General features: G+C 40.6%; 4 protein-coding genes and 1 pseudogene across 6 annotated transcripts in view; 2 read left to right on the top strand and 3 right to left on the bottom strand.

The window, feature by feature from the left end:
• The first annotated feature begins 65,504 nt into the window (after positions 1-65,504).
• Positions 65,505-78,898, top strand: LOC147242750 (uncharacterized; annotated as a pseudogene).
• Positions 78,899-79,267: 369 nt separating this feature from the next.
• On the bottom strand, positions 79,268-91,835 carry LOC147242749 (interleukin-31 receptor subunit alpha-like). 2 transcript variants are annotated; one of them, XM_086189028.1, is made up of 16 exons: positions 91,669-91,835; positions 89,467-89,736; positions 89,092-89,221; positions 88,817-88,998; positions 88,632-88,744; positions 87,282-87,332; positions 87,035-87,188; positions 85,523-85,605; positions 85,190-85,406; positions 84,906-85,073; positions 83,635-83,736; positions 83,408-83,551; positions 83,189-83,329; positions 82,290-82,374; positions 82,048-82,129; positions 79,268-81,759 (listed from the first exon to the last, which is right to left on the bottom strand). In XM_086189028.1, exons 1-16 carry the CDS (start codon positions 91,721-91,723, stop codon positions 81,328-81,330), a joined length of 2,409 nt encoding a protein of 802 aa, XP_086045154.1. In that variant the 5' UTR covers positions 91,724-91,835; the 3' UTR covers positions 79,268-81,327. The 2 variants fall into 2 exon arrangements, with proteins under 2 accessions (XP_086045154.1, XP_086045155.1); XM_086189029.1 differs by lacking the exon at positions 89,467-89,736.
• A 761-nt stretch (positions 91,836-92,596) lies between these two features.
• Positions 92,597-97,479, top strand: rdh14b (retinol dehydrogenase 14b). Of its 2 annotated transcripts, XM_086189031.1 has the most exons (3): positions 92,597-92,786; positions 92,954-93,229; positions 96,243-97,478. In XM_086189031.1, the coding sequence occupies exons 2-3, from the start codon at positions 92,990-92,992 to the stop codon at positions 96,858-96,860; spliced, it is 858 nt and encodes a 285-aa protein (XP_086045157.1). In that variant the 5' UTR covers positions 92,597-92,786; positions 92,954-92,989; the 3' UTR covers positions 96,861-97,478. The 2 variants fall into 2 exon arrangements, with proteins under 2 accessions (XP_086045157.1, XP_086045156.1); XM_086189030.1 differs by lacking the exon at positions 92,597-92,786 and having other exon boundaries at positions 92,795-93,229; positions 96,243-97,479.
• Positions 97,480-98,570: 1,091 nt separating this feature from the next.
• On the bottom strand, positions 98,571-131,530 carry LOC147242747 (brain-enriched guanylate kinase-associated protein). The gene is made up of 7 exons (XM_086189424.1): positions 130,580-131,530; positions 125,917-125,951; positions 108,551-108,712; positions 105,407-105,473; positions 104,081-104,188; positions 103,263-103,343; positions 98,571-100,907 (listed from the first exon to the last, which is right to left on the bottom strand). The coding sequence occupies exons 1-7, from the start codon at positions 131,360-131,362 to the stop codon at positions 99,498-99,500; spliced, it is 2,646 nt and encodes an 881-aa protein (XP_086045550.1). The 5' UTR covers positions 131,363-131,530; the 3' UTR covers positions 98,571-99,497.
• An 8,037-nt stretch (positions 131,531-139,567) lies between these two features.
• LOC147242746 (cytosolic 5'-nucleotidase 1A-like) overlaps positions 139,568-144,179 on the bottom strand; it is an 8,042-nt gene continuing 3,430 nt past the window's right edge. Inside the window, exons 3-6 of the mRNA XM_086189449.1 lie at positions 143,482-143,611; positions 143,229-143,351; positions 141,534-141,718; positions 139,568-140,836 (exon numbers count right to left, since the gene is read on the bottom strand). Of these exons, the coding sequence (XP_086045575.1) occupies positions 140,471-140,836; positions 141,534-141,718; positions 143,229-143,351; positions 143,482-143,611 (804 nt within the window). The 3' untranslated portion in view covers positions 139,568-140,470. The remainder of the gene's footprint in view (positions 140,837-141,533; positions 141,719-143,228; positions 143,352-143,481; positions 143,612-144,179) is intronic.

Raw genomic sequence — 144,179 nt, 5'->3', positions numbered from 1 at the left:
CTTTCGTTCCACATAGAAGAATAAAAAACTTTTTTTTTTTGACTGAAAATACCATTCGAAGGACCGCTCTGCCTCGCGACGTGAAGCGTGTCCATCCACTTGTGCCTGACAGTCCTCTTTTCCGCAGTACGCTGGAAAAACAAATCAGGTCAACAGGTAGTCAATACCCTCGCAGGTTATGACCACAGGAAAGCCAATGTAATTCTTATCATACTTCTGGGGGCCACAACAAGTCTTAAAAAGTATGAGAGAGTATGCATAATGAAAGGAAAAATAATCATGTTTAACATTTAACATCTTAATGGACAAACGTTTGAATAACACAAATTGACATCACCTCAGTACCAGTTATGCATCTTTAGACCTGCAATGTTTCAGCATGAAAAAGAGAAAAGATCTCCTTTATTTACTCCCTCAAAAATGCAATTCCTTCAGGTCACAGGTATTCTGAGTTGAAAGAACTGTAAATGCTAAAATTCCAAAATGATCCCATTTATTAACGAGCAAGGTAAAGGAATCCAGTCCTGTTCGTGATCTCCTGTAAAATGACAGATATTCTTAGTTGAAAGAACAGTAAATGCAAACATTCAGAAATGATCTCATTTATTGACTAGCAAAGAAAAGGAATCCAGTCATGTCAGTGATCTCCTGTCAAGTCACTGATATTCTGAGCTGACAGAACTGTAAATGCAAACATTCTGAAATGATCTCACTTATTGACTAGCAAAGGAATCCAGTCATGTCAGTGATCTCCTGTCAAGTCACTGATATTCTGAGCTGAAAGAACTGTAAATGCAAACATTCGGAAATGAGCTCATTTATTGACGAGCAAAGAAAAGGAATCCAGTCATGTCAGTGATCTCCTGTCAAGTCCCTGAAATTCCGAGATGACAGAACATTAAATGCTAAATTCTGAAAATGATCTCACTTATTGACGAGAAAAGGAATCCAGTCATGTCAGTGATCTCCAGTCAAGTCACTGAAATTCCGAGTTGACAGAACATTAAATGCTAACATTCTGAAATGATCTCACTTATTGACTAGCACAGGAATCCAGTCATGTGAGTGATCTCCAGTCTAGTCACAGAAATTCTGAGATGACAGAACATTAAATGCTAACATTCTGAAATGATCTCACTTATTGACTAGCAAAGGAATCCAGTCATGTCAGTGATCTCCTGTCAAGTCACAGAAATTCCGAGATGACAGAACATTAAATGCTACATTAACCCTTTCACCCTCGGCTCCTACGATCACTGAACTACTTCCAGCGTCAAATATTTTCAAAGGGACATGGCACAATGAAATAACCTGTCTTGGTTAACTAATGACTCTCACTCTTTTAATAATCACAGAGAGGCAATGAGAATAAGTATGGTTATGATAAACCAATGAAATGTTACCCATTTCTTGACAGAATTCAATTCACCTGTGCAGTTGTTCAGCAAAATAGGAGAAATACCACCACAAACACAGTCTCTGATTTTCAAAGGTGGATTCAATGTAATTTCAGGTATCTCACATTTCAGAACATAAAACACTGTAAGAAATAATAATAAAGCCTAAAAAGAAAGAAGAGAATAAGGTATTTGCAGTCTTTCGCCTTTAGTCATCTGTAGGCACCTCACTCGGCAGCCCTGGCACAGGCATCCCCGCGGCACATCATCGACGAATAGCAGGAGAGCCCCAACTCTGCACCCAGCAGACCACACTCAGGAACCTGCAACGCATCCGCTGAACCTCCTTCCTACCGCAGTCCCCCTCTCGTCCAGCAGGTGAAGGACAATCAGGCTCGCACCTCCCCTCTGACGACGTCACGGTTGCTAGGCTAGTTAGCTGAGCAGGCGAGCGAGGCTACTTAGCTTGCCTCCAAGTTGTAAAAACAAAATACAAACAAATTTTCAAACTCACACTCACGGCAGTAAAGACTCACTGGTTCTCACGTAAAATCGCGCTGGCTAAGCACTGTCTTTCGTTCCACATAGAAGAATAAAAAACTTTTTTTTTTTTGACTGAAAATACCATTCGAAGGACCGCTCTGCCTCGCGACGTGAAGCGTGTCCATCCACTTGTGCCTGACAGTCCTCTTTTCCGCAGTACGCTGGAAAAACAAATCAGGTCAACAGGTAGTCAATACCCTCGCAGGTTATGACCACAGGAAAGCCAATGTAATTCTTACCATACTTCTGGGGGCCACAACAAGTCTTAAAAAGTATGAGAGAGTATGCATAATGAAAGGAAAAATAATCATGTTTAACATTTAACATCTTAATGGACAAACGTTTGAATAACACAAATTGACATCACCTCAGTACCAGTTATGCATCTTTAGACCTGCAATGTTTCAGCATGAAAAAGAGAAATGATCTCCTTCATTTACTCCCTCAAAAATGCAATTCCTTCAGGTCACAGGTATTCTGAGTTGAAAGAACTGTAAATGCTAAAATTCCAAAATGATCCCATTTATTAACGAGCAAGGTAAAGGAATCCAGTCCTGTAAGTGATCTCCTGTAAAATCACAGATATTCTTAGTTGAAAGAACAGTAAATGCAAACATTCAGAAATGATCTCATTTATTGACTAGCAAAGAAAAGGAATCCAGTCATGTCAGTGATCTCCTGTCAAGTCACTGATATTCTGAGCTGACAGAACTGTAAATGCAAACATTCTGAAATGATCTCACTTATTGACTAGCAAAGGAATCCAGTCATGTCAGTGATCTCCTGTCAAGTCACTGATATTCTGAGCTGACAGAACTGTAAATGCAAACATTCGGAAATGAGCTCATTTATTGACGAGCAAAGAAAAGGAATCCAGTCATGTCAGTGATCTCCTGTCAAGTCCCTGAAATTCCGAGTTGACAGAACATTAAATGCTAAATTCTGAAAATGATCTCACTTATTGACGAGAAAAGGAATCCAGTCATGTCAGTGATCTTCAGTCAAGTCACTGAAATTCCGAGTTGACAGAACATTAAATGCTAACATTCTGAAATGATCTCACTTATTGACGAGAAAAGGAATCCAGTCATGTCAGTGATCTCCAGTCAAGTCACTGAAATTCTGAGTTGACAGAACATTAAATGCTAACATTCTGAAATGATCTCACTTATTGACTAGCACAGGAATCCAGTCATGTCAGTGATCTCCAGTCAAGTCACAGAAATTCTGAGATGACAGAACATTAAATGCTACATTCTGATATGATCTCACTTATTGACTAGCACAGGAATCCAGTCATGTCAGTGATCTCCAGTCAAGTCACAGAAATTCTGAGATGACAGAACATTAAATGCTAACATTCTGAAATGATCTCACTTATTGACTAGCAAAGGAATCCAGTCATGTCAGTGATCTCCTGTCAAGTCACTGAAATTCCGAGATGACAGAACATTAAATGCTACATTAACCCTTTCACCCTCGGCTCCTACGATCACTGAACTACTTCCAGCGTCAAATATTTTCAAAGTGACATGGCACAATAAAATAACCTGTCTCGGGTAACTAATGACTCTCACTCTTTTAATAATCACAGAGAGGCAATGAGAATAAGTATGGTTATGATAAACCAATGAAATGTTACCCATTTCTTGACAGAATTCAATTCACCTGTGCAGTTGTTCAGCAAAATAGGAGAAATACCACCACAAACACAGTCTCTGATTTTCAAAGGTGGATTCAATGTAATTTCAGGTATCTCACATTTCAGAACATAAAACACTGTAAGAAATAATAATAAAGCCTAAAAAGAAAGAAGAGAATAAGGTATTTGCAGTCTTTCGCCTTTAGTCATCTGTAGGCACCTCACTCGGCAGCCCTGGCACAGGCATCCCCGCGGCACATCATCGACGAATAGCAGGAGAGCCCCAACTCTGCACCCAGCAGACCACACTCAGGAACCTGCAATGCATCCGCTGAACCTCCTTCCTACCGCAGTCCCCCTGTCGTCCAGCAGGTGAAGGACAATCAGGCTCGCACCTCCCCTCTGACGACGTCACGGTTGCTAGGCTAGTTAGCTGAGCAGGCGAGCGAGGCTACTTAGCTTGCCTCCAAGTTGTAAAAACAAAATACAAACAAATTTTCAAACTCACACTCATGGCAGTAAAGACTCACTGGTTCTCACGTAAAAGCGCGCTGGCTAAGCACTGTCTTTCGTTCCACATAGAAGAATAAAAAACTTTTTTTTTTTGACTGAAAATACCATTCGAAGGACCGCTCTGCCTCGCGACGTGAAGCGTGTCCATCCACTTGTGCCTGACAGTCCTCTTTTCCGCAGTACGCTGGAAAAACAAATCAGGTCAACAGGTAGTCAATATCCTCGCAGGTTATGACCACAGGAAAGCCAATGTAATTCTTATCATACTTCTGGGGGCCACAACAAGTCTTAAAAAGTATGAGAGAGTATGCATAATGAAAGGAAAAATAATCATGTTTAACATTTAACATCTTAATGGACAAACGTTTGAATAACACAAATTGACATCACCTCAGTACCAGTTATGCATCTTTAGACCTGCAATGTTTCAGCATGAAAAAGAGAAAAGATCTCCTTTATTTACTCCCTCAAAAATGCAATTCCTTCAGGTCACAGGTATTCTGAGTTGAAAGAACTGTAAATGCTAAAATTCCAAAATGATCCCATTTATTAACGAGCAAGGTAAAGGAATCCAGTCCTATTAGTGATCTCCTGTAAAATGACAGATATTCTTAGTTGAAAGAACAGTAAATGCAAACATTCAGAAATGATCTCATTTATTGACTAGCAAAGAAAAGGAATCCAGTCATGTCAGTGATCTCCTGTCAAGTCACTGATATTCTGAGCTGACAGAACTGTAAATGCAAACATTCTGAAATGATCTCACTTATTGACTAGCAAAGGAATCCAGTCATGTCAGTGATCTCCTGTCAAGTCACTGATATTCTGAGCTGAAAGAACTGTAAATGCAAACATTCGGAAATGAGCTCATTTATTGACGAGCAAAGAAAAGGAATCCAGTCATGTCAGTGATCTCCTGTCAAGTCCCTGAAATTCCGAGATGACAGAACATTAAATGCTAAATTCTGAAAATGATCTCACTTATTGACGAGAAAAGGAATCCAGTCATGTCAGTGATCTCCAGTCAAGTCACTGAAATTCCGAGTTGACAGAACATTAAATGCTAACATTCTGAAATGATCTCACTTATTGACTAGCACAGGAATCCAGTCATGTGAGTGATCTCCAGTCTAGTCACAGAAATTCTGAGATGACAGAACATTAAATGCTAACATTCTGAAATGATCTCACTTATTGACTAGCAAAGGAATCCAGTCATGTCAGTGATCTCCTGTCAAGTCACAGAAATTCCGAGATGACAGAACATTAAATGCTACATTAACCCTTTCACCCTCGGCTCCTACGATCACTGAACTACTTCCAGCGTCAAATATTTTCAAAGGGACATGGCACAATGAAATAACCTGTCTTGGTTAACTAATGACTCTCACTCTTTTAATAATCACAGAGAGGCAATGAGAATAAGTATGGTTATGATAAACCAATGAAATGTTACCCATTTCTTGACAGAATTCAATTCACCTGTGCAGTTGTTCAGCAAAATAGGAGAAATACCACCACAAACACAGTCTCTGATTTTCAAAGGTGGATTCAATGTAATTTCAGGTATCTCACATTTCAGAACATAAAACACTGTAAGAAATAATAATAAAGCCTAAAAAGAAAGAAGAGAATAAGGTATTTGCAGTCTTTCGCCTTTAGTCATCTGTAGGCACCTCACTCGGCAGCCCTGGCACAGGCATCCCCGCGGCACATCATCGACGAATAGCAGGAGAGCCCCAACTCTGCACCCAGCAGACCACACTCAGGAACCTGCAACGCATCCGCTGAACCTCCTTCCTACCGCAGTCCCCCTCTCGTCCAGCAGGTGAAGGACAATCAGGCTCGCACCTCCCCTCTGACGACGTCACGGTTGCTAGGCTAGTTAGCTGAGCAGGCGAGCGAGGCTACTTAGCTTGCCTCCAAGTTGTAAAAACAAAATACAAACAAATTTTCAAACTCACACTCACGGCAGTAAAGACTCACTGGTTCTCACGTAAAATCGCGCTGGCTAAGCACTGTCTTTCGTTCCACATAGAAGAATAAAAAACTTTTTTTTTTTTGACTGAAAATACCATTCGAAGGACCGCTCTGCCTCGCGACGTGAAGCGTGTCCATCCACTTGTGCCTGACAGTCCTCTTTTCCGCAGTACGCTGGAAAAACAAATCAGGTCAACAGGTAGTCAATACCCTCGCAGGTTATGACCACAGGAAAGCCAATGTAATTCTTACCATACTTCTGGGGGCCACAACAAGTCTTAAAAAGTATGAGAGAGTATGCATAATGAAAGGAAAAATAATCATGTTTAACATTTAACATCTTAATGGACAAACGTTTGAATAACACAAATTGACATCACCTCAGTACCAGTTATGCATCTTTAGACCTGCAATGTTTCAGCATGAAAAAGAGAAATGATCTCCTTCATTTACTCCCTCAAAAATGCAATTCCTTCAGGTCACAGGTATTCTGAGTTGAAAGAACTGTAAATGCTAAAATTCCAAAATGATCCCATTTATTAACGAGCAAGGTAAAGGAATCCAGTCCTGTAAGTGATCTCCTGTAAAATCACAGATATTCTTAGTTGAAAGAACAGTAAATGCAAACATTCAGAAATGATCTCATTTATTGACTAGCAAAGAAAAGGAATCCAGTCATGTCAGTGATCTCCTGTCAAGTCACTGATATTCTGAGCTGACAGAACTGTAAATGCAAACATTCTGAAATGATCTCACTTATTGACTAGCAAAGGAATCCAGTCATGTCAGTGATCTCCTGTCAAGTCACTGATATTCTGAGCTGACAGAACTGTAAATGCAAACATTCGGAAATGAGCTCATTTATTGACGAGCAAAGAAAAGGAATCCAGTCATGTCAGTGATCTCCTGTCAAGTCCCTGAAATTCAGAGTTGACAGAACATTACATGCTAAATTCTGAAAATGATCTCACTTATTGACGAGAAAAGGAATCCAGTCATGTCAGTGATCTCCAGTCAAGTCACTGAAATTCCGAGTTGACAGAACATTAAATGCTAACATTCTGAAATGATCTCACTTATTGACTAGCAAAGGAATCCAGTCATGTCAGTGATCTCCAGTCAAGTCACAGAAATTCTGAGATGACAGAATATTAAATGCTAACATTCTGAAATGATCTCACTTATTGACTAGCAAAGGAATCCAGTCATGTCAGTGATCTCCAGTCAAGTCACTGAAATTCCGAGTTGACAGAACATTAAATGCTAAAATTCTGAAATGATCTCATTTATTGACTAGCAAAGAAAAGGAATCCAGTCATGTCAGTGATCTCCTGTCAAGTCACTGATATTCTGAGCTGACAGAACTGTAAATGCAAACATTCTGAAATGAGCTCATTTATTGACTAGCAAAGAAAAGGAATCCAGTCATGTCAGTGATCTCCTGTCAAGTCCCTGAAATTCCGAGTTAACAGAACATTAAATGCTAAATTCTGAAAATGATCTCACTTATTGACTAGCACAGGAATCCAGTCATGTCAGTGATCTCCAGTCAAGTCACTGAAATTCTGAGTTGACAGAACATTAAATGCTAACATTCTGAAATGATCTCACTTATTGACTAGCACAGGAATCCAGTCATGTCAGTGATCTCCAGTCAAGTCACAGAAATTCTGAGATGATAGAATATTAAATGCTAACATTCTGAAATGATCTCACTTATTGACTAGCAAAGGAATCCTTTCATGTCAGTGTTCTCCTGTCAAGTCACTGAAATTCTGAGATGACAGAACATTAAATGCTACATAAACCCTTTCACCCTCGGCTCCTACGATCACTGAACTACTTCCAGCGTCAAATATTTTCAAAGGGACATGGCACAATGAAATAACCTGTCTTGGTTAACTAATGACTCTCACTCTTTTAATAATCACAGAGAGGCTATGAGAAAAAGTATGGTTATGATAAACCAATGAAATGTTACCCATTTCTTGACAGAATTCAATTCACCTGTGCAGTTGTTCAGCAAAATAGGAGAAATACCACCACGAACACAGTCTCTGATTTGCAAGGGTGGATTCAATGAAATTTCAGGTATCTCACATTTCAGAACATAAAACACTGTAAGAAATAATAATACAGCCTAAAAAGAAAGAAGAGAACAAGGTATTTGCAGTCTTTCGCCTTTAGTCATCTGTAGGCACCTCACTCGGCAGCCCTGGCAAAGGCACCCCCGCGGCACATCATCGACGAATAGCAGGAGAGCCCCAACTCTGCACCCAGCAGACCACACTCAGGAACCTGCAACGCATCCGCTGAACCTCCTTCCTACCGCAGTCCCCCTCTCGTCCAGCAGGTGAAGGAAAATCAGGCCAGCACCTCCCCTCTGACGACGTCACGGTTGTTCGGCCAGTTAGCTGAGCAGGCGAGCGAGGCAACTTAGCTTGCCTTCTAGATGTAAAAAAAAAAAATACAAACAAATTTTCAAACTCACAATCACGGCAGTAAAGACTCACTGGTTCTCACGTAAAAGCGCGCTGGCTCAGCACTGTCTCTGGTTCCACATAGAAGAATAAAAAACTTCTTTTTTTTTTACTGAAATTACCATTCGAAGGACCGCTCTGCCTCGCGACGTGAAGCGTGTCCATCCACTTGTGCCTGACAGTCCTCTTTTCCGCACTACGCTGGAAAAAACAAATCAGGTCAACAGGGAGTCAATACCCTAGCAGGTTGTGACCACAGGAAAGCCAATGTAATTATTATCATACATCTGGGGGCCACAACAAGTCTTAAAATGTATTAGAAAGTATGCATAATGAAAGGAAAAATAATCATGTTTAACATTTAACATCTTAATGGACGAACGTTTGAATAACATAAAATTGACATTACCTCAGTACCAGTTATGCATCTTTACACCTGCAATGTTTCACCATGAAAATGAGAAATGATCTCCTTCATTTACTCCCTCAAAAATGCAATTCCTTCAGGTCACAGGTATTCTGAGTTGAAAGAACTGTAAATGCTACAATTCCAAAATGATCCCATTTATTAACGAGCAAGGTAAAGGAATCCAGTCCTGTTAGTGATCTCCTGTAAAATCACAGATATTCTTAGTTGAAAGAACAGTAAATGCAAACATTCAGAAATGATCTCATTTATTGACTAGCAAAGAAAAGGAATCCAGTCATGTCAGTGATCTCCTGTCAAGTCACTGATATTCTGAGCTGACAGAACTGTAAATGCAAACATTCGGAAATGAGCTCATTTATTGACGAGCAAAGAAAAGGAATCCAGTCATGTCAGTGATCTCCTGTCAAGTCCCTGAAATTCCGAGTTGACAGAACATTAAATGCTAAATTCTGAAAATGATCTCACTTATTGACTAGAAAAGGAATCCAGTCATGTCAGTGATCTCCAGTCAAGTCACTGAAATTCCGAGTTGACAGAACATTAAATGCTAAAATTCTGAAATGATCTCATTTATTGACTAGCAGAGAAAAGGAATCCAGTCATGTCAGTGATCTCAAGTAAAGTCACTGAAATTCTGAGATGACAGAACTGTAAATGCAAACATTCGGAAATGATCTGACTTATTGACTAGAAAAGGAATCCAGTCATGTTAGTGATCTCCTGTCAAGTCACAGAAATTCCGAGTTGACAGAACATTAAATGCTAAATTCTGAAAATGATCTCACTTATTGACTAGCACAGGAATCCAATCATGTCAGTGATCTCCAGTCAAGTCACAGAAATTCTGAGATTACAGAACATTAAATGCTAACATTCGGAAATGATCTCACTTATTGACTAGCAAAGGAATCCAGTCATGTCAGTGATCTCCTGTCAAGTCACAGAAATTCCGAGTTGACAGAACATTAAATGCTAACATTCTGAAATGATCTCACTTATTGACTAGCAAAGAAAAGGAATCCAGTCATGTCAGTGATCTGTCAAGTCACAGAAATTCCGAGTTGACAGAACATTAAATGCTAAATTCTGAAAATGATCTCACTTATTGACTAGCACAGGAATCCAGTCATGTCAGTGATCTCCAGTCAAGTCACTGAAATTCCGAGTTGACAGAACATTAAATGCAAACATTCTGAAATGATCTCACTTATTGACTAGCACAGGAATCCAGTCATGTCAGTGATCTCCAGTCAAGTCACAGAAATTCTGAGATGACAGAACATTAAATGCTAACATTCTGAAATGATCTCACGTGTCCATCCACTTGTGCCTGACAGTCCTCTTTTCCGCACTACGCTGGAAAAATAAATCAGGTCAACAGGTAGTCAATACCCTCGCAGGTTATGACCAAAGGAAAGCCAATGTAATTCTTATCATACTTCTGGGGGCCACAACAAGTCTTAAAAAGTATGAGAGAGTATGCATAATGAAAGGAAAAATAATCATGTTAGCATTTAACATCTTAATGGACAAACGTTTGAATAACACAAATTGACATCACCTCAGTACCTGTTATGCATCTTTAGACCTGCAATGTTTCAGCATGAAAAAGAGAAATGATCTCCTTCATTTACTCCCTCAAAAATGCAATTCCTTCAGGTCACAGGTATTCTGAGTTTAAAGAACTGTAAATGCTAAAATTCCAAAATGATCCAATTTATTAACGAGCAAGGTAAAGGAATCCAGTCCTGTTAGTGATCTCCTAGAAAATCACAGATATTCTTAGTTGAAAGAACAGTAAATGCAAACATTCAGAAATGATCTCATTTATTGACTAGCAAAGAAAAGGAATCCAGTCATGTCAGTGATCTCCTGTCAAGTCACTGATATTCTGAGCTGACAGAACTGTAAATGCTAAAATTCCAAAATGATCCCATTTATTAACGAGCAAGGTAAAGGAATCCAGTCCTGTTAGTGATCTCCTATAAAATCACAGATATTCTTAGTTGAAAGAACAGTAAATGCAAACATTCAGAAATGATCTCATTTATTGACTAGCAAAGAAAAGGAATCCAGTCATGTCAGTGATCTCCTGTCAAGTCACTGATATTCTGAGCTGACAGAACTGTAAATGCAAACATTCGGAAATGAGCTCATTTATTGACGAGCAAAGAAAAGGAATCCAGTCATTTCAGTGATGTCAAGTTAAGTAACTGAAATTCTGAGATGACAAAACATTAAATGCTAACATTCTGAAATGATCTCACTTATTGACTAGCACAGGAATCCAGTCATGTCAGTGATCTCCAGTCAAGTCACAGAAATTCTGAGATGACAGAATATTAAATGCTAACATTCTGAAATGATCTCACTTATTGACTAGCAAAGGAATCCAGTCATGTCAGTGATCTCCTGTCAAGTCACTGAAATTCTGAGATGACAGAACATTAAATGCTACATTAACCCTTTCACCCTCGGCTCCTACGATCACTGAACTACTTCCAGCGTCAAATATTTTCAAAGGGACATGGCACAATGAAATAACCTGTCTTGGTTAACTAATGACTCTCACTCTTTTAATAATCACAGAGAGGCTATGAGAAAAAGTATGGTTATGATAAACCAATGAAATGTTACCCATTTCTTGACAGAATTCAATTCACCTGTGCAGTTGTTCAGCAAAATAGGAGAAATACCACCACAAACACAGTCTCTGATTTTCAAGGGTGGATTCAATGAAATTTCAGGTATCTCACATTTCAGAACATAAAACACTGTAAGAAATAATAATACAGCCAAAAAAGAAAGAAGAGAACGAGGTATTTGCAGTCTTTCGCCTTTAGTCATCTGTAGGCACCTCACTCGGCAGCCCTGGCAAAGGCACCCCTGCGGCACATCATCGACAAATAGCAGGAGAGCCCCAACTCTGCACCCAGCAGACCACACTCAGGAACCTGCAACGCATCCGCTGAACCTCCTTCCTACCGCAGTCCCCCTCTCGTCCAGCAGGTGAAGGACAATCAGGCCAGCACCTCCCCTCTGACGACGTCACGGTTGTAAGGCCAGTTAGCTGAGCAGGCGAGCGAGGCAACTTAGCTTGCCTTCTAGATGTAAAAAAACAAAATACAAACAAATTGTCAAACTCACAATCACGGCAGTAAAGACTCACTGGTTCTCACGTAAAAGCGCGATGGCTCAGCACTGTCTTTCGTTCCACATAGAAGAATAAAAAACTTCTTTTTTTTTTTACTGAAATTACCATTCGAAGGACCGCTCTGCCTCGCGACGTGAAGCGTGTCCATCCACTTGTGCCTGACAGTCCTCTTTTCCGCACTACGCTGGAAAAAACAAATCAGGTCAACAGGTAGTCAATACCCTAGCAGGTTGTGACCACAGGAAAGCCAATGTAATTATTATCATACATCTGGGGGCCACAACAAGTCTTAAAATGTATTAGAAAGTATGCATAATGAAAGGAAAAAAAATCATGTTGAACATTTAACATCTTAATGGACGAACGTTTGAATAACACAAATTGACATCACCTCAGTACCAGTTATGCATCTTTACACCTGCAATGTTTCACCATGAAAATGAGAAATGATCTCCTTCATTTACTCCCTCAAAAATGCAATTCCTTCAGGTCACAGGTATTCTGAGTTGAAAGAACTGTAAATGCTAAAATTCCAAAATGATCCCATTTATTAACGAGCAAGGTAAAGGAATTTAGTCCTTTTAGTGATCTCCTAGAAAATCACAGATATTCTTAGTTGAAAGAACAGTAAATGCAAACATTCAGAAATTATCTCATTTATTGACTAGCAAAGAAAAGGAATCCAGTCATGTCAGTGATCTCCAGTCAAGTCACTGAAATTCCGAGTTGACAGAACATTAAATGCTAAAATTCTGAAATGATCTCATTTATTGACTAGCAGAGAAAAGGAATCCAGTCATGTCAGTGATCTCAAGTCAAGTCACTGAAATTCTGAGATGACAGAACTGTAAATGCAAACATTCGGAAATGATCTGACTTATTGACTAGAAAAGGAATCCAGTCATGTTAGTGATCTCCTGTCAAGTCACAGAAATTCCGAGTTGACAGAACATTAAATGCTAAATTCTGAAAATGATCTCACTTATTGACTAGCACAGGAATCCAATCATGTCAGTGATCTCCAGTCAAGTCACAGAAATTCTGAGATTACAGAACATTAAATGCTAACATTCTGAAATGATCTCACTTATTGACTAGCAAAGGAATCCAGTCATGTCAGTGATCTCCTGTCAAGTCACTGAAATTCTGAGATGACAGAACATTAAATGCAAAATTCTGAAAATGATCTCACTGATTGACTAGAAAAGGAATCCAATCATGTCAGTTATCTCCAGTCAAGTCACAGAAATTCTGAGATGACAGAACATTAAATGCTAACATTCTGAAATGATCTCACTTATTGACTAGCAAAGGAATCCAGTCATGTCAGTGATCTCCTGTCAAGTCACTGAAATTCTGAGATGACAGAACATTAAATGCTACATTCTGAAATGATCTCACTTATTGACTAGCACAGGAATCCAGTCATGTCAGTGATCTCCAGTCAAGTCACAGAAATTCTGAGATGACAGAACATTAAATGCTAACATTCTGAAATGATCTCACGTGTCCATCCACTTGTGCCTGACAGTCCTCTTTTCCGCACTACGCTGGAAAAATAAATCAGGTCAACAGGTAGTCAATACCCTCGCAGGTTATGACCAAAGGAAAGCCAATGTAATTCTTATCATACTTCTGGGGGCCACAACAAGTCTTAAAAAGTATGAGAGAGTATGCATAATGAAAGGAAAAATAATCATGTTTAACATTTAACATCTTAATGGACAAACGTTTGAATAACACAAATTGACATCACCTCAGTACCAGTTATGCATCTTTAGACCTGCAATGTTTCAGCATGAAAAAGAGAAATGATCTCCTTCATTTACTCCCTCAAAAATGCAATTCCTTCAGGTCAAAGGTATTCTGAGTTGAAAGAACTGTAAATGCTAAAATTCCAAAATGATCCCATTTATTAACGAGCAAGGTAAAGGAATCCAGTCCTGTTAGTGATCTCCTGTAAAATCACAGATATTCTTAGTTGAAAGAACAGTAAATGCAAACATTCAGAAATGATCTCATTTATTGACTAGCAAAGAAAAGGAATCCAGTCATGTCAGTGATCTCCTGTCAAGTCACTGATATTCTGAGCTGACAGAACTGTAAATGCAAACATTCTGAAATGAGCTCATTTATTGACGAGCAAAGAAAAGGAATCCAGTCATGTCAGTGATCTCCTGTCAAGTCCCTGAAATTCCGAGTTGACAGAACATTAAATGCTAAATTCTGAAAATGATCTCACTTATTGACGAGAAAAGGAATCCAGTCATGTCAGTGATCTCCAGTCAAGTCACTGAAATTCCGAGTTGACAGAACATTAAATGCTAACATTCTGAAATGATCTCACTTATTGACGAGAAAAGGAATCCAGTCATGTCAGTGATCTCCAGTCAAGTCACTGAAATTCCGAGTTGACAGAACATTAAATGCAAACATTCTGAAATGATCTCACTTATTGACTAGCACAGGAATCCAGTCATGTCAGTGATCTCCAGTCAAGTCACAGAAATTCTGAGATGACAGAATATTAAATGCTAACATTCTGAAATGATCTCACTTATTGACTAGCAAAGGAATCCAGTCATGTCAGTGATCTCCTGTCAAGTCACTGAAATTCTGAGATGACAGAACATTAAATGCAAAATTCTGAAAATGATCTCACTTATTGACTAGAAAAGGAAACCAATCATGTCAGTGATCTCCAGTCAAGTCACAGAAATTCTGAGATGTCAGAACATTAAATGCTAACATTCTGAAATGATCTCACTTATTGACTAGCAAAGGAATCCAGTCATGTCAGTGATCTCCTGTCAAGTCACTGAAATTCTGAGATGACAGAACATTAAATGCTACATTCTGAAATGATCTCACTTATTGACTAGCACAGGAATCCAGTCATGTCAGTGATCTCCAGTCAAGTCAAAGAAATTCTGAGATGACGGAATATTAAATGCTAACATTCTGAAATGATCTCACTTATTGACTAGCAAAGGAATCCAGTCATGTCAGTGATCTCCTGTCAAGTCACTGAAATTCTGAGATGACAGAACATTAAATGCTAAATTCTGAAAATGATCTCACTTATTGACGAGAAAAGGAATCCAGTCATGTCAGTGATCTCCAGTCAAGTCACTGAAATTCCGAGTTGACAGAACATTAAATGCTAACATTCTGAAATGATCTCACTTATTGACGAGAAAAGGAATCCAGTCATGTCAGTGATCTCCAGTCAAGTCACTGAAATTCCGAGTTGACAGAACATTAAATGCTAACATTCTGAAATGATCTCACTTATTGACTAGCACAGGAATCCAGTCATGTCAGTGATCTCCAGTCAAGTCACAGAAATTCTGAGATGACAGAATATTAAATGCTAACATTCTGAAATGATCTCACTTATTGACTAGCAAAGGAATCCAGTCATGTCAGTGATCTCCTGTCAAGTCACTGAAATTCTGAGATGACAGAACATTAAATGCAAAATTCTGAAAATGATCTCACTTATTGACTAGAAAAGGATTCCAATCATGTCAGTGATCTCCAGTCAAGTCACAGAAATTCTGAGATGACGGAATATTAAATGCTAACATTCTGAAATGATCTCACTTATTGACTAGCAAAGGAATCCAGTCATGTCAGTGATCTCCTGTCAAGTCACTGAAATTCTGAGATGACAGAACATTAAATGCAAAATTCTGAAAATGATCTCACTTATTGACTAGCACAGGAATCCAGTCATGTCAGTGATCTCCAGTCAAGTCACAGAAATTCTGAGATGACGGAATATTAAATGCTAACATTCTGAAATGATCTCACTTATTGACTAGCACAGGAATCCAGTCATGTCAGTGATCTCCAGTCAAGTCACAGAAATTCTGAGATGACAGAATATTAAATGCTAACATTCTGAAATGATCTCACTTATTGACTAGCAAAGGAATCCAGTCATGTCAGTGATCTCCTGTCAAGTCACTGAAATTCTGAGATGACAGAACATTAAATGCAAAATTCTGAAAATGATCTCACTTATTGACTAGAAAAGGAAACCAATCATGTCAGTGATCTCCAGTCAAGTCACAGAAATTCTGAGATGACAGAACATTAAATGCTAACATTCTGAAATGATCTCACTTATTGACTAGCAAAGGAATCCAGTCATGTCAGTGATCTCCTGTCAAGTCACTGAAATTCTGAGATGACAGAACATTAAATGCTACATTCTGAAATGATCTCACTTATTGACTAGCACAGGAATCCAGTCATGTCAGTGATCTCCAGTCAAGTCACAGAAATTCTGAGATGACAGAATATTAAATGCTAACATTCTGAAATGATCTCACTTATTGACTAGCAAAGGAATCCAGTCATGTCAGTGATCTCCTGTCAAGTCACTGAAATTCTGAGATGACAGAACATTAAATGCAAAATTCTGAAAATGATCTCACTTATTGACTAGAAAAGGATTCCAATCATGTCAGTGATCTCCAGTCAAGTCACAGAAATTCTGAGATGACGGAATATTAAATGCTAACATTCTGAAATGATCTCACTTATTGACTAGCAAAGGAATCCAGTCATGTCAGTGATCTCCTGTCAAGTCACTGAAATTCTGAGATGACAGAACATTAAATGCAAAATTCTGAAAATGATCTCACTTATTGACTAGCACAGGAATCCAGTCATGTCAGTGATCTCCAGTCAAGTCACAGAAATTCTGAGATGACGGAATATTAAATGCTAACATTCTGAAATGATCTCACTTATTGACTAGCACAGGAATCCAGTCATGTCAGTGATCTCCAGTCAAGTCACAGAAATTCTGAGATGACAGAATATTAAATGCTAACATTCTGAAATGATCTCACTTATTGACTAGCAAAGGAATCCAGTCATGTCAGTGATCTCCTGTCAAGTCACTGAAATTCTGAGATGACAGAACATTAAATGCAAAATTCTGAAAATGATCTCACTTATTGACTAGAAAAGGAAACCAATCATGTCAGTGATCTCCAGTCAAGTCACAGAAATTCTGAGATGACAGAACATTAAATGCTAACATTCTGAAATGATCTCACTTATTGACTAGCAAAGGAATCCAGTCATGTCAGTGATCTCCTGTCAAGTCACTGAAATTCTGAGATGACAGAACATTAAATGCTACATTCTGAAATGATCTCACTTATTGACTAGCACAGGAATCCAGTCATGTCAGTGATCTCCAGTCAAGTCACAGAAATTCTGAGATGACGGAATATTAAATGCTAACATTCTGAAATGATCTCACTTATTGACTAGCAAAGGAATCCAGTCATGTCAGTGATCTCCTGTCAAGTCACTGAAATTCTGAGATGACAGAACATTAAATGCTAAATTCTGAAAATGATCTCACTTATTGACGAGAAAAGGAATCCAGTCATGTCAGTGATCTCCAGTCAAGTCACTGAAATTCCGAGTTGACAGAACATTAAATGCTCACATTCTGAAATGATCTCACTTATTGACGAGAAAAGGAATCCAGTCATGTCAGTGATCTCCAGTCAAGTCACTGAAATTCCGAGTTGACAGAACATTAAATGCTAACATTCTGAAATGATCTCACTTATTGACTAGCACAGGAATCCAGTCATGTCAGTGATCTCCAGTCAAGTCACAGAAATTCTGAGATGACAGAATATTAAATGCTAACATTCTGAAATGATCTCACTTATTGACTAGCAAAGGAATCCAGTCATGTCAGTGATCTCCTGTCAAGTCACTGAAATTCTGAGATGACAGAACATTGAATGCAAAATTCTGAAAATGATCTCACTTATTGACTAGAAAAGGATTCCAATCATGTCAGTGATCTCCAGTCAAGTCACAGAAATTCTGAGATGACGGAACATTAAATGCTAACATTCTGAAATGATCTCACTTATTGACTAGCAAAGGAATCCAGTCATGTCAGTGATCTCCAGTCAAGTCACAGAAATTCTGAGATGACGGAATATTAAATGCTAACATTCTGAAATGATCTCACTTATTGACTAGCAAAGGAATCCAGTCATGTCAGTGATCTCCTGTCAAGTCACTGAAATTCTGAGATGACAGAACATTAAATGCTAAATTCTGAAAATGATCTCACTTATTGACGAGAAAAGGAATCCAGTCATGTCAGTGATCTCCAGTCAAGTCACTGAAATTCCGAGTTGACAGAACATTAAATGCTAACATTCTGAAATGATCTCACTTATTGACGAGAAAAGGAATCCAGTCATGTCAGTGATCTCCAGTCAAGTCACTGAAATTCCGAGTTGACAGAACATTAAATGCTAACATTCTGAAATGATCTCACTTATTGACGAGAAAAGGAATCCAGTCATGTCAGTGATCTCCAGTCAAGTCACTGAAATTCCGAGTTGACAGAACATTAAATGCAAACATTCTGAAATGATCTCACTTATTGACTAGCACAGGAATCCAGTCATGTCAGTCAAGTCACAGAAATTCTGAGATGACAGAATATTAAATGCAAACATTCTGAAATGATCTCACTTATTGACTAGCAAAGGAATCCAGTCATGTCAGTGATCTCCTGTCAAGTCCCTGAAATTCCGAGTTGACAGAACATTAAATGCTAAATTCTGAAAATGATCTCACTTATTGACGAGAAAAGGAATCCAGTCATGTCAGTGATCTCCAGTCAAGTCACTGAAATTCTGAGATGACAGAACATTAAATGCTACATTCTGAAATGATCTCACTTATTGACTAGCACAGGAATCCAGTCATGTCAGTGATCTCCAGTCAAGTCACAGAAATTCTGAGATGACAGAACATTAAATGCTAACATTCTGAAATGATCTCACTTATTGACTAGCAAAGGAATCCAGTCATGTCAGTGATCTCCTGTCAAGTCACTGAAATTCCGAGATGACAGAACATTAAATGCTACATTAACCCTTTCACCCTCGGCTCCTACGATCACTGAACTACTTCCAGCGTCAAATATTTTCAAAGGGACATGGCACAATGAAATAACCTGTCTTGGGTAACTTATGACTCTCACTCTTTTAATAATCACAGAGAGGCAATGAGAATAAGTATGGTTATGATAAACCAATGAAATGTTACCCATTTCTTGACAGAATTCAATTCACCGGTGCAGTTGTTCAGCAAAATAGGAGAAATACCACCACAAACACAGTCTCTGATTTTCAAAGGTGGATTCAATGTAATTTCAGGTATCTCACATTTCAGAACATAAAACACTGTAAGAAATAATAATAAAGCCTAAAAAGAAAGAAGAGAATAAGGTATTTGCAGTCTTTCGCCTTTAGTCATCTTTAGGCACCTCACTCGGCAGCCCTGGCACAGGCATCCCTGCGGCACATCATCGACATATAGCAGGAGAGCCCCAACTCTGCACCCAGCAGACCACACTCAGGAACCTGCAACGCATTCGCTGAACCTCCTTCCTACCGCAGTCCCCCTCTCGTCCAGCAGGTGAAGGACAATCAGGCTCGCACCTCCCCTCTGACGACGTCACGGTTGCTAGGCTAGTTAGCTGAGCAGGCGAGCGAGGCTACTTAGCTTGCCTCCAAGTTGTAAAAACAAAATACAAACAAATTTTCAAACTCACACTCACGGCAGTAAAGACTCACTGGTTCTCACGTAAAAGCGCGCTGGCTAAGCACTGTCTTTCGTTCCACATAGAAGAATAAAAAACTTTTTTTTTTTTGACTGAAAATACCATTCGAAGGACCGCTCTGCCTCGCGACGTGAAGCGTGTCCATCCACTTGTGCCTGAAAGTCCTCTTTTCCGCACTACGCTGGAAAAACAAATCAGGTCAACAGGTAGTCAATACCCTCGCAGGTTATGACCACAGGAAAGCCAATATAATTCTTATCATACTTCTGGGGGCCACAACAAGTCTTAAAAAGTATGAGAGAGTATGCATAATGAAAGGAAAAATAATCATGTTTAACATTTAACATCTTAATGGACAAACGTTTGAATAACACAAATTGACATCACCTCAGTACCAGTTATGCATCTTTAGACCTGCAATGTTTCAGCATGAAAAAGAGAAATGATCTCCTTTATTTACTCCCTCAAAAATGCAATTCCTTCAGGTCACAGGTATTCTGAGTTGAAAGAACTGTAAATGCTAAAATTCCAAAATGACCCATTTATTAACGAGCAAGGTAAAGGAATCCAGTCCTGTTAGTGATCTCCTGTAAAATGACAGATATTCTTAGTTGAAAGAACAGTAAATGCAAACGTTCAGAAATGATCTCATTTATTGACTAGCAAAGAAAAGGAATCCAGTCATGTCAGTGATCTCCTGTCAAGTCACTGATATTCTGAGCTGACAGAACTGTAAATGCAAACATTCTGAAATGATCTCACTTATTGACTAGCAAAGGAATCCAGTCATGTCAGTGATCTCCTGTCAAGTCACTGATATTCTGAGCTGACAGAACTGTAAATGCAAACATTCGGAAATGAGCTCATTTATTGACGAGCAAAGAAAAGGAATCCAGTCATGTCAGTGATCTCCTGTCAAGTCCCTGAAATTCCGAGTTGACAGAACATTAAATGCTAAATTCTGAAAATGATCTCACTTATTGACGAGAAAAGGAATCCAGTCATGTCAGTGATCTCCAGTCAAGTCACTGAAATTCCGAGTTGACAGAACATTAAATGCTAACATTCTGAAATGATCTCACTTATTGACGAGAAAAGGAATCCAGTCATGTCAGTGATCTCCAGTCAAGTCACTGAAATTCCGAGTTGACAGAACATTAAATGCTAACATTCTGAAATGATCTCACTTATTGACTAGCATAGGAATCCAGTCATGTCAGTGATCTCCAGTCAAGTCACAGAAATTCTGAGATGACAGAACATTAAATGCTACATTCTGATATGATCTCACTTATTGACTAGCACAGGAATCCAGTCATGTCAGTGATCTCCAGTCAAGTCACAGAAATTCTGAGATGACAGAACATTAAATGCTAACATTCTGAAATGATCTCACTTATTGACTAGCAAAGGAATCCAGTCATGTCAGTGATCTCCTGTCAAGTCACTGAAATTCCGAGATGACAGAACATTAAATGCTACATTAACCCTTTCACCCTCGGCTCCTACGATCACTGAACTACTTCCAGCGTCAAATATTTTCAAAGGGACATGGCACAATAAAATAACCTGTCTCGGGTAACTAATGACTCTCACTCTTTTAATAATCACAGAGAGGCAATGAGAATAAGTATGGTTATGATAAACCAATGAAATGTTACCCATTTCTTGACAGAATTCAATTCACCTGTGCAGTTGTTCAGCAAAATAGGAGAAATACCACCACAAACACAGTCTCTGATTTTCAAAGGTGGATTCAATGTAATTTCAGGTATCTCACATTTCAGAACATAAAACACTGTAAGAAATAATAATAAAGCCTAAAAAGAAAGAAGAGAATAAGGTATTTGCAGTCTTTCGCCTTTAGTCATCTGTAGGCACCTCACTCGGCAGCCCTGGCACAGGCATCCCCGCGGCACATCATCGACGAATAGCAGGAGAGCCCCAACTCTGCACCCAGCAGACCACACTCAGGAACCTGCAACGCATCCGCTGAACCTCCTTCCTACCGCAGTCCCCCTCTCGTCCAGCAGGTGAAGGACAATCAGGCCCGCACCTCCCCTCTGACGACGTCACGGTTGCTAGGCTAGTTAGCTGAGGAGGCGAGCGAGGCTACTTAGCTTGCCTCCAAGTTGTAAAAACAAAATACAAACAAATTTTCAAACTCACACTCACGGCAGTAAAGACTCACTGGTTCTCACGTAAAAGCGCGCTGGCTAAGCACTGTCTTTCGTTCCACATAGAAGAATAAAAAACTTTTTTTTTTGACTGAAAATACCATTCGAAGGACCGCTCTGCCTCGCGACGTGAAGCGTGTCCATCCACTTGTGCCTGACAGTCCTCTTTTCCGCAGTACGCTGGAAAAACAAATCAGGTCAACAGGTAGTCAATACCCTCGCAGGTTATGACCACAGGAAAGCCAATGTAATTCTTGTCATACTTCTGGGGGCCACAACAAGTCTTAAAAAGTATGAGAGAGTATGCATAATGAAAGGAAAAATAATCATGTTTAACATTTAACATCTTAATGGACAAACGTTTGAATAACACAAATTGACATCACCTCAGTACCAGTTATGCATCTTTAGACCTGCAATGTTTCAGCATGAAAAAGAGAAATGATCTCCTTTATTTACTCCCTCAAAAATGCAATTCCTTCAGGTCACAGGTATTCTGAGTTGAAAGAACTGTAAATGCTAAAATTCCAAAATGATCCCATTTATTAACGAGCAAGGTAAAGGAATCCAGTCCTGTTAGTGATCTCCTGTAAAATGACAGATATTCTTAGTTGAAAGAACAGTAAATGCAAACATTCAGAAATGATCTCATTTATTGACTAGCAAAGAAAAGGAATCCAGTCATGTCAGTGATCTCCTGTCAAGTCACTGATATTCTGAGCTGACAGAACTGTAAATGCAAACATTCTGAAATGATCTCACTTATTGACTAGCAAAGGAATCCAGTCATGTCAGTGATCTCCTGTCAAGTCACTGATATTCTGAGCTGAAAGAACTGTAAATGCAAACATTCGGAAATGAGCTCATTTATTGACGAGCAAAGAAAAGGAATCCAGTCATGTCAGTGATCTCCTGTCAAGTCCCTGAAATTCCGAGTTGACAGAACATTAAATGCTAAATTCTGAAAATGATCTCACTTATTGACGAGAAAAGGAATCCAGTCATGTCAGTGATCTCCAGTCAAGTCACTGAAATTCCGAGTTGACAGAACATTAAATGCTAACATTCTGAAATGATCTCACTTATTGACGAGAAAAGGAATCCAGTCATGTCAGTGATCTCCAGTCAAGTCACTGAAATTCTGAGTTGACAGAACATTAAATGCTAACATTCTGAAATGATCTCACTTATTGACTAGCACAGGAATCCAGTCATGTCAGTGATCTCCAGTCAAGTCACAGAAATTCTGAGATGACAGAACATTAAATGCTACATTCTGATATGATCTCACTTATTGACTAGCACAGGAATCCAGTCATGTCAGTGATCTCCAGTCAAGTCACAGAAATTCTGAGATGACAGAACATTAAATGCTAACATTCTGAAATGATCTCACTTATTGACTAGCAAAGGAATCCAGTCATGTCAGTGATCTCCTGTCAAGTCACTGAAATTCCGAGATGACAGAACATTAAATGCTACATTAACCCTTTCACCCTCGGCTCCTACGATCACTGAACTACTTCCAGCGTCAAATATTTTCAAAGGGACATGGCACAGTAAAATAACCTGTCTCGGGTAACTAATGACTCTCACTCTTTTAATAATCACAGAGTGGCAATGAGAATAAGTATGGTTATGATAAACCAATGAAATGTTACCCATTTCTTGACAGAATTCAATTCACCTGTGCAGTTGTTCAGCAAAATAGGAGAAATACCACCACAAACACAGTCTCTGATTTTCAAAGGTGGATTCAATGTAATTTCAGGTATCTCACATTTCAGAACATAAAACACTGTAAGAAATAATAATAAAGCCTAAAAAGAAAGAAGAGAATAAGGTATTTGCAGTCTTTCGCCTTTAGTCATCTGTAGGCACCTCACTCGGCAGCCCTGGCACAGGCATCCCCGCGGCACATCATCGACGAATAGCAGGAGAGCCCCAACTCTGCACCCAGCAGACCACACTCAGGAACCTGCAACGCATCCGCTGAACCTCCTTCCTACCGCAGTCCCCCTCTCGTCCAGCAGGTGAAGGACAATCAGGCTCGCACCTCCCCTCTGACGACGTCACGGTTGCTAGGCTAGTTAGCTGAGCAGGCGAGCGAGGCTACTTAGCTTGCCTCCAAGTTGTAAAAACAAAATACAAACAAATTTTCAAACTCACACTCACGGCAGTAAAGACTCACTGGTTCTCACGTAAAAGCGCGCTGGCTAAGCACTGTCTTTCGTTCCACATAGAAGAATAAAAAACTTTTTTTTTTGACTGAAAATACCATTCGAAGGACCGCTCTGCCTCGCGACGTGAAGCGTGTCCATCCACTTGTGCCTGACAGTCCTCTTTTCCGCAGTACGCTGGAAAAACAAATCAGGTCAACAGGTAGTCAATACCCTCGCAGGTTATGACCACAGGAAAGCCAATGTAATTCTTGTCATACTTCTGGGGGCCACAACAAGTCTTAAAAAGTATGAGAGAGTATGCATAATGAAAGGAAAAATAATCATGTTTAACATTTAACATCTTAATGGACAAACGTTTGAATAACACAAATTGACATCACCTCAGTACCAGTTATGCATCTTTAGACCTGCAATGTTTCAGCATGAAAAAGAGAAATGATCTCCTTTATTTACTCCCTCAAAAATGCAATTCCTTCAGGTCACAGGTATTCTGAGTTGAAAGAACTGTAAATGCTACAATTCCAAAATGATCCCATTTATTAACGAGCAAGGTAAAGGAATCCAGTCCTGTTAGTGATCTCCTGTAAAATGACAGATATTCTTAGTTGAAAGAACAGTAAATGCAAACATTCAGAAATGATCTCATTTATTGACTAGCAAAGAAAAGGAATCCAGTCATGTCAGTGATCTCCTGTAAAGTCACTGATATTCTGAGCTGACAGAACTGTAAATGCAACCATTCTGAAATGATCTCACTTATTGACTAGCAAAGGAATCCAGTCATGTCAGTGATCTCCTGTCAAGTCACTGATATTCTGAGCTGAAAGAACTGTAAATGCAAACATTCGGAAATGAGCTCATTTATTGACGAGCAAAGAAAAGGAATCCAGTCATGTCAGTGATCTCCTGTCAAGTCCCTGAAATTCCGAGTTGACAGAACATTAAATGCTAAATTCTGAAAATGATCTCACTTATTGACGAGAAAAGGAATCCAGTCATGTCAGTGATCTCCAGTCAAGTCACTGAAATTCCGAGTTGACAGAACATTAAATGCTAACATTTTGAAATGATCTCAATTATTGACTAGCACAGGAATCCAGTCATGTCAGTGATCTCCTGTCAAGTCCCTGAAATTCCGAGTTGACAGAACATTAAATGCAAAATTCTGAAAATGATCTCACTTATTGACTAGAAAAGGAATCCAATCATGTCAGTTATCTCCAGTCAAGTCACAGAAATTCTGAGATGACAGAACATTAAATGCTAACATTCTGAAATGATCTCACTTATTGACTAGCAAAGGAATCCAGTCATGTCAGTGATCTCAAGTCAAGTCACTGAAATTCTGAGATGACAGAACTGTAAATGCAAACATTCGGAAATGATCTGACTTATTGACTAGAAAAGGAATCCAGTCATGTCAGTGATCTCCTGTCAAGTCACAGAAATTCCGAGTTGACAGAACATTAAATGCTAAATTCTAAAAATGATCTCACTTATTGACTAGCACAGGAATCCAATCATGTCAGTGATCTCCAGTCAAGTCACAGAAATTCTGAGATTACAGAACATTAAATGCTAACATTCTGAAATGATCTCACTTATTGACTAGCAAAGAAATCCAGTCATGTCAGTGATCTCCTGTCAAGTCACTGAAATTCTGAGATGACAGAACATTAAATGCTAAATTCTGAAAATGATCTCACTTATTGACTAGAAAAGGAATCCAATCATGTCAGTGATCTCCAGTCAAGTCACAGAAATTCTGAGATGACAGAACATTAAATGCTAACATTCTGAAATGATCTCACTTATTGACTAGCAATGGAATCCAGTCATGTCAGTGATCTTCTGTCAAGTCACTGAAATTCTGAGATGACAGAACATTAAATGCTACATTCTGAAATGATCTCACTTATTGACTAGCACAGGAATCCAGTCATGTCAGTGATCTCCAGTCAAGTCACAGAAATTCTGAGATGACAGAACATTAAATGCTAACATTCTGAAATGATCTCACGTGTCCATCCACTTGTGCCTTACAGTCCTCTTTTCCGCACTACGCTGGAAAAATAAATCAGGTCAACAGGTAGTCAATACCCTCACAGGTTATGACCAAAGGAAAGCCAATGTAATTCTTATCATACTTCTGGGGGCCACAACAAGTCTTAAAAAGTATGAGAGAGTATGCATAATGAAAGGAAAAATAATCATGTTTAACATTTAACATCTTAATGGACAAACGTTTGAATAACACAAATTGACATCACCTCAGTACCAGTTATGCATCTTTAGACCTGCAATGTTTCAGCATGAAAAAGAGAAATGATCTCCTTCATTTACTCCCTCAAAAATGCAATTCCTTCAGGTCAAAGGTATTCTGAGTTGAAAGAACTGTAAATGCTAAAATTCCAAAATGATCCCATTTATTAACGAGCAAGGTAAAGGAATCCAGTCCTGTTAGTGATCTCCTGTAAAATCACAGATATTCTTAGTTGAAAGAACAGTAAATGCAAACATTCAGAAATGATCTCATTTATTGACTAGCAAAGAAAAGGAATCCAGTCATGTCAGTGATCTCCTGTCAAGTCACTGATATTCTGAGCTGACAGAACTGTAAATGCAAACATTCTGAAATGAGCTCATTTATTGACGAGCAAAGAAAAGGAATCCAGTCATGTCAGTGATCTCCTGTCAAGTCCCTGAAATTCCGAGTTGACAGAACATTAAATGCTAAATTCTGAAAATTATCTCACTTATTGACTAGAAAAGGAATCCAGTCATGTCAGTGATCTCCAGTCAAGTTACTGAAATTCCGAGTTGACAGAACATTAAATGCTAAAATTCTGAAATGATCTCATTTATTGACTAGCAAAGAAAAGGAATCCAGTCATGTCAGTGATCTCAAGTCAAGTCACTGAAATTCTGAGATGACAGAACTGTAAATGCTAACATTCGGAAATGATCTGACTTATTGACTAGAAAAGGAATCAAGTCATGTTAGTGATCTCCTGTCAAGTCACAGAAATTCCGAGTTGACAGAACATTAAATGCTAACATTCTGAAATGATCTCACTTATTGACTAGCAAAGAAAAGGAATCCAGTCATGTCAGTGATCTCCTGTCAAGTCACAGAAATTCCGAGTTGACAGAACATTAAATGCTAAATTCTGAAAATGATCTCACTTATTGACTAGCACAGGAATCCAGTCATGTCAGTGATCTCCAGTCAAGTCACTGAAATTCCGAGTTGACAGAATATTAAATGCTAACATTCTGAAATGATCTCACTTGTTGACTAGCACAGGAATCCAGTCATGTCAGTGATCTCCAGTCAAGTCACAGAAATTCTGAGATGACAGAATTTTAAATGCTAACATTCTGAAATGATCTCACTTATTGACTAGCAAAGGAATCCAGTCATGTCAGTGATCTCCTGTCAAGTCACTGAAATTCTGAGATGACAGAACATTAAATGCTACATTAACCCTTTCACCCTCGGCTCCTACGATCACTGAACTACTTCCAGCGTCAAATATTTTCAAAGGGACATGGCACAATGAAATAACCTGTCTTGGTTCACTAATGACTCTCACTCTTTTAATAATCACAGAGAGGCTATGAGAAAAAGAATGGTTATGATAAACCAATGAAATGTTACCCATTTCTTGACAGAATTCAATTCACCTGTGCAGTTGTTCAGCAAAATAGGAGAAATACCACCACAAACACAGTCTCTGATTTTCAAGGGTGGATTCAATGAAATTTCAGGTATCTCACATTTCAGAACATAAAACACTGTAAGAAATAATAATACAGCCTAAAAAGAAAGAAGAGAACGAGGTATTTGCAGTCTTTCGCCTTTAGTCATCTGTAGGCACCTCACTCGGCAGCCCTGGCAAAAGCACCCCCGCGGCACATCATCGACGAATAGCAGGAGAGCCCCAACTCTGCACCCAGCAGACCACACTCAGGAACCTGCAACGCATCCGCTGAACCTCCTTCCTACCGCAGTCCCCCTCTCGTCCAGCAGGTGAAGGACAATCAGGCCAGCACCTCCCCTCTGACGACGTCACGGTTGTTAGGCCAGTTAGCTGAGCAGGCGAGCGAGGCAACTTAGCTTGCCTTCTAGTTGTAAAAAAAAAAATTACAAACAAATTTTCAAACTCACAATCACGGCAGTAAAGACTCACTGGTTCTCACGTAAAAGCGCGCTGGCTCAGCACTGTCTTTCGTTCCACATAGAAGAATAAAAAACTTCTTTTTTTTTTACTGAAATTACCATTCGAAAGACTGCTCTGCCTCGCGACGTGAAGCGTGTCCATCCACTTGTGCCTGACAGTCCTCTTTTCCGCACTACGCTGGAAAAAACAAATCAGGTCAAAAGGTAGTCAATACCCTCGCAGGTTGTGACCACAGGAAAGCCAATGTAATTATTATCATACATCTGGGGGCCACAACAAGTCTTAAAATGTATTAGAAAGTATGCATAATGAAAGGAAAAATAATCATGTTTAACATTTAACATCTTAATGGACGAACGTTTGAATAACACAAATTGACATCACCTCAGTACCAGTTATGCATCTTTAGACCTGCAATATTTCAGCATGAAAATGAGAAATGATCTCCTTCATTTACTCCCTCAAAAATGCAATTCCTTCAGGTCACAGGTATTCTGAGTTGAAAGAACTGTAAATGCTAAAATTCCAAAATGATCCCATTTATTAACGAGCAAGGTAAAGGAATCCAGTCCTGTTAGTGATCTCCTATAAAATCACAGATATTCTTAGTTGAAAGAACAGTAAATGCAAACATTCAGAAATGATCTCATTTATTGACTAGCAAAGAAAAGGAATCCAGTCATGTCAGTGATCTCCTGTCAAGTCACTGATATTCTGAGCTGACAGAACTGTAAATGCAAACATTCGGAAATGAGCTCATTTATTGACGAGCAAAGAAAAGGAATCCAGTCATTTCAATGATCTCCTGTCAAATCACTGAAATTCTGAGATGACAGAACATTAAATGCTAAAATTCTGAAATGATCTCATTTATTGACTAGCAAAGAAAAGGAATCCAGTCATGTCAGTGATCTCAAGTCAAGTCACTGAAATTCTGAGATGACAGAACTGTAAATGCAAACATTCGGAAATGATCTTACTTATTGACTAGAAAAGGAATCCAGTCATGTTAGTGATCTCCTGTCAAGTCACAGAAATTCCGAGTTGACAGAACATTAAATGCTAAATTCTGAAAATGATCTCACTTATTGACTAGCACAGAAATCCAATCATGTCAGTGATCTCCACTCAAGTCACAGAAATTCTGAGATGACAGAACATTAAATGCTAACATTCTGAAATGATCTCACTTATTGACTAGCAAAGGAATCCAGTCATGTCAGTGATCTCCTGACAAGTCACTGAAATTCTGAGATGAAAGAACATTAAATGCTACATTCTGAAATGATCTCAATTATTGACTAGCACAGGAATCCAGTCATGTCAGTGATCTCCTGTCAAGTCCCTGAAATTCCGAGTTGACAGAACATTAAATGCAAAATTCTGAAAATGATCTCACTTATTGACTAGAAAAGGAATCCAATCATGTCAGTTATCTCCAGTCAAGTCACAGAAATTCTGAGATGACAGAACATTAAATGCTAACATTCTGAAATGATCTCACTTATTGACTAGCAAAGGAATCCAGTCATGTCAGTGATCTCAAGTCAAGTCACTGAAATTCTGAGATGACAGAACTGTAAATGCAAACATTCGGAAATGATCTGACTTATTGACTAGAAAAGGAATCCAGTCATGTTCGTGATCTCCTGTCAAGTCACAGAAATTCCGAGTTGACAGAACATTAAATGCTAAATTCTAAAAATGATCTCACTTATTGACTAGCACAGGAATCCAATCATGTCAGTGATCTCCAGTCAAGTCACAGAAATTCTGAGATTACAGAACATTAAATGCTAACATTCTGAAATGATCTCACTTATTGACTAGCAAAGAAATCCAGTCATGTCAGTGATCTCCTGTCAAGTCACTGAAATTCTGAGATGACAGAACATTAAATGCTAAATTCTGAAAATGATCTCACTTATTGACTAGAAAAGGAATCCAATCATGTCAGTGATCTCCAGTCAAGTCACAGAAATTCTGAGATGACAGAACATTAAATGCAAACATTCTGAAATGATCTCACTTATTGACTAGCAATGGAATCCAGTCATGTCAGTGATCTTCTGTCAAGTCACTGAAATTCTGAGATGACAGAACATTAAATGCTACATTCTGAAATGATCTCACTTATTGACTAGCACAGGAATCCAGTCATGTCAGTGATCTCCAGTCAAGTCACAGAAATTCTGAGATGACAGAACATTAAATGCTAACATTCTGAAATGATCTCACTTATTGACTAGCAAAGGAATCCAGTCATGTCAGTGATCTCCTGTCAAGTCACTGAAATTCCGAGATGACAGAACATTAAATGCTACATTAACCCTTTCACCCTCGGCTCCTACGATCACTGAACTACTTCCAGCGTCAAATATTTTCAAAGGGACATGGCACAATGAAATAACCTGTCTTGGGTAACTAATCACTCTCACTCTTTTAATAATCACAGAGAGGAAATGAGAATAAGTATGGTTATGATAAACCAATGAAATGTTACCCATTTCTTGACAGAATTCAATTCACCTGTGCAGTTGTTCAGCAAAATAGGAGAAATACCACCACAAACACAGTCTCTGATTTTCAAAGGTGGATTCAATGTAATTTCAGGTATCTCACATTTCAGAACATAAAACACTGTAAGAAATAATAATAAAGCCTAAAAAGAAAGAAGAGAATAAGGTATTTGCAGTCTTTCGCCTTTAGTCATCTGTAGGCACCTCACTCGGCAGCCCTGGCACAGGCATCCCCGCGGCACATCATCGACGAATAGCAGGAGAGCCCCAACTCTGCACCCAGCAGACCACACTCAGGAACCTGCAACGCATCCGCTGAACCTCCTTCCTACCGCAGTCCCCCTCTCGTCCAGCAGGTGAAGGACAATCAGGCTCGCACCTCCCCTCTGACGACGTCACGGTTGCTAGGCTAGTTAGCTGAGCAGGCGAGCGAGGCTACTTAGCTTGCCTCCAAGTTGTAAAAACAAAATACAAACAAATTTTCAAACTCACACTCACGGCAGTAAAGACTCACTGGTTCTCACGTAAAAGCGCGCTGGCAAGCACTGTCTTTCGTTCCACATAGAAGAATAAAAAACTTTTTTTTTTTTTTACTGAAAATACCATTCGAAGGACCGCTCTCCCTCGCGACGTGAAGCGTGTCCATCCACTTGTGCCTGACAGTCCTCTTTTCCGCACTACGCTGGAAAAACAAATCAGGTCAACAGGTAGTCAATACCCTCGCAGGTTATGACCACAGGAAAGCCAATGTAATTCTTATCATACTTCTGGGGGCCACAACAAGTCTTAAAAAGTATGAGAGAGTATGCATAATGAAAGGAAAAATAATCATGTTTAACATTTAACATCTTAATGGACAAACGTTTGAATAACACAAATTGACATCACCTCAGTACCAGTTATGCATCTTTAGACCTGCAATGTTTCAGCATGAAAAAGAGAAATGATCTCCTTCATTTACTCCCTCAAAAATGCAATTCCTTCAGGTCACAGGTATTCTGAGTTGAAAGAACTGTAAATGCTAAAATTCCAAAATGATCCCATTTATTAACGAGCAAGGTAAAGGAATCCAGTCCTGTTAGTGATCTCCTGTAAAATCACAGATATTCTTAGTTGAAAGAACAGTAAATGCAAACATTCAGAAATGATCTCATTTATTGACTAGCAAAGAAAAGGAATCCAGTCATGTCAGTGATCTCCTGTCAAGTCACTGATATTCTGAGCTGACAGAAGTGTAAATGCAAACATTCTGAAATGATCTCACTTATTGACTAGCAAACGAATCCAGTCATGTCAGTGATCTCCTGTCAAGTCACTGAAATTCCGAGTTCACAGAACATTAAATGCTAAATTCTAAAAATGATCTCACTTATTGACGAGAAAAGGAATCCAGTCATGTCAGTGATCTCCAGTCAAGTCACTGAAATTCCGAGTTGACAGAACATTAAATGCTAACATTCTGAAAATGATCTCACTTATTGACGAGAAAAGGAATCCAGTCATGTCAGTGATCTCCAGTCAAGTCACAGAAATTCTGAGATGACAGAACATGAAATGCTAACATTCTGAAATGATCTCACTTATTGACTAGCAAAGGAATCCAGTCATGTCAGTGATCTCCTGTCAAGTCACTGAAATTCTGAGATGACAGAACATTAAATGCTACATTAACCCTTTCACCCTCGGCTCCTACGATCACTGAACTACTTCCAGCGTCAAATATTTTCAAAGAGACATGGCACAATGAAATAACCTGTCTTGGGTAACTAATGACTCTCACTCTTTTAATAATCACTGAGAGGCTATGAGAATAAGTATGGTTATGATAAACCAATGAAATGTTACCCATTTCTTGACAGAATTCAATTCACCTGTGCAGTTGTTCAGCAAAATAGGATAAATACCACCACAAACACAGTCTCTGATTTTCAAAGGGTGGATTCAATGTAATTTCAGGTATCTCACATTTCAGAACATAAAACACTCTAAGTAATATTAATAAAGCCTAAAAAGAAAGAAGAGAATAAGGTATTTGCAGTCTTTCGCCTTTAGTCATCTTTAGGCACCTCACTCGGCAGCCCTGGCACAGGCACCCCCGCGGCACATCATCGACGAATAGCAGGAGAGCCCCAACTCTGCACCGAGCAGACCACACTCAGGAACCTGCAACGCATCCGCTGAACCTCCTTCCTACCGCAGTCCCCCTCTCGTCCAGCAGGTGAAGGACAATCAGGCCAGCACCTCCCCTCTGACAACGTCACGGTTGTTAGGCTAGTTAGCTGAGCAGGCGAGCGAGGCAACTTATCTTGCCTTCTAGTTGTAAAAAAAAAAAATACAAACGAATTTTCAAACTCACACTCACGGCAGTAAAGACTCACTGGTTCTCACGTAAAAGCGCGCTGGCAAGCACTGTCTTTCGTTCCACATAGAAGAATAAAAAACTTCTTTTTTTTTTACTGAAATTACCATTCCAAGGACCGCTCTGCCTCGCGACGTGAAGCGTGTCCATCCACTTGTGCCTGACAGTCCTCTTTTCCGCACTACGCTGGAAAAAGCAAATCAGGTCAACAGGTAGTCAATACCATAGCAGGTTGTGACCACAGGAAAGCCAATGTAATTATTATCATACATCTGGGGGCCACAACAAGTCTTAAAATGTATTAGAAAGTATGCATAATGAAAGGAAAAATAATCATGTTTAACATTTAACATCTTAATGGACGAACGTTTGAATAACACAAATTGACATCACCTCAGTACCAGTTATGCATCTTTAGACCTGCAATGTTTCACCATGAAAATGAGAAATGATCTCCTTCATTTACTCCCTCAAAAATGCAATTCCTTCAGGTCACAGGTATTCTGAGTTGAAAGAACTGTAAATGCTAAAATTCTAAAATGATCCCATTTATTAACGAGCAAGGTAAAGGAATCCAGTCCTGTTAGTGATCTCCTGTAAAATCACAGATATTCTTAGTTGAAAGAACAGTAAATGCAAACATTCAGAAATGATCTCATTTATTGACGAGCAAAGAAAAGGAATCCAGTCATGTCAGTGATCTCCTGTCAAGTCACTGATATTCTGAGCTGAAAGAACTGTAAATGCAAACATTCTGAAATGAGCTCATTTATTGACGAGCAAAGAAAAGGAATCCAGTCATGTCAGTGATCTCCTGTCAAGTCCCTGAAATTCCGAGTTGACAGAACATTAAATGCTAAATTCTGAAAATGATCTCACTTATGGACTAGAAAAGGAATCCAGTCATGTCAGTGATCTCCAGTCAAGTCACTGAAATTCCGAGTTGACAGAACATTAAATGCTAACATTCTGAAATGATCTCATTTATTGACTAGCAAAGAAAAGGAATCCAGTCATGTCAGTGATCTCCAGTCAAGTCACTGAAATTCCGAGTTGACAGAACATTAAATGCTAAAATTCTGAAATGATCTGACTTATTGACTAGAAAAGGAATCCAGTCATGTTAATGATCTCCTGTCAAGTCACAGAAATTCCGAGTTGACCGAACATTAAATGGTAAATTCTTAAAATGATCTCACTTATTGACTAGTACAGGAATCCAATCATGTCAGTGATCTCCAGTCAAGTCACAGAAATTCTGAGATGACAGAACATTAAATGCTAACATTCCTAAATGATCTCACTTATTGACTAGCAAAGGAATCCAGTCATGTCAGTGATCTCCTGTCAAGTCACTGAAATTCTGAGATGACAGAACATTAAATGCTACATTCTGAAATGATCTCAATTATTGACTAGCACAGGAATCCAGTCATGTCAGTTATCTCCTGTCAAGTCCCTGAAATTCCGAGTTGACAGAACATTAAATGCAAAATTCTGAAAATGATCGCACTTATTGACTAGAAAAGGAATCCAATCATGTCACTGATCTCCAGTCAAGTCACAGAAATTCTGAGATGACAGAACATTAAATGCTAACATTCTGAAATGATCTCACTTATTGACTAGCAAAGGAATCCAGTCATGTCAGTGATCTCCTGTCAAGTCACTGAAATTCTGAGATGACAGAACATTAAATGCTACATTCTGAAATGATCTCACTTATTGACTAGAAAAGGAATCCAATCATGTCAGTGATCTCCAGTCAAGTCACAGAAATTCTGAGATGACAGAACATTAAATGCTAACATTCTGAAAATGATCTCACTTATTGACTAGCACAGGAATCCAGTCATGTCAGTGATCTCCAGTCAAGTCACTGAAATTCCGAGTTGACAGAACATAAAATGCTAACATTCTGAAATGATCTCACTTATTGACTAGCAAAGGAATCCATTCATGTCAGTGATCTCCTTTCAAGTCACTGATATTCTGAGATGACAGAACTGTAAATGCAAACATTCGGAAATGAGCTCATTTATTGACGAGCAAAGAAAAGGAATCCAGTCATGTCAGTGATCTCCTGTCAAGTCCCTGAAATTCCGAGTTGACAGAACATTAAATGATAAATTCTGAAAATGATCTCACTTATTGACTAGAAAAGGAATCCAGTCATGTCAGTGATCTCCAGTCAAGTCACTGAAATTCCGAGTTGACAGAACATTAAATGCTAACATTATGAAATGATCTCACTTATTGACTAGCACAGGAATCCAGTCATGTCAGATATCTCCAGTCAAGTCACAGAAATTCTGAGATGACAGAACATTAAATGCTAACATTCTGAAATGATCTCACTTATTGACTAGCAAAGGAATCGAGTCATGTCAGTGATCTCCTGTCAAGTCCCTGAAATTCCGAGTTCACAGAACATTAAATGCTAAATTCTGACAATGATCTCAATTATTGACTAGAAAAGGAATCCAATCATGTCAGTGATCTCCAGTCAAGTCACAGAAATTCTGAGATGACAGAACATTAAATGCTAACATTCTGAAATGATCTCACTTATTGACTAGCACAGGAATCCAGTCATGTCAGTGATCTCCAGTCAAGTCACAGAAATGTTGAGATGACAGAACATGAAATGCTAACATTCTGAAATGATCTCACTTATTGACTAGCAAAGGTATCCAGTCATGTCAGTGATCTCCTGTCAAGTCACTGAAATTCTGAGATGACAGAACATTAAATGCTACATTAACCCTTTCACCCTCGGCTCCTACGATCACTGAACTACTTCCAGCGTCAAATATTTTCAAAGGGACATGGCACAATGAAATAACCTGTCTTGGGTAACTAATGACTCTCACTCTTTTAATAATCACAGAGAGGCAATGAGAATAAGTATGGTTATGATAAACCAATGAAATGTTCCCCATTTCTTGACAGAATTCAATTCACCTGTGCAGTTGTTCAGCAAAATAGGATAAATACCACCACAAACACAGTCTCTGATTTTCAAGGGTGGATTCAATGTAATTTCAGGTATCTCACATTTCAGAACATAAAACACTGTAAGAAATAATAATAAAGCCTAAAAAGAAAGAAGAGAATAAGGTATTTGCAGTCTTTCGCCTTTAGTCATCTGTAGGCACCTCACTCGGCAGCCCTGGCACAGGCACCCCCGCGGCACATCATCGACGAATAGCAGGAGAGCCCCAACTCTGCACCCAGCAGACCACACTCAGGAACCTGCAACGCATCCGCTGAACCTCCTTCCTACCGCAGTCCCCCTCTCGTCCAGCAGGTGAAGGACAATCAGGCCAGCACCTCCCCTCTGACAACGTCACGGTTGTTAGGCTAGTTAGCTGAGCAGGCGAGCGAGGCAACTTATCTTGCCTTCTAGTTGTAAAAAAAAAAAATACAAACGAATTTTCAAACTCACACTCACGGCAGTAAAGACTCACTGGTTCTCACGTAAAAGCGCGCTGGCTCAGCACTGTCTTTCGTTCCACATAGAAGAATAAAAAACTTCTTTTTTTTTTACTGAAATTACCATTCGAAGGACCGCTCTGCCTCGCGACGTGAAGCGTGTCCATCCACTTGTGCCTGACAGTCCTCTTTTCCGCACTACGCTGGAAAAAGCAAATCAGGTCAACAGGTAGTCAATACCCTCGCAGGTTGTGACCACAGGAAAGCCAATGTAATTATTATCATACATCTGGGGGCCACAACAAGTCTTAAAATGTATTAGAAAGTATGCATAATGAAAGGAAAAATAATCATGTTTAACATTTAACATCTTAATGGACGAACGTTTGAATAACACAAATTGACATCACCTCAGTACCAGTTATGCATCTTTAGACCTGCAATGTTTCACCATGAAAATGAGAAATGATCTCCTTCATTTACTCCCTCAAAAATGCAATTCCTTCAGGTCACAGGTATTCTGAGTTGAAAGAACTGTAAATGCTAAAATTCCAAAATGATCCCATTTATTAACGAGCAAGGTAAAGGAATCCAGTCCTGTTAGTGATCTCCTGTAAAATCACAGATATTCTTAGTTGAAAGAACAGTAAATGCAAACATTCAGAAATGATCTCATTTATTGACGAGCAAAGAAAAGGAATCCAGTCATGTCAGTGATCTCCTGTCAAGTCACTGATATTCTGAGCTGAAAGAACTGTAAATGCAAACATTCTGAAATGAGCTCATTTATTGACGAGCAAAGAAAAGGAATCCAGTCATGTCAGTGATCTCCTGTCAAGTCCCTGAAATTCCGAGTTGACAGAACATTAAATGCTAAATTCTGAAAATGATCTCACTTATGGACTAGAAAAGGAATCCAGTTATGTCAGTGATCTCCAGTCAAGTCACTGAAATTCCGAGTTGACAGAACATTAAATGCTAAAATTCTGAAATGATCTCATTTATTGAATAGCAAAGAAAAGGAATCCAGTCATGTCAGTGATCTCCAGTCAAGTCACTGAAATTCCGAGTTGACAGAACATTAAATGCTAAAATTCTGAAATGATCTGACTTATTGACTAGAAAAGGAATCCAGTCATGTTAATGATCTCCTGTCAAGTCACAGAAATTCCGAGTTGACCGAACATTAAATGGTAAATTCTTAAAATGATCTCACTTATTGACTAGTACAGGAATCCAATCATGTCAGTGATCTCCAGTCAAGTCACAGAAATTCTGAGATGACAGAACATTAAATGCTAACATTCCTAAATGATCTCACTTATTGACTAGCAAAGGAATCCAGTCATGTCAGTGATCTCCTGTCAAGTCACTGATATTCTGAGATGACAGAACTGTAAATGCAAACATTCGGAAATGAGCTCATTTATTGACGAGCAAAGAAAAGGAATCCAGTCATGTCAGTGATCTCCTGTCAAGTCCCTGAAATTCCGAGTTGACAGAACATTAAATGATAAATTCTGAAAATGATCTCACTTATTGACTAGAAAAGGAATCCAGTCATGTCAGTGATCTCCAGTCAAGTCACTGAAATTCCGAGTTGACAGAACATTAAATGCTAACATTATGAAATGATCTCACTTATTGACTAGCACAGGAATCCAGTCATGTCAGATATCTCCAGTCAAGTCACAGAAATTCTGAGATGACAGAACATTAAATGCTAACATTCTGAAATGATCTCACTTATTGACTAGCAAAGGAATCGAGTCATGTCAGTGATCTCCTGTCAAGTCCCTGAAATTCCGAGTTCACAGAACATTAAATGCTAAATTCTGACAATGATCTCAATTATTGACTAGAAAAGGAATCCAATCATGTCAGTGATCTCCAGTCAAGTCACAGAAATTCTGAGATGACAGAACATTAAATGCTAACATTCTGAAATGATCTCACTTATTGACTAGCACAGGAATCCAGTCATGTCAGTGATCTCCAGTCAAGTCACAGAAATGTTGAGATGACAGAACATGAAATGCTAACATTCTGAAATGATCTCACTTATTGACTAGCAAAGGTATCCAGTCATGTCAGTGATCTCCTGTCAAGTCACTGAAATTCTGAGATGACAGAACATTAAATGCTACATTAACCCTTTCACCCTCGGCTCCTACGATCACTGAACTACTTCCAGCGTCAAATATTTTCAAAGGGACATGGCACAATGAAATAACCTGTCTTGGGTAACTAATGACTCTCACTCTTTTAATAATCACAGAGAGGCAATGAGAATAAGTATGGTTATGATAAACCAATGAAATGTTCCCCATTTCTTGACAGAATTCAATTCACCTGTGCAGTTGTTCAGCAAAATAGGATAAATACCACCACAAACACAGTCTCTGATTTTCAAGGGTGGATTCAATGTAATTTCAGGTATCTCACATTTCAGAACATAAAACACTGTAAGAAATAATAATAAAGCCTAAAAAGAAAGAAGAGAATAAGGTATTTGCAGTCTTTCGCCTTTAGTCATCTGTAGGCACCTCACTCGGCAGCCCTGGCACAGGCACCCCCGCGGCACATCATCGACGAATAGCAGGAGAGCCCCAACTCTGCACCCAGCAGACCACACTCAGGAACCTGCAACGCATCCGCTGAACCTCCTTCCTACCGCAGTCCCCCTCTCGTCCAGCAGGTGAAGGACAATCAGGCCAGCACCTCCCCTCTGACAACGTCACGGTTGTTAGGCTAGTTAGCTGAGCAGGCGAGCGAGGCAACTTATCTTGCCTTCTAGTTGTAAAAAAAAAAAATACAAACGAATTTTCAAACTCACACTCACGGCAGTAAAGACTCACTGGTTCTCACGTAAAAGCGCGCTGGCTCAGCACTGTCTTTCGTTCCACATAGAAGAATAAAAAACTTCTTTTTTTTTTACTGAAATTACCATTCGAAGGACCGCTCTGCCTCGCGACGTGAAGCGTGTCCATCCACTTGTGCCTGACAGTCCTCTTTTCCGCACTACGCTGGAAAAAGCAAATCAGGTCAACAGGTAGTCAATACCCTCGCAGGTTGTGACCACAGGAAAGCCAATGTAATTATTATCATACATCTGGGGGCCACAACAAGTCTTAAAATGTATTAGAAAGTATGCATAATGAAAGGAAAAATAATCATGTTTAACATTTAACATCTTAATGGACGAACGTTTGAATAACACAAATTGACATCACCTCAGTACCAGTTATGCATCTTTAGACCTGCAATGTTTCACCATGAAAATGAGAAATGATCTCCTTCATTTACTCCCTCAAAAATGCAATTCCTTCAGGTCACAGGTATTCTGAGTTGAAAGAACTGTAAATGCTAAAATTCCAAAATGATCCCATTTATTAACGAGCAAGGTAAAGGAATCCAGTCCTGTTAGTGATCTCCTGTAAAATCACAGATATTCTTAGTTGAAAGAACAGTAAATGCAAACATTCAGAAATGATCTCATTTATTGACGAGCAAAGAAAAGGAATCCAGTCATGTCAGTGATCTCCTGTCAAGTCACTGATATTCTGAGCTGAAAGAACTGTAAATGCAAACATTCTGAAATGAGCTCATTTATTGACGAGCAAAGAAAAGGAATCCAGTCATGTCAGTGATCTCCTGTCAAGTCCCTGAAATTCCGAGTTGACAGAACATTAAATGCTAAATTCTGAAAATGATCTCACTTATGGACTAGAAAAGGAATCCAGTTATGTCAGTGATCTCCAGTCAAGTCACTGAAATTCCGAGTTGACAGAACATTAAATGCTAAAATTCTGAAATGATCTCATTTATTGAATAGCAAAGAAAAGGAATCCAGTCATGTCAGTGATCTCCAGTCAAGTCACTGAAATTCCGAGTTGACAGAACATTAAATGCTAAAATTCTGAAATGATCTGACTTATTGACTAGAAAAGGAATCCAGTCATGTTAATGATCTCCTGTCAAGTCACAGAAATTCCGAGTTGACCGAACATTAAATGGTAAATTCTTAAAATGATCTCACTTATTGACTAGTACAGGAATCCAATCATGTCAGTGATCTCCAGTCAAGTCACAGAAATTCTGAGATGACAGAACATTAAATGCTAACATTCCTAAATGATCTCACTTATTGACTAGCAAAGGAATCCAGTCATGTCAGTGATCTCCTGTCAAGTCACTGAAATTCTGAGATGACAGAACATTAAATGCTACATTCTGAAATGATCTCAATTATTGACTAGCACAGGAATCCAGTCATGTCAGTTATCTCCTGTCAAGTCCCTGAAATTCCGAGTTGACAGAACATTAAATGCAAAATTCTGAAAATGATCTCACTTATTGACTAGAAAAGGAATCCAATCATGTCACTGATCTCCAGTCAAGTCACAGAAATTCTGAGATGACAGAACATTAAATGCTAACATTCTGAAATGATCTCACTTATTGACTAGCAAAGGAATCCAGTCATGTCAGTGATCTCCTGTCAAGTCACTGAAATTCTGAGATGACAGAACATTAAATGCTACATTCTGAAATGATCTCACTTATTGACTAGAAAAGGAATCCAATCATGTCAGTGATCTCCAGTCAAGTCACAGAAATTCTGAGATGACAGAACATTAAATGCAAACATTCTGAAAATGATCTCACTTATTGACTAGCACAGGAATCCAGTCATGTCAGTGATCTCCAGTCAAGTCACTGAAATTCCGAGTTGACAGAACATAAAATGCTAACATTCTGAAATGATCTCACTTATTGACTAGCAAAGGAATCCATTCATGTCAGTGATCTCCTTTCAAGTCACTGATATTCTGAGATGACAGAACTGTAAATGCAAACATTCGGAAATGAGCTCATTTATTGACGAGCAAAGAAAAGGAATCCAGTCATGTCAGTGATCTCCTGTCAAGTCCCTGAAATTCCGAGTTGACAGAACATTAAATGCTAAATTCTGAAAATGATCTCACTTATTGACTAGAAAAGGAATCCAGTCATGTCAGTGATCTCCAGTCAAGTCACTGAAATTCCGAGTTGACAGAACATTATATGCTAACATTATGAAATGTTCTCACTTATTGACTAGCACAGGAATCCAGTCATGTCAGTGATCTCCAGTCAAGTCACAGAAATTCTGAGATGACAGAACATTAAATGCTAACATTCTGAAATGATCTCACTTATTGACTAGCAAAGGAATCGAGTCATGTCAGTGATCTCCTGTCAAGTCCCTGAAATTCCGAGTTCAAAGAACATTAAATGCTAAATTCTGACAATGATCTCACTTATGGACTAGAAAAGGAATCCAGTCATGTCAGTGATCTCCAGTCAAGTCCCTGAAATTCCGAGTTGACAGAACATTAAATGCTAACATTCTGAAATGATCTCACTTATTGACTAGCACAGGAATCCAGTCATGTCAGTGATCTCCAGTCAAGTCACTGAAATGTTGAGATGACAGAACATTAAATGCTAACATTCTGAAATGATCTCACTTATTGACTAGCAAAGGTATCCAGTCATGTCAGTGATCTCCTGTCAAGTCACTGAAATTCTGAGATGACAGAACATTAAATGCTACATTAACCCTTTCACCCTCGGCTCCTACGATCACTGAACTACTTCCAGCGTCAAATATTTTCAAAGGGACATGGCACAATGAAATAACCATTCTTGGGTAACTAATGACTCTCACTCTTTTAATAATCACAGAGAGGCAATGAGAATAAGTATGGTTATGATAAACCAATGAAATGTTCCCCATTTCTTGACAGAATTCAATTCACCTGTGCAGTTGTTCAGCAAAATAGGAGAAATACCACCACAAACACAGTCTCTGATTTTCAAGGGTGGATTCAATGTAATTTCAGGTATCTCACATTTCAGAACATAAAACACTGTAAGAAATAATAATAAAGCCTAAAAAGAAAGAAGAGAATAAGGTATTTGCAGTCTTTCGCCTTTAGTCATCTGTAGGCACCTCACTCGGCAGCCCTGGCACAGGCACCCCCGCGGCACATCATCGACGAATAGCAGGAGAGCCCCAACTCTGCACCCAGCAGACCACACTCAGGAACCTGCAACGCATCCGCTGAACCTCCTTCCTACCGCAGTCCCCCTCTTGTCCAGCAGGTGAAGGACAATCAGGCCAGCACCTCCCCTCTGACGACGTCACGGTTGTTAGGCCAGTTAGCTGAGCAGGCGAGCGAGGCTACTTAGCTTGCCTCCAAGTTGTAAAAACAAAATACAAACAAATTTTCAAACTCACACTCACGGCAGTAAAGACTCACTGGTTCTCACGTAAAAGCGCGCTGGCCAAGCACTGTCTTTCGTTCCACATAGAAGAATAAAAAAACTTCTTTTTTTTTTTTACCGAAAATACCATTCGAAGGACCGCTCTGCCTCGCGACGTGAAGCGTGTCCATCCACTTGGGCCTGACAGTCCTCTTTTCCGCACTACGCTGGAAAAACAAATCAGGTCAACAGGTAGTCAATACCCTCGCAGGTTATGACCACAGGAAAGCCAATGTAATTCTTATCATACTTCTGGGGGCCACAACAAGTCTTAAAAAGTATGAGAGAGTATGCATAATGAAAGGAAAAATAATCATGTTTAACATTTAACATCTTAATGGACAAACGTTTGAATAACACAAATTGACATCACCTCAGTACCAGTTATGCATCTTTAGACCTGCAATGTTTCAGCATGAAAAAGAGAAATGATCTCCTTCATTAACTCCCTCAAAAATGCAATTCCTTCAGGTCACAGGTATTCTGAGTTGAAAGAACTGTAAATGCTAAAATTCCAAAATGGTCTCATTTATTAACGAACAAGGTAAAGGAATCCAGTCCTGTTAGTGATCTCCTGTAAAATCACAGATATTCTTCGTTGAAAGAACAGCAAATGCAAACATTCAGAAATGATCTCATTTATTGACTAGCAAAGAAAAGGAATCCAGTCATGTCAGTGATCTCCTGTCAAGTCACTGATATTCTGAGCTGACAGAACTGTAAATGCAAACATTCGGAAATGAGCTCATTTATTGACGAGCAAAGAAATGGTATCCAGTCATGTCAGTGATCTCCTGTCAAGTCCCTGAAATTCCGAGATGACAAAACATTAAATGCTACATTCTGAAATGATCTCACTTATTGACTAGCACAGGAATCCAGTCATGTCAGTGATCTCCTGTCAAGTCCCTGAAATTCCGAGTTGACAGAACATAAAATGCAAAATTCTGAAAATGATGTCACTTATTGACTAGAAAAGGAATCCAATCATGTCAGTGATCTCCAGTCAAGTCACAGAAATTCTGAGATGACAGAACATTAAATGCAAACATTCTGAAAATGATCTCACTTATTGACTAGCACAGGAATCCAGTCATGTCAGTGATCTCCAGTCAAGTCACTGAAATTCCGAGTTGACAGAACATTAAATGCTAACATTCTGAAATGATCTCACTTATTGACTAGCAAAGGAATCCATTCATGTCAGTGATCTCCTCTCAAGTCACTGAAATTCCGAGTTGACAGAACATTAAATGCTAACATTATGAAATGATCTCACTTATTGACTAGCACAGGAATCCAGTCATGTCAGTGATCTCCAGTCAAGTCACAGAAATTCTGAGATGACAGAACATTAAATGCTAACATTCTGAAATGATCTCACTTATTGACTAGCAAAGGAATCCAGTCATGTCAGTGATCTCCTGTCAAGTCACTGAAATTCTGAGATGACAGAACATTAAATGCTACATTAACCCTTTCACCCTCGGCTCCTACCATCACTGAACTACTTCCAGCGTCAAATATTTTCAAAGGGACATGGCACAATGAAATAACCTGTCTTGGGTAACTAATGACTCTCACTCTTTTAATAATCACAGAGAGGAAATGAGAATAAGTATGGTGATGATAAACAAATGAAATGTTACCAATTTCTTGACAGAATTCAATTCACCTGTGCAGTTGTTCAGCAAAATAGGAGAAATACCACCACAAACACAGTCTCTGATTTTCAAGGGTGGATTCAATGTGATTTCAGGTATCTCACATTTCAGAACATAAAACACTGTAAGAAATAATAATAAAGCCTAAAAAGAAAGAAGAGAATAAGGTATTTGCAGTCTTTCGCCTTTAGTCATCTGTAGGCACCTCACTCGGCAGCCCTGGCACAGGCACCCCCGCGGCACATCATCGACGAATAGCAGGAGAGCCCCAACTCTGCACCCAGCAGACCACACTCAGGAACCTGCAACGCATTCGCTGAACCTCCTTCCTACCGCAGTCCCCCTCTCGTCCAGCAGGTGAAGGACAATCAGGCCAGCACCTCCCCTCTGACGACGTCACGGTTGTTAGGCCAGTTAGCTGAGCAGGCGAGCGAGGCTACTTAGCTTGCCTCCAAGTTGTAAAAACAAAATACAAACAAATTTTCAAACTCACACTCACGGCAGTAAAGACTCACTGGTTCTCACGTAAAAGCGCGCTGGCCAAGCACCTTCTTTCGTTCCACATAGAAGAATAAAAAACTTCTTTTTTTTTTTTTTACCAAAAATACCATTCGAAGGACTGCTCTGCCTCGCGACGTGAAGCGTGTCCATCCACTTGTGCCTGACAGTCCTCTTTTCCGCACTACGCTGGAAAAACAAATCAGGTCAACAGGTAGTCAATACCCTCGCAGGTTATGACCACAGGAAAGCCAATGTAATTCTTATCATACTTCTGGGGGCCACAACAAGTCTTAAAAAGTATGAGAGAGTATGCATAATGAAAGGAAAAATAATCATGTTTAACATTTAACATCTTAATGGACAAACGTTTGAATAACACAAATTGACATCACCTCAGTATCAGTTATGCATCTTTAGACCTGCAATGTTTCAGCATGAAAAAGAGAAATGATCTCCTTCATTAACTCCCTCAAAAATGCAATTCCTTCAGGTCACAGGTATTCTGAGTTGAAAGAACTGCAAATGCTAAAATTCTAAAATGATCCCATTTATTAACGAGCAAGGTAAAGGAATCCAGTCCTGTTAGTGATCTCCTGTAAAATCACAGATATTCTTAGTTGAAAGAACAGTAAATGCAAACATTCAGAAATGATCTCATTTATTGACTAGCAAAGAAAAGGAATCCAGTCATGTCAGTGATCTCCTGTCAAGTCCCTGAAATTCCGAGTTGACAGAACATTAAATGCTAAATTCTGAGAATGATCTCACTTATTGACTAGAAAAGGAATCCAGTCATGTCAGTGATCTCCAGTCAAGTCACAGAAATTCTGAGATGACAGAACATTAAATGCTAACATTCTGAAATGATCTCACTTATTGACTAGCAAAGGAATCCAGTCATGTCAGTGATCTCCTGTCAAGTCCCTGAAATTCTGAGATGACAGAACATTAAATGCTAACATTCTGAAATGATCTCACTTATTGACGAGCAAAGAAAAGGAATCCAGTCATGTCAGTGATCTCCTGTCAAGTCCCTGAAAATCCGAGTTGACAGAACATTAAATGCTAACATTCTGAAAATGATCTCACTTATTGACTAGCACAGGAATCCAGTCATGTCAGTGATCTCCAGTCAAGTCACAGAAATTCTGAGATGACAGAACATTAAATGCTAACATTCTGAAATGATCTCACTTATTGACTAGCAAAGGAATCCAGTCATGTCAGTGATCTCCTGTCAAGTCCCTGAAATTCCGAGTTGACAGAACATTAAATGCTAAATTCTGAAAATGATCTCAATTATTGACTAGAAAAGGAATCCAATCATGTCAGTGATCTCCAGTCAAGTCACAGGAATTCTGAGATGACAGAACATTAAATGCTAACATTCTGAAATGATCTCACTTATTGACTAGCAAAGGAATCCAGTCATGTCAGTGATCTCCAGTCAAGTCACTGAAATTCCGAGTTGAAAGAACATTAAATGCTAACATTCTGAAATGATCTCACTTATTGACTAGCACAGGAATCCAGTCATGTCAGTGATCTCCAGTCAAGTCACAGAAATTCTGAGATGACAGAACATTAAATGCTAACATTCTGAAATGATCTCACTTATTGACTAGCAAAGGAATCCAGTCATGTCAGTGATCTCCTTTCAAGTCACTGAAATTCTGAGATGACAGAACTGTAAATGCAAACATTCGGAAATGAGCTCATTTATTGACGAGCAAAGAAAAGGAATCCAGTCATGTCAGTGATCTCCTGTCAAGTCCCTGAAATTCTGAGTTGACAGAACATTAAATGCTAAATTCTGAAAATGATCTCACTTATTGACTAGAACAGGAATCCAGTCATGTCAGTGATCTCCAGTCAAGTCACTGAAATTCCGAGTTGACAGAACATTAAATGCTAAAATTCTGAAATGATCTCACTTATTGACTAGCACAGGAATCCAGTCATGTCAGTGATCTCCAGTCAAGTCAAAGAAATTCTGAGATGACAGAACATTAAATGCTAACATTCTGAAATGATCTCACTTATTGACTAGCAAAGGAATCCAGTCATGTCAGTGATCTCCTGTCAAGTCACTGAAATTCTGAGATGACAGAACATTAAATGCTACATTAACCCTTTCACCCTCGGCTCCTACCATCACTGAACTACTTCCAGCGTCAAATATTTTCAAAGGGACATGGCACAATGAAATCACCTGTCTTGGGTAACTAATGACTCTCACTCTTTTAATAATCACAGAGAGGCTATGAGAAAAAGTATGGTTATGATAAACCAATGAAATGTTACCCATTTCTTGACAGAATTCAATTCACCTGTGCAGTTGTTCAGCAAAATAGGAGAAATACCACCACAAACACAGTCTCTGATTTTCAAGGGTGGATTCAATGAAATTTCAGGTATCTCACATTTCAGAACATAAAACACTGTAAGAAATAATAATAAAGCCTAAAAAGAAAGAAGAGAACAGGGTATTTGCAGTCTTTCGCCTTTAGTCATCTGTAGGCACCTCACTCGGCAGCCCTGGCAAAGGCACCCCCGCAGCACATCATCGACGAATAGCAGGAGAGCCCCAACTCTGCACCCAGCAGACCACACTCATGAACCTGCAACGCATCCGCTGAACCTCCTTCCTACCGCAGTCCCCCTCTCGTCCAGCAGGTGAAGGACAATCAGGCCAGCACCTCCCCTCTGACGACGTCACGGTTGTTAGGCTAGTTAGCTGAGCAGGCGAGCGAGGCTACTTAGCTTGCCTTCTAGTTGTAAAAAAAAAAATACAAACAAATTTTCAAACTCACACTCACGGCAGTAAAGACTCACTGGTTCTCACGTAAAAGCGCGTTGGCTCAGCACTGTCTTTCGTTCCACATAGAAGAATAAAAAACTTCTTTTTTTTTTACTGAAATTACCATTCGAAGGACCGCTCTGCCTCGCGACGTGAAGCGTGTCCATCCACTTGTGCCTGACAGTCCTCTTTTCCGCACTACGCTGGAAAAAACAAATCAGGTCAACAGGTAGTCAATACCCTCGCAGGTTGTTACCACAGGAAAGCCAATGTAATTATTATCATACATCTGGGGGCCACAACAAGTCTTAAAATGTATTAGAAAGTATGCATAATGAAAGGAAAAATAATCATGTTTAACATTTAACATCTTAATGGACGAACGTTTGAATAACACAAATTGACATCACCTCAGTACCAGTTATGCATCTTTAGACCTGCAATGTTTCACCATGAAAATGAGAAATGATCTCCTTCATTTACTCCCTCAAAAATGCAATTCCTTCAGGTCACAGGTATTCTGAGTTGAAAGAAATGTAAATGCTAAAATTCTAAAATGATCCCATTTATTAACGAGCAAGGTAAAGGAATCCAGTCCTGTTAGTGATCTCCTGTAAAATCACAGATATTCTTAGTTGAAAGAACAGTAAATGCAAACATTCAGAAATGATCTCATTTATTGACTAGCAAAGAAAAGGAATCCAGTCATGTCAGTGATCTCCAGTCAAGTCACTGAAATTCCGAGTTGACAGAACATTAAATGCTAACATTCTGAAATGATCTCACTTATTGACTTGAAAAGGAATCCAGTCCTGTCAGTGATCTCCAGTCAAGTCACTGAAATTCCGAGTTGACAGAACATTAAATGCTAACATTCTGAAATGATCTCACTTATACACTAGTACAGGAATCCAGTCATGTCAGTGATCTCCAGTCAAGTCACAGAAATTCTGAGATGACAGAACATTAAATGTTAACATTCTGAAATGATCTCACTTATTGACTAGCAAAGGAATCCAGTCATGTCAGTGATCTCCTGTCAAGTCACTGAAATTCTGAGATGACAGAACATTAAATGCTACATTATCCCCTTCACCCTCGGCTCCTACTATCACTGAACTACTTCCAGCGTCAAATATTTTCAAAGAGACATGGTACGATGAAATAAGCTGTCTTGGGTAACTAATGACTCTCACTCTTTTAATAATCACTGAGAGGCTATGAGAATAAGTATGGTTATGATAAACCAATGAAATGTTACCCATTTCTTGACAGAATTCAGTTCACCTGTGCAGTTGTTCAGCAAAATAGGAGAAATACCACCACAAACACAGTCTCTGATTTTCAAGGGTGGATTCAATGTAATTTCAGGTATCTCACATTTCAGAACATAAACACTCCAAGAAATAATAATAAAGCCTAAAAAGAAAGAAGAGAATAAGGTATTTGCAGTCTTTCGCCTTTAGTCATCTGTAGGCACCTCACTCGGCAGCCCTGGCACAGGCACCCCCGCGGCACATCATCGACGAATAGCAGGAGAGCCCCAACTCTGCACCCAGCAGACCACACTCAGGAACCTGCAACGCATCCGCTGAAACTCCTTCCTACCGCAGTCCCCCTCTTGTCCAGCAGGTGAAGGACAATCAGGCTCGCACCTCCCCTCTGACGACGTCACGGTTGCTCGGCTAGTTAGCTGAGCAGGCGAGCGAGGCTACTTAACTTGCCTCCAAGTTGTAAAAACAAAATACAAACAAATTTTCAAACTCACACTCACGGCAGTAAAGACTCACTGGTTCTCACGTAAAAGCGCGCTGGCTCAGCACTGTCTTTCGTTCCACATCGAAGAATAAAAAACTTCTTTTTTTTTACTGAAAATACCATTCGAAGGACCGCTCTGCCTCGCGACGTGAAGCGTGTCCATCCACTTGTGCCTGACAGTCCTCTTTTCCGCACTACGCTGGAAAAACAAATCAGGTCAACAGGTAGTCAATACCCTCGCAGGTTATGACCACAGGAAAGCCAATGTAATTCTTATCATACTTCTGGGGGCCACAACAAGTCTTAAAATGTATGAGAGAGTATGCATAATGAAAGGAAAAATAATCATGTTTAACATTTAACATTTTAATGGACAAACGTTTGAATAACACAAATTGACATCACCTCAGTACCAGTTATGCATCTTTAGACCTGCAATGTTTCAGAATGAAAAAGAGAAATGATCTCCTTCATTTAGTCCCTCAAAAACGCAATTCCTTCAGGTCACAGGTATTCTGAGTTGAAAGAACTGTAAATGCTAAAATTCTAAAATGATCCCATTTATTAACGAGCAAGGTAAAGGAATCCAGTCCTGTTAGTGATCTCCTGTAAAATCACAGATATTCTTAGTTGAAAGAACAGTAAATGCAAACATTCAGAAATGATCTCATTTATTGACTAGCAAAGAAAAGGAATCCAGTCATGTCAGTGATCTCCTGTCAAGTCCCTGAAATTCCGAGTTGACAGAACATTAAATGCTAACATTCTGAAATGATCTCACTTATTGACTAGAAAAGGAATCCAGTCATGTCAGTGATCTCCAGTCAAGTCACTGAAATTCCGAGTTGACAGAACATTAAATGCTAACATTCTGAAATGATCTCACTTATACACTAGCACAGGAATCCAGTCATGTCAGTGATCTCCAGTCAAGTCACTGAAATTCTGAGATGAAAGAACATTAAATGTTAACATTCTGAAATGATCTCACTTATTGAGTAGCAAAGGAATCCAGTCATGTCAGTGATCTCCTGTCAAGTCACTGAAATTCTGAGATGACAGAACATTAAATGCTACATTAACCCTTTCACCCTCGGCTCCTACTATCACTCAACTACTTCCAGCGTCAAATATTTTCAAAGAGACATGGTACAATGAAATAACCTGTCTTGGGTAACTAATGACTCTCACTCTTTTAATAATCACTGAGAGGCTATGAGAATAAGAATGGTTATGATAAACCAATGAAATGTTACCCATTTCTTGACAGAATTCAATTCACCTGTGCAGTTGTTCAGCAAAATAGGAGAAATACCACCACAAACACAGTCTCTGATTTTCAAGGGTGGATTCAATGTAATTTCAGGTATCTCACATTTCATAATATAAAACACTCCAAGAAATAATAATAAAGCCTAAAAAGAAAGAAGAGAATAAGGTATTTGCAGTCTTTCGCCTTTAGTCATCTGTAGGCACCTCACTCGGCACATCATCGACGAATAGCAGGAGAGCCCCAACTCTGCACCCAGCAGACCACACTCAGGAACCTGCAACGCATCCGCTGAACCTCCTTCCTACCGCAGTCCCCCTCTCGTCCAGCAGGTGAAGGACAATCGGGTTCGCACCTCCCCTCTGACGACGTCATGGTTGCTAGGCTAGTAAGCTGAGCAGGCGAGCGAGGCTACTTAGCTTGCCTCCAAGTTGTAAAAACAAAATACAAACAAATTTTCAAACTCACACTCACGGCAGTAAAGATTCACTGGTTCTCACGTAAAAGCGCGCTGGCTAAGCACTGTCTTTCGTTCCACATAGAAGGATAAAAAACTTTTTTTTTTTTTTTTTTACTGAAAATACCATTCGAAGGACCGCTCTGCCTCGCGACGTGAAGCGTGTCCATCCACTTGTGCCTGACAGTCCTCTTTTCCGCACTGCGCTGGAAAAACAAATCAGGTCAACAGGTAGTCAATACCCTCGCAGGTTATGACCACAGGAAAGCCAATGTAATTCTTATCATACTTCTGGGGGCCACAACAAGTCTTAAAATGTATGAGAGAGTATGCATAATGAAAGGAAAAATAATCATGTTTAACATTTAACATCTTAATGGACAAACGTTTGAATAACACAAATTGACATCACCTCAGTTCCAGTTATGCATCTTTAGACCTGCAATGTTTCAGCATGAAAAAGAGAAATTATCTCCTTCATTTACTCCCTCAAAAATGCAATTCCTTCAGGTCACAGGTATTCTGAGTTGAAAGAACTGTAAATGCTAAAATTCTAAAATGATCCCATTTATTAACGAGCAAGGTAAAGGAATCCAGTCCTGTTAGTGATCTCCTGTAAAATCACAGATATTCTTAGTTGAAAGAACAGTAAATGCAAACATTCAGAAATGATCTCATTTATTGACTAGCAAAGAAAAGGAATCCAGTCATGTCAGTGATCTCCTGTCAAGTCACTGATATTTTGAGCTGACAGAACTGTAAATGCAAACATTCGGAAATGAGCTCATTTATTGACGAGCAAAGAAAAGGAATCCAGTCATGTCAGTGATCTCCTGTCAAGTCCCTGAAATTCCGAGTTGACAGAACATTAAATGCTAAATTCTGAAAATGATCTCACTTATTGACTAGAAAAGGAATCCAGTCATGTCAGTGATCTCCAGTCAAGTCACTGAAATTCCGAGTTGACAGAACATTAAATGCTAACATTCTGAAATGATCTCAATGATTGACTAGCACAGGAATCCAGTCATGTCAGTGATCTCCTGTCAAGTCACAGAAATTCTGAGATGACAGAACATTAAATGCTAACATTCTGAAATGATCTCACTTATTGACTAGCAAAGGAATCCAGTCATGTCAGTGATCTCCTGTCAAGTCCCTGAAATTCTGAGTTGACAGAACATTAAATGCATTTCTGAAAATGATCTCACTTATTGACTAGAAAAGGAATCCAATCATATCAGTGATCTCCAGTCAAGTCACTGAAATTCTGAGATGACAGAACATTAAATGCTACATTAACCCTTTCACCCTCGGCTCCTACTATCACTGAACTACTTCCAGCGTCAAATATTTTCAAAGAGACATGGCACAATGAAATAACCTGTCTTGGGTAACTAATGACTCTCACTCTTTTAATGATCACTGAGAGGCTATGAGAATAAGTATGGTTATGATAAACCAATGAAATGTTACCCATTTCTTGACAGAATTCAATTCACCTGTGCAGTTGTTCAGCAAAATAGGAGAAATACCACCACAAACAGTCTCTGATTTTCAAGGGTGGATTCAATGTAATTTAAGGTATCTCACATTTCAGAACATAAAACACTGTAAGAAATAATACTAAAGCCTAAAAAGAAAGAAGAGAATAAGGTATTTGCAGTCTTTCGCCTTTAGTCATCTGTAGGCACCTCACTTGGCAGCCCTGGCACAGGCACCCCCGCGGCACATCATCGACGAATAGCAGGAGAGCCCCAACTCTGCACCCAGCAGACCACACTCAGGAACCTGCGACGCATCCGCTGAACCTCCTTCCTACCGCAGTCCCCCTCTCGTCCAGCAGGTGAAGGACAATCGGGCTCGCACCTCCCCTCTGACGACGTCACGGTTGCTAGGCTAGTTAGCTGAGCAGGCGAGCGAGGCTACTTAGCTTGCCTCCAAGTTGGAAAAACAAAATACAAACAAATTTTCAAACTCACACTCACGGCAGTAAAGACTCACTGGTTCTCACGTAAAAGCGCGCTGGCTAAGCACTGTCTTTCGTTCCACAAAGAAGAATAAAAAACTTCTTTCTTTTTTTTTTACTGAAAATACCATTCGAAGGACCGCTCTGCCTCGCGACGTGAAGCGTGTCCATCCACTTGTGCCTGACAGTCCTCTTTTCCGCACTACGCTGGAAAAACAAATCAGGTCAACAGGTAGTCAATACCCTCGCAGGTTATGACCACATGAACGCCAATGTAATTCTTATCATACTTCTGGGGGCCACAACAAGTCTTAAAATGTATGAGAGAGTATGCATAATGAAAGGAAAAATATTCATGTTTAACATTTAACATCTTAATGGACAAACGTTTGAATAACACAAATTGACATCACCTCAGTACCAGTTATGCATCTTTAGACCTGCAATGTTTCACCATGAAAATGAGAAATGATCTCCATTTACTCCCTCAAAAATGCAATTCCTTCAGGTCACAGGTATTCTGAGTTGAAAGAACTGTAAATGCTAAAATTCTAAAATGATCCCATTTATTAACGAGCAAGGTAAAGGAATCAGTCCTGTTAGTGATCTCCTGTAAAATCACAGATATTCTTAGTTGAAAGAACAGTAAATGCAAACATTCAGAAATTATCTCATTTATTGACTAGCAAAGAAAAGGAATCCAGTCATGTCAGTGATCTCCTGTCAAGTCACTGATATTCTGAGCTGACAGAACTGTAAATGCAAACATTCGGAAATGAGCTCACTTATTGACGAGCAAAGGAATCCACTCATGTCAGTGATCTCCTGTCAAGTCACTGAAATTCTGAGATGACAGAACATTAAATGCTAACATTCTAAAATGATCTCACTTATTGACTAGCACAGGAATCCAGTCATGTCAGTGATCTCCAGTCAAGTCACAGAAATTCTGAGATGACAGAACATTAAATGCTAACATTCTGAAATGATCTCACTTATTCACTAGCAAAGGAATACAGTCATGTTTGTGATCTCCTGTCAAGTCACTGAAATTCTGAGATGACAGAATTGTAAATGCAAACATTCGGAAATAATCTGACTTACTGACTAGAAAAGGAATCCAGTCATGTCAGTGATCTCCTGTCAAGTCACAGAAATTCTGAGATGACAGATCATTAAATGCTACATTAACCCCTTCACCCTTGGCTCCTACTATCACTGAACTACTTCCAGCGTCAAATATTTGCAAAGAGACATGGCACAATGAAATAACCTGTCTTGGGTAACTAATGACTCTCACTCTTTTAATAATCACTGAGAGGCTATGAGAATAAGTATGGTTATGATAAACCAATGAAATGTTACCCATTTCTTGACAGAATTCAATTCACCTGTGCAGTTGTTCAGCAAAATAGGAGAAATACCACCACAAAAAGTCTCTGATTTTCAAAGGTGGATTCAATGTAATTTCAGGTATCTCACATTTCAGAACATAAAACACTGTAAGAAATAATAATAAAGCCTAAAAAGAAAGAAGAGAATAAGGTATTTGCAGTCTTTCGCCTTTAGTCATCTGTAGGCACCTCACTCGGCAGCCCTGGCACAGGCATCCCCGCGGCACATCATCAACGAATAGCAGGAGAGCCCCAACTCTGCACCCAGCAGACCAAACTCAGGAACCTGCAACGCATCCGCTGAACCTCCTTCCTACCGCAGTCCCCCTTTCGTCCAGCAGGTGAAGGACAATCGGGCTCGCACCTCCCCTCGGACGACGTCACGGTTGCTAGGCTAGTTAGCTGAGCAGGCGAGCGAGGCTACTTAGATTGCCTCCAAGTTGTAAAAACAAAATACAAACAAATTTTCAAATTCACACTCACGGCAGTAAAGACTAACTGGTTCTCACGTAAAAGCTCGCTGGCTAAGCACTGTCTTTCGTTCCACATAGAAGAATAAAAAACTTTTTTTTTATTTTTTCTGATAATACCATTCGAAGGACCGCTCTGCCTCGCGACGTGAAGCGTGTCCATCCACTTGTGCCTGACAGTCCTCTTTTCCGCACTACGCTGGAAAAACAAATCAGGTCAACAGGTAGTCAATACCCTCGCAGGTTATGACCACATGAACGCCAGTGTAATTCTTATCATACTTCTGGGGGCCACAACAAGTCTTAAAATGTATGAGAGAGTATGCATAATGAAAGGAAAAATATTCATGTTTAACATTTAACATCTTAATGGACGAACGTTTGAATAACACAAATTGACATCACCTCAGTACCAGTTATGCATCTTTAGACCTGCAATGTTTCAGCATGAAAAAGAGAAATGATCTCCTTCATTTACTCCCTCAAAAATGCAATTCCTTCAGGTCACAGGTATTCTGAGTTGAAAGAACTGTAAATGCTAAAATTCTAAAATGATCCCATTTATTAACGAGCAAGGTAAAGGAATCCAGTCCTGTTAGTGATCTCCTGTAAAATCACAGATAATCTTAGTTGAAAGAACAGTAAATGCAAACATTCAGAAATGATCTCATTTATTGACTAGCAAAGAAAAGGAATGCAGTCATGTCAGTGATCTCCTGTCAAGTCATTGATATTCTGAGCTGACAGAACTGTAAATGCAAACATTCGGAAATGAGCTCATTTATTGACGAGCAAAGAAAAGGAATACAGTCATGTCAGTGATCTCCTGTCAAGTCCCTGAAATTCCGAGTTGACAGAACATTAAATGCTAAATTCTGAAAATGATCTCACTTATTGACTAGAAAAGGAATCCAGTCATGTCAGTGATCTCCAGTCAAGTCACTGAAATTCCGAGTTGACAGAACATTAAATGCTAAATTCTGAAATGATCTCACTTATTGACGAGCACAGGAATCCAGTCTTGTCAGTGATCTCAAGTCAAGTCACTGAAATTCCAAGTTGACAGAACATTAAATGCTAACATTCTGAAATGATCTCACTTATTGACTAGCACAGGAATCCAGTCATGTCAGTGATCTCCAGTCAAGTCACAGAAATTCTGAGATGACAGAACATTAAATGCTATCATTCTGAAATGATCTCACTTATTGACTAGCAAGGGAATCCAGTCATGTCAGTGATCTCCTGTCAAGTCACTGAAATTCTGAGATGACAGAACATTAAATGCTACATTAACCCTTTCACCCTCGGCTCCTACTATCACTCAACTACTTTCAGCGTCAAATATTTTCAAAGAGACATGGCACAATGAAATAACCTGTCTTGGGTAACTAATGACTCTCACTCTTTTAATAATCACTGAGAGGCTATGAGAATAAGTATGGTTATGATAAACCAATGAAATGTTACCCATTTCTTGACACAATTCAATTCACCTGTGCAGTTGTTCAGCAAAATAGGAGAAATACCACCACAAACACAGTCTCTGATTTTCAAGGGTGGATTCAATGTAATTTCAGGTATCTCACATTTCAGAACATAAAACACTCCAAGAAATAATAATAAAGCCTAAAAAGAAAGAAGAGAACAAGGTATTTGCAGTCTTTCGCCTTTAGTCATCTGTAGGCACCTCACTTGGCAGCCCTGGCACAGGCACCCCCGCGGCACATCATCGACGAATAGCAGTAGAGCCCCAACTCTGCACCCAGCAGACCACACTCAGGAACCTGCAACGCATCCGCTGAACCTCCTTCCTACCGCAGTCCCCCTCTCGTCCAGCAGGTGACGGACAATCAGGCCAGCACCTTCTCTCTGACGACGGAAGTGTTGCTAGGCTACTTACCTGAGCAGGCGAGCGAGGCTAATTAGCTTGCCTTGAATTTGGAAAAACAAAGTACAAACAAGTTTTCAAACTCACACTCACGGCAGTAAAGACTCACTGGTTCTCACGTAAAAGCGCGCTGGCTAAGCACTGTCTTTCATTCCACATAGAAGAATAAAAAACTTCTTTTTTTTACTGAAATTACCATTCGAAGGACCGCTCTGCCTCGCGACGTGAAGCGTGTCCATCCACTTGTGCCTGACAGTCCTCTTTTCCGCACTACGCTGGAAAAAAATAATCAGGTCAACAGGTAGTCAATACCCTCGCAGGTTGTGACCACAGGAAAGCCAATGTAATTCTTATCATACTTCTGGGGGCCACAACAAGTCTTAAAAAGTATGAGAGAGTATGCATAATGAAAGGAAAAATAATCATGTTTAACATTTAACATCTTCATGGACAAACGTTTGAATAACACAAATTGACATCACCTCAGTACCAGTTATGCATCTTTAGACCTGCAATGTTTCAGCATGAAAAAGAGAAATGATCTCCTTCATTTACTCCCTCAAAAATGCAATTCCTTCAGGTCACAGGTATTCTGAGTTGAAAGAAATGTAAATGCTAAAATTCTAAAATGATCCCATTTATTAACGAGCAAGGTAAAGGAATCCAGTCCTGTTAGTGATCTCCTGTAAAATCACAGATATTCTTAGTTGAAAGAACAGTAAATGCAAACATTCAGAAATGATCTCATTTATTGACTAGCAAAGAAAAGGAATCCAGTCATGTCAGTGATCTCCAGTCAAGTCACAGAAATTCTGAGATGACAGACCATTAAATGCTAACATTCTGAAATGATCTCACTTATTGACTGGCACAGGAATCCAGTCATGTCAGTGATCTCCTTTCAAGTCCCTGAAATTCCGAGTTGACAGAACATTGAATGCTAAATTCTGAAATGATCTCACTTATAGACCAGAAAAGGAATCCAGTCATTTCAGTGATCTCCAGTCAAGTCACTGAAATTCCGAGTTGACAGAAAATTAAATGCTAACATTCTGAAATGATCTCACTTATTGACTAGAAAAGGAATCCAGTCATGTCAGTGATCTCCAGTCAAGTCACAGAAATTCTGAGATGACAGAACATTAAATGCTAACATTCTGAAATGATCTTACTTATTGACTAGCAAAGGAATCCAGTCATGTCAGTGATCTCCAGTCAAGTCACAGAAATTCTGAGATGACAGAACATTAAATGCTACATTAACCCTTTCACCCTCGGCTCCAACTATCACTGAACTACTTCCAGCGTCAAATAATTTCAAAGAGACATGGCACAATGAAATGACCTGTCTTGGGTAACTAATGACTCTCACTCTTTTAATAATCACTGCGAGGCTATGAGAATGAGTATGGTTATGATAAACCAATGAAATGTTACCCATTTCTTGACAGAATTCAATTCACCTGTGCAGTTGTTCAGCAAAATAGGAGAAATACCACCACAAACACAGTCTCTGATTTTCAAGGGTGGATTCAATGAAATTTCAGGTATCTCACATTTCAGAACATAAAACACTGTAAGAAATAATACTAAAGCATAAAAAGAAAGAAGAGAATAAGGTATTTGCAGTCTTTCGCCTTTAGTCATCTGTAGGCACCTCACTCGGCAGCCCTGGCAAAGGCACCCCCGCGGCACATCATCGACGAATAGCAGGAGAGCCCCAACTCTGCACCCAGCAGACCACACTCAGGAACCTGCAACGCATCCGCTGAACCTCCTTCCTACCGCAGTCCCCCTCTCATCCAGCAGGTGAAGGACAATCAGGCCAGCACCTCCCCTCTGACGACGTCATGGTTGTTAGGCTAGTTAGCTGAGCAGGCGAGCGAGGCAACTTAGCTTGCCTTCCAGTTGTAAAAAAAAAAAATACAAACAAATTTTCAAACTCACACTCACGGCAGTAAAGACTCACTGGTTCTCACGTAAAAGCGCGCTGGCTAAGCACTGTCTTTCGTTCCACATAGAAGAATAAAAAACTTCTTTTTTTTTTTTTACTGAAATTACCATTCGAAGGACCGCTCTGCCTCGCGACGTGAAGCGTGTCCATCCACTTGTGCCTGACAGTCCTCTTTTCCGCACTACGCTGGAAAAAACAAATCAGGTCAACAGGTAGTCAAAACCCTCGCAGGTTATGACCACAGGAAAGCCAATGTAATTCTTATCATACTTCTGGGGGCCACAACAAGTCTTAAAAAGTATGAGAGAGTATGCATAATGAAAGGAAAAATAATCATGTTTAACATTTAACATCTTCATGGACAAACGTTTGAATAACACAAATTGACATCACCTCAGTACCAGTTATGCATCTTTAGACCTGCAATGTTTCAGCATGAAAAAGAGAAATGATCTCCTTCATTTACTCCCTCAAAAATGCAATTCCTTCAGGTCACAGGTATTCTGAGTTGAAAGAACTGTAAATGCTAAAATTCTAAAATGATCCCATTTATTAACGAGCAAGGTAAAGGAATCCAGTCCTGTTAGTGATCTCCTGTAAAATCACAGATATTCTTAGTTGAAAGAACAGTAAATGCAAACATTCAGAAATGATCTCATTTATTGACTAGCAAAGAAAAGGAATCCAGTCATGTCAGTGATCTCCAGTCAAGTCACAGAAATTCTGAGATGACAGACCATTAAATGCTAACATTCTGAAATGATCTCACTTATTGACTAGCACAGGAATCCAGTCATGTCAGTGATCTCCTTTCAAGTACCTGAAATTCCGAGTTGACAGAACATTGAATGCTAAATTCTGAAAATGATCTCACTTATAGACCAGAAAAGGAATCCAGTCATTTCAGTGATCTCCAGTCAAGTCACTGAAATTCCGAGTTGACAGAACATTAAATGCTAACATTCTGAAATGATCTCACTTATTGACTAGAAAAGGAATCCAGTCATGTCAGTGATCTCCAGTCAAGTCACAGAAATTCTGAGATGACAGAACATTAAATGCTAACATTCTGAAATGATCTTACTTATTGACTAGCAAAGGAATCCAGTCATGTCAGTGATCTCCAGTCAAGTCACAGAAATTCTGAGATGACAGAACATTAAATGCTACATTAACCCTTTCACCCTCGGCTCCAACTATCACTGAACTACTTCCAGCGTCAAATAATTTCAAAGAGACATGGCACAATGAAATGACCTGTCTTGGGTAACTAATGACTCTCACTCTTTTAATAATCACTGCGAGGCTATGAGAATAAGTATGGTTATGATAAACCAATGAAATGTTACCCATTTCTTGACAGAATTCAATTCACCTGTGCAGTTGTTCAGCAAAATAGGAGAAATACCACCACAAACACAGTCTCTGATTTTCAAGGGTGGATTCAATGTAATTTCAGGTATCTCACATTTCAGAACATAAAACACTGTAAGAAATAATAATAAAGCCTAAAAAGAAAGAAGAGAATAAGGTACTTGCAATCATTCGCCTTTAGTCATCTGTAGGCACCTCACTCGGCAGCCCTGGCACAGGCACCCCCGCGGCACATCATCGACGAATAGCAGGAGAGCCCCAACTCTGCACCCAGCAGACCACACTCACGAACCTGCAACGCATCCGCTGAACCTCCTTCCTACCGCAGTCCCCCTCTCGTCCAGCAGGTGAAGGACAATCAGGCTCGCACCTCCCCTCTGACGACGTCACGGTTGCTAGGCTAGTTAGCTGAGCAGGCGAGCGAGGCTACTTAGCTTGCCTCCAAGTTGTAAAAACAAAATACAAACAAATTTTCAAACTCACACTCACGGCAGTAAAGACTCACTGGTTCTCACGTAAAAGCGCGCTGGCTAAGCACTGTCTTTCGTTCTACGTTGAAGAATAAAAAAACTCCTTTTTTTTTTTTTTTTTACTGAAAATACCATTCGAAGGACCGCTCTGCCTCGCGATGTGAAGCGTGTCCATCCACTTGTGCCTGACAGGCCTCTTTTCCGCACTACGCTGGAAAAACAAATCAGGTCAACAGGTAGTCAATACCCTCGCAGGTTATGACCACAGGAAAGCCAATGTAATTCTTATCATACTTCTGGGGGCCACAACAAGTCTTAAAATGTATTAGAAAGTATGCATAATGAAAGGAAAAATTATCATGTTTAACATTTAACATCTTAATGGACAAACGTTTGACTAACACAAATTGACATCACCTCAGTACCAGTTATGCATCTTTAGACCTGCAATGTTTCAGCATGAAAAAGAGAAATGATCTCCTTCATTTACTCCCTCAAAAATGCAATTCCTTGAGGTCACAGGTATTCTGAGTTAAGGAACTGTAAATGCTAAAATTCTAAAATGATCCCATTTATTAACGAGCAAGGTAAAGGAATCCAGTCCTGTTAGTGATCTCCTGTAAAATCACAGATATTCTTAGTTGAAAGAACAGTAAATGCAAACATTCAGAAATTATCTCATTTATTGACTAGCAAAAAAAAGGAATCCAGTCATGTCAGTGATCTCCTGTCAAGTCACTGATATTCTGAGCTGACAGAACTGTAAATGCAAACATTCGGAAATGAGCTCATTTATTGACGAGCAAAGAAAAGGAATCCAGTCATGTCAGTGATCTCCAGTCAAGTCCCTGAAATTCCGAGTTGACAGAACATTAAATGCTAACATTCTGAAATGATCTCACTTATTGACTAGCACAGGAATCCAGTCATGTCAGTGATCTCCTGTAAAATCAGATATTCTTAGTTGAAAGAATTGTAAATGAAAACATTCAGAAATGATCTCACTTATTGACCAGCAAAGAAAAGGAATCCAGTCATGTCAGTGATCTCCTGTCAAGTCACTGAAATTCTGAGATGACAGAACATTAAATGCTACATTAAGCCTTTCACCCTCGGCTCCTACTATCACTGAACTACTTTAAGCGTCAAATATTTTCAGAGACATGGCACAATGAAATAACCTGCCTTGGGTAACTAATGACTCTCACTCTTTTAATAATCACTGAGAGGCTATGAGAATAAGTATGGTTCCGATAAACCAATGAAATGTTACCCATTTCTTGACAGAATTCAATTTACCTGTGCAGTTGTTCAGCAAAAAAAGATGAATACCACCACAAACACAGTCTCTGATTTTCAAGGGTGGATTCAATGAAATTTCAGGTATCTCACATTTCAGAACATAAAACACTGTAAGAAATAATAATACAGCCTAAAAAGAAAGAAGAGAACAAGGTATTTGCAGTCTTTCGCCTTTAGTCATCTGTAGGCACCTCACTCGGCAGCCCTGGCACAGGCACCCCCGCGGCACATCATCGACGAATAGCAGGAGAGCCCCAACTCTGCACCCAGCAGACCACACTCACGAACCTGCAACGCATCCGCTGAACCTCCTTCCTACCGCAGTCCCCCTCTCATCCAGCAGGTGAAGGACAATCAGGCTAGCACCTCCCCTCTGACGACGTCACGGTTGCTAGGCTAGTTAGCTGAGCAGGCGAGCGAGGCTACTTAGCTTGCCTCCAAGTTGTAAAAACAAAATACAAACAAAATGTTCAAACTCACACTCACGGCAGTAAAGATTCACTGGTTCTCACGTAAAAGCGCGCTGGCTAAGCACTGTCTTTCGTTCCACATAGAAGAATAAAAAACTTTTTTTTTTTACTGAAATCACCATTCGAAGGACCGCTCAGCCTCGCGACGTGAAGCGTGTCCATCCACTTGTGCCTGACAGTCCTCTTTTCCGCACTACGCTGGAAAAACAAATCAGGTCAACAGGTAGTCAATACCCTCGCAGGTTACGACCACAGGAAAGCCAATGTAATTATTATCATACTTCTGGGGGCCACAACAAGCCTTAAAATGTATTAGAAAGTATGCATAATAAAAGGAAAAATAATCATGTTTAACATTAAACATCTTTATGGACAAACGTTTGAATGAAACAAACTGACATCACCTCAGTACCAGTTATTCATCTTTAGACCTGCAATGTTTCACCATGAAAATGAGAAATGATCTCCTTCATTTACTCCCTCAAAAATGCAATTCCTTCAGGTCACAGGTATTCTAACTTGAAAGAACTGTAAATGCTAAAATTCTAAAATGATCCCATTTATTAACGAGCAAAGTAAAGGAATCCAGTCCTGTTAGTGATCTCCTGTAAAATCACAGATATTCTTAGTTGAACGAACAGTAAATGCAAACATTCGGAAATGATCTCATTTATTGACTAGCAAAGAAAAGGAATCCAGTCATGTCAGTGATCTCCTGTCAAGTCACTGATATTCTGAGCTGACAGAACTGTAAATGCAAACATTCTGAAAATGATCTCACTTATTGACTAGAAAAGGGATCCAGTCATGTCAGTGATCTCCTGTCAAGTCCCTGAAATTCCGAGTTGACAGAACATTAAATGCTAAATTCTGAAAATGATCTCACTTATTGACTAGAAAAAGTATCCAGTCATGTCAGTGATCTCCTGTCAAGTCCCTGAAATTCCGAGTTGACAGAACATTAAATGCTAACATTCTGAAATGATCTCACTGATTGACTAGAAAAGGAATCCAGTCATGTCAGTGATCTCCAGTCAAGTCACTGAAATTACGAGTTGACAGAACATTAAATGCTAACATTCTGAAATGATCTCACTTATTGACTAGCAAAGGAATCCAGTCATGTCAGTGATCTCCAGTCAAGTCACAGAAATTCCGACTTGACAGAACATTAAATGCTAACATTCTGAAATGATCTCACTTATTGACTAGCAAAGGAATCCAGTCATGTCAGTGATCTCCTGTCAAGTCACAGAAATTCTGAGATGACAGAACATTAAATGCTACATTAACCCTTTCACCCTCGGCTCCTACTATTACTGAACTACTTCCAGCGTCAAATATTTTCAAAGAGACATGGCAGAACGAAATAACCTGTCTTGGGTAACTAATGACTCTCACTCTTTTAATAATCACTGAGAGGCTATGGGAATAAGTATGGTTTTGATAAACCAATGAAATGTTACCCAATTCTTGACAGAATTCAATTTACTGTGCAGTTGTTCATTAAAATAGGATAAATACCACCACAAACACAGTCTCTGATTTTCAAGGTTGTATACAATGAAATTTCAGGTATCTCACATTTCAGAACATAAAACACTGTAAGAAATAATAATAAAGCCTAAAAAGAAAGAAGAGAACAAGGTATTTGTAGTCTTTCGCCTTTAGTCATCTGTAGGCACCTCACTCGGCAGCCCTGGCACAGGCACCCCCGCGGCACATCATCGACGAATAGCAGGAGAGCCCCCACTCTGCACACAGCAGACCACACTCAGGAACCTGCAACGCATCCGCTGAACCACGTTAATCCCGCAGTCCCCCTCTCGTCCAGCAGGTGAAGGAGAATCAGGCCAGTGCCTCCCCTCTGAAGACAGCAGGATTGCTAGGCTAGTTAGCTGAGCAGGCGAGCGAGGCTACTTAGCTTCCCTCGAAGTTGTAAAAACAAAAAACAAACAAGTTTTCAAACTCACACTCACGGCAGTAAAGACTCCCTGGTTCTCACGTAAAAGCGCGCTGGCTCAGCACTGTCTTTAGTTCCACATAAAAGAATAAAAAACATTTTTTTCTTAAATCACCATTCGAAGGACCGCTCTGCCTCGCGATATGAAGCGTGTCCATCCACTTGTGCCTGTCAGTCCTCTTTTTCGCACTAAAAAAAAAAAAATCAGGTCAACAGGAAGTCAATACCCTCGCAGGTTATGACCACTTGAAAGCCAATGTAATTTTTTATCATACTTCTGGGGGCGACAACATACGGAGCCCCGGAGGGGACATGACGGAAAAAAAACCGTGGTGGGAAATAAAAGGGGGCCAGCTATCTCGCGGTCTGAGATAGCTGTGTTGGGGTCTGAGATACCGATCTCAGTCCCCAAGACAACTAACTCGGGGTTCGACATAACCTGCATGTCCCCCCAGGGACTCCGTAGTGATATCAATGTTCTTCCTGGTCAGTTAGGTTGTCATGGAAGACAAGAACAACAACAATGGAGCAATTTCTAGAGCTTTATTTCGACCTTGGCCTCAAATATCCATCGTCGTCTATCGTCATCTTCCGCTTATTCCTACACATTAAGGGTCGCGGGGGGGCTTGAGCCTATCCCAGCGTCAACGGGCGAGAGGCGGGGTACACCCTGGACAGGTCGCCAGTGGCCTCAAATATAAAGATATTAAATCAGTACTTGAGAGAAGGCACGGGTTTCGTATCAGTGAACAACATCTTAAGAGAATGCTCAGCGGAAGGGGACACGTACCTGGCGGTCCTGGTCGAATTCATCAGCAACCAACTACAGTACATTGGACAGCTTCATGGGTACAGGTGGATGTATGCTAAATGCAGAGAACATGGAATGCGTGTGAGAAAAGATGTGCGTTTGGTTTTGAAGGAGTTGGATCCCAGGGGAGTGTCATTAAGGCAAGCGGGGCGTCTCAGACGGAGGAATTACTTCTCCAAAGTGCCGAACTTCATCTGGCACCTGGACGCATATGATAAACTGAAGCCATATGGTATTTGTGTGAATGGCTGCATCGATGGCTTTTCAAGAAAAGTAATCTGGCTCAATGCTTACACAACAAGTAGTGACCCAAAACTAATTGGAGGGTACTACATAGAAGTGGTGCAGCGTCTCCAGGGTGTCCTAGAGTTGTGAGAGGCGATCTCGGAACTGAAAATGGACATGTTAGAGGCTTCCAACGTTTCCTCGTCCTTGTTCAACCAGAGGACACCCTTGATAGTTACTTGGAGGGAGCCAGCACCACCAATCAAAGAATTGAATATTGGTGGGGTTTCCTACGCAGCCAGTGCATGGAGTTGTGGTTAGCCTTTATTGCAGACCTCAGACAATGGGCATTTTGATTGTGAGTTTCTGGACAAAAGCTTGCAGCAGTTTTGTTGCATGGGACTCATCCAAGTGAGTTGATGAATATTGTTTGTATGTTTATTTTGTGTGCATGTGTATGTGAGTGACAGAGTGTGGAGTGAGTAACGGAGAGGGAGGACAGAAAATGAAAAGGGAAAGGGGATGATGGGAAGACAGAGAGATGGAGATGGGTGGAAAGGGAATATAGAGATGGAGAGGAGGGGTAGACACAGAAGGAGACAGGAATAGAGATAAAAGGGGAGAGATGGAGGAAAAGGAAAGAGATGGAGAGGAGGGGTAGAAACATCAGAAAGAGAGAAAGGAGTGATGACCAGACAGCAGGGAAGAAGGAGGGACAGAGAGGGTGGGGTTGGTCATGTGTGAATGCTGTAATTTAGTGTTTTCCTTATGTTGTTCTATATGTACTGCTCTTCCTAAATGTATAAATATATTTTTTAACAGGATGAGTTGGATGACACTGCGTAGGTGTGGAATGCGCACAACATCAGGCCGTCAAGAAACCTGAATGTCCCCAATGGTCGGCCTAATGTGATGTATACAGTTCCTGAACTTTACCGGACAACAGATTTTCTCTCCCCTGTTGAAGATGAACACATTCAACTGTGCCAAAATGATTGTGTCTTTCGGCTGGCCATACCATGTGATCCAGATGTTTATGAACTCTGTCACATCTTTATGAGCACCCAGAGAGCGAGCAGCACCCACCCAGAGGGCGAGCAGCACCCAGAGAGCGAGCAACAAGCAACCGTACCAGCTGTGAGCATTCGCCAGCCGGCGAGCCACACAGCCAGCCTCCAGCAGGCCAGGCCCCAGCACCCGCCAGCCGGCGAGCCACACAGCCAACCTCCAGCAGTCCAGGCCCCAGCACCCACAAGCCGGCAAGCCACACAGCCAGCCTCAAGCAGGCCAGGCCCCAGCACCCGCCAGCCAGTGAGCTACACAGCCAGACTCCAGCAGGCCAGGCCCCAGCACCCGCCAGCCGGCGAGCCACACAGCCAGCCTCCAGCAGGCCAGGCCCCAGCACCCGCCAGCCGGTGAGCTACACAGCCAGACTCCAGCAGGCCAGGCCCCAGCACCTGCCAGCCACAGCAGCTAACAACAACAGCAAACAGGAAAAATTACCAGCTATCAAGCGGAGACTTACCTGAGACATCCATCAGCAGCGGGCCTGTTTTAGGGCCCTAGGCAGTAAGTCTCCTGACCTTCCCTGGGTTACAGCTGCCTTTTCCCCGGCCTGCTGCACACCTGAGCCCACTGCACCACACCGTTCTCCCCTTTCTGGCACTTGCTGTTTTCTCTCTTGAGGATGATGGCCTCTTCGGGTCTCTCCGGTCCACTGTGAGGACGGTCCTCTCCTCCAAAAGGCGTATAAAATGATCGCCGACCTCAAGGAGGACAGCCTTTCAGCTGAGCTGGAGAAGAGGGATCTACAGCTGTCTGGCTTCACCACTCAATTCCCCAAACTATCCAGCCTCATTCTGAGCAGAGCAGAGCAATCCAGCAAATTAGCTGACGACACCGTGGTGTGGGACCCTTCCTCTACCAGCTCTCGTCCACCTTGCTCAACACCCGCTCGTGAGCCTTCCTGGTGTAGGAATTTTTCAACAAGTCATCATTAATCAATCAGAAGGACCCACAGAGTATATGTATTGCGCTGTTCAAAATCCGGAGAGGACACCTTCCAGTTGGTTCAAAAGAATTTATTCAGATTAACAGGAAAGAATACAGAGCTCTGGAGATCGTCTTCCCCTATGCTGGAGTCAGCATACGCAGATGCGTCGTCCCTGGCGTTGGGGCAAGAAGTCCAACGATCTAACTATCTTCTCCAGTTTGTATGTGTTACAGGGGAGGTGCTTATGTGATCGCTTCTGCGTGCAAGTGTGTATTTTTGATCTTCATGTCTGTTGCAGGATCTTCTGTCTGACCCCATGCCAGTCCCTTCTGGTCCATCGTGGCCTTGTTGTTGCAGCTGTGAAGATTAAAACCTCTTTCCGATTTACGGCCATGCTCTTATCTTTCACGGCCTCATCCCACCATAGAAATTCTTGTGGACTCTGTTCTGACTTAATTGACTTGAGGGAGTGATGCTAGCATGATCTACACTCCCGCTATTCCCTGTTGTGACCTTTTCACCTGTCCACTCTAAACAGTCTGGTCTGTGCTTTACTGCTGATAGTAAGTGTTTTTCTGTTGTCTTATATCTTGGAATGTCGATCTGTGTTGTCTCCAGTATTTATAAGTTCCTTCCTAGTGTCGCAATGGCACCAACTAATCCTGGTGCTTTGGAGATTTGTAGGACCCCTCTGTAAAACACCTTTTACTACTTCCAGATGTTCACGAGGTCAAATAAGGTGACTTGCAGCTAAGTCATCGATTCTGCCTGGGATGCATGAGCAGGAGATCCCGGTACCGCTACTAACACTAAAGAAATACATTGATGAACTAAATACAGTGTTGGAACCTTTTCTACCTCTTTGGGAACTGCCACAGAAACATCTTTATTACAACTACCTTGTGTGTCCTACATTCTATTTTAAGTGAATGTATGTATAAATTTAACTACAGTTTAAGCAAATATATATAAATTTGTCTACACTGGTCTCAGGTGTGACACTCCTGTCCCGTCCCATCAACCACGCATTGACACAGAGAACTGTCTTATGGTGGTTTTATTTCCCACAGCACTGCAACACAACAAGAGGGAGCACATGCACACAGCGGTGAGTCAGGCGACGACATGTGCGACCCCTGTCATCTCCTCATCGGCAGTCATCAATAATAAAGATTAATAACAATTAAAGCTGCAAGCAGCGTTGTTAGGGCCTGAGCCCCCGCGCGGCCTGCGGCTGCGTCCTTGACACCGGCCCGAATCCAACAGTGTAATCAGCAAATCCCTAGGCCTTGTAGTTTAGGAGATAAAAGCCTCAGTGTGCTGCACAGTGTGAGTGCAGAGAGTGAAAGCAGAGCTGCCAGCTGGCCCTTTAAGAACCCCTCCCCCCTGCACTTTCTTTGATCTGTGCCAGAGTGGAGAGGGAGGAGGATTAAGAAAATTGTAGTGTGTAAAAGCTGAATAAATCGGCATACGTTGGTCAAAAGTGACACATAATACCATATTTTTGTAGGGATTTTTTGTCAGGATTACAGTCGTGTGTTTGTAAAAGCTGTGGGATGTATGGTGTAGACGTGAGAAGCATTTGTTTGACAGTATGTACCCTGTCTCCCCAACTTTGACGGCTTATAAAATCCAAACTGAGCGCGTAGTATATTAACCTTAAAGATTTTTGAAGAGCAGTGTTGGGAGAGTAATGTGTGAAAGTTTGGAAGCGATAGCATTAATGCCCTAGGAGAAGAAAGATTTTGTTCGGGGAGTAAAAAAGTCAAGATTGTGACAGTTTTGTCCAATTTGTGGACATTCTGTTGTAGATAGGTGAGGGGTCAGAGTGTACCAATTGTTCGTCTTGATGATACGAGTCCAACGGTGTTGGTCCCATGTTTGTTGAACTTTCGTGTGAGGAGTTATAGCGCTCGAAATTAAAAAAAATTATCTTTTTTTTGTGTGGCTCCCTAGGTGGCGCTATAGACTTTTGTGGTGTTTTTGTTTTTGATTAGTGAATGTTGAGGCAGGCCAGACAATTGTGCCGAATTTCAGCGAATTTCATGCATGTTCAGGGGGTGAAATTAGATTATGCGTGTTATGCGCATTATGCGCATATAGCGCGCGCTCATTGACAGCAAGAACAGTCTAGTACCAGGTTTTGAATGGGTGTGTATGTGAAAACTGGCTCCGGGTCGTCTGGCCCAGTTGCCTCATGGGTGTTGGGGGGGCCTGGCACACTGTTTAGTGTGTGTTTGTAGTGTTTTTAGTGCTGCTAATGTGTTGCTCTGCCGAGCAAACGTAATAGGATCTTCACCAGAAGTACCTTCTGGCTCAGGCTCTAATTATCTGATATTTACAATAATCACAATGATCATATATAGTGGATATAATTTAAACAATTAACAGTGGCTTATTTGGTGCCAAATTGAAAACAAAAGTGTATAATAAAATATTAAAGCAAATTACAAAGGTCTAATCAAGTTTCATAAAGTTTGACAACATTTACGAATGTTTTCATCTCTCCACACTATGAAACACAGCTCATCCCTGTCATCTCCTCATCAGCAGTGCCGAGCATGCGCACAGACAGCTTGCGTGCGAGCATACATTTTCACCAGGAGATGGCAGTATTCCCTGCTTTAGCAGGATTTACTCAAAAAACCTTTCATTTACACCATGACTCTTTTCACACCATTACGTACACCCCCCTAAATTCTGCTAAATAGGGGATACACACCCAAGCCATAAGCAAGGGACAAGAGAGAAAAGAAAAAAAAATCTTAGAGCTCATATGACTATGTCAATTCCACGATTCTCCCCTGAGGAGTGCGCAAGAAAAGGACCAGGCCCTGGTCCCTGACTTAACACAGACTTAAGAGATGCCGTGTAAACCTCTCACACTAAAAACATTCAGCTCCATATAGAAGCACTCACTATGAATAGCCAGCAGGCCAACTCAAGTCTCTGATCTTACTCAAACTACAGAGAAAACACGTGCTTGACAAAATAAAGAACGGAACTAACTGTGGATGCAGAATCATCTACATCCTGACCATTCATCTCACAGATAAGACGTGCTGGCGGGTTAAAAGTCCTACCTAGTCTTGTGCAGATTGGAACTGGCTGTGCAGTAATCACTGGTCTAAGAGCACTGCTAGTATCTGCCCCCACTTGAGTGTTAGTGTGTGGTGACACTGCACCAACCTGACTGGTAGTGTCTGGCGAAGCTGACCCAGCCTGAATTTTAGGGTGTGGTGAGTCTGTGCCCATCTGAGACTGTGAAGGGCTATCAAGACATGTGGCATCAGACGGTAAGTGCACCTCAACACTGTCTCGAACTACACCGTCACCACATTCACTGACTGAATCATTCGGGTGTGTAAGGTCGACTGCTTCAGCGACAACTACAGATGAGCTCTCTGGTTGGTCCTCTTCGTCCAGGCCAAGTTCACTTGCATCATCTCCTGTCAGCATTTTCCAATGGATAGTTCGAGCATCACAGTCTTTCATCTCTCCAGGTATGGAAACAGCAAGGTCACTTCCGCAAGCGGTGGAGTCGCAGTCAGAGTGCGCAGGATCCTGGTCCAGCTCCTCCTCGTCCAGTGGCAAGAAGCTGACTGGAAGCAGTAAGTTCCTGTGAACTACTTTCTCTTTGGCTGAAAAGGGATCCTTAATCCTGTACACGTTTATCATAGATCTGACTGACAGCACTTCATAGGGGGTTGAGTCCCACCTGTCTGCTATCTTGCGCTTGCCTCTCTCTCCTCTGTTAGCCAACAGAACTCTGTCTCCAACAGCCAACGGCAACCGTCTGGCTCCCCGATTGTAATGCTTTGTCTGTCGTGCCTGCACACGGAGACTGTGCCTTTGGGCAACTTGAGCTGCTTCCTGTAGATCCTTCTTTAGGTTGGTTACAAAGTCTAGGTGGCTGACCATGGTGTCATTGGGAAATGCATGCTGGAAAACGACATCAATTGGGAGACGTGGGATCCGTCCGTAAAGGAGGTAAAACGGAGCGAACCCGGCCGTTTTGTGTTCTGTACAGTTGTAACAGAAAGTCAGGTTCTCTAGCATGTGCGGCCACTTTGCTTTGGACTGTGGAGGGAGGGCTCTGATCATATTTCCTAGGGTTCGATTGAAATGCTCTGCGACTCCGTTGCCCATCGGATGATAAGGAGTTGTGTGCGTCTTCTGCACTCCAGCCATCTCCAACAGCTCTCTGATCAGCCGGCTTTCAAAGTTCGCTCCCTGATCCGAGTGGACACGTCCGGGGAACCCATAGTAGAGGAAGAAGTCACTCCACAGACGACGAGCTACCTGCTTTGCCGACTGGTGATGACATGGGAAGGCATGAGCCAGTTCAGTAATATGGTCTGTGAACACCAGAACATCCACGGTCTTATCACCCTGTTCGGCGGACCAAAAGTCTATACAGACTAACTCCATTGGCTGGGACGTGCGGATGCTCTCTAGTGGCGCACGGTCACGAGGCTCGGGTGTTTTGCCCACAATGCACCGGTGACAGTTCTTTACATGGTGGATTATATATTGCTCCATCCCGCTCCAAAAGAACCTTTGCCTCACAAGAGACAGGGTGCGGGACTGGCCTTGGTGGCCGGCCTGATCATGCAGACTACGAAGGACCTGCTGCTTCAAGGAATCAGGTACAATGAACTGGAAGAGCTTTTTGTCTGTGCCACGGTCTCTCGTCTTTTTGTAGAGCATGCCATCACGTCTGGTTGGTCTTTTCTGTCTCTGTATATAGTACATGGCTTTGCTCACTGAACTGTCCTGTTCTTGTTGACTTTTTTTTTTTTTTTTTAACCTGTCCAGTTCAGTAACTGGGGCAAGCAGCATCAATGTTCCTGGTGCCTTGTTGTACTGAAGCAGTTTTACTCTGCATAGGAGGAATCTGATAAACTCCTCCTATTGCCATTTATGTTTAATTTTATTGGGAATGGTATTGCTTCATTGATAAAGCTACCGGACTGAGGCTCAGGAGTGGATAGAAAGAGAGAACAGGGACAGGATAGGGAAGACAAGGGGGAGGGGGGAGACAAAAACAACAACAGCAATAGCAGAAAAAAAACAAAAAACCAAACAAACACACAAAGAAAAAGTAACAACAACAACAACGTAGAGGAGAAAAGAAAAAAAAAACAAAAGGGAAAAAACATTGGTTGCAGAATTTCCGGTGCAGGCTTACCATTTGGTTGAATATAATTTTTAGATAAATTTCTGAGTGTGTGTTTATGGGTCAGTTGTGCGTGTATGTGTGTATAAGCGTGTGTATGTGTGTGTGTGTGTGAGTGTGTGTGTGTATATGTGTGTGTGCTACGGTTTGTCTTGGATGCTGTGTGTAGCTGGCTGTAGCTGATGTTGGGGGGCCAGGACATCACACCCCCAGTCCAGGATAGCAGGTAGGTCAGGACCAGGCCACCAGCGCACCCAGAAACCCCCAGGACACGTGGAGCCCCAGGCCACCCCTCCCCCCCGGAAACAGCCACAGGTCCAACCCATGCCAGCACACCCCGCCAGTGCCCGGGGACTGGGCGAGCACAGCCCCCCCCACCGCAGGACCCCGGCGCGGCGCGGATCCCCGGCACCAGGGCCAAGGGCCCCCAACCCCCCCATACCGGGTGGAGGCCCCAACCCAGCCCAAGGACCCCCAACCCCCAATCCCACAGGGTGCCGCCATGATAGGGGAAGCCGCACCCACACCCCCCACACCGTCCCTCACCAGGCGAGACCCAAAGCAGCCCCAGAAGGCAGTAACCCCGGGCCCACCAGCCCAGCGAGCCACCGGACACCCAAGGTAGCCAGCGTCCATAGCCACCCGCCCCGGTGCCAGAGCCACGAAGCCCAGTCCCCCCCATCAAAACTATGTGATGGATTTAATTATCAGGGACCAGATTTGTTCGAACTCTGACGATCGACTTTCCTCCCAAGCAGACATTCTCTCCATGGAAATGTGGTCTAATAAAAGGTTTCTATATTGAGTAATGCTTAGGTTGTTCTTGGATTTCCAATTAATCAAGATGGCCTTCTTTGCGATGCTTAGAGCCGTGAGAAGCATGCAGGATTTGTTTACTTCCATATTAACATTTGTTAGTTCATCTAGCAGACAAAAGTGAGGGGGAGATGGGGATGGGGTACTCTAACCACCGTGATAGGTCTTTACAAACCCCCTGCCAAAAATTGTTAACAGGTGTACAAAGCCATATAGCATGCAGATAGCAGTCTGGTGAGCCAGTTGCACGATATGGACAAATGTTTGTTTGTGTGAGGCCCATCTGGAACATCCTTTGTCCTGTGTAGTGTGTTCTGTGGAGAACCTTGTAATTTCTTAATTGTAGGTTACCACTGCGAATCATTCTAAATGTGTTGGAGCAGATTTGTATCCAAAAGTTAGGGTGTGGATTGATCGACAGATCTTTCTCCCATTTGGAGGAAGGAATAGAGATTATAAATTCTGTTGTAGAAACTATTGAGTTAATTTTAGACAGTAGTTTAGGAGGTGAAATTAGTAAAAAATCTGTTATTCTAGGTGGAAGCTCTAAGTGTAACTGGGTAAGGTCAAACCGTGCCTGTATTATAGATTTGAGCTGAAGATATTCCAGAAATTTGTTTTTGTTAATACCATAATTTGCTGTAATTTGGTTGAATTGTATGAATTCTTTGTCTTAGAAGATATGCTCTAGATTTTTAATCCCTTTATTTGCCCATGCAGCAAAATGTATTGTTTTTTTTATTTTGCAGGATGTCAGGATTGTTCCAGATAGGTGTGAGCCTGCAAGGGGTGTTCGAGAGCCCATTGCTTTTGAGAAATTCCCACCAGGCTATGAGGGTGTTCCTGATGCTAATATACTTAACGCAGCTGTGATGCTTGATAACAGGGCTGATGAAAGGGAGTTCAGAGATTTGGATTTCTTTGCAGAATGTTTGTTCTTGTAGGAGTCTGCTCTGGGGCAAAGCAGCAGAACTGTCCTCCGGTTGAGGTGTTAAGTGTATGGCTCCGATCCCTCTCATTTGACCGGCACCTCCTATGGAGTGGGCGTCCAGGAGGGCAGCGATCTCCTGAGAAGCAATGGAACCCTGTGGGGACATTGTCCTCTCCAGGTGGGTTGCCTGCGTCCACCATGCCTTGGCAGTTGTTGGAGTAGCTGAACGTGTTCTGGACTGTTTCGTTGACGCAGCCACTCACTTGCTCTAGGAGCAGCGCATAAGGCTCAGTCACAAGGCGGTGACTGACGCAGGACTGGACAAATGGCTCTCAGCTTAGTGCATCGGCGACCACGTTCTTGGTGCCGGGGACGTACTTAAGGTCGAAGCTGTACGAGGCAAGTTTGGCGACCCAGTGCTGTTCACACGCGTCGAGCAGGGACTTGGTCAGAATATATGTCAACGGATTGTTATCCGTCCAGGCTGTGAAGTGTCTTCCCTTTAACCAATGACTGAAATTATCACAGACAGCCCATTTTAATGCAAGAAATTCAAGCCTATGTGCTGGATAGTTCATCTGCGAGCGAGAGAGGGTTTTGCTGACGAAGGCCACCGGCCTGGCTATGGTCTCGCCGCGAGGGAACTGAGAAAGGACTGCTCCTATTCCGTCGAAGGAGGCGTCGACAGCTAGAATAAAAGGCACAGTGAAGTCTGGGTGAGCTAAGGTGACACTAACTAACAGATCATTTTTGATTGTCCGGAATGCCGTCTGGCATTCTTCTGTCCAGTCAGAAGGTCTGAGTCTAGCGTAACTTCTTTTTTTCATTTTAGGGCTACGGCCTTTCTTTGCGACGGGCTGAGTGTCCGACTCCACTGTGAGTCTGAACAATGGCTTTGCTTTGGCTGACCAGCCCTCGATGAAATGTGGGTAATACATGACCATTCCAAGGAAGGATCGGATTTTCTTTGGACATGGTGTCCTCCTGTCAGACTCCATGAGGTCGGTTTCTTTGACATCATTTATTGCGTGGACCTTGGCCGGATCTGTCTGAACGCCGTTCTCACTGACAATGTGCCCTAAAAACTTGACGGACCTCCTGAGGAAGTGGCACTTTTTGGGCGACAGTTTGAGGTTGTTTGCACCCAGACGCTGGAAGACCATCTGTAGTCGCTCCAGGGCTTTCTCCTCTGTGGGTGCAAAGACCATCAGGTCATCGAGATAACACAACAGGCTCGAGAAGTTCTCATCTCCGAAAATCGACATCATCATCCTCATGAATGTCGAGGGGCTATTTGACAGACCCTGAGGTAGACGGTTGTACTCGTGGAGCCCGAAAGGAGACGAGAATGCTGTGTACTTCTTATCGTCCTTGTGTAAAGGGACATTATAAAAACCTGAGGTGAGATCCATAGTTGAGAAGAGCGTATTCCCTCCGAGCACAGCTAGAGCGTCTGCCTGATGTGGCAATGGGTGGGCGTCTTTAACTGTTTTAGCGTTGAGCCACCTAAAATCAGTACAGATACGGAGTTTGCCATTCTTTTTCCACACCAGAACGAGTGGAGACGCGTATTCACTGTGGGATTTGCAGATGATACCTTCCTCTTCCATGTCATTCAAGGTGGTACGGAGCTTCTCATAATGACTAGGAGGTATCCGTCGGTAAGGCAGGCGAAATGGTTTGTTGTGAACAAGATGGATTTTATGAACGAAGTCTTTAGCCAGCCCACAATCCGTTGATCTATCGGGCCACACCGTAGCTCGACCTCCTCTGTCCGCCGTAAGCTCCTAAAAGAAGTGGTGCGCCGTCACTCTGGCAGCCTTCCCCACCGTGACTTAGTGGAGATCCCTCCGGCCGGCAACAAGTCTCCTCCACTTCCCACCTCATCTTCATCCACGCATCCTCGCCCACTGTTCCCCCCAACTACAGCAATAATCGGCTCCACCGTGAGGTATGTCCGCTTTTTTAATGCTGTTACCCACTGTTACCCAGGCTTCACCGTCCCAGCTCTCCTCCAAAAACTCACGGAGCTGCTGGGCTCACTTCCATCCTAAGTCGGGAGAGTGGTTATCCACCTGGGTTTTAACATACTTCATACCGTGAGTCTGAGGTGACCAAGGAGCATTCTTTTAAAAACATTTTATTAATTCTTTGAGGAACAGATGTTAAGGATTGTAAATTGCTCTCTTCAGACGGGTGTCTTCCCCACTGTCTTTAAAACGGCGGTGGTAAAGCCCCTTCTGAAGAAGGGGCTTTTAATAACTACCGACCTGTATCCAACTTACTATTTTTAGGTAAAATTTTAGAAAAACTGGTTCTTAGAAAAACCACAGTACCGAGACAGCTCTTTTAAAGATTTTAAATGATATCAGGTGTAACGCTGATAAACAAAACTCACAGTCCTGGTACTACTGGATCTGAGTGCTGCCTTCCATACAGTAGATCACCAGATTTTATTAAACAGACTCAGACACCTGGTGGGCCTCTCTGGTACTGTTTTTATCTGGTTCAGTTCTTATCTCTCAGATCGATCTTTCTTTGTAAATATGGATGCCTGTTCCTCCAGAACACATGAAATTAAGTGTGGGGTGCGCCAAGGGTCAATTTTAGGTCCAATACTTTTTAATCTATACATGCTTCCCCTTGGGGACGTCATCAGGAGACACGGCATCAGCTTCCTTAGTTACGCTGTTATACATACATATGTTACGCAGCTATACATCGCCGTGTCTCCTGATGGCACAGGGCCTATTGATACCCTTTTTAACTGTATTTTAGATATTAAGTCATGGATGGCAGAGAACTTCCTACAGCTGTAGGAAGGAAAAAGTTTTAATCATTGGCCCTGAAGGCAAGAGAGAGAAACTTTGACCAAAACTACAAGATTTTAAACCTTCACAATCTGTAAAGAACCTCGGCGTCATTTTTGACTCTGAGCTGAATTTCATTCCACATGTCAAGAATATATCTAAGATAGGTTTTTATCATCTTAAGAATATAGCCAGAGTCCGCCCGTTCCTCTCTCAGGCTAACACGGAGGTGCTGATGCATGGTTTTATTTCCAGTCGTTTAGATTATTGTAATGCCCTGCTCTCTGGTATTCCCAAAACAACCATCTATAATCTACAATTACTCCAGAATTCTGCAGCACGTGTGCTGACGAGGACCAGAGGGCGGGAGCACATTACACCAGTTTTAAAATCGCTGCATTGGCTCTCTGTCTGTTTCAGGATTGATTTTAAGGTTCTTTTAGTAGTTTTTAAGTGTCTTAATGGTCTTGGCCCATCTTATTTATCTGAACTGCTTTTATCATATCAACCTTCACAGACCCTGAGGTCCTCTGGCACCGGCCTTTTAGTCGTTCCTAGAGTTGGAACAAAAACCCACAGGGAGGCTGCTTTCAGCCATTATGGCCCAAAGCTATGGAACAGCCTGCCAGAGAACATCAGGACCGCAGAGACTGTTGATGTTTTTAAATGGAGGCTCAAGACTCACCTTTTTAGTTTAGCTTTTAACTGATTTTAACTGCTTTAGTCTCTTTATCCTTTAATTTTATCACTGTATTTTATTGTTGTTTTGATCTTTTAATTATTTTATTCTACTTTTTCATTTGCTCTTAAACTTTTAGATTTTCTATATTTTAATATTATTTTAATTCCTGTTCTTTCATACTCTACTATCTTTTAGTCTTTTAGTTTTTAGCTCCAGTGTTTCCTCGTGGGGGCCCTCCACACTGGGAGGTGTGTCTGGTCCACCCGCGGGGGCGTCGTCCTTAGGATCGTCCAGGCCCGGGGAGCTGGGGGGCTCTGCATTATATGTGGGGTGTACCCAGTCTGTCCGGGTTGGGGGGTCTCGGTGGCGGTGTGGTTTTGGGCTGTGGCACCTCCCGGTGTGGATGGCTCCCATAGGTGGTCCTTCCTCAATAGGATTTTCAGTGCCCTGCCATGTCTCTACTGACAGTCAGTGTGTGGTTGTGTGCGTGCATGTGTGGATGTGTGTGTGTGTGTATGTGTGTGTGTGTCGGGGGGGGGTGCGTGCATGCATGTATGTGGTCATGTGGATTGGGAGGGGCGGGTTCTCAACATTTATTGTATTGCTTTGTATTGTATTTGCTGTTGATTGTTTTTATTTTTGTGAAGCACTTTGTATTGCAATTTTATTGTATGAAAGGTGCAATATAAATAAAGTTTGATTTGATTTGATTTATGGCCGAGTCCCATCTTGCACCACCAACAGATCCATACCAGGCTGTGAACTTGTATATGCACCTAAGAGAGGCCATCATTGCATCTCTGTAAATCACCTGACCCTCTCCAGAGGATGGACACTCAACTACAGTGCGCCTAACCGACCCTCCCCAGAGAATGGATGAAGTTTATTTTTGCACGTACATAATCATTATTGTGATGCTGTTTACTGCATTTACTTTTTGATATGAAGGTTGTGTGTACACAAAACTGTGGAAAAAAAAAACATTTATGTGAATCTCAGGGTCCGAGATAGTTTTTTTTTTCTCTTCATAGTTATCTCAGACCCCGAGATAACTGGCCCCCCCTTTTTTTCCCCCACCTCGTTTTTTTTTTTTCTTTCTTCATGTCCCCTACGGGGCTCCGTAGGAATGTCATGGCCCCTAAAACATTGGTTAAAAAAAAAGTGATTTTATTCTATTTTATGATTTTTTGTAGAGCATATAGAGAAAACACTTACATATTTTGAGACCACAAGTCATAACTTGTGTTGTGTCATAAAGAGAGACTGAGACAGCTTGTGAATATGAGAGGGTTTTTTTTTTCTGCAAATCCTCCAGTGCCAGTATGGTAACTTAGCATGTTATAACTGTCTTATCGCAAGTATGCAAAACATAATAATGACATGCTGACAATTTGCATTTGCACTTCCAAAATACGTGACAGGTTATTTTTGGTAAGATTCAGTGCCCCATGTCCCATACTGAGGTCAATAGGATCTCTATCAAGGACACCGAAAAAAAACAACCCTCTACTGAGTTTTCTTAATCAAGCAATGCTTACCCAGAATAATAAAAAAAAAATTTAAAAAAAACTCAGTACAATTAAAGACAGCATCAAATACGGACAATAAAAAGAATAAAAAGTACAGATAGATAAAACATACAATAAGAGCAAACAATTGCAATAAAGAAAATAAGAGCACTAAAAAAATATAATGTACAATAAATCTTTTGATCGTATTTCTACAAAGAACATCAATATACCAGTTATTGCACCAAATGTTTGGTTATAAATATTTTATGTTTGTGTCACATTTATTTACATAAAAACATCACATTTTGAAACATGGGCCATAAAGTGTGATATAAGGTCACAATCATTCCTCCTCACACTCATTGTAGTCAATCAATTTTTGAACCATTATCAAGTTGAAGGCAGAGGACCAACTGTAATAGTAATTAGTGGTGTCCCACAGAAAGCTTCATTATGATGTTTAAATTAATCTTAAAAATTGAATAATTGATTGATCACTCTGTAAATGATATATAACCACGATCAATGTCATCAATATGGCTGTTATGCCTCATTCATACATCTGTCCTAGCGCATTTACATATGTGATCTGCATCTGTACACACAATTTCTTCAAGCTTTGCATTTACACCTGGTATTAATAAGCACTCTTGCATATTCATTAGGCAGAGCTGTGGTAAGAACTCATTCCACTCTGAAACTCTGAAAGATTTTCTAGCTTCTGCTTCTTTTTGAAGCTTTTGCTGGGCTTCTTTAAGATAGAAGGAAAAAGCAGGATACATTTACACCCACCTGGTTTTACTATTATTACTGACATCGGTCTTTTGTCGAGCAAAAATGTCAAACATTTTGTGGGTTGGAGACTGTTCAATATATGGATTTGCGGCTTTTTGTCTATTATGACAGAAAACAAAGTTCTTTAGGTTAGGGTTTGTTGGATGGTTAAAAAAAATCACTTTGGGCTGTAAGAGGTTGTGACAGGCATTTTTCAAATTGTCCTGATATTTTATGTACTAAACAGTGCATTTGTTAATTGCAAATAACATTGACAGATTAATCAATGATTTAAGTAACTGTTAGTTGCAGCTCTAACTGAGATCTGAATTTTCCTGGATAAGCTCTGGATACAGCTGTGTAAATGGGGTCACTGTGAATTATTTCAAGAGGTCATTTCTGAATTGCCTTTTGAAAAATGTATTTGTTCGTTTTATCAAAGATACCCACATATGAATCTATATTTTTACATGGCTGATATGGGACATGCTATAACATAGGCATACCATGAAGTTTCATGGGAGCATTCATGCTCCGAAAGAGATAAACCCTCTTAAAGTGACATCTGTTCAAGCTCCTTATCCAGGACAAATTAACTCTGTTATAGGTGAAAGGCTCGGAGGCCAGAAATATAGTTGGTGTGTTGGTCATCAAATCCCACTTATCTGTCTTATCATGTGTTATACGCATTTTAGCCTCTAGGGGCTGCTTATTCTTGTTGAATGCTACAAGCTTTTGCAGAGAATGGGCGAAATGAGGCGTCTCAGGAAGCTAGTGTGGCTCGTGGAGAATCAGAGCAAGGAAAAACATCCATTCCTGTCCCTGTGTGTGTGTGTGTGTGTGTGTGTGTGTGTGTGTGTGTGTGTATACTATACTTTCTCTGCACTATAGAAAATGTTGTCCTGCATCTAGCCTTAATATATTTTGTGCAATGTATACAAATCATTCCCTCACATGCCCTGGCCCTGATCAAACAAGTCTAATGTGACATAAACTGTTATCGGAGCTGTTTTTTCTTGATGTTTCTGGGTAAGTGGATGCTTAGATGGTCTATTTATTCTTGGGGCAGGAGTCTCCATGGAAGTTTGGCTACGGTAAGGGTTTAATTGGCAGCTCTCAGAGGACAGCAGTGCTCTGGATTCCCCAGCAGAAGATTGATGCACCGTCACTTCAGGGTCAGCTGACCTTTCTTTCGGTATGTCTGTCTGCACTGGAACAATGGCTGGTTCAGTGTTTTCCTCTGTCTGGTCACTGGTTGGGGGAATGTGTTGATTACACCCTGTAGCTGGTATATGAGTGGAGGCTGGCTGGGTTTCCTCCATGTAAACACGGTCACAGAGGCTTTCTGATGGATTACTGAATGGCAGGAAAGGGCATATTGCCTGTGGACACACACACACACACACACACACACACACACACACACACACACACACACACACACACACACACACACACTCCAATGGTTCAGTGAAAGATTTTGAGATCATCTTATGCTGGAAAATACTATGTAAAGGTAAATTAACAATTTATTTGACTTGCTATTCACAAACCAATGTAAACTATATGTGCAACTGAAAAAAAAAGATACATTCTTTGTTATTTCACTCCTTGGTTACATCAGTAACGATGTAATACATTCCTCCTAATCGCGTCCTCCCTGAGTTTACCTTTTGATGACTTGGTGATGGCCACAATGCTACAGAGCTGAGGCCAGGGTTAGGCACTGGCTTCTCCTTGAATTTATTCCACCTAAAAAAATAAAAATAAAAAAAACTTTGAAATGATGCATCTTTGAAAATTCCATTATCATAATGGAAAATTTCTTGTAAACTATGCCTTTTTCTTTTTATTTCTGTTTTTGATCAAAAATCAATCCAACCATCACTGACAAGAAAAGACTGAAACTTACCAGATAACGCAGCATATTCCCAGAGATAACACCAGAACTATAACAATGCTCCCGCTGACACTAAGTGCCGTGATGAGCCTCGGATCTATCAAAGAAAGTATTCCTTATGTTGAAGACAAATAAATAATTCACTTCTATAAATAACGTTGTCTGTGCTTATAGTACAAGATGATTTATGCTGGTTTAGCAACTGGTAACCACAGAACAATGGAACCTGTTGGGAATGTTACCAGTGTCATTTGTAAACAAATAACTCCTCTTCAAACATTTGACAGCAGTGTATAACCCGCAAACTCAAAAGAAAAGGCGACTTTGTAGTGAAAAGGACTTCTTAAGGCCACGTGTACCATAATTGCAACTCTTGAAATGAGAAGCAAAAGTAAAAGAGGAGATCAGAAATCTCTGTCTGTCTGTAGCGTGAGTACCGCATTCACCCTCCTGGCGTTTGTAATGACTGGTTTTATACACCAAATTTTTGTCATGTTTTCTTCCACCAAATTGCTTTTAATTGTTTTTCTGAACTCTTTATGACTTTGTTATATTGGCTCTGCCATATAAAGTAAGCCAATCATAAGAGGATGTGAGTGTTTTTGTTCTTAATTTATCCTCCAAAGCCATCCCATGTTTCATCAAAAGCATAATGCCCATCAAGTCATGAGTGAACTCCCCCTAGTGTACTTTCATCTGTGGTGCATATGCAGGAAACCCTGGAGCAGGTTTCTACAGTGGAGTTCTTCAGAGGAAAATGGGAATAAAAGCACTGGTACTCATGGGTACCCAGTTTGAGAATCATGGTCTTACAGGATCATTGCAGAATTTTTACACCGTGAACCTCTTCAAGATGAATTATGTCTTCTTGAGGTCTTCTGTAGGTGAGAAACACAAAGTAGGCTACTTACCAAATTGTTTAGTTCTAAAGTGCCTTTCACTGCTTGTGGTAATTCCGGTAAGAGCTGTGGCCTTGACAAAGAGGCTGTACTGAGTGTCTGGATGCAGATCATTCAAGAGGACCTCCTGTTTTGTGTTATTGACAGTAACATCTAGACAAAAACCGTGAAAGAGAAACAACGTTATAATTATTAAACTGGATTTGCACACTTATGTGTGTGTGGACTTACTGAACTGTAGTCTGTTTTCTGTTCCATAGAAAACAGTGTAGGTGACAACAGCACCTCTGCATGCCTCTTGTGACGTCATATTCCAGCTCACCAGTGCACTTTTGTCATTAGCCTGAACATTGATGATAGAGAAATCTCCCGGACCTGTGGGGGCAGCGGTTTTAATAATCAACGCTTGTAAACCATGAAAACAATTCTCGTCCATCAAAGTCAAAAGAAGAATTTACCTCCTACTCTGGAACAGATCTGAAGGGCCTGTGTGCCATGGCCTGTCTTGTCACCAAAGAGTGGAGTAACTGTAATATTGTATGCCGTCTTGTCCAGGAGGCCTGTAAAGGAGAGCAGTTGTTCTTGAAACGCCCAGAATATACACTTTGGTTTTCAAGTATAGTCACAAATAGGTGTGTTGAGCTCACAAAGATGTTTTGTTCCCCCCAGAATGCAAAAAGGGCCAGACAAGTATTTCTAGCTTGGAGCGACTGACGGCTAACAACAGCAATGATAGTAAGTATTCAATTAGAAGAAGAAAAAGTGAAATGTCCTGGGTGATGCACATAAGAGATGTAAATGGATGTTTTTAGGACATTTTTAGTGCAGCATTGCTGTTGTTTTCCATTCATTTCCTGAGGATCCTGAGGAAAAAAACAACTGAGTGAAAAGCTGCTGGTGTCCTTGCACAGATCAACAGTCGAGAGCATCCAGTTCTACTACATTTCTGTGTGGTTTGCTGGATGTTCTGTTGCAAACAAGAAAGCTTTCCAGAGAATCATTAAGACAGAGGATAGAATCATCGGCTGCCCCCTCCCCTCGCTGTCAGACTTTGCAAACACCTCTATTCTCTCAAGAGCTAAAAACATCATAAAGAACAATACACACCCCAGTCATCATCTGTCTGAACTGTTACCCACACAGAAAGACCCCATGCTCAAGCCGGGGATCAAACCCGAAACCTTCTTGCTATGAGGCGACAGTGCTAACCACTGCACCACCGTTCTGCCCCAATTCAGTTCACTTCAATAGTTGTAACTGTTGTTAGCCCTAGTCATCATTAGGTTCGAGCTAATAATCCATCGTTGGCTTTTTCTGCTTTCTTGAGTCAAAAAGAACTCATGATGCAATGGAAAAAACATCTTTACAGGTTCAAGACACCTCATTGTGAGAACTTGTAAGGCAAAATACACTTTTTCAGTATCACATTAATATTATCTAAGCAATATGAGACTTACAAAACATAATTAAATTTTGATCTACTTTATGATATGAAAAGAAGTTAAAGTAGCAGGATACAGCTCAGGCCATCTCTGCCTTATTGCTTGTTGCGCCTTTCTACCAGCGAATCCATTACTTGCAGGACAATCAAAGATAACACACAGAATGACGATGATGTAATAAATCAGCATCCATAACTGTAAGGTTTAATGGCCTCTAAGATTTCATCCTCTTTACTTTATACCATTTCCAGCCATTCGTCGCTGATGTCATGTGTTATCTAACCTACCAGACAGTGTAATGTTGGTGTGGCTGCTTTCTTTCCAGTGATATTCATTCCCATCATGGGTCCAGTCGATCATGTAATCTCTGACAGGCTGAACTGGAGCTTTCCAGCTGACCAGTATAGCCCCTTTAAGGATTAAAGTCTGTAAGTCTGTAACTTGAAGGAGGCCTGCTGTATGAAAAAAAAAAAAAAAAGCTTGATAAACAATTGCTATACATCAGAGCAAAACAATCAATAAAACAAATCAGTATAGCAGATACATTTTGAATGGACATTATAAAACTCACTTTCTGCAGTGGCTGGAACATAAACTGAGTCCTCTTTGAGAAAAGCTCCATTAGAAAAGACTGTGAGATTTATTCTGTGTGCATCTTGGTTTATATTTACTTCACATGTTGAATTGCCACATAAAGTATCCATATTGTTTACTCCGATCATGTGATGGTTGTCAGGAATCAGTTTGATTGAGTGGGTAAATGTCCCCGGACATGTTGAAGGAATGTCCTGCGAAGACAGAGATTTAAATACTGTCTGTAAGGAAATGGGGGTTGGGGCGTTCTAAAATGGAGGTCGTCAGTTTAAACATGCTCTTGCAATCCTGAAATGAGAGGCCTCCTTACCTTCCACATGATGTAAATTTTTCTCACTCCAGTTTTTTCTTGTTGGGTTACAGCTCTCCACAGATGCAGCTTGACATCAGTCTCTGTAAAGAATTTAAACATGTTTTTAAAAACTTACAGTAGAATATATATACAACAATATATAAAAGCCATTTGTTTAATATAGCAAGGACTATTTTGTGAACTATGAATTTGTCAAGCAGAAAAAAAAACAGTCTTCATCAACAAAATGATCATTCAACCATACAGACATGTTTTTTAATTCACATTGTGTCATGCCTGAGCAGGTATAAGCATGTTTATTCTGCATCACCCAGATCAACTTATCAAAAATATGACTCATAAAATGAAGCCAAGACAAATGAATACAATAATGACACATAAACTGACACAAACACATGCTCAGAAGAAAGGGAGGGTGAATGTAGGGAGTGATGTTTGTCTTCCAAGTTGATAACAGTTAAACTTAGTAGTAGTTGTTTTGTTTTTTTAATATATGTATACTATTGCATGAACATAGTTGCTAATAGGGCTGCATCAAACAGTTATTTTCATCACCAATGAATCTGCAAATTTTTACACTAAAAATCAATTGATTATTAATTAATTAATCATTAATCACGTGTTCCCGACTTCCCAAGCTCTCCGATGCCAAAAAATGAGTTCCAAGAAACTCCTAACTGTCTCTACACACAGAGATGGTTAAAACAAATGTTCCACATAGCTACCGCCCAAGTTAAATTTATTTAACTAACATTTTTGTAACAATTATGAATAAAATAAGCTAAATCTAACAACTTTAACCTTGACTTTTCATCCAATCAATCAATTTTGAGTTGTTTTTTTTTTTAGATTATGTTAGGTTCAGGTTAATTTTCATTGCTCTCAATTGTTCCTTTGTGTTCTTGGTTTGCTTTCTGTTTTATTTTGAAATGTTATTCCCCTGTGCCTGGACATTGAACATGAAGCTCAAATGTTTACACCAAAACATTTCAAAGCACCGGGCTCAGTTATGAATCAGTAAGTCTGGTGTCAAATAAACCAAAAAAAAAAATGTGAGAGGTTTAAGTTTAAAAATGTTTACAGTCTTTGAAAAAAAAAGAAAAAAGAAAAACACAAAACAAAACAAAACAAAACAAAAAAACAAGCCAGCCAGCCTTGACCACAGTGAGGCATCCTAAGACTTCCATGAATGTCTGATGATGGTTGATCTTTTGTTGAGGCAATTCTGTCTGAAGTAATGCAGGCTAAAGATACTTGGTGAAATTATGTATTACCACAGAGTAGACCGTAATGTATAAAACATCTAGTATTTGCTCCTTATTTTTTTCTATCTTAACTATCAGTGAGGCCAAGGCGCATTCATCTTTATTTCCTTCACTTAGTATTTTGAAAGTCTTGAATCCTCAAAAATGACATGCAGTTAGTTTTCACTTTCTTCCAACTCAGAGTGGCCTCAGATGGAATTCCATTCATTTTCAAAGCCAGGATCATTTTTTGAATTCAACTTACTGCTAAGTTTGGTAAGAATGGTTTTCTCCAGGCTCCAGTCACTCCAGGTCTTGCCTAAAGAACAGCGGACTGACACATGGTAGTAAGTGCAGAATTCTACCTCTCCGATGGTCACATTTCCTTTCTCATAAGGCTTGAGAGTCTTATTGAGCACCTAAGAAGAAAAGTGAAAAGACTGGTGAGAAATATAAACTACACTTGTAGAGATCCTAGATTTGTTGTGGTAAATATTAAATAAAGGCTTCACAGTTGAGATCCAGGGTAATGTGTCTTTTTCTTGAGTTCTGTCATCACGGGCCTACAACACAAGGAAAACAAACATGGCTGCTGCTGTCAAACTGGGGGAATTGTAAATGCAGGAATTAAAATATTTGCAAGGGTTGATGCTTCGTCAAAATCAATACTTGTAATCCAAAACTGACAAAACCTGGGTCATTAAAAGAAACTTTTTTTTTTTTTTTATATACCACAACAAGTCTTACACACCATCATTTACCAAATATACGTGATATGACGACTAGGAGTGATGTTTGAATTCTTCCAAATTGATAACTGTTAAACGTAGTAGTAGTAGGTACAGTTACAGTACAGTTTAAAAAAAATACTATTGCATGAACATAGATTCTAATAGGGCTGCATCAAACAGTTATTTTCATCACCAATAAATCTGCAAATTTTTACACTAAAAATCAATTGATTATTAATTAATCAATCATTAATCATATTAAGTGTTCCCGGCTTCCCAAGCTCTCTGACGCCAAAAAATGAGGTCCAAGAAACTCCTGTCTCTACACACAGAGATGGTTAAAACAAATGTTCCACATAGCTACCGCCCAAGTTAAATTTATTTAATTACCATTTTTGTTACGATTATGAACAAAATAAACTAAATCCAACAACTTCAACCTTCACTTTTTATCCAATCAGTCAATTTTGAGTTTTTTTGTTTTTTTTTAATTATGTTAGGTTCAGGTTAATTTTCATTGCTCTCAACTGTTCCTTTGCTTTCTGTTTTATTTTGAAATGTTATTCCCCTGTGCGTGTACTCTTGTGTCACTTCCTAACTGTTTGTTTCTTGGCCTTTTTGAGTCATTCAGCTGTGGTTTATGAGGTTGAGGTTCTTGTCAGTCACAGCCCTTTTCCTCATATTTCTCCTCCAATAAGCTCCTTTTTTGAGTTCAAGTAATTAGGTTACCTCTTAGGTTTGCAAGTTTAGCTTTTTGTATTTAATAAACATTTGAGTTCTGTTAAGTCCCGCCTGCTTCATCTATTTGAATTTGGGTCCTTCCACACCACCACAGTTGAGGCTTTCAGATAATTTTCTAAGTTCAGAAAAAAAACATCTTTATCCTTTTAGAACACCATAAATAGAGGATGGCATGTCATACTTGTTTACCCAGCAGTTGCTAATTTTATAATTTCCAGATTTCACATGATGATATATTTTCTATGATTGATTGATTACACTGTTATTGCTTTGTGTGTTTTTTTTTTATATTGTTTCCTTTTAGCATATTGTATAAAGTCATCAATCCAAACTCATTGCTTCCAGAGAAGAGTTCAAAGCCTAAATTGTGGCGAGAAAAGAGTGTCATACCTTGTAGTATTTGACCTGACAATGACTCTGTCTGGAGGTCACTGTCCTGGTCCACTCAACCATGAGGTGATTTGAGGTGCCAGTCACATTTAACTTGGGATGGGGAAGTTTCACTTGGGGAATATCCAACAATTAGAATAATGTATGTTATCTAGACTGTGCCAAATGCAGTTAACGTTACTTACATATCTGAAAGGGGTCAAATTCATAGGGGTCGGAGTAAGCTTCCCAAACAGCTGTCGTAGCTTTCACAGTGACGGTGATGTTTTCAATAAGAGGGGTTATACCAGAAAGATGTACGTCTTCAGCTGTGCATGTTTTCACATGGGAGCTGCAGATCTCACTCTGGGAAAGTGATTTAGAGGCACTAAAAAAACCCACACATATTATATTAAATACATGAAGGAAAAATAATGCATTCATATTCACCAAAAAAAAATGGAGGAAATGTAAAACCCACCATAGTAGGGTGTAGTTTATTTTCTTTGAAAAATTAATCTGATGCTCCCAGCTGCATGTGAACAGCTGTGGTACACCTCTATCCGTCTGATTCTTATAATGCAAGATGCAGGATATTTTAGTGGGTTTTGCTGTGGAAAAAAAGCACATTGCCAAAATCATATATTTAATCTTATAGCGACTACATTACAGAACAAAATAATGTCTAGACTTCCAAAACGTCCAAAACACCTAAACACATTGCAAAAGTCAGACAAACTGTCTTCACTCACACTGACAAAGTCATGATCAACTTAAACATCCCTCCTTATAATTAGCAGGCAGTTTTTTTTTTTACTTTTGCCTTCAGAATTGAGGTCCCAAAAATACTTCTTACTGAAGGTTCTGATCGTGGTGCCTCCGAGGACTTGCTGCGTATCAGCATCATGACATTGCAGGGTGGCACTGTAGTGAGTGAAGTTCCTCAATGACAGCGCTGTGTGTGAGGTGTTGATTGACTTTGACAGGTTTTCATTTATGGGCGCATTATTTAGTGTCCAAAATACTTTGCCATGGATGCAGTAACTCTGGCACACTATCTCAATGTCGGATCCCACTGGGATGTATGCATCTTCAGGGAAGACTTTGCACTTCTTCTCATGCTGCCCTACAGGAAAAGGTGGAGTAAATATACATGGCAGATGGTTCATTAAATTCAAACTGTTACACAATGGACCATTAAGCTAGATCTGTTCCATTGCAATTAATAGTGTCCACAAATCTTTTGCTGTGAATAAAAATCTCTGGACACTTGGAGACTTTGTAATCTTGCATCTTTTGCGATTGAAAATACTCCATTAGTTTAGATCAGCAATGCCTTTGGAGAGCAAAAGCTGAAACATGCCCTTTTGTCTGTGTACCACTGTCTCTCCATTTTTCACTTTTCTTATGTCAACAACTGGTGCAAATTAAGGTGTCACATTTGCCTGCTCAAATTATTGAAAAAAATAACAACCAGTTAGGGTATTCAACATCTTTAGAGAAACTTTTTCCTCATGAGAAATAAAACAGCATACCCAGGGATTTCAGGATATTAAAACTGAAAATGTTATAACAACGCCTGATATTTCCCTTTATTTTTTTTAATCTTTCTTATTTCTTCTTGCAGACCAAACTGAACCCGATGACAGACTAAATTTGGCACATAGGCCCCATTTTGCACATCCCTGGTTTAGAGTAATTGCCACTGTCACAACCATTCTCAAGAAAAACAGGATTCAATCCTATTTCAGACAATCATATAATCTCAAACCTCCTCTTTTGTCTAAAATACTGCAACATACTATTGTTGGACAATCCGGATTCCATTCTCATGAAAATTGGACTCAGTCTTAATTGCAGACCATTTTCCATCCTCTCCTTTCTGTGTAAGGCTGTATTCACACCTTCTATTAATTTGCTCTGGTCTAAATGAGTTGATGAATAAGCAAACTTGGTGTTTAATTACATTAATTCTTTGAAATGCATGATTTTTTAATAAAAATCAATCAGTTATTCTTTTTTGGCTGCGCACCCCCTTCTATACTTGTATTCCAACCGGATTGAGGCACTCCCAATTCTTCTAGACTTCATCTTGAATAGCTTCCATTCATTTATAAACTAATATTTCAGCTTTTGATTTTGAATTTTACAAAGGAAATGTTTATTTACACATCTTTATTGTGTGGGAAAATCCTGCTTAAAAAACACTCCAAACTGTCATCACATTTTGTTATCTCACGCACCCCCTAGTGGCAGCACCACAGGGGACGCACAGCACGCACCACACTTTGGGAATCCCTGTCCTGGTGCATTATGGTTATGAATAGAGATGCATGATAGCATTGGCTCATCAGTGGTATCGGCAGATACTGTTTATTTTTTAATTAGATTGTTATTGGTGCAATGTGCTTTCAGTATGTACAAAATGGGAATATCATACAAACTGTCTGGTAATCAGATATCAGAAAAATCAGTTGTAAAATAATGGGATAATGGATGTCAGCAATAAAATCCATTCATGTTCATCATAGGAAAGAAGTGGAAGATTTTCAGTAATCAATCTGATTTTTCACTAAGTGGATTCACTACCACTTGTGACATAACCGTACAACTCTCTATTAACTATAAATGAGGTGAGATAATCTCTTTGATCGATAAAGGTCCTACTTTGTTATGCAGAACTTTGAATGTTGAGGTCAATTCATCTCCATCAGTCTGTCTCCTTTCAGCATTTAGTCCAGTGGTTGTTTGTTTTCCTACTCAGGAAATGTAATTCAAGCCCATGTTTCACAAGCTCCTTTCACTTTACTTCAAAATGATGTTTTCATTTCAGTGAATTGAGGATTATTATGATCAAAGTAATAATAATAATATTAACATAATAATAATAATAACATAATAATAATAATAAATACCACCACCACCACCACTACTACTACTACTACTAATAATAATCCAAGACATGCTGCAAACACAAGGGACAAGTGTTCAACTGACATTGCCTCAGAAGTTTAACACAATGAATCACCGAAGACCAAGTAATAGAAGCTTGACTTACCCTCACAAACCAAGGATATTATCATCAGAATAAATGTGACCAAAAAGGAATACATTCTTTTATCCTATGACAGAAAAAAGAAATCTCCTGTTTAAAATACACCTTCACTCTTTCTGCTCCAGCAGACTTTTCACTGCAGCACAACACATTTTTGCTCAAGTCTGTATTTCAGCCATCGAGTGAGAGGAACTGAAGGAAACACTGAAACTATCAGGAAGCATTTCTCAACCAGAGCCACAGCCAGCTAAGGGGAAGTGAAGGAACTTGCCCAGCCCATACAGTTGCACTTAATGTGTCTATTTATTCCCACAAAAAACAAGAGTGGAAATTAAAATATCTCTTTTCTTCAAAATCCATTAGCCTACAATGAGAAACATATTCAATGAGCCGGATCAATGCTCCTGACTGGAACACTGCTCCTTAGCTGGAAAATATTGGCTCCATTATGATGAAAATTCTCAATTAAAGCTTGCAAAAACAATAATGGAATGTGATGACACATTACAGCATTTGGAATCATCAAGATATGAGAATCAATACACAAGATGTTTTCTGGGCTACACATCTGCTTCAGTGCAGGAGAAATGGGTGGAAGAACTGAATTAACAGTCATCAAATGTAAGTAAAGCCTGATGAGCAAATACAGCAAATCCCCCTTATTGTTGTGCTGCCAACCCTTTATACGGAAAAACTACAGATTAGAAGAAGGTGAGCTCTTTTTAGAACCAATTTTGAGACTTGTCATTGCAAACAATCACAAATTCCAAAGCTCAAATGACAAAAGTCAATTTTTTAAAAACGTCTTCATTCGACATTACAGCCAATTCTATGTGAAGTCATGGTATAAGATACTCCCGTCCAGTAGGTGGCGCCATACACAAAGAAAAAAGAGGGGGTCTATGTCTGCTTGCCGGAAAGAGTTTAGTTAGCTTAACGCAAACACACGTGCGAGCATCAGTGACATTTTGAGTTATGGCCTCATTAGTCAAGCCATTTTATCTCGGTCCAGTCTTTCAATTTAAGTGGAGTGTGCTTTGTGGGATGAAACGATTAGCATATGGATTGCACTATCGTATCATGTGTAACGCGCAACTGTTGTGGCTCGTAAGACTTCCGGGGTAAGCCTGTCGCTGGTAAACATTAGAAATTACATCAAGTGTCGCACAGTGGTTTCGTCCCAGCTGACCTGTTGTCAGTCCGTGCTTCCATGTCTGTAGCGGTACTAATAGCCGCTGTAGTCGGCGGTGGGGTGCTGCTTGTTATGCGCCGGCTGTTCCCCCGACAGGAGACCGTGAAGCTGCTCCGGTATCCAGCTGATACGATGCGTGGAAAGACGATCATTGTGACGGGGGCCAACAGCGGGATAGGAAAGGCCCTGGTGGGTGAGCTGTTGAAGCTCCAGGCCCGGGTCATCATGGCGTGTCGGGACCAGCACAGTGCCGCGGAGGCAGCCAGGGACATCAGGAAACATTTGGGCCCCAACCTCGGGGAGGTGGTCATCAAACATCTGGACCTGGCATCGCTCAGATCCGTCCGCAAATTTTGTGAAGAAATTCATCAGGTAATATGTGACAACAACAGTATAAGATGCACAGGACAGGCCAGTTGTGTTCTTCGGTAGCGTCTGCATTGTCAATAATGTGACTGTTTGTTGATTCCTGCCATTGTGAAGTCCGGAAAAAGTGAGAGGATTTTCCATGGTTCTGAAATACACATATTAATAATAATAGTTATTATGATAGCTTTATGTATTTTTATATCCCATCTCAATCAGAAATACAGCCCGACGTGCTTGATAAAGGTCATTAAAGTAAGAAAAAATACGTTATTTATCGATACAAACCCCAATTGCAACGTAGTTGGGTCATTATGTAAAAAATAAATGAAAACAGAATACAGGGATTTGCAAATCCTTTTTTCATCTGTATTCAATAGAATACACTTCAAAGACCAGATATTTAATGTTGCAAATAATTCACTTTATTGTCTTTTGCAAATATTCACTCATTCAAATTAGATGCCTGCAACCCCTTCCAAAAGAGCTGTGACAAAGGTATACTTCCCACTGTGTTACATCACCTGTCATTTGTGAACTGAGGACACTTATTGTTGAAGCTTTGTTGGTGGAATTCTTCCCCATTCTTGCTTGATGTACAACTTTATTTGCTCAGCAGTCTGGGGTCAGGGCGGGCAGGCCAGTCTAGTACCTGCAATCTTTCACTATGACGCCACGCTGTTGACCACGTGTGGATTGTGGCTTGGCATTGTCTTGCTGAAATAAGCAGGGACATACCTGAAAAAAGATGTCGCTTGGGCGGAAGCATATCTTCCTCCAAAACCTGTATGTACGTTTCAGCATTCATGGTGCCCTCACAGATGTGCAAGTAATCCATGTCGTGGGCACGAACACACCTCCATACCATCACAGGTGCTTGTTTTTGAACTGAGTTCATAACCATCTGGATGGACCTATTCCTCTTCAGAAGGACACAATGTCCATGATTTTCAAAAACAGTTTGAAATGTGGACTCATCAGACCACAGCACACTTTTCCACTTTGGATCAGTCCATCTCAGATGAGCTTGGGCCCAGAGAAGCGTTGGCGTTTCGGGGGGTTAATATATGGCTTTTGCTCGGCATGGTAGAGTTTTAACTTGCACTTGTAGATGTAGCAACAAACTGTGTTAACTGACAATGGTTTTCCGAAGTGCTCCTGAGCCAACGCAGTAATATCCTTTATAGAATGTCTGACATTGCTGCTTACATGCAGAGATTTCTCTGGATTCTCAGAATCTTTTGATGATATTTTGGACTGTAGATGATGAAATCCTTAAATCCCTTGCAATTGTACACTGAGAAACATTGTTCTTAAACTGTTGAACTATTTGCTCACTAACTTGATCGCAAAGTGGGGAACTGTCCCCTATTCTTGCTTGTGAACAACTGAGCCTTTTGCTGTTGCATCTTTAATACGAAACACTCTCCTTTTTCCAGTGTTCTTGTGGTTTTTGAGCATTCCTTAACTTCCCCAGTCTTTTGTTGCCCCTGTCCCTGCTCTATTGGAATATTTTTAGAGCATCAAATTCAAAGTGAGTGAATATTTCTGCTAAAAGAAAAAATCAATGAAATTAATCAGTGTGAACATTAAATGTCTTGTCTTTGTATTGTATTCAGTTAAATATACGTCAAAAAGGATTGCGAATCATTGTACTCTGTACTATTGTATTCTGTTTTTATTTACATTTTACACAATGTCCCAACTTCTTTGGAATTGGGGTTTATATATTGATGCATACATAATGTATATGTACACTTGTATAAAGTTAAATAAAGCGGGTTTATCCTGCTTTAAAAGCTAAGTTTAAGATATTGGTCTTTAATTACTTTAAAAAAAATTCAAGACAGTTTACTGCTTTGAGATCTGATCGGCAAAAGACTGAACTAAAAGACAGCTTCTGAGCAAATGCACCTAATTCAGTGTAACCCATGTCAGATCTAGACAAGGTGATGACACAATATTAAATATACTTGTGTTCCTGAGGGTTTGTGAGGGTAAAGGCTTTTGAGAGTCCTTGCGTTGGCTTCTGGGAATATACTGGGTATTTTAATCAATGTAGTTTAAAGTTTTTGATTAAGCTTTTATTTATTTACTGAACACTGATTAGGGATGCTTGTATGTCAGCACTTCATCAGTATCGGGAGATATTGGACTTTTATCGGAAGATATTTTGTTTGATAGCTGATATTAATATCTGCCTAATTTTGCTCAAGTGTCTTCTTTGATTCGATCTGTAGGTTATGACAAGGAAACAAAAACTATAAACATATAATCTATGGGCCTTAAAAACAAATTCATATTCACAGTATTTTTCCGTATGTACACTGTGTAAATACGATATAAACAATTTCCTATATAGCTCATATCAACAAGAGCAAATATCAGGTATTGGCAAAAAATTCAATATCCTGCATCTCGATTACAAGAAGTGCTAAATGTCATGCCAAACTAAATCTTGTATGTCTGTGTCAGTGGCTCCCTCTCCCAGGAGCTGTTGTGACAGATCCTTACGGATTGTATAGGTGGAATTGATTTAATTAATTATGGTTACATTCTTTGTAGTGTTGAGCAACATTCACAGGACCATAATTAATGTTATTAATTACACCTGTGTTAGACGTCAGAATGACCCGGCCTTTCGCTCATGAAGAAGAAGTCTGTCCATACAGTGTGTGGGCGATGGCATTATTCCTATTGTTGGAAATTTTGCATGTTTAGTAGTTGGCGTGTGTGTGAGTTCTTCCTTTCCCTCTTTTTTTTTTCTTTCTTTCCTTAATTTTTGGGAAACATGAGAAGTACACATAACCCTACCTGAGAAACGCCTCTCTGTGTCACAAATGTCAGTAAAAGTGGATTGTACGCTTTCATATTTGCAAAGTTCAATTTAAAAACTGAAAATATTTACATACCTGAAGTTGATCAAATATAAGTATAAAGTTGCTCATTTTAAACTGGGATGTTGTGTAATTTAATTTAGTTCCTGATGATGTCACTGTGCTTCTCTGTGATCCACCAGGAAGAATCCAAGATTGATGTGCTCGTCAACAATGCAGGCGTGTACCAGTGTCCCTACACAAAGACAGAGGATGGATTTGAGATGCAGCTTGGTGTGAATCACCTGGGTCACTTCCTTCTCACTCACCTCCTGCTGAGCCTTCTGAAGGAATCTGCTCCCAGCCGCATCGTTGTGGTTTCTTCCAAGCTTTACAAATACGGCCGTATCAACTTTGATGACCTCAACAGTGAAAACAACTACAACAAGGCCTTCTGCTACAGTCAGAGCAAGTTGGCAAATCTTCTGTTTACGCTTGAACTCTCACGCAAGCTTGAGGGCACAGGAGTGACAGTCAACGCTCTTACCCCCGGTATCGTTAGGACCAGGCTCGGTAGGCACGTTCAAATCCCTCTCCTGGCAAAGCCGCTCTTTTACCTCGCATCACTGTTTTTTTTCAAGAGTCCACTGGAGGGGGCCCAGACTCCTCTCTATCTCACCTGCTCACCAGATGTGGGTGGAGTGTCAGGGAAGTGCTTCGCCAACTGTGAGGAGGAGGAGCTGATGGCAAAAGCTACAGATGAACAAGCAGCCAAGAGGTTGTGGGACATGAGCAAGAGGATGGTTGGACTGGAGTCCTGAGCTGTGGATGGTGTTTGGGACATTTGTGTGTTTTTGGAAAACTTTTAGACAGAGATCGCTTGTGAAAATGACCAATTACAACCCCTGGGGCCATTGCTGCATTCATGTGATATCAGGAAGTCCAAGTTTGTTATATTCATGATTTTTTTTTTTGGTCATAATATGGGAAGAATACTTCAAAGAATGTGAGTTTTCTGTCATAGATTTGTTGCCGTACCAGTACAGCCTTGCTATCAGGGTGAATATGAATACATCCCTTTTATAAGAAATCTGGCTCATAACAGTTAACATTAATTCCATTTTACACATTTGTGATCGCTAAATGATATTCACTATAAGAAGTAATAAAAAAAAGACTCAAAACGACCAAACACTGACTTTATCCACCGTGTTCCTGCATTTCTGATAACAGCTGATGTTACAAAATGATCTCGAAGTTGTTTTTTGATTCACGGGAATTTTCCCAATTGGAAACAGGACATCGCATGAATGCATGGTCTGATCATTATAAGACTGACATATTAAAGTGCCATCAAAATGTGCTTGCAACAATACAAGTTGACATTGCAGTGAGTTGGTTTGATAAAAGTGTGTATTAAAAATTTCGCTTGAAACATTCATTTGAACTGGTGACTTTTTGGCTTATTAGAAAGATGCTCAAGAAGTTGGGGAAATGTGTTAAAAAAGGGCAAGCATTTCAGGTATTTTATTTAGATTCCTTTGAACTTATCAAGCTGGGAAAATTTAGAAACAGTCGAGTGTGAATGTGAAAACTTACTGGTTTGGTAAGTAATACAAAACCTAGCTGACGTGCTCTACCTCCCCGTCTTCTTATCACCTGACTGACACACACATCAACATCAAACATCATCTCATGGTGTTCATCAAAGTCAGGCTGAGTTGCAAGATTAGTGCTTGTGCTTTGCAATCTTCAGACATCAGAGACTGTGAGTGATAGCTATGTTTGTGCAGGCTTTAGCACATATTTCAGCAGTGTATAATGAAAATGTGTGCACGTGTGTATGAGATGCTTTTTTTGTTTGAAGTGTTACTGCTGGTCCTAGGTGAGCTGAACATTGAATGAAGCTCAGTGGGCAATTGCTGTGTTTTGGCACCCACGTGTGGCGGGATTAGGTTTTACAAGTAAATTCCCTCAGTTCACCAATAGACACGAATCAAGTGTGAATCTCAAATGCGGAAGAACAATTAAAAGGAACCAATTCTGTTTAGAGCATGGCTGATTCAGGATTCACCAAATATGTAACTACAGTTATATATTTTGTTACATAACTTGAAATCTAACTTGAAGACTGCAAACTGCTGAGGATACTGTACATAATAGGGGATGGACAAAATAAGATTGCAACACATTGTATGATTATTACAGGAGAAATAGCAACATAGCTGTAATTACCACAAAAAAATATGAGTTTACTAATTATGATTTCAGCTGTTTTAAGATGTTTCTGACAGCAGAAGCCTATAAGAAGATGCATGTTAAATATTGCCTTCATGTTATTTTCTCTCAGTCATCACAGCATAACACACATTTCTGTACAGTATTTTCTCCTCCAAACATTTTAGTCTCCTGATCTGGGAGGAGAAAAAAACCCCATCTCTTCTAGGCTATTTTTAAAATCACAACAGTGATGGAGCAGGGCTTCATAGTGACTCAGCAGGCACATGCCACATGATTGCAGCAATGTGAATAATGACTAAGCATCGTAGGCCAGACATGTAATTGCTGCTTTAATCGAAAGTAGATGAAAATCAGATTTCTCTCTCTCTCTCTCATGCAGCTGCATTTTAAATCCCAGCATTGTTATTTTTAAAGGAACCTTGGCGATTTGATTTTTTTATTTGTGCTTTATTAGGTGAATGAAACAACCAAAATATATAACCATGCATCGTCGGCAAAGAAACAGAGTTACAGAGGGGGTATGGGCATCCAAATCTGAGGTAGAATGGGGGCAGGAAGAGCTCTCCCAAGAATAAAGAGCCAAAAAATAATATGACTGCTAAGACAGACATCTCAAAATGTTCCATTAATAACAATATAACACACCCATTGTTACTTTCATATTCAATCAACGGAGAAACAACAAAATTTTGTCATTTAATAAAGTGATTTTTCATTCTTGATAGCTTTGCAAGGCTAGTGCTGTTTCAGCAAATGTTACGACTGCACTGATTCTAATGGGCATGTCGTTTATACAGGAAAATACCTGTGTTTGATTATAGAGTTGGCAGTTTAATTTATTTACAAGTTCCAAGTTTAACAAGATTTTTGTAATGTTTTTGGGCATCTTTCGTTTTAACAGCTAAATACAAAATATATCAGTCAATTTTCAGCTATAAGTATATATTTATACATCTGTACTTTTAAATACATACACATTTCTTACAAATTTCAGGGGCCTCTAGAGCTCAACTCCTCCGATTTCCCCTTTATCTCTTTTACATAACTATTGCCACCTGCTGTCATACAATCAAAGCTCTTGAATAAACATCTGTCTGAATTTTTTGGTTCCTGGTTTCTATATTCAAACCGTGTTTTATCAAAATGATTGTGTGATTAGAAGCACACATACCAGGGCCTTGCATCTTTCATCCTATCAAAGAATATACCTAAAATCCTTAATTCAGAAGTGTTCCGTATAGCTGAGCCTTGGTCAGACTGTCTTTTCTGGAAAGTCCCAAGGAACCAAACTTTTGGTGATACGGTGGAGGAGGGGGTGGAGCTGGAGGTGGTGACTGGCTCACCTGTGCAGGTAGGCTGTGCATCTCCACTTGGTAGTGCTGAAGATCTGCAGCCATCTCAAGGGACCTCTGATTGAGAGACTCGGTGGAGCTGTTAGGACTGGGATCTACGTAATCCGTGCTTTGGCCTCCAGCTGCCACGTTGCCCTCCCTGTCTTTAGAGCTCCCTGAGTGGTAGAGGCTGTGCTCTGACCCCTGGCTGTCCTCAGCTCGGTACAGATGAGCTTGGCTGTGTGCTTGGCGCAGCCCTGGGCTGCATTCAGGACTGGAGCTGGCAGCGACCCACACAGGGTCCATGACTCCTACTTGGTGGTAGTAGTCAGCCCCCTCCTGGAAACTGCTGTACAGGGGCCCAAGTCGGATCTTTGCAGGCCGGACTGAGAAGTGCTGCTCTGAAAAGCTGTAAGGTGAAGCCCGGCCTGGACTGCAGTAGGTGTGAGCACTTAATTCCTCCACACTAAGTTGCCTCCATCGGCCAATCAGTTCCTCTTCCTCAGGGGCTAATGTGCTACCTCGACGACTGTCTCCATAGGCAACGCTCGGGGATGAGGATGGAGGGAGTGGTTCATAGGGCTCACTGAAGCAGGAGGACATGGTGCGGCTGTAGACAGGAGAGCTGCCGTTCTGGTGGTGGCTGAGCTCTGTCTGCTGGAAGGGATGAGCATTGGCAAAGCCTCTTGGACTATCCCTTTCCCAGGAGGAGTCACTCTTCCTCTCATAGTCACCTGCATCTCTCCACTCCATGTAGAGGGAATGATGGCGTGGTGAGGAAGCAGCACTACTTGGTGGGCCATTGCCTTTATCTTCAGATCCCCCACCACTGAAGCTGGAGTAGGAACTGGAGCCTCCACCCAAGGTGGCAGGGAACTTAGCAAAATGCTCCTGGGAAAAGCCTGGTCTCAACCCCACAGAACCTTCTTCTGGGTTGCTATCAGTGGAATTCTGGGGTCCATACAGCAGCTTCCTCTGACCATGGAGGTCCATACTGGGCCTCCGCTCACGGTGCCGGTCATCAGGGCAGTACAAGGCTGTGTCACTACTGTACAGGTCAGATTTATAAGCTGCCCGGAGCCCCAGGCGTTCTCCTTGGCCCAAACTCTCTAAGATGAAAGCATGGTCCTGGGTTTGGGGGCTGGGAGACCGGGAGGCTTGGCTGCTGCTGCAGGCCTCATCCGGCTTTTCCAGCACTTTGGCGATGAGAGAAGCCGGGACAGAGTCGGTGTAGGTGTGACAAAGAGGAGATTCCTCCATGTGCATGGTTAATCTCTCCTGGAAATCAGCTGGGAGCTAGGATGAGCCAGAAAAACATATGAGATGTGATTATAAAAATTGCACAGTAGCCTGAGGACACTATGTATTGACAAGCAGTTTTAACATTTAAATATCCTCAAATGTTCATGGGATATTCTACTGTATTCACTTTAAATTGTGTCCTGTAGCATGTTCTGCACTGCTGTGTTGTTGTCAGGATGTTACAAAGAACATTGTTTAATTTCCACATCACACAGGATAGTACTACACTTCAAATGGAGTAATTGTGTCATTTGAAAGTGCAATTTTCAGTGACAGGAACTGTAACAAAAAAGCAACCTGAATGTATGAAAATCTAAGGTGAAGACATATCTTGTTCTATTCTGAGCATTTGTCAAAAAAGGAGCCTCTATCTACCATTGTTGCCTTTTCATAGCAACAAGCATGACAATGTTATTACAAGTACAAGTAATTTAAATATCACTTAATAACTATCCATATATTTTCTGTTGACGTTTGTTTTGAGCCCATCGTGAGAGACCTTCTCTGCTGTTTTGCTGTAAAAATAATGACTAAAGCACTTCAGTAGGCGATGAAGAGCCCCTGCATTTCTCAAAATGCTGCAGCATCATTCATCAATAAGCTTTTGATTAACTCCCACCCACAGGACCAACACACTGATGGACACATACCATGCATGCGCACACAGTGCATGCATGACCTCCAACCCTATTATGTTTGTCAGTAAACCTGTAGTTTTTCATGCTGAAACATAACCTGGACTTTGTACATTGAGAGTGTGCTTGTGTGAGCAGTATATACGTGTAGGAGAGATCTTTTATGACCCTTATGTAACCCATTGCAGTTTGCATTGATATTTCCATTCAGCCATATGGCTAAAATGGGTGAGGTGCTCTTTAACCTCGTAGCTGGCTTTTAAATCTGTTCTTGTCACATGTGACGCACAAGGCCTGAGGCTGATGCAGCGGAATGTGGCGCATGGCTGACCTGGTGTTGAAACACAAGAATCAATAAAACTTTTCACAGCAGATGAGACCGCAGCACTCACCTTTTACATCTTTGTGCCTAATGTAGCTTTAGCTCTTTGTCATGTTCATCAATTTAAATGAATGTAGAACAGTTTATGTTGGAAATATTTCAATTTTATATTCTATATTCATGTCTTCAATCACAGTGTAACCTTTAATACAATAACATATTCTCTGAAATTAAGACGCATTGATGAACTTTACAGAAACTGATAACAGTTGTGCTGTTTTCAAACAATGTATTGAGATTATCCCGAAATATCAAAGCTCTTTTTCCTCACCAACGCAGGTTGTCTTACCTTGTTAGTTTAGTGCCATAAGATATCTAATGAATAAATTTCTTAACTAATGATAAAACGATCAATGTACGACATAAAACAAAAAGATAGATCATAAAAATGAACCAGCTATCACACGAAAACAAGCTTAGTTATCTTGAGGTAACATACTGCCCCTTAAAAAGTAAGTATGTTCTCAGCCAGCAGCTATGTTTTAAAAATGTTACACAATTTTTGAATGTAATAATGTGATTAAGGTGAATAGAATTCATTTAATTTTATGGTAATTACTATTGGATGAGAAATGTATCTGGTTCAAACCGTGTAAACTGCTGAACACAAACAACACTACTACAACAACAAAAACAACAACAATATGAATAATAATAACAACAGTAATAATGATAATAATAACCTTTACTTTCAAATCGTTATTCTATTTTTAAGTCAAGTTATTTCCAAGACAACATATTTAAAAATAGGTATTAAAACAGATCACACAAAACCACGAGGAGATAAGGAGATACAATGTCAGTTTTATTGATGGGATAATTGGTATGTCTCTAATCAAAACGATTTCTTGTCCCTATCTTATTTTCTTGGTTTAATACTATTGCAGTAACTTGCTTTAGTGTGTTCCTGCCAGGTTTAAACTGAATGAAAAATGAATTGTTCCTCAATCTCTGCCCTTCCTGCAATGACCTCCAGCATTAATCACGCTGCCAAGTCTTGTCGTTAATCTCTTCTGCCTTCTGAAAGGCGCAATGACCTTCCCCTAACCCTCGATAGGCACGGCATATTCTTTTGCCCATCATGTGTCACGAGCTGAAAAACACCCATACTCAAATCTAATCTACTGACAAATCACAGGTTTCCACTAAATGATTCCCTTTTACCCAGCTCCTGAAAATTGTTTTCTCTTATGTCATTTTCTGGCTTCACTTCAAATGTCCAGGCCTCTTACATTTCTAAACCCTTGGTCATGTGTGTGAGAGAGACATTCAGTGAAGGAATTGATATGTAGTGTTGTTCAATGACTAACTCCAGCTCAGTACAGGGCTCACCTCGGAGAGCTGGGCCCGATAAAGAGACTTGTTGCACTGGAGAAGCTGAGCGGCCAGGTTACAATCCTTTCTGTATAGATCCTGTAGCGCACAACATCATAACAGTGAATATTAATATGGACTGTTGGGTAATTTCCTGATCTCCACTGGCTGACTTTATGGTAACACTTTACAATAAGGCTACAAAAATAAGTTAGTTGATGCTTAGTTATCTGTACTAGTGCTGAATAAACAGGACTTCAGCATAATTGACTATCTTTAATGCTCTTTGTGACCCTAATTGTAAAGTTTCAATCCATCTTTGTTATAACCTGTATAAGCTAACATAACCACTCGTAACATATGATTACCAGACATATTAGTTAACTGTTAGCTAATTGCTAACTAAACATTAATAGTAATTAACTAATCATTAATCAAAAATGAATAATGTATCCTCATTGTAAATTTTCCATTCATCTGTAACCAAAGAAGTTAACACCCTGAGTGAATAATTACTTAACAGTTAGCTAACTGTTACCTAATCTTTAACTAGGCATTACTGACAGATAACTAAGCGTTAAATTGGCATTCTTACTGTACCCTTATAACAGTATCCATCCATTTTTGCTGTAACCCGTGATGTTAAATTGAACACCCTTTGTAAATGGTTACTGGACACATCAGTTGACTGTTAACTAAGCATTACTAATGGTTAACTAACAGCTATTAATGTACCCTCATAGTAAATTGTTACAGTTATGATTATAAATCAACCAGACAAAAAAAGCAGACAGTATATCTACCGTTTGGTACCCTGGGGTTATACAAGCTCTTACATTGTCCTCCTGTAGCTTCTCAATCGTCAGCTTGGCCTCCATCAGGTGGTTGTTGAGAGCGATGATCTCTCTGCTCAGCGCTCGCTTCTCATCGTCATGGTGCTGGGACTGATGATTACAGCAGGGGTTTTAATATAGAGATCAGAAAAGTCTAAACAAGATATACCAGGGCGGTTGTCATATTTTCCACGCTTCATTTCAAATTCATCCATTACATACCAGGAACTCAAAACAGTGTAACTTATTTGTTGGAACTGCCTTGATGATTTAAAATTTTTTTCCCTTAAACAAGAATAAATTGAAATTATATTCAAAACATGAACTGATATTATTCTCAGATACAAACAGGCTCTATTGTCTGAAACATGATGTTTGTTTCTAAATGTAAAGGTAATTAAAAATAGTTTGCACGTGTCACCAAGAAATGCAGAAACTGAATGTTTTAGTTGCCACGGGTAACTGAGAGAGCACAAAGTCAGTGAACTAAGAATATAGCAGAGATAAATGTTTCCCTTTTAGTTGGCATGTTTAGTCTTCATGGATTAGTTGGTTGCACTCTGTCTCATTTTAAGTCTTTCCCTCTTATATTCCTGTTATCTCCGGAACAAGAATCTGGTCTGGGCAAGGTCTAATTAGTTTTTTGGGTCTGATGAATGAAATTGTTTTCTGTTCCGACTCGTAGTGTGGCTGATGGGCAGAAGCATCCTAACGTAGCACTGTGTGTATCTGTGTGTGATTACCAAAGGGTTTGTGGCACCTGTAAAGTAAAACACTGCAACTACTTCATGATTGGAACCAGTATCAGCTGATAAGGACACTTCACCTTTCATTTTGAAAATGCCAGATTTTCATTATTACTGTTACCTGGCATTTTGCTGCTGTTGGGATATTAACTCGATGACATCATGATTATTATCTTGCATTAAAACCATTCAGCAAACAGCTGTCTATTCAAAAGTGATAATGGTCCTACAGTATGCTGAGGAAGGCTAGTTAATTGTAGCTTTCCACCAGCACAAGCAAATGAAGCGAGGTGCTGTGCACTGAGGAACAATGGGTGTGCTTTGGCCCTGCTATTGGAAGGAGGACAGCCAATTGCAATAAGCCATAATTAATGTCAGTGCTACTAACAGCAGGGCATTCATATTCAAATGGGCTCTCAAAGTGTCCTGTACCATAGCTAAACCCCCTGACTTACCTACGTATGCCTCTCTCCTCTGTTTTTACAGGTATTTAACTGCAAACCGAATTCATGTCTCATGCACACACAGACACACACACGCACATATGCACGCACACACACACACGCCTCAACCTGAGACTTACATTTCTATGAATCTTCTCCTCCAGATCTTGGTTGATCCTCTGCAATGCCGAGTAGCTGCTCTGTATTCTACGACACGATAAATGACATTGCTTACTTGCAGATGACAGCGCGTACATGTACTCATACAGTAGAAGAGAAAATGGAAACATGAATATTGGCACACTCAGCAGCAGCGCAGTCAGAGCTTGGATGGGATGCCCCAGTTTCAGTTTGTGGCACAAGTGAGTTGTTTGTTGGTATCTCACTAAACTCACTTTACTGATATGATGATTAATGGAATGTTGTTATTCTTGTACTTGTATCAGAGCAAAGGGACACTGTCTTTAAGGCAGGGTGTTGGGCAGCACTTCCAGATTATGTGACTCACTCGCTCTCTGTAAGGCTGTTACTTTTTTTTTCATTTTCAGGGGATTTTGTACATTTACTTCGCTACAAGTAAATGTTGCACTTCACTACATTTATCTGAACCAATCAGTTACTACTATGAAAAAAACATTTTGCATTGGAAACATGACAAAATCTGATGACCATTTTGTACTTTTTAATTTGAAACTACCACATTCAAGAGAAAATGATCCGAACAGGACAACTGAAAACCACCCCACTTAAAAACAAACTTTAGAGGTCAAAGGTTCTTTTATTGAACACAATACTAGAATAAAGCATCATGCAGAATGTTCTCTTCTATGTTTGGTACTTCATAAACTCAATATGAACTATTCTCGCAAAAGAAAATACTACTTTAGTCTTGGGTTAAAGGAACTCTTCTTTTCAGTTAATAAATTACGTGTATAACTCTCCGGATCGTTCGTCTGAGCCTGTTTTCTCAAATGTCAGAATTTCTCCAAAGCATGTTGAAAAGATGCAAAGTGGAACCTAACTAATATAAGACAGTGAAGCAACTCAGGTAGCAGCAGTAGCAATATTACATTACATTATAAAATTGCATTGTCAAAATGTTGCTTTTTGTCTCAGTATTGTTGATTATATAGGAAGCTGTGTACTTTTTTATTAATGCAGACCTCTGAGCTCAAAGTGTTTCTTTAAGCGCTCTTGTTAGCATTCACAGAAAACTCAGATCCACTCTCCAGCAAAGCAGATGGTGGTAATGAGCCTTAAACACTAGTCTCCACTTGCCATTAAACACAAGTAGATGAAGAAAACGGAGGACGTAGCTGAATTTAATAATTAGAATTAAACATTAAATATGGTATCTCATGTTTAACCAATGCAGGGACATCTGATCAGGCAACAAATTTCAGGATGATATAATGATGTGGGGCTACTGCTGGGGTACTTGGGATCGGCTTCAGGACCACTTTTTAAAGGTTTCAGTCTTGTCTCTGACTTGACCGTGTTTTATTCAGTCCTGTCTCAGTTTCAGTCCGGATGGACTCAAGATTTTATGAAAAAACTGGTCAAGACTACAACTGTGGCAATATTCCTAAATTGCCTGCGCATTATTTGATTGGATATAAATACTTATGTGCCATGGCTTTTCAACACACTCATAAATCTTTACATATCTTTAATTTTCTCAGCAATCCATCTGCAAAAAATTGTGAAAGCTCATTTCATTTCACTTAATATGAGTAGTAGGAGTTATGATACACAGTTACTAACAATGTAAACTTTTCTCTATATTTTCTATATTGTTGAAGATGAAGATGAAGATGATATAGAGAATTTAGTGTTCCACTACCAGGTGCATATAATAAAGCTGCATGAAATGGAATGAACAAAATTAATACCTTTGATTAATGTAGAAAAGTAATGTTAAATCCGATTAAATGTTCAAGTTAAGTGTAAACATCAATGCCCTGATTTGAATTACATGTAATGCCTTAATATGACACGTCTCACCAACAAGCTACTCTTAATAATTTAGTAAGACTGTGGGAGCTTCCATTAATTTAAGCATTTTCAGGTCAAAAACAGTTTGATGAATTGCTTTGATTTTTTAAATAGCAAGAAGAAACAGTTCCATAATTTATTTTTAGCAGTTTGATAAACTCCTCAAAGAAAGAAAGGGTGCATTTAAAGTCTGAATGACTGAAGGTGAACCACAGGCGTAATTAGTCAAATAATCTATATTTTGCCCACAAAAAAATCCAATATATATGTTTTTTTCTGAGAAGACTTTGTTTAAAAATCCTTTGATTTTTCTGCAGCTGCAAAGGCAAAATTCACGAAATCCCCTGATGTGAAAAACAAATGCTCACATACAGAAAAACACACACACACACACACACACACACACACACACACACACACACACACACACACACACACACACACACACACACACGGTAAAGGGCCTGAAATTGAAGAAATATCTGATGAAATATTTTAGATGTTACCTATAAAGTAGGCTCAACACCCTCAAGGCCACAACACAAATTGGTCAATATATCTTCCATTTCTTTTATAAAAGATACCTTTAATGTTAAAATTTTGGATCTTAGCTGATGAAGACCAACATGACAAATGCAGGTATAGTGCACAGAAAAATTTGAGATCATCATGTCTCACAATTATTTCGGATGAATTATTTTTCATTTGTCTGTATTTCTTTGATTTGCGAGCAGTATTCATGATTACATGTGCTTTTGTCTCATGTTGCGAAATAAAATCGTATTGTGACACACGTATGTTATGTCAGCTATATCTCAGTGTGTTACTGTTCAGTGAGTGGCACAATAACTTACATGCATTTCAGTTTAGTGCTTTCGGAAACAGTGCACAACTGATTAATTCTGCAAATCTCATTTCCATTGAAATGTGGAATTTGTAGTTCTGATAAAATATGTCCATTGAGTTGTCAGTATAATTGTGATGTGCATATTACCAGAATACCCAAAACTTGCTGTGCATGTGCTTTGACTCTATTTTGACAGTTTCATTAAATTAGTATTGAGATAACTAACATATCATAACCTATCATACTGTATCATGATAAATTATATTGTGAGGTCGTTTCTGATACCCAGCCCTACTCCTGCTTGTGTTTCTGTACACTGAAGGAAATTTCAGCTAAAATCTTGACAGCAACCTTTATGTTCTTTGCTTTGCTTACTTTGGGTTGAAAATTTCCTTTAAAAACAATAAAACACGTGTCCAGGTGTTACAGCATGTTAGCCTACCTGCGCAGTTTATCAGTGAACTTGTCCAGCTCCTCCTGTGCACGGCGAAGCTCCGTCTCTAGGTACTGCCGTGTGGAGTCAAATTCACTCTGGAGCAACTCCAGCTTGTGTGTTGTATAGGAAAGTCTCTTCCGTAAGTCCTCTTTCTGCTCCAGCAAAGAGCTGCACACACACACACACACACACACACACACACACACACACACACACACACACACACACACACACAGTGAAGGAAACAAGCTTGTGAATTTTCATATCTAAATATGGTCTATATATCTTTATAATTTACCCCTGAACAGCCATGCAGCACTGATGAGAACATCATGAGAGGGTGATAAAGGCAGAAAAGTTGAGTGTAAAAGTGCCATGTATGAGGAAAACATGGAGGCAAAACACAGACCCCTAATTATGAATCTAGGCAGGGTCAAGCAGGGATACCGAGTCTTTTAAGTCATTAGAACTTTAAACATTACATCCTTTTTCTGTATTAAAGCTCTGGCACACATCACAGAAACCCAATCAACGGCTCGATTGGTCCCTCCTAGAGAAGAGGAGGGTGTAATCGCTGATGAAATATGAGCCAGTAAACTCTTAATACATCATATGAATAGAGTGTGATGGCTGAGACTTACTGAACAGTGATACCCCCCTCCCTCATGTAATTCAGTGAGACGGCACAATAATGACTATTTTTAGAGTATGTGCATTACCTGAGCCTCGATCTAATAAAGGGGCAAGTGTAAGTGGGAAAGGAGGAAATGTCTGTTGCGTGATGGATCTGAGTGTGCACGGCGGGGCTTAATGGACCCTGTATTGACGGACAGATGGAGGAAGGAGGGTAATGACTCTATCTGCAGCCCAATAGTAGACAGCAGGGAGTGGATAGAGATGTGGTCACGGCACTCTTTTCACTCTATCTCTCTCTCCCTTTCACTCTCACAACGAGATCAGAGATGCAAAGGACAGAGAGAGATGCTTTCAGGTCACTAAGCGCAGGTATTGTCCAGCTGTCGTCTCATTAATGAGCACACTTTTTTTTCCGCTGTGATGAATAGTAGTCATCCCTGTGTTTGTTGTCTCCTGTCACATAGGAAAGGCAATGTATTCACAAACATTTGATATACACAAAACACCCGATGTTGCTGTGGGGGACACAAATATATGCAGCAGAGAGATAGATCCTTCGCTACAGAACTGCTCTGGAGGCAGAACACCAACTGGACTTCTTTTGTTTTTGTTTTTTGAGTTGCAAACATTGAACATAAGAGCTGCAATTTGTGGTTCTGCCAGCTTAAGCATCAGTCATCCCCTCAAAAATGACATCTGTCTTGCTGTGGTCTGAAGGAATTATCTGATTTTATATAAGAGGAATGCTATTTTTTCTTCAAAGGAAGATTCTAATCTTTTGGGAAATGTGCTAATGCACTAATTCTATCCTCTGCATGTGCATCAGAGAACTGAGCCCCATAGAGAATCGTTGACTGCTAGTTAGCTTAGCATAATGAATGATAGTGGATTGGAAGTGTTTGCTTACCATCAAAAGTAATCAAATACACTTTTCTCCAAAAGCTCTTTTTCAATAATAAATAAAATAGGGTTGTGTATCATATTCACTTTGAAATGAAAATAAAAAATATAAAAGATATTATAATTTTTTGATTGTTGCAGCACCTTAAAACTAGAAGAGCAACTGCTGCTACTGATCATGGCTGACTTTGCAAGAGAGGATGGGGAGCAATACTTCAATACAATCAAGACCCTGATCCTTATTTATCTGATTCCTTTTGATGGAAATTTGCTAACATCACCCATCCATTACCATTGCACCACACTGCACAAAGCTAACATGGTCAGCCAGGCAGTGAGAAAAATATTCATCTTCTTGTCTGTCTCTGGAACGATGACAAGCAAGTGCACTTCCCAAAGAATTGGCATGTTCCTTTTACCATTAATGTGATTGTTCCCATGAGTCCCTCCCGTGTCAGGTGAGAAAAATAAGAGATATGTGCAAATTTGTACTCTCTAAGTACAAATCGGTGTACGGTTTAGGAGCTGTGTGCTAGGATTCAAAATCAGGGATTTGAAAACTGTGCACACATATTTGCAATCTTTGCCCATGGTTTTGTAATCTGTGTCCACAGTTTTCCAGACCGTGACCATGGAGTTGCAATCTGTTCCCACATTTTTTAAAATCAAACACATTGACTTCTAACAGTGCCAGTGCCCATAGATGTCCACATTGAAAACACAAATGACAACTTTCTCAGCCCAGGATGGTGGCCACATCCTCCAAATGAATCAAAGCTACCTTCATTTGAGGGTAGCGATCATGTCTTGTTATCATTTGCATCAGACATTTTACATTTTATTTGCAAATCTGAGTGAATAAATAAGACTACAGATCTGCACATCTCTTTTATTTTTTCTCAGGCAAGGCACTCCATAACCTGACTTTATCCAAGTGAATTTTAGTGAAACTATGACCATGAGGGTCTGAAAATCCTAAAGAGGTGTATGGTTTTACCACAAACCATCACCTGTTGCCCCTTCAAGACTTTAATGTCTCATCCTAATCAAACTAAAATCATAGCATAGACAATTTTTATCTTTTTGGGTTTTTTTTTAAAAAGTGAGTTTGCATTGATTTAGAAACCACAAACTATGTCGGTCTGGGCTTGTTGTGAGTCAAACTGATATTTTGTAATTTGGAGGATTTGTTGGGTTTGATGCTGCATTTTTGAGGAAGAAGTCAAAACACGATCATCTTATGGACATGAAAAGTGATCTTTTCTTGAATTGTATGAAACAGTGAAGTGTTTTTTTTTCCTCTCTTGGTGTAATAAGTAATTAATACGCATAAATTCAAAAATATTTCATTATCTTTTTGGAGCTTACATTTTTAATATATTTTGGCTTTAAGCACAGCTCTGGATCAAATAATGTTAGAATAAATCAAAGTGTTTTCCTCCCTCTTGAAACTGATAACCTCAGGTACTTGCTACAATTTTATGGAAAGTTGAGTAAAACGTATTGCCCTACAGAGTGATTCAGTTCATGTCTCAGCTGACTGGATGGCATTTCATTGCTGCATTACCCAGCAGCCCCCACCACCCCCCTAATGGCTAACCTCCTGCTTCTCCTTGATTGGCAAGCATTAGCGAGGGAATACAGGTGTTTGCTGTTTGATACAGGGCGATTTTACGTGATGTAGCTCCAGGGATGAAAAATCCCCCATTAGTGACCTCCGCTGTGAGCAGGAGCTGAGTCAGACGAAATGAATGCTTTCATTCTGGTGAGAGGAGATGACGAGACAACATGACTCCTGAGCTCGGAGAGGTGGGATGAGGCTGCGTTAGCACCACTGGATGGTGAGAGGAGACGCCTCATGGGCAGATGACTGGACAAACAGATAAAAACGGTGGACGGATGGACAGATCTTTAAGAATCACTCTTACCTCTTTTTTGGATGTTTGCCTCCATTTCGGGGGACTTTTAAGGCGGTTTTGCCAATGTAAATCTTTTTCATGGTTTGTCTGTGTTCCTTCCCTCTCATGTGTTTATAGGGGTTGACCACAAGGAGCTGACATATGTTCTAGTTCCCCAAAGGAGACCAGCTAATTCTGGCCTGCAGAGTTACTGAGTGCTCTACATGTGTTGGCCCTGCCAAACAAAGCAAACACACAGGTTGACAACTATTAGTACATTTCAAAAAAGGCATCCTGCTTGGGGAACAAGGTCAACATTAAGATTGCTGACTGTTTTTTTGTTTTTTGTATTTTTTTTTTGTTGCTGATATTCATTTTAGTGGCAAAATGACTCACAGTTTTGTCCTTGGCAGGCAAAGAAAGCTGAAACAGCAAGAGTATCAGACTATTTTAAGTTAGTATCTCTTAGAAGGTTACACTGCTTAAAGGTACTATACGTACATTAAAACCAGCTATACCTTACAATGCCTAACAATCAGCATAAAATGTGCAGAGACGGAGGACAGAACTTTCAGTGGATGAGAAGGCAGCAGAGCTTGTAAGAGCAAGGACTCCAAGTCTGTTAAAAGGAACAGGTTGAACACAGGAATACAATTTAAATTTAGGGTGTGGGCAGCATGGCGCAGTGGTAGAGTGACCGTCTAACAACCGAAGGGTCGCTGGCCCAATCCTCACCCCCTGGTAACCTTGTCAAAGTGTCCTTGAGCAAGACACTGAACCCATAATTGCTCGTGATGAGTAGGTTGGCACCTTGCATGACAGCCTTCACCTTCACATCAGTGTGTGAGTGTGTGTGAATGGGGGAATTAGATGACATTGTAAAGCGCCTTGAGTGCCGTTGGGGTAGAAAGGCGCTGTATTAATTGAGTCCATTTACTACTTACCGTTGTTCAGGTTCTGTATAAAGTGTTATAATGGTGTGGTCATTTTTCAATGGTGTAGTAGAATGTTTAAGTATAATTAACTAACACTGGCGACCCATCCTGGGTGAACCCCGTCTCTCGCCCGAAGGCAGCTGGGATAGGCTCCAGCCCCCCCACGACCCTAAATGGGATAAGCAGTAGAAAATGAATGGATGGATAAGTAACTAACTTCTGTGAGGAAATGCTGCCTCAGGCTACAGCATGGCTTGATATGTGCCTCTATAGGCCAAATGTATCTGCAAGTCTTGACTATGCAGACCCCAAGCTGTGGCTGGTCCATTTCATAGAATTTTATTTCCTCTGACATATTTCCACATCATCTCCTCCTCTACTGGTCTGAGTTCTTTAAGTATTGCAGCCACCATTGTTTGGAGCACACGAAGAAAGTCAACACAAAGCCCACCATCCCCAGCTAGTTTTTCAGGAGTGTAACTGCAGCATGACACAGTCACATCAGCGAAGACGTATGAATGCTCACAATTTTGAAGGGCACTTGTGTTGGGATACGGTGCATTAATCTACAGCTATGAATCAGCATTTAGAATGAATGCATAAATCTCAATTTTCATTCCGAAACTAACTTGGATGGTCATTGAAAAATTGGAATTGGGGCCAAGTGGCCAAATTTTGTTTCCTCCAAGAGGTAATTAATGTCTTGAGGTATTACAAAGAGGTAATTCACCTCTTCATTCATGGGATGGGTTCTAGCTGGTTAGAAATCCTACATTTAACAACCTTTTCTCAAACAATGGCCCATGTATCATTTGGCCCATACACAGTGTTTTGTCACACTTGGTTGTTTCCTGCAAAGATCCAGTAGAGGTGAAATGAAAGTACAACCAAGACGTCTGTGGTAAATGTCAAGCTTTGGTCTGAGTCTTTCAGACTTAAAGAGCAAAGCCTTTGTTGAGCTCCGCAGCCAAGTTTAACACTGGTATGTGGAGACTGAGGGGGCCAGCATCTTTTCTTAAGATTTTAACTTATGGAATCGATGTAATTATTATAAGACAAGGTTTGTATTCTTTTCTTTAAATAAAGGCTTTCTTCTTACATATCGCAACCAACCAACCAACCATGCAACCATTTTAATATAGCTTCACTGGTTGCAGCAGGCAGAACACAAACATCTGTCCAACCCTTGTTGCAGTATTAATGGTAGTACGGACCCAAAATTCTCATTTTGTTCATGCCCCAAATGCAAAGGACAAAAACTGAAATATCCACCCAGATTGAAGGAGAAAAATGTGACAAGGCCGCTACTTCTGCAGCCTCTTCTTCTAAATATTTATTCAATCTCCTGCACTAGATAGCTTTTGCAGGACAGGTGCAGCTGTCAATCCACATACGAATGATGCAGGTAATTAGAATAGACCGCTCGTCAAAGTTTGATCAAAGCTCCTCTGATTCCAGCACTGGACTGTCCACTCACAGGAAGTCTTTTGTGCAATATGCTATAGCGAGAACTCTGCGACAAGGATTGAGTTGAATGTGTAGACGCTTAACGCATGCAAAGGAGTCAGTAGAGACTGGACACGGAGAAACATGTTGATCCACTGACATCCAGTTGTTGGAAGGGGATTTATGCTGCAGGCTGAGGAGGCAGGGAGACATACACTCCTCCAGATGGTGACAGCTCACCCCCGCCACTGAAGCTTTCAATCCAGCTGCTCCCCTCTGAGTCATAGCACACAAGCCCTGGATATGTGTGTATGATTTGGTGGATCTGTGTATGCTATTGTGTATGTATGAGCCTTCAAGTGTAGAAACATATATGTGGACTCAAACAATATGTCTATGCACCATATACCTGCTTGTTTATGTGTATTTGTGTGTGTGTATTTGGATGCTGCAGCATCAGCTCTGCCCAGTCAACCCTTTTTACCACCCCCCACCCCCCGCCCCATGAAATGAAATAAAAGCAACACCATAAAAGTTAAAAAAAAAGGACAGCTGTTAGCGTCACATCTCAGGACACGTCACTCTCCGCTGTCCAATTGCCAATACACACACACACACACACACACACACACACACACACACACACACACACACACACACACACACACACACACACACACACACACACACTCACCCATTCACTCACTGCCTTCATCGTCCTTTAGCCGATCCTCGCACTGCAGCAAACCATAGTCGGGGGCTCGTTCAGATGCCGCTGCCTGCCACCCACTCATGCCACACTGACATTTGAGAGGAACTCTGAGCATTGAAAAGAGGAGGAAGGGGAGGTGGTAAAGGAGTAGGAGGACATTAAAGTTGAGGAATGGGGAGAGGGAAAAACAGGAAGCATTTTCAGGGGAAAGCTAGCCAGAGTAGTTTGCCTTCTTCAATTGAAAGAGAAAATGGAAAGGGAATATAGTAGAATTTCTCTCCCATGTATCATTTTCTCATTTTCTACCCTCCTCTTTGCGGCTTCTTTGGAGATCAACATGTTCCCATCTTATCGACACATCACTTTGACACTGTAGGAACTTCTCAAGTCTCCGTTTTCAACATGCGCATCAACAACAGAGGCCATCTGTGCCAGTCATTTAGAAATGTGTTCACAAAGCATTAACACGTAGTTTAAAAGTTAAAACATGAAAAACATGACATGATCATGACCTCTTATCAGCATGGTATGAGATGGTGGTGGCACTACAATTGTTCAAATTATGTGCCAACAAAAAGACCAATGGAAAGTCAATTACTTAATTGGCACCTGAATCCTTTACTTGAGGTAGACACGCAAAATCCCTTGTTCTACAACTTAATGTTATGGGAGGCACTTAATGTTGTACACACATCCAAAGATGTGAAACCACATCCAAACGGGACTCAAACATATCTGCTACTGATCAGGAAGCAAAAAACAAAAACAAAAACAACAACAAAAAAAACACGACTTGGTCAAGTTCAGTGTTTAAAAAACTTTTTGAGATAAACGTGAAATACAAACTGGAATTGATTTGGGCTCAAATGAACCTGTTTCGAGGTGCTGGTTGGTAGCCCCCCATGATGACATCACTTTCACCCATTCACATCAAAAACTGATGCCTGCAGCATTTGACAAGCAGGGCCACTGACCAAGTGACGGATTAGCTGGGGGTGAGAATGTTGTAGTGATAGATTGTCTCTCAAGAAAAGCCCTGATCACTGGCCCAGACCTTGGCATTATGGAGGGGCAACCTGAGTGGCTGACTCATCCAGCAGCAGCAATAGCAGCAGCAGCAGTGGCAGCAGAAGCAGCAGCAGCAGCAATAGCAACAGAAATTAAGCAAGTTCTTTCTGCTCCATGTGCCTTCAAATTAACAAAGTCGCTAACCTGCACCTGTCGCTCAACAGACTCAACTGCCTCAACTCATCGAAAAAAAGTCTCCTCTCAAATTATCACACCATTCTGTGAGGGTGTGTGGGTTTATATGTCTGCTGTTTCTCAGCATTGATGAACGAACTGATCTCATGTGTCATTGACACAGAGTAAATGTGACACCCATCCCAATTGGATATTAGGATGCTTAAAAGAAACAATCATACATACACATAAGTTTTAAATTAACATTTTGACTAAAAATGTCTTTTAAAAAAACGCTTAAGAGGTTTTGCTGCAGGAACTGGATGATCTGTTTAAGTACACATCCATGAGTTTTGATATTGAATTTGATTCCTTGGTATGAGCGAGATAAGAAGATCAATATCGCATTCATGCAATTACAATATGAAGCAACAGCCGCCAGCCAATTAATTAGCACAGCTTCACTTATGGTTGTGTGGCAGGATGTTTTTTTTTAGCAACAAGTGGAAATGTCCTAACCATCAAAGCTATACAAGAGGTTGAGTCCAGTTGCCTAGTTTGATCATTTTTTTGAGGATTACAATGACCTGGATAACTGAGAATATTCACAAATACATCAAAGCTATACTTCATCCAAAAAGAGTACTTTCATGTTCTCACAAAAAGGTTCTCTTGAGCTCACAAACACATTACTTTCACCCCTTTATCACTTCTTTGTGACCCCATAATGTTGAAAAAGCTATTTAGCTGTGTACTAACCTGATATCTGCACAACACAACTGATGGTCCCAACCCCATTAAGAAGGCAAGAAATTCCAAACATGAGCCCTGACAAGGCAAACTATTAATTTTTGTAATTTCTTGCCTTCTTAACTATTTGATAACTGTTAGATTTCATGTTATGCAAGAACCAATCAGCTAAGACAGAGAAAGGACAGTCTGTCATTACTGTAACAACTGAAGGTCAGTCAGATTGCAAAAACTTTGACTGTGGGCCCAAGCGCAGTCGCAAAAACTATCAGATCATCAGATCACCATCAAGCGCTATGACAAAACTGGCTCACATGAGGACCGCCTTAGGACAGGAAGACCAAGAGTCACCCTCTGCTGCTGAGGATAAGTTGATCCAAGTCACCAGCCTTGGAAATCACAAGTTAACCGCACCTCAGTTTGGAGCCAAGATAAATGCCACACAGAGTTTTAGAAGCAGACACATCTCTACATCAACTGCTCAGAGGAGACTGCACCAGTCAGGACTTTATGGTCAAATAGCTGCTAAGAAACTGTTACTTGTTGTCAAGGGTCATGGGGGGGCAGGACCCTATCCCAGCTGAGCTTTGGCGAGAGGCGGGGTTCACCCTGGACGGGTCACCAGTCTGTCAAAGGGCCATTAGAAGCAATTAATGGCTCAGTACCTTGCTCAAGGATACTTCGAATGGTCACTGAGGGAAGTGAGGATCGAACCAGCTGTCGTTCGGTTGCTAGACAGCCACTCTACCTTTGAGCCATGCTACCCCCGAAACCATTACTAAAGAAAAGGAACAAGCAGAAGAGATTTGTTTGGGCCAAGAAACAAGGAATGGACATCAGACCAGTGGAAATCTGTGCTTTGGTCTGATGAGTCCAAATTTGAGATGTTTGGTTCCACCCGCCCTGTCTTTGTGTGATGCAGAAAAGGTGAACGGATGGTCTCTACATACACAGCTCCCAGCGTGAAGCATGGAAGAGGAGGTGTGAGGGTGTGGGGGTGTTTTATTGATTACACTGTTTATTCAGAATTGAAGGCACACTGATACAGCATCGCTACCACAGCATCCTGCATCCCATCCACTTTGCGTTTAGTTAGACCATCATTTATTTTTCAACAGGACAATGACCCGGAACACACCTCCAGCCTGTGTAAGGGCTATTTGACCAAGATGGAGAGTGATGGAGTGCTGCGCCAGATGACCTGGCCCCTACAGTCAGCAAACCTAAACCTAATTGAGATGTTTGGGATGAGATGGACTGCAGAGTGAAGGCAAAAGGGCCAACATGTACACAGTATCTCTGGGAACTCCTTCAAGACTGTTGGAAAACCATTACAGACAGGATCTCATGAAGCTCATCAAGAGAACGCTAAGAGTGTGCAAAGCAGTGCTCAAAGCAAAGGGTGCCTTTTTTGAAGAATCTAAAATATAAATGAATATATATATATATATATATATATATATATATATATATACATATATATATACAGTTCAACAAGTTATGAGTGAGTCATAAAGTTTGAAAGTTTTCCTCAGTTGCTCATGAATGCAAAATCAGTTTTTCCAGATTTTGTCAGATTACTTTAAGGAGGAGGTCAGTTAAAACAGATTTTCATCTGAAATTCATGTTCTAACGCACTCCAAAGTTTATTTTTTCTTCCAGAGGAAAAAGCTGATCTTAATTTACAGAAATTGTGGTGTTGTTGCAGTTATGTACTAAAGATATAAAAGTAGACACAGCTACACCTAAAGAAAAAAGATAAAACTGTATCATCGGGAGCATGTCCACTATAACCGCATACTGTAAATAGCAAGTTTAGACTAGACTGCAAGAAGAGTCCCATGGGCATTGACATACATATATGTACACAGATATTACATCCTGTTTTACAAAACACGGCATCAGCCGGCAAACAACAAAATGTTGCAGCGCTGGAGAATCCTACGGAGAGCTGGCCTAGCAAAGCTACTGAGAATGAAACTGCTTGCTTAATTTCAAACTCCACACTGAAATTTCTGGGTAATTACTCTGTGTTCCAAATGAGTGACTCTGAATTGCTATGCTTTTTCCCGCAAACATAGGAAAAAATAAACTGCAAATCTGGTGTAAGATGGTGTTTGTCCACCCACTCAAATTCAGTCTCCTCATTTTTGATTGGACAGTAGGTGAAATAAGTAACAAAATGTTGTGGCATTTGGTGTTTATTTTCACACATAAGAAGTTCCACCATTTGCTGTCTCTTCAGCCACAACTAAAAGAAGAAGGGATGGAGAAGAACAAACAAAGGAGCTTTCATGGGTTCAGCTCATTAAAAATAGAACACACACACAAACATGCACACACATGCACACTGCCAACCCACTAACGCAGCATATTGTTTACAAGTGGAGCTCAAATGGACAGGTAGTGATTAGACACAACAAAGGAACCACCTCTGCAAATCAGCCAGCCATGCACTGGCCTGCGCTTCCATGTATGTGAAAGTGTGTGTTTGTGTGTCCATAAGTGTTTGCCGCATGCCCTTACACATATAGCAGGCGGCTCAGACGTACTTACTGGTCCATCCATGAATCTCAAGAGGCAGCGTAAAGAGCCTCAACTCTGAGATGCATGAATGATGCTTTTACAAAAAAGGCTATATTGAGAAAATATAGAGCCCTTGAAAGTTTGGCATATAACATTCATGTGTTCAGATACATGGCTGCATCTAAGGATTATTCTTGAATTATTGAATCTCTATGTTTACTCTTCAGCTGGCCAGTTGCATATACTGTATGCATTCGGTTTTGGATTATTGCTGAAAATAAATTCTGTGGCAAATAAACTGTTCAATGTTGCAAGACAATCTTCATAAATGAACACCGTTGTTTTTCCCCATCCATCCATTTTCTACCACTTATCCTGTTAAGGGTCACAGGGGGGCTGGTGCCTATCCCAGCAGCCTTCGGGGGAGATGCAGAGTTCACCCTTGACGGGTCGCCAGTCCATCACAGGGCCAACACATATAGACAGACAACCATTCACACTCACAGCCACACCTACGGTCAATTTAGAGTATCAATCAGCCTCGTCCCCTCTTGATGTCTTTGGAATGTGGGAAGAAGCTGGAGTACCAGAGAGAACCCACGCAGGAACAGGGAGAACATGGAGACTCCACACAGAAAGATCCCGTGCTGGGTCGAATCCGGAACCTTCTTGCTGTGAGGCGACAGTGCTAACCACTTCACCACCGTGCCGCCCACCATTTTTTGGATTTTTGTAACATAGATGTAATCATTATAGGTACAAGACTAACGTTATGATTTGAAAGAACAACAGTGGATGCAACGTCTGAACAACTAGCTGCTTCTTCTGAATGTCCAGTTCAACCTTTGTAGCAGCTTTCAACCACATGATAGTAACCATCATTTTTAAGACACAAAAACCCTTCAAGATTTATGAGTGTGATATTTACTGATATATTTTATGTTCTAGAACAAAATATTAAATCATATCAATCAAGCGTAAATCTCAGACATTTTTCCTGCATTTCTGAGGCTGTAACTTTATTTCTGAATATCAGGACCCATTCCTTTGACACTCTATGTAATTTACCACACCATTCTACCTGCACTTAATAATGCAGAGAAATGCCGTTTAGAGGAGAATCAGCAAAAGGCAGTCAGTCTTTACCCGAAGTGAGAATTGCTACCTGATCTAAGTCAGTTGGTGTGCATGCACAGGTAGAGATGGTTAAAAGTGACTGTTTTAAGGTCTGGTTAGGTCTAGGGAAAGTTTGTGATTTGGAGTGCTTGTGTGTTACTCCTAAATGATGATTGTACCTGATCAAACCTAAGGTACACAGAGAGAGAACAGGCAGCAGAATGAAAGAGCTGCCATTCTCCCTAGTACACGTACAAGTCAGCGTCCCATCAAAAGAATGTTATTTTAAGGTAAAGTTTGAGCTTAAAGGAGTTGGAACAAAGAAATATTTGACATTTTTTGCTTGAAAAATGCCAGTTAAGTAGCAAAATAAGAAGAAATGGACAACATGTATACCTCCTATTCAGAAGGTGTCGCACTCACACCTGCTACCTTAATCTATTCTACTGGTTGCCAGGTTGAAGCAACTAACCACAATTTGTCAGAGTTGAAATAGTCGTAATAAAACAGGCAGCAAGTCAAGCAAGAAATCTTTAATGTTATAGTAACAATTAGTGATAATTTGACAATGAGAATTTTGTGAAATCTTCTGTTATTATGTAATAAACATTTACATTTTTCAGCCATCTCTCTGGTTCATCCAACACCTGGCAACTCCTGAATTCCTGCAATCAGTGACGATACATAGATAAAACATGATATTAATATGTTTATGCAGTTGGGTAAGAGATCCTTAATACATGGGGTCTTTCTGTGTGGAGATTGCATGTTCTCCCTGTGCCTGCGTGGAGCGTATCCCAGCAGCCTTCAGGCGAGAGGCGGGGTTCACCCTGGACGGGTCGCCAGTCCATCGCAGGGCCAACACATAGAGACAGACAACCATTCACACTCCCAGCCACACCTATGGTCAATTTAGAGCAGTGGTAGGGAACCATGTGCCATGGAGAGCCGGGTGTATGCAGGTTTTCCTTCCAACCAAACACTTTAACAGGTGATTCCACTGATTAACACACCTTCAGCCACAGAAGAGTGTTAATCAGTGGAATCACCTGTTAAAGTGTTTGGTTGGAAGGAAAACCTGCATACACACGGCTCTCCATGGCACATGGTTCCCTACCCCTGATTTAGAGTATCAATCAGCCTCGTCCCCTCTTGATGTCTCTGGACTGTGGGAGGAAGCTGGATTACCAGAGAGAACCCACGCAGGCACAGGGAGAACATGGAGACTCCACACAGAAAGATCCTGTGCTGGAGCCAGGACTCGAACCCAGAACCTTCTTGCTGTGAGGCGACAGTGCTGACCACTGCACCACATACAATCAATGATGGTTTAAATATTCAAATCAAACACAACTGATTGGAAATGAAATTAGGCTCACTGCAGTTGTGATATTCAGTGAAGCAATTCATTTACATGCCTGACTGCTTCGTCACAAGGAATGAATCTGACCTGCATGATTGGACTGCCGGACTACTTGAGGGCAAAGGGGAGGCAGAATAATGGGGATGAGATGATAAGATACACTTAATGACTCCCAAAGGAGCCGTCAGTGGTTTTGCAGAGAGAAAGAGAGAGAGAGAGAGAGAGAGAGAGAGAGAGAGAGAGAGAGAGAGAGAGAGAGAGAGAGAGAGAGCAGCAAACACAGCAGGAGAGCAAGGTGGACTGCTCAGACCATAGAGGCCAGGAGAGCGTTGGACTGTTGGACCAACACTGTCCACTTAAACCTATCAAAACTAAACTCTAACCTCTTCTCGCCAAGCTATCCCCCACATGCAGCACTTTCACATAAATATTTTGCCGTCTACTTAACTGTTTTACGTAAAATAAAAGTGAATCAGTGGATGTGCCAATCAATAGCTGGAGATCTATCTTTGGGGAAAAATAAAGAGATGTTTAATGTTACTGATTTGGAACAAATGACATACATATGTTTAGATGTTATATAGATGTTAAATATATTATATAGATATATTAAATATTGAATAAAAAAAATTCAAATCAGATTTTCTTTTTAAACATTAACAAAAGCTCAAAATTTCCAGGCTTTTCTGCCACATCTTGTTGGAACATTCAGAACTCAGTTATCATGGTGACATCAAACTCCTCATGCTTGCTAAGGGTGTGACATATACACTGTTTACTATATACATATGTTGAGAACTCAAGAAACAACTGCTTACATAGTTAGCATGAGTGGTGACTACCAAGCGGAATTAGATGAGTGTCAATACCATTTCCATTCCTGTACAGCGCTCACACAGAAGCTAGTTAGCTTAGCCTCGGATACACACATGGAATAGGAAGAATGGGCATCTAAAAGCTATTCAAATTTACTTTTGCAGTTAGATAAACATTTACATATTTTTGATTATATTTACATATCCACACATACGCATGGGATATGCAGTTATTTTCTTCAAGGTGATGGATGAGTTCCATCCATCCATTGTCTTCCACTTGTTCCTGTTAAGGGTCAAGTGGTCACCTGTGCCCTCTGCAGAATTTTACAGGGGGGGCTGGAGCCTATCCCAGCGGCTACGGATGAGAAGCGGGGTTCACCCTGGACAGGTCGCCAGTCCATCACAGGGCCAACACATAGAGACAGACAACCATTCACACTCACAGTCACACCTACGGTCAATTTAGAGTATCAATCAGCCTCGTCCCCATTTGCATATTTTTGGACTGTGGGAAGAAGCTGGAGTACCAGGAGAGAACCCACGCAGGCACAGGGAGAACATGCAGACTCCACACAGAAAGATCCCGTACCCAAGCCGGGACTCGAATCCGGAACCTTCTTGCTGTGATGTGACAGTGCTAAGGTGATGAGTACTATATAATCTAATTTTATTTTGATTGAATTTGTAATCTAAAAAATCGGAGCCTAAAAAAAAAATCCAAAAAAAGCCAGTAATCTGCAAGCTTAGCTTGGAACAATGAATTCGAACCCCGTCAAAAAATAGTGTGATTCAAAAGCAAAACTTTTCATTGATATATTGGGTTTTGTATACTGACAACAGAGAGCATTAATCTGATTTAATTTGATGTTTAGAGGTGCTGGTGGGGATTTTTCTACCAAAGGACAGAGGCAAGTCAGCTGTTTTGCCTTCTGTCAGCCTTCATGTGAGGAAAGGATAGTTACTTTCTCCACTGACCTTCCTATTGTACAAACAATTAAATGGTATCATATAATCACAAAGAATAAAAAGAAACTGCATGTCTCAAAATGCCTATAACTTACCCCTAAATTCATTTTGAATAATGTGAGGCTCTATCTGATAATGTTCGTAGCAGCCCTTCCACTATGATGACGCTACTCAAAGCAACCCAGAGTGTATATCATTCTGAAATTACAGCGTGTTAGGACAAACATTTCACCTGCATCACTCACAAACTTAAAAGTGGAAAACTGCATCAAACTGACACAAAAGGATGTCACTTCAACAACCCCCAATGAAACTTGGAAGAGCAGCTGTCACATTTTTCAAGATGTTATAATGTCATAATAAAATAATTGTTTTCAGCAGATGGTTGATGTGAGCTGGAATATTTCAACACAATAAAAGGTCTGGTTTTTTGTTGTTGTTTTGTCCTTTGTATCAAACTGAGGTCCCTTCTGTAACTTTTCATACCAGTGTGTCTCCATGCAAAATTTACATCACTTTTTCTGCCACAGGGCCCCAGCGCAGTAGCCTGGCCAGGGGAGCGACAGGAATTGCGAAAGAGAGAGATAGGGAAAGCAAGAGAAGGGGAGAGATTTCAGGATATTTCATCATTTATAGACTGGAAGGCATCTTAGAGATGAGGAGTGGGGGTGGAGGTGGGATGTAAGGTAAGGTCAGGACTGTCAGGTGCAGCCAGCATCCTGCTTAACCTCCTAATTTATTCTGCAGAGGGCACAGGTGACCTATTCAGCAAAAAGCGAGGACAACAGGCTCAGGACTCCCCTCTCTTATCTAGGCAGAGCTGCTATAATTCAATTAAAGCCATGACACCGAGGTGAGGACAATTGATAACTCATATTGGAGAAACACCCTATCGGATTAATTACCCCTCACTGGATGATTAAATGACTCTTAAACTGTAATCTGCCTAAAATCGTAATGCAAGCATTGATAATCAAACACAAAAGGAATCTAATTCTATCTGTGCCAAATGAATAATGGTTCATTAGTAATAGTATTAATTATAAAATGTGCACTGTAGGATATAGAGGTAAAAGAGAGAGAAGGAGAGAGAAGAGGAGGAAACGCTAAAAAGAAGATCCTTCTCTGCATGTTTGCTCTGCTGCCGGCCGTGTAATAATGCAACTTTAATCAGAAAAGTGGGGGAGCATTGGTAATTTACTAATGAGCTCATTCAAATCTCTTTATGCGGTCATGTAAAACATCCGTTTAGTTAGGCTTGTTTAAATCCATAAAAGTCATAAGATCCACAGTTATTGATAACAGCAGAGCAGCGAAATCATGCAGGGTCATTAATCAGTTTTATAGGTGCATTCCGACAGGTGACCATCCATAATAATGCGGAAAAAGACATAAACTAGTAATGGATTGACATCTATGCCACATGAAGTCTAAGTGAAATACCCTTTTGATTGCTCCCATAGTGAAAAAGCTTTTACAGTAACACCACATAATGCTGCAGTGAAATTTCCAGCCAAGAGACTTCCTGCATCAACCTGCATCAAACACCCCTTTTTTTTAATCTTTCACAAACTATAAGCAATTTGCTCATTAACAGCACTGCATCAGTATACAGGGACACTGCGGACACACATGCAGCCACATCACATACAAATGCACACACACGCACCCATACACATTCACATATGCACAGCTTTGTAATCCAAATCAAAGATGCAAACAGTGAAGCAGTACCTCCCGCTCACACAGAGCTTCATCCTGGAGATGGGTAGATAAAATCCTGCTGCCTGAGCACTCGCCAGGGATGGAGAATACCCCCCTCAAAATGCTATCTGGATTGGCTTACCCAGCTCTTCCTAAAGCTCAGAGAAACCCCAGCACATGCACCCCCCCACCACCGCCGATGCCGCCGTTGCCGCTGTTGCCTCCACCACCACGCCACTCCAACAGCAGCCCAGCCAGGAGGGAAGACAGAGGGAGAGAGAGGCTGTGCAGGAGTAGAAGAGAAAGACAGAGAGGAAGAGTGGGAGGGAAGGAGCTTAAAGAAAGAAGACAGGGAGAACGCGTGGGTGTGATGGTGGAGCGCTGGAAGATATGTGCAGAGGGAGATTGGGAGAAGCTCACCTGATGGTGTCTATGTTCATCTCCTCGTCAGGCACCTAAAGGAAATGACAGCCTATTAGTGCAGGGGACCCATCAAACTGGCCCATGAGCTGCCAGTCACTGTAGCACACACACACTCGCCCCAAAAGGAAATACATATTCAGCAGGCTCCTTCCCTCTGTTTTTGTTTATGTTTCTCTTGCTCTTCTCCTCCCTCTCTCATCTTGGCTCACTCACTCACTGTTTCCCCCTCTTCCCTTTTCTGCTTGTGAGTAAGCCAATGCAATGCTGGTCATACTGCACCCGGCTGTCTTTACTTGAGGTGAGAAGAGAACAATCATATCATACCAGGAGAGTGAAAGCAGAGAGTGAGGAGAGGGGAGGAGGGGGAGGAAGGGGAACCGGAAACCTCCATTGCTGCCAGACTGCAGATACATGGCAAGCCCCCCCACGAGGGATACTGGCAGCAACTCAATATCCCCGTCGAGGTGCTGAGTCGGAGAGAGTGGATAGATGGAGCGGGGACAGATAAAGTGAGGGAGGAAAAGATAGTGAAGGGGGACACAGGAGAGGAGGGCAGGGGGTGAGGGGAACAGGTGGTTCAATCTGTTGAATCTTGAATCTCAGAGAATAGGTTTGATACACGTCTCGCTGGTCCTTTTCCTGGAGCCAATGAATTATGCATCAACTTGAGAACATTCCCTGCTCTATGTTCTCAATTTGGTATTGCATTTCATGATCTGGTGAATGCCAGAAAGTAACCCTTCTGCATGGGGGATCATGTATGTGAGTAGTTAATGAGGCGAGCAACTGTTGGGAAAAATTTGGTTTGTTACAACAACAATAACAACAACAAAAAAAACACTTTTATGTCGATTTCAGCGTGTGCATGGCAGAAGGTCGTGTGCCTGTGAAGAAATGTTTCTGCGTTTGCACAAGTACATGTGAGGAGATGAAACTTTGCAATAACAAACACTCACACACACGCACACACACACACACACGCACACACACACACTCACACACACACACACACACACACACACACACACACACACACACACACACACACACACACACACACACACACACACACTCTGTACTGTGATGAACACCAACAGGCTCACATGCCTGCCTCTCAGCCCCCACACCACCCACCTTTTTTCAAGCAGTTGCTAAGGTGACGGCAAAGGCTGAATTTTAATCAGACAATAAATTAAAGCAATGTGATCTTCTCCTTTAAGATTAAACAGATTTCTGAGACCCATCAAGACTGCTTTGGGTTTGGAGAGGGAGGCTCACACGAACTCTTCATCAACAGTGTGATTATGTGATACTGTATATAAACTCACATCTGATGAAGTGATTGAGCCTTTCAGCTCCTGCAACATGGAGCAATGTGTCTGGAGGGAAACCACTGGTTGCTATTCCTGAAGAAACAGTTGTTAAGGAGGAATTCTGCACCCACAGCCATTTTAGTGAGGTTATGTCTCAAGCTGAGTAAATGATGGATGTCACACAATAAATGCTGCTGAGTGGGCTGAGTCAGTAAATGACTGCATTGTTCAGTTCCAATCGTTTGAGCGGAGGAGCCTGGATGGTTAGAATTACAATGAGCATACCCATAAAAGCCTGTTCCCTCATCAGAGGGAAGTGTAGTATCAGGACTTGGAGATCAGATGAGTGGTATCATGTCTGCGTGGATCAGCAGGATCACGTTTGAAAGTGATTTAGAGCTTCTTCGTGATAACTAAGATTTTAGATGATTAAACTGAATCCATCCATTGAATTGAATCCATGGGAGCCATGGCCATATTCGTTAACCCATATTAATTCTGTGTTGGCCTAAAAAAAAGCTGTCTCCCTGCAGCACTCTATTGGACAAAAAAGCAGTAGCGCTGGCTGACATCTGGGCGATGTCTTTAGAGTGAAATAGTACAACGGACATTCTCACTTAAAATGATTCTGTAGTAATGAGTGTCTGGTATGGATGGGTACATACATGACATCCAGGTGGCCACATTTTAGCCTCTTGTCCATTCTGATGCTTTGATGCATGTTGCCTGGACATAGTAAACACACTTGTCACCTTCCCAGCCCAGTGCCGTTCCCCTGAAACACAAGTCTTCAAGCTTAACTCGTAACAGTATAAGGATAAATTCCATCAAAAGTGAATTGCCATTGCATTGAGTTTAGGTTAGCAATATGGCTTTGTTCTGGTACCTACCAACCCCTCCATGAGCTTACATAAAAAGTCAAAGGCAGAGAGAGCAGCAGCAGCAGGAGCAGCGGCAGCAAGACCTCCATAGGATTCAGAGCAGAGTCAACAACAATGACTGCAGAGGCGGCATTGTCAAATTCAGCATGCCAAGGAGGACTTGGGAAGGGGAGCACAGGAAGCAAGGAGAGCAGGCAGCAGATTCAGGAAGGCAACTTTAATGATATTTGAGAAGATGGAAGAGAAAAGTGAACAAAGTAATTGTATATATCGTCAGTTGATATAGCTGGGAGCAAACCTGCTGTACCTCACACAGAGGCACTACACCCTTAAGATGGCTAGCATCAAGTTAGTATGAGGTTAAATGGAGCATAGTATAGTACCTCTGTGTGAGGCACTACACCCTTAAGATGGCTAGTGCCAAATTAATGCCTCACACAGAGGCTCTGTTGTTGATAGGACACCTCTAACAAAAAACAAGACCAACATGTTTCCTGGCAAAAGGAAATGAGTCCCATGCTTATTTCTAGCAAGTTTATCCATGTTTAATGGAAACATTTTGATGTGAAAATGATCATAAACACATCTCTGTAGTTCCCCTTAGCACTACAGGGTATTTTAGTGTCTTGTAGCTTACTCTGTCATGCCCTGCAGCCTAGCTGATTTGTCTGATATAACATCTGTTCATAACATACCCAGCACCAATTAAATATCAAATATTGAAATGCATACATAGGAGCATATAGTTGAAAAAGACATATTTTCCCTGAGTGGAACGAGCCAAAACCAGAGCTGAAACTGCAACATGATGCCAAATATGCCGCTACGTGTCAACTGGTTTGCTTCTGGATGAGTTGTCACCAACTGTTTGGAAACAGGTTTGTCATATTAACTTAGGATATTATGTCAGTGTTTTATTTATAGTTTCCCCCTTAGGGAACAAATAGAGTGTAGGGATGCTTTAAAGTCCCCATTCCCACTGGCCAAACCCCCCCCCCCCCCCAAAAAAAACCCATGAACAACTGAACATGTGCACCTGTTTTTTTTTTTTTTCAGCAGCTTTAATCAGCACTCAGTCCTGCAGTAGACATGCTTATTTATTGGCTGTGCTTCGATCAGCGCTGATGGAAACGTTCATCCCAGATGAATGCAGTAAGTTATGGCATTTAGAGTTTCCAATCTCAGACACACATTTGACGCGCAGTCGAAGCTCAACAACATACGTGGAGGAATGACAGCTTGTCGTCTCTGTTGGTAATTTCCTGATACTTCCTGTCATCTCAGTCACAGATTCATCCATCTGTGTTCAAGCGGTCCTCAAAGATCATTGTCACGTCTAATTAAAAAAAAAAAACAGACTGCTGGTGAATATCAATCGGAATTTCCATCACTTTCCTCCATGCTGCTTTTACTACAGGTACCCCAGATGTATACAAGACTCACATACTACACTCTGGTGCTATTTTGACAACACTGATCACTTCTCTCTGATGCAATTGCTGCAATTGTGATGTGGAAACTGGTCCAACAACAATGAAAAATTAAAAAAATTAATCTTCTCATCCTGCAGTGGGAACAAGATCAGTCCGCTTTTATGGGCAGGTTTACCTGAAAACATGCTTGTGCACAGGTCTGTGCAGTGGGAAAGGGGTTTACATTGTAAAACAGTGATGGGAATGTCAGAGAATCTCATGATACAGTACTCTCATGATACCTTGCCTGAAGTGACTGATGTTCAAAGGAAATTTACCTGACATTCATTCTGTGTAACTGGAGAAGAAAAAAGGAATTATGTATTTACTCACTGCATTGTCATTGTCAATGTGACAACTGAGATAAAACAATGTTTAAAAAGTCCAGTCTTAGCTTAATGCCTCTTTAATGCGCACAAACACACACACACACACACACACACACACACACACACACACACACACACACACACACACAATAAACAACTTGTCAAAATGGTGACAGGAATACTTTTAGAAACACTTGCTATTTTAATAAAAAATATCTGGTGTCAAATATTTGGTGTCATTTTAGCTGTAATATGTTTCAAACTATATGAGGGTTTGTTGCAATATTTTGTCTCATCCCTATATTGTAATGCATCTGCTTTATTGGTAGTTAACAGAAAAATATTTTCCCATTGTTTCATCTTCTATTTTTTCATTCCTTTTTATTTGACACCATTGTGTGGATTTTGTGTAGATGGTAGGACATTTTTGTATCCGTATGTAGGTTGGTGTAAAAAACAAAACAACAACAAAAAAACATCCGATAGTTCAGAGCCTCGTAAAGTGTCCTTGTCTTTCTTATTTATGAATAATCTTTGTTAATATCCTGACATTTTTTTTCATCTAAGGTTTGATTTACTCTTGGAGAAACAATTTCTGCTCCAATCATGACATATGTTTGGAGGCCTGGTGTTGACTAAAGACTGGGAAGACTTTCATCACTCACCATGTTGATGCCCCTGGGCAGAGACGCAGATCTGTAGGGGTATCTGGGGAAGTTATGTTGGAATTCCAGGACGGGACTCTTCATTTTAAACCCTTGACAGAACTGTGGAGGAGGTGGAATCAGGTTCTTGTCATCTATCTCTAACGGTGGCTGTGTTTTTCTGTCCAGGTCCTCTGGCTGGTCATCCCTCCTCAGTGTGTGAATGTCCATCTCTAGATAGTTTTTCTGTGTCAGGTCCGTAGGAGTCAATTCCTCTTGGGTCTTCTGCTCCAATAAAGAGCCCTGCTGCAGGGCCATTGAGCAGGTCTGCCTGGGGCTCCACTGGGTCACCACTTGGCTGTCCTCAGGCTGGGTTGTGGTGAAGCTGGAGGGAGAAACTGGTTTCCCAAAGGCCTGCAAGCTGTTTAGGTCAAACACATTGGACGTCACCTCATCCAGGAACTGTGAAAACTTTACTTTAGCTTCAATCTTCTCCTTCAGCAGCCACTGTAGTTTGTCACTCTCTAAGCTGTCATGGCTCTCGACAGAGCCCCTCCCCTGATGCTCACCACCCCTCTCTGGCCATGCATGGAGTTTGCTGACATGAGGCTCTCTGGCTGGAAAAGCTGACCACCACCTCACTTCTCCAAGTCGGGTTTGAAAGGCTTCCTGGCTTTGCTTCTTGATCGCGCTGTGCAAGAGGCAGGTCACCCCAGAGCTCCAGCTGTTCAGGCTGGTGGTGCCTTCACTGCTGCTCCTGCTGCCTCCTGGGCTGCTGGATTGCAGGCTGGGGGAGGACCTCATAGAGGAAGAGCCTATTAACTCCTCTAGCCAGACCTGGTCACAGTTGACCAGGGGACAAAGGCCAGTAAAAGAAGCCCACGATTTGGGGGACAATAGGCCCTGCTTGGCTGTACTTCTCTGGAAGTCCAATGGTTTGAGTCCTGCCTGCAAGTCTGTCTGTTCTGTGCTTAATTGTGGCAACTGGCAGATGACACATGGTCTAGTAGACAGCTCCAATTTTAAAGAGTTCTCGCCCAATCCTGCCTCATTATTGTGCAAGCCTGACCTAGAAGAGATTCGATACTTTTCACTCTAGGCTGAACAGATGGCCTCCTTCACTGCCAGGATAACACCCTGCTATGTCAGGCAAGGACATCCACGACTTAAAATTTAATGCACAGTGTAAAAATGTCCTATTAGGTCAGTGTAACAGAACAATCATTCATTATTTCATGTTTGCCCACAAACAGCAGCGCGTCTTCCAATCCTCAGAGACCTAGGCTTCTCCGCCATTAATCTGTGAAACCTTGAGATTTGAGTTTAATGAGAACGACTTTTTTTGTTCACAATCCCAGTAACTGTCTTTTCTAGTTGAACACAGCTTACTCTGGGAGTGCTGCTCTTAATTGGAAGGTCTATTGATAGCAGAGCAAGCAAAGCTTTTTCAGCTTTTTCCAGGTCAGTGGCTGCAGAAGAGCATTGATCCAACCCAGCACATCGCATTTGATACACAGACTGAGGACAGGGTTGCTGGCTAATGGATTGCCACAATCACATTAATGTCTCTACTAAACAAAAACTGTTGCTTTTTAAAGCTGTACCATATCTTATAAATGAAAACAGAATACATTGGAACATACATTTTAACTGAAAAAAATCCACTAGTATGTTGCGGTACAACATAAAGTTTTAGTCAGTCGTGTAATGTATTTCCTCCGTATTGGCTGACATTTTATTTTTATTTGCTTTCTCAGTGAGACTTACATTACAAGATCAATACCACTCTCCCTTCTGCTTTTCTTTTAATTTTAACCCTCATTTAACTCGTATTTCGAGAGACTGCAGGGTAGGAAAAAGGTAGGAAAATTGAATTCAGAGTCTAGTGGTCACTGTGAGCTTGCCAGACTTCTACAAGAGACACTGCATTAGAGATCACATAAATCATAAACAGAAAAATGTAAATAAGTTATGATGAAATTGTCATGTTCGCAAGAGCCATTAATAGCTAGAATGATTTTTTTTTTTAAATCATTCTTGTTTGTCGACCAAGTTTCAGGAATGGATTTTTTATATTTATTTTGAGCAAGTCAGGCTACTTGTTTCCTCCATTCTTGATGAGAAATTTCATCTGGTATCCTTTGTCGTAACTTTCTTGGTTTTATCCTCATAATTCTTCTGTAAGGATAAGAGCTGATCTGACCCCGTCCTTGACCTGGGGTTGGGAGTGAACCTGTGGTAACTTGCATAAATTCTTTTATATTTGTAAATTCTTTGTTAGAATACTGAATGATAGTTAAGCTGATGCTTATGACGCCAGCGTTATCCTGATGCATAGCTGAATTCAAAAACCTAAATCCTATAATGAGCTCAAAATCCCTCAAAACATTCTGGAGCTAAAGCTACAGTTGTTGCTGCTTATCAGCCAAACCCTAACAAACAAACTCCAGCAGTTTTCTGACATTTTTTGTCTGTTTTCTGTATTAATTAAATTATTTTTCTATGAGAAGACAGCTCTGTTTCACTGAATTAACAACTTGGTTATGTAATTATTTCAGAAAAAACAGGGCACTTTATTTTTCTCATCAGCTGGCATCAAAATGTGGATTGGATATGTTATGCATATCTATCCATGTCTATGAGGACAAACATTGCGAATTGAATATAATTTGTATTTAAGAATTGTATCTGAAATTGCTGAAATAGTAAAAATGGCAATATTAACAAAATCAACACCTCTGTCAAGAAAAAAAATTAATAATTTTTTTACAAATGTTTGATTTGCTTGAATCTCTTATTTCAAGGAAAACTGTGGGCAACTGAATACGGCTTTCACATACTAAGTCGCATATTCATATGGGCATACTGTGGCTGTAATGTTCATCAGAATTCAGCTGGTTATGTAACTGCATCGATAACACCTCTGAGCATGAGTGGAAGAGATCTGGATTGGCAAGTTATTAGCGGAAGAGAAATAAAATGCAATATGGCAAGTTGGCTTGGAAGAAAACTTTAATCCAAAACATGGGATAAAAATGTGACTAAAAATATAGGTCAAGAATATGCACTGGGAACCATCCAGTGCAGCAATTCAGTTCTTCTTCATGGGTGTGTATAACAATGTTCAACAGTCTTTCCTGACCAAAGAGCTTTCCTATCAGAAGTCTCAGAATTATTAATTTGATATCTGTGCACAAGAAGAAACCTTCACAAAAATAGTCTTTTTCCCCCAAATCAACTTGGATCAGGCAGCAATAATAGATCGTACAGTGCATCTTGTCATGCAGGAGCCAGACTGTTTCGGTCTCCAAGGGTATCATTAGTGTGCATTCAATATGTAGGGTTTTAGCCATGACTGGGAGGCCCGCTGTGTGCATGTATTTTTTTCCAGACTTGGACCCCACAACCTGCATGCTGCTACAGCCATGCTGGCTTGCAGGACACCCAAGGGACCGCCTGTTTGGAGTCCAGGAGGAGCACCAACGCCTTCCACATGCAGACATATTGCTAAATCATTTCTCTCCGCCACATCTCTTTTGTCCAGGTCCTCCTCACTGTGCCACCATTTCTCACCATTTCTAGACTTTCCAGACGGGCTCAAGTCCCTTATATGATGAATGTCCTTAATAATCTGTTTTCAATCTCAAAGGGAAAAGAAGGGTGGGAGCCAATTTACAACTACCGCCCTGACAAGAGAGACTGTCAGCCCATGGCTGCCCAGAGTTAATGGTGCTGAAATGGATTCCCCACTACAAGTGCAGGGGTGGAGATAATTGGTGGTGCTTGCACTAGTTGAGTAGTTGTGCTGTTGCTTAGATGGGATGAGTCTCTGCAGGGGCCACACTCTGTGTCCTTTACTAAGCCTGTAAAGCCAACTGAAAGCAACAACTGATCATCAAGAAGTGTGGCCTTGTGCCACTCAGCTGTTACTATGGCAGTATGTCTTGTCTCTGCTGCCCTTCCCATCATATCAGCCAGCTGCTCACACAGCCTCATGCTAGCCACTAGCTGCACAGAAGGTCAGTGTGATCCATCCTGGGTTTTAACCGATTGCTAAATTATGGTTAAAAACAGCACCTAACCTACATTAGAGACGACAGTGACAAAACGCAGGTTGCTCCCTTTCACACCAAGTTGAAGTTTTATGACCTCTCTACCACATGATGTTTTATACTAAAAACTGATAAAACAGCAGTGAATAATAGATTATGTGAGAACACCAGGAGGCCTAACGGAAAAATTAAAGCAGTGTTTTATCCTCCAGGCACTGCTGGCAGCTGCAGCTAAAAGACTTGCTATTAACAAAGATGGGGCCAAACGTCCTAATTGGTTTCCACAACAGGTCCACAGCTGGTTGCAGGATGGTTGGTAAGAAGACTTGTACTAATTTTAGTCCTTTCAATCATTTTACAAAATAACACCTGCCTGTTTAAAGAGAAACACTCATTTAAGAAAAAAAATTAACAAAGCTTTATCTAAACGAAGGGGTAGAGGCCATCTAGCAACCTGAGGGTCGCTGGTTCAGTCCTCACTTCTTCCAGTGACCATGTCGAAGTATCCTTGAGCAAGATACTGGCCATCCAGTGTGAACCCCACCTCTTGCCAAATGTCAGCTGGGAAAGGCTCCAGCAACAAATAAATATTTCAAGGTGAAATCCTTGAAATCATGAAGACGTAATGGCTATTTTTCTTTTGCGTGTTAAGTTGTCATTTTTTCCCCCTCTGTTTGGTTGATTAACCTCTTGACTGAGAGGTGGGCTATATGGCTTTTCGGCAATGTTTGTATTGTATTACTGCACATGAACTGACTGTATATATTGTTGACTTTTGTGAGCATTTGGTGTACTCGGATGGATCTTTCAGTTTTTGGTTTTCCTTGGACTATGATAGTTATGTTTTTTTAAGTTAAAAAAAGTAATGGAAATAATGGACTTTAAAACTTGCACTGCATTACATCTTCCAGCTGATAAGTTTGTTTTTGAGGGTTTTTTTTTGCCAGAAAAGTGTTTTGGTCCTTCCTTTTTGTATTTTTTTTTCTGATTGGGCAAAGGTTATTACATAAAATGAATGAAAAGGAAACAACAACAAAAACTACAAAAATGATTCACATTTGCGCAACAACCATCCCCAAACACCTGTCACAAAAAAACTATCTGAATAAGGATTTTTTTTAATTCTTTTTGACCAGAAAAGCCCCTATGTCCTTTCTTTTTTGCAACTTTTGTCTTCTCCGCAAGAGAGCACCTTCAACATAGTTGTCTAATTTTAAATTCTTGACCTATTTTCATTATTTTAAAATACTAAAAATGCTCAGATTTTCCCTGTTAAAAGGGTTTTCTATGGAGTTTTTCCTCAGTTGATGTGAGGATCTAAGGGCAGAGGATGTTGTTATGATGCCATGTAAAGCCCTTTGAGACAAACTGTTTGTGAAAACGGGCTATACAAATAAAATTGCCTTGCCTAAAAAATACACCTTTTTCGAATTCTCTGTTTTACTTTTGAAAGGAACATACTAGCCCAACACCCACCTCGGGCGTGTTTCCACCGGCTCACTGTGGCTCAGGTCGGGTCCCATTTCCACTGGCCCCACCGTGGTAACCGTTAACGTTTTGGTTCCCGCTCCGCTGGGGTTCCAAGTGAGCCAAGCAGGGACTAAAATGTGATGTAAACACATAGTGGGGCGCTGATTGGGTAACTTACCCGCTTACGTTATTCGTATAATTTTGGTCTCGGCGGAATACTGGTCTATCGCTTGGTAAAGTCTTTCATACTTTTCTTGGGTGTTCTGTTTTGCCACTTGAAGCCTTGCCTGTCTGTTGTCTCTTACTTTAAGTTTAAGCAAAAACCACTGACCAAGCAACAGGCATAACGCTGCCTTCATGTCGTCCATTGTTGTTGTGTCACACACAAATTACGCCGGGGAACTCTCAGCCGGCGATTCCACCCACGTTGACGTGGTAACCAGTGCTAGTGGAAACGCACCCGTACATAGCCATACTGAGCCGTCCCCAGCCGACCCGAGCCGAATTGATCCAGTGGAAACGCGTCTCAGGGTGCCTAAAGCTGCCACTGAGTTGTCACTAGGAGGATCCTGGCAGCTCAGCTGCTTGTTTTTAAGAGCAATCAGCAAAGCAGTGATTGATTTCAGATTTCTTAGTGAATTAGTTAACCTGTTAACATCTTTAAGCCTGCACAATCGGATCCTTGGGCATACAGCCTACTAACTGTGTCTTGCGCTTTAGTCAATAATGGCTAACAGGTGCACTTGTTGAAAGCCAGGATGAGGAAACCATGTGTCGATGTGGCATCAGTAATCCACATCATGCAGACACTTGTCAAAGCCTCCAGAGCTGCAGGGGGTTGCTCTCAGAGTACCACACTGTGCAATCAAAAGGGAATGGGCTTAATTGAAGGGCCAGCTCATTCTTGAGGCAGCAAGATAGTTTTCTTGGGATCCCGCATGGAACACACAGGTCTGCAATAACATCAGTAAGAGAGCAAATACAGAATCCCATCATGCAGACCGCAAGGGTGATGAGCTTCAAACAGGAAGTGTGTTCGCAAAGAAAAAACAAAGCATCCATCAAGAGCTGCATGTTGGCACCAGGAAAATAAATACTCATTTGAAAACTGTAGCATTACAGTATCTCAACCTACAGCTTTAAATCTTGTGGGATTGGAGGGGATGTATCCAGGATGGGCTACTGGGGAGGGGGGCCAGCTGACCTCAATACATGTCATTATTATGCCAACGTTTTCTGTCAACATATCCTGTCACATCACTGTGTGCAGCTCAATTGCACAGCAAATGCTGGCTGTGACGTTGTGCAGCAGCCTTATAAAGTTATCAGGATTGTTGACAGTCTTCATCATGCATGATGATGGTGGGAACCTCTCGATGGGCTATGGGAAGTGAAAAACCAGTGGAAAATTTAATGAGAAAAGATAAAAAATTTGTATCAGTGATGTGTTTTCTAGATTTATGTGTTCATATCATCACTATTTACTGGACGGTTTTCATTGCTGTTGAAGACTTCTTAAAAAATGGAACTGTACTGTATTAGATGCTTATTTCATTATCGATTGAATGTCCACATTTAATTTAATTTATCTGTATCAATTTATCAAATGTTCCCAGAGTATCCCAAACTGAGGTATAAGGGCTCCCAATAGGTAATGTGAGCCCAGATAAATTACTGTCATAAACCATCTACCTACAAGTTTCTGGTCACCTACCAAGAAAACATATCTGGAGCAAATTGCTTGTCAAAAAGATAAATGCTGCAGCAAAGTATGGGAATACTGTCTCCACAGTGGACACACACACACACACACACACACACACACACACACACACACACACACACACACACACTGGGTGCCAATTATAGTAACTGTGTGATGAGGTTTCTCATCCTGAGCCCCATGCTACCTTTGCTACTAATCCTTTGTTATTAATTATATCTTCAACAAGCCTACACAGTTTTTGTGGTGTCAGCACCATGTATCCATGGCAACAGCTGGTTTGTCCTAGCTCTCACGGATGCATACATATTTCTGCTGAATAAAACCGCGGTTCTCTGCAAAGAGAGATGGAGATGAATGACTCAAGATGTTAGAGTGAAATTTAAATGAAGCTGGTCCCGATAGAAGGTTGTCAGTGTCTATTCAGGGAATGATGCTCCAAGCATCACCATTGCAACCGGAATGAGACCAATGAGGATTTAAGATGAAATATAACTTGTATTTTCCAAAATTTTGGAGTGATACTTCATCTAAAAAGAGTATTTTACCTCTCAAGAACTCACAAATAGGTGTCTTGACCTCACAAAGACATTTATTCCACCTGCATTACTTTTTTGTGACTACAGAATGGAGAGACAGCTATGTATATTTAGCTTGAAGGAAATGGTGACTGCCAGACAAATAACAGCGACAAAAATGTCTGTGTAAAATCTCAAGTGCATCATGCAGAGTAATCTGTGTTTTCTCCGTCTACCTATATGTTCATCACAAAGACTGTGCAGAAAGGACCCAGTTGAGGGGTTTCCCTTAGTCAGGATGACATCTGGGCGCTTTTAAAAGGATTTGCTCCTGGAATGTCTAGCTGGGGGGAGCAGTGATCAAGACTCAGGTGGAGCGATTATTTCTCCATGCTAGTCTGCCAATGTTCTGTGGGATTCTCCAGTACATTTACTGATAATGACAGGGAAGTTCGGGGTTCCCTGCTGGACTTGTTACCTCCATGACCCTTTATAGGCAAAAAACATTTTGTTGGGAGGGATGATTACCCTTTTAAATGAGTGCAATGTTGCAGTGGTCTGCTAATGAAATTGGATGAATAAATCGACAACCACATCACACCTAAATTCATAATTGTTAAAAACATGAAAAACCTTTAAAAGTCTTCCTTTAAACTTCACATGCAAAGCCGTCTGCTTTCTTCTACCTTATTCAAGATGTTATTTTAGTCCAAGGATATTGTAACATATCTGGAACAGCAGACTCTCATTAACTCCTCATTAGGCCTAATGTTAGTTTGCCGAAAGCAGATTCATTAGCATTGTGTTGTTCTTGGCAGTGATATTTTGGTGCTTGGGGAAATAGAAGAGTCTGAGGTCTTTCTTTTTCTTTTATAGAGAGACCAAAGCATTGAGCATAATTAAAGTAAGTTTTATGATGTGTTGACTTTCTTTATTGCCCCATACATGCTGTTTTCTAGTGATGTTCAATGTAATTCTTTCAAATATTAAAAACTGTGTGATCCCATTTGCCGACTGTTTCAATACAGCAGTGCAGGGTGCTCCCTTGTGTTTTCTTATGTCATTTGCATGTAAGAGGACTTTAGAGGATCACAAAATTGAAGTGACTGATCTGGTCAACCAGTTTACACTCAGAGAAATATCTCTTCAACAAGAAACCCTGGGACAAACTAGCAGTGGTAAAACAATTCAGGAATTTCAGCTCAACAGCACCATCTATTGCCCAGATGTACAAAAACAACAAAAATAGGGTTCCTCCACATTCCTTTAATCATTAAAAAACACTTTCACTAAACTCAGTCTGCAGAAATGGAAAATGTACAAAAACCATGTAATAACCTGAACATTGAATCAGAAAACTATTTTCTATGAGCATTTAAGAACAAGTGTAACTGTTTTACTCCAGTATATGTCTTTGTTATTTACCCATGCAATAAGAAATACATAAAACACATCTAGAATACACATACACAAGCAATCATGTAAAAACAGGATAGAAAAGTGTAGATTTACAGTGTTACAGTACATAAATATAACTGTCTTTTCAAATAGTTGAACAGCAAAAACAGACTGCATCAGTCAGACATCCCACCCTGATAAGCATCCCTTTGAAAATAAAGGCCCAAATCCAAAAGGACCGTTTATCGATCAAAAAAAGTGACAGACTTAGTCGACAGTTTCGACCTGCGAACTTGCTTGTGTGTAACAAACAAAAAAACGAGAAATAATATAGTTTCTATTTTGTTTGTACACTTATGGTAGTAAAGTGTTGAGAAAATAACAGGTACTCTGATGTGAATGAGAAGCACTGCCTTTTCTTAGACGGTAAATCTCCCAGGAGGTAAACAAGTATACAGATAACAATAAAAGCAAATGACAATCTGATGTTTAAGTAGTGATACAGGTGTGCCATGTACTGATCCATGTACATCTCATGATTTAGAAATATATTCTTCCATTCAGAAATATTTCAGGAAATAGCAGAATATTCAGAATTTTAGTTTCCAGCATCAAATTAAAAAATTTTGTTTATCAATAATTGTATCCCTACAAAAATGTATATCTTACCCAATCTGTTTATAAGCAAATGACAATGCAGTGCATATTCAATATCTGAACCATTTTTAGGCTGTGGCTACACATTTTAAGATCACTTCTTTTTTGGTGGCTGCTCAATGAGTTTCCCTCGGTCATACTTTTGTCCAATACCATATGGGACATGTGCAGATATGGTTCCCAGTTCCTTGGCCCCTTGAATATGGAACATCTGGTCATCAAAGTAGATGTGTGGCTTTATCTTCTGCAGGAGGGGCCCTTTAGGAGCTCCAGCCAAGAAGAGAGCCTCATCGATCTCAAGGCCCCAGCTACGGAGGGTCTTCAGGACTCGAGCCCCTGAACTGGCAGCACTGCGGGCCGTGACCAAGAAGGTGCGGATGGGACAGTTTAAACGCTCGTTCTTAGCATAGAATTTTCTCTGGAGCTTCCCCAAAGCCTCAAGGAAACACTTCAAAGGACCCTGAAAATATTAAGGAACCTTGTGAGGCAAGGTAAACAAGTGCTACAGAGAAAATGAGATGGCAAAGACAAACTGAGACATATTTGGTGTTGGTGTTTTTTAACTTATGCTAACTGCATGAAAATATCTGACACCATTGAGGAACTAAGTAGTAACATTGCCCCTGAAAGGCGACAATTTGAATCATCTGTCAGAAAACCCTCGAGTTCACTGAGATTTTTCAAGTTGAGAAGCTCTATGACTTCTCTCTTCCAGATTTGACACCTCGACACAGTGAACAGCCTCTAAGAATGAAGAGTTTTTTGAAACCCGATTCAAGAACTGCAGCTTGCATAATAGTGATGTGTGGTTTTCAGTTACAATTGTACGCCCTACGTTTGACGCATGAGGTACTAAAACCAAACTAGATTAACAAGGCAATCCTAGACTTGATTTAAAAACCCAGCCAGTTTTGCCACTTTAACAAAGCCAGTAAGGCCAGTTTTGAGAGCATGCAAACATTTACTAGATCTTGCAAAGCTGTTTTGGGCCAAACAAGTCAAAAGCAAACTTTCTGAAGTCACTGACAGTCAATTCTTTTTTACACTGACCACCACTTTCTTACCCCAGACTTAGAAAAATAAAGCTATAGACCAGGCTTTCAACACTGGACACTAACACTAAATTTTAATGAATGTTAGCAATGTTCCAACGTTACCTGAGCCAGAGGTTTGTTCTCAAACTGTTTCTCATGCTCAAAGAAGGTGTCCAGACCATGTTTCTTCACAATGATCTCAGACTCGTCTGAAAAAAGGACGGCATCACCATCAAATGCCACCCTTAGCTCAGTGTTGCTCAGCTCAGTCTCTGTTTCAGGCATAAACATGGTGGCTGCAGCAATCCCTGAAGGAAAGAAGGTCAAAGCTGGTCAAACATCATAGTTTGGGAAATTCACACATCTAATAAGATATTTTCACTTCACTTGTCAACAATATCACAACAGGCTCTGTTGTTACTGCTGAGTTTCATGAAAAGTAGGGCTGTCCCTGCTACAACTTTTGGGATATGAAGCTTAGGTGTTAATTACCTGTGTATAATCAAACCTTCACTCGTGTCAATGTTTAACATAATGCTGATTGCACTACCTAAGCAGGCATAAGCCATACAAATTTCTATCAATCAGGACGGCTCAGCAGTGACTTGCTTTTTTCAGGTGATTAGCCAAAGGAGTGGATCCGTAGTGGATTGACGATATAACGGTAGCGTCCTTTAGCAGATCTGGCACTTGTCTTTTTTGAGATCATCTCTGCAAATCTCAGCATATCACATTCATTGTGAGAACATGTTCTTGCCATAGTTGGCCATTATTAAGTCAGTCAGTCACCCTTGAACATGTTAGTAATCTGACTCCAATGGAAAACATAACATACTACATATTTCCACACTGTATACATTGTTCAGAGTTTGCTTTTATATGCTATCATCTGTTAAATGTAAAACAGAAACTGGCAACAAGATGTGTCACAAACTATTTACTGTATGTTGATCAGCACATTTCTTTGAAAGGAACATGACCAGAGCCAGACAAGATAGACAATCTTGTATCCCCAGTGCATGCATCAGGGAGCTGAGTCTTGCTAATCCGCTCGCTAACTTAGCACAATGAATAGTTGTGGATGTTAAGTGTTAGCATACCTTTGTCAAAAGTTATCAAATAGACAGCTTAAACTCTTAAAATGGATTGAGAAGTTCCCTCCAATTTTTACAATTTGGATTAGAGATCTTATCCATCATCTTGAGTTGGAGAAGATTCACTATGGTACAAGGGAGTTTGTTCACAAGTTCCATGGTGTAGTGAGACCTTTTTTGATATATATGGAGCAGATGGACTATCACTGACACATGATACTCATTTTCAACAGTATCGATACCAACAGCGCCGTCTTGCTCTGCAGTTGACACCCAGCTTAACTCAGCACCGCCGCACAAACAGATCACCTCTTTGCTCCTCCCCTTACTAGAAGCTCAGCATTCGTAGGACAGAGCTGGCGAAACATGGCGAGTGCTGCTGCTGGACCTTCGTGACCAATTTTCATTGAAAATGTCAAAAGCAAAAGTGCAGTATGGAAGTATTTAGCACATGAGGCGAACAGTCAGGGGGAAGTCATAGTTATCAACAGGCCTGTTTGCATGCCCTGCTACAAGGCAGAGGTGACAAAGTCGAGTAGCACTAGCAACTTGACACGCTGTCTTCAAATAACGCCTTCTTGCTGAACAGAGTGAGGCCAAGGTTTACCTCAACTGAGAAAATGAGTCACATACAAAATTGAAAATCAAAGTGTGTAAATATCAGAGGTGAAAGCTTCAAAAGATTTCATGTGTGACAGCAACACTCATGACCATCCAAATGTACCTTCATCAATGGCCTCTGTGACCTTCTCCGGGTCCTTGGAGAGGTAAAGGTTGGTCATGTAAGCTTTCAAGTAGCCAATAGGACTCTTCCCTCCCGTCATGCAGAACCTCTCAATGGTCAAATCTGAAAGAACACAGCAAAATCAGTACAAAACCAAAGACCAATCTAATCTCATTCTTAATTGCTGAAATGAATGTGTGTTGCTGCAGCAAGTGAGGTGCCACCATGCTAAGTGATGCTGGGCTTAACATACCATAGTGATTAATGCTGTTTATGAGGCGCACTCCGACTTGGGCGTGGTTGTTAGTCATCAAGACAATATCAAACAACTCCTCACTGTCTGGGTAGAGGTTCCGCAGTCGAGAGTTGACATTCATCAGTGCCTACAGGAGAGGACATTACCTCAGAGTTTCCCAACAGAAGTGTTACAATATCAAGACCGCACACTTTCAGGAAAATCATGAAATATTTCAAAGGAAATGAAAAAAAAAGCCATGTTATCTGTAAAGAATACACAGGCCTTCATGAAAGGCGTTTGTCATTTAATTGGAATTAAAAAAAAAAAATCAACATGGTTACGCTAGGCATGCCCATCCATCGTCTACCACATATAGGGTCGCGGGGGGGGGGGGGGGGGGGGCTGGAGCGTATCCCAGCAGACTTCAGCTCTGTTACTGAATTACCTACTTAATCAACTAAGTTGTTCAGAGCATGTTTTTTTCCTAAGTGAAGGCCAAATGCTTTTCGAAAACCTGATCCATCATGTTAAAGGTGGGGGGGCTGGAGCCTATCCCAGCTGCCTGTGGTTGAGAGGCAGGGTTCACCCTGGACAGGTCACCAGTCCATCGCAGGACCAACACATAGAGACAGACAACCATTCACACTCACAGACACACCTATGGTCAATTTAGAGTATCAATCAGCCTCGTCCTCTCTTGATGTCTTTGGACT

The sequence above is a fragment of the Aulostomus chinensis genome, chromosome 20 (assembly GCF_037954235.1).
Source record: "Aulostomus chinensis isolate RoL2024-O1b breed Wild chromosome 20, RoL_Achi_v1.0, whole genome shotgun sequence".
NCBI classification, from domain to species: Eukaryota; Metazoa; Chordata; class Actinopteri; order Syngnathiformes; family Aulostomidae; genus Aulostomus; species Aulostomus chinensis.
The sequence above is the reverse complement of the archived record's forward strand: the minus strand, read 5'-3'. Positions and strand labels throughout refer to the sequence as shown.

What these genes read in the sequence shown, in the direction of transcription:
- LOC147242749 (XM_086189028.1), bottom strand. Translation starts at nt 91,723, where the DNA reads ATGTATTCCTTTTTGGTCACATTTATTCTGATGATAATATCCTTGGTT. An exon ending in CATTACCCTGGATCTCAACT is followed by an intron (nt 87,189 to 87,281) that starts GTGAAGCCTTTA and finishes TTTTCTTCTTAG; the next exon opens with GTGCTCAATAAGACTCTCAA. An exon ending in CACCAACATTACACTGTCTG is followed by an intron (nt 83,737 to 84,905) that starts GTAGGTTAGATA and finishes TCTCCTTTACAG; the next exon opens with GCCTCCTGGACAAGACGGCA.
- rdh14b (XM_086189030.1), top strand. Translation starts at nt 92,876, where the DNA reads ATGTCTGTAGCGGTACTAATAGCCGCTGTAGTCGGCGGTGGGGTGCTG. An exon ending in TTTGTGAAGAAATTCATCAG is followed by an intron (nt 93,230 to 96,242) that starts GTAATATGTGAC and finishes GTGATCCACCAG; the next exon opens with GAAGAATCCAAGATTGATGT.
- LOC147242747 (XM_086189424.1), bottom strand. Translation starts at nt 131,362, where the DNA reads ATGAGGTCCTCCCCCAGCCTGCAATCCAGCAGCCCAGGAGGCAGCAGG. An exon ending in ATGAACATAGACACCATCAG is followed by an intron (nt 108,713 to 125,916) that starts GTGAGCTTCTCC and finishes GTGTGTGTGCAG; the next exon opens with CTCTTTGCTGGAGCAGAAAG. An exon ending in TTCACTGATAAACTGCGCAG is followed by an intron (nt 105,474 to 108,550) that starts GTAGGCTAACAT and finishes ATCGTGTCGTAG; the next exon opens with AATACAGAGCAGCTACTCGG.